The sequence below is a fragment of the Neofelis nebulosa genome, chromosome 9, assembly GCF_028018385.1.
Source record: "Neofelis nebulosa isolate mNeoNeb1 chromosome 9, mNeoNeb1.pri, whole genome shotgun sequence".
Taxonomy (NCBI): domain Eukaryota; kingdom Metazoa; phylum Chordata; class Mammalia; order Carnivora; family Felidae; genus Neofelis; species Neofelis nebulosa.
The window spans coordinates 58,479,729-58,623,907 of record NC_080790.1 but is presented as its reverse complement, the minus strand read 5'-3'; the positions used below and the strand labels follow the sequence as shown (position 1 = coordinate 58,623,907).

The 144,179-nt window shown below is 41.1% G+C and overlaps 2 protein-coding genes across 9 annotated transcripts; both read left to right on the top strand.

Moving 5' to 3' along the window:
• Positions 1-15,642: 15,642 nt before the first annotated feature.
• On the top strand, positions 15,643-23,518 carry LGALSL (galectin like). 2 transcript variants are annotated; one of them, XM_058683926.1, is made up of 5 exons: positions 15,749-16,234; positions 17,041-17,112; positions 17,263-17,351; positions 17,992-18,169; positions 20,376-23,518. In XM_058683926.1, exons 1-5 carry the CDS (start codon positions 16,199-16,201, stop codon positions 20,517-20,519), a joined length of 519 nt encoding a protein of 172 aa, XP_058539909.1. In that variant the 5' UTR covers positions 15,749-16,198; the 3' UTR covers positions 20,520-23,518. The 2 variants fall into 2 exon arrangements, 1 of the variants encoding a protein (XP_058539909.1); XR_009248582.1 differs by lacking the exons at positions 17,263-17,351; positions 20,376-23,518 and having other exon boundaries at positions 15,643-16,234; positions 17,992-18,129.
• A 46,441-nt stretch (positions 23,519-69,959) lies between these two features.
• On the top strand, positions 69,960-137,609 carry AFTPH (aftiphilin). 7 transcript variants are annotated; one of them, XM_058683920.1, is made up of 11 exons: positions 69,962-70,234; positions 78,287-78,389; positions 96,811-98,768; positions 110,414-110,565; positions 113,130-113,256; positions 113,660-113,716; positions 117,377-117,499; positions 123,769-123,829; positions 125,348-125,431; positions 129,321-129,444; positions 136,465-137,609. In XM_058683920.1, exons 3-11 carry the CDS (start codon positions 96,843-96,845, stop codon positions 136,607-136,609), a joined length of 2,799 nt encoding a protein of 932 aa, XP_058539903.1. In that variant the 5' UTR covers positions 69,962-70,234; positions 78,287-78,389; positions 96,811-96,842; the 3' UTR covers positions 136,610-137,609. The 7 variants fall into 7 exon arrangements, 6 of the variants coding, with proteins under 6 accessions (XP_058539906.1, XP_058539907.1, XP_058539903.1 ...); XM_058683919.1 differs by lacking the exon at positions 78,287-78,389 and having other exon boundaries at positions 69,963-70,234; XM_058683921.1 differs by lacking the exons at positions 69,962-70,234; positions 78,287-78,389 and adding an exon at positions 82,335-83,731.
• The last annotated feature ends 6,570 nt before the right edge of the window (positions 137,610-144,179 follow it).

Here is a 144,179-nt window from a genome sequence, read left to right as displayed (position 1 = left end):
AATAAACGTTAAAAAAAAATTAAAAAAAAAATAATAATCCAGGCTGAAAATCTTTGACTTCCATCCTGTTGTATACCATTCGCACATTCAATCACTTGCCAAAACATGTAGATTCTTGCCTTACTTTGTTTGTTGTGTCCTTTGCACCTTCCTCTATCCACATACTAGTCTCATTAACTTTCAACTGGACTATCATAATCCTCACAATTAATATGGACTCATAAATTCCAATACTAGTTTTTGCTTCCGAATCACACACGCTCATGCTCACACACACACACACACGCACACACCCATGCCAAAACCCACACCTACGGATCAGAACCTCTAGAAGTGCAATGGAGTCTGAGAATTTTTTAAATCCCCTAATAATTCCAAGTTGAGGAGCCCCTGACCTAATGATTCCTTGCCTCTCGTGTTTTCTTCAAGCACCCTCTTCTCCAAATTTTAATCCAGGCTGTACATTGCTTTCAGAAATCTTTCTAAAGCAGCTACTTACATTACTCTTTTCAAAGACTTCCATTGGCTCCCCCACTGCCCCTGCAGCACCTTCCAGTGTGGACACCTGCTAACAAGTATTTATGAGGGGAGGAGGGGAGAGAGGAACCCAGGATTGATTTTAACCAGCTCCTTAAATGCAAAGCTTCTCAGCATTTAATATGCAGCTATAGAGTGTGAATTTTCAAGAGAGAGTGATGTAACATGTAGTTTCCAAATTTATCTGACCGTGGAATCCTCCTTTGATGAAACATCTCATTTTTCTAGAGTTCTAAGGAAGCCTCTGGGAAAGGCCAGCCTACATAATTCCAAACTCCAGAACCTGGCCCCAAGGCAGCCCATAGTCAGATCTCGGGTCTGCCTTTCCAGCCTTGTCACACACCGGCCTGAAATACCCACTCAGACCAAACGAGTCACCACTCCACCAACACGTCTTGTTCTTTCTTTCTCTTGAGGTGGAAAGAGCTTTATTCTGAGAGTCAAACAGGAGTCAACCACTCTGATTCTTGTCCTGTCAAGCCACGGGCTCATTTCGATTTACCAAACTAAAGTGTACATTTACACAACATAAACTAGATCTTCAGCTGAAGGCAAAAGAAGTCTAGGTTCCTCATCGATGCTAAAGAATGGTATCAATGATGCGCATGCTCACGTGTTCACGTGCACATTCACAGATGCACGCACACCAAGGAAGGTTTTTTTTTTAACGTTTTTTATTTATTTATTTATTTATTTATTTATTTAAAAATTTTTTAACATTTATTTATTTATGAGAGACAGAGAGACAGAGCACAAGCGGGGAAGGGAGACACAGAATCCAAAGCAATCTCCAGGCTGTGGGCTGTCAACACAGAGCCTGAAGCAGGACTTGAACTCATGGACCACAAGATCATGACCTGAGCTGAAGTCAGACGCTTAACCAACTGAGCCACCCAGGCGCCCGTATTTATTTATTTTTCGAGAGAGGAGAGAGAGAGAGAGAGAGAGAGAGAGAGAGAGAGAGAGAGAGTGTGTGTGTGTGTGTGTGTGTGTGTGTGTGAGTGGGGGAGGGGTAGAGAGAGAGAGAGAGAGGATCTGAAGCAGACAGCACAGAGCCCAATGTGGGGCTTGAACTCACGACCGTGAGATCATGACCCGAGCCGAAATCAAGAGTCGGCCTCTTAACCAACTGAGCCACCCAGGCACCCCCACCAAGGAAGTTTTGATAATTTGGTGCTGCGGGATATGAAACCAACTTTTGTTCTTGCTGTTCTTCTTTACTAGAGAAGCTTGTTGCATTATTGAGAGGGAGAACCTAAGACGAAAGCATGCCCAGGGCTGCACAGACAGATTCCATGAAGTTATCTTCTTCCACTAAATCTCTGCAAAGTTGAGACCATCAGACAAATATCTCCTTGCCTTTTGGGTCACAGCGACCCCTGAAAACAACTCAAGCATTAGGAGCGGAATTTCAGAGTTTTCTTTCTTTTTCTTTGTCAGATCAAATCCTCAGGATGTTTGAAAACGGTTCTTTCTTAAACCCTAAATGTACGGACGTCCTGGGACCCTTCGAGCCACTCTTGTTCAGTGCCAGGTCTCCTTAGGTAAGTACCCTGCTCTAAGGAAATGAGGCAACATGTATCAGTGCTTCAGATGCATGAAACTGCGGTGGCTGAGACAAATGGCTTATTTCCCTAGGATAAGAATTGTGGAGGCAGCACTCCAAGGTTAGCCATCCAAAGGTTTTGACACCATCAAGGACTGATTTCTCCTACCTTCCTGCTCTGCCATCACTAGCACGTAGCTCCTACCTTTGTTACGTCCATGTTCCAGTAAGAAAGAAGGATGAAGAAGAAAGAACAAAAGACACAGGCCAGCTCTTTACGGGGGGAAAGAGGGGCATTTATGAAAGCCCCATCAATCAGGCTTTTATTTAAATCCCATTGGCCAGAACTATATTACACGACTACCATAAACAGCAAGGAAGTCTGGGAAATTGAGCTTTTTAGCTGACAAAGAGCCCATCACCTCCAAATGGGTTCTGCTTGCAAAGAAGAAGAGGTGATTGGAAATTAAGTAATCAGCCAGAAGTGTCTGACTCAGTGGAGGCACCAGGCCGCCTGCACCGTCAGGCAGAGAGCACTGTAGATTCTGTGTGGACACAACCTGAAATTTAAGCGCCTAAAAGGCATTCAAAATAGAAAACAGAAACCATGATGTGTCCTGAAAAATTGCAATTGTCATCAAAGCTAAAAACTGCTTTTGCCCAGTGACAAAAAAGGTTGGTAGGCATTTATCTGAGTGACAAGTTTTTTAGTGAATTCCACTAATCCATGTACTTACACACAGCCTGAAAAAGGGATGGATTGTCTTCTACAGCTTGCTGTTGCTGAATCCACTGTAGGCTTTTTTTTTTTTTTTTTTAGAAATTGTTCCCAAAGAGTCCAGTGTGAGTTTACTGTGTATTAAATGACTTGAGTGTCAGAACCTGAGCAAACTTCAGACATAACCATCCCAGCAAGGCAGACAACAGAGTGTTAACAGCAGATAACTGGGACAGTGAAAAAGAACGACTCATTCCTTCCGTAAAAGTCCAAGAGAAATACCATTAAAAACACAGACATTTTCCCAAGAGCTTTACTGCTGTTTCACGAAGGCTTTCAGGAGCTTTCCACTCGGGTGACAGCAAAGCCAAGAGAATTGAGCTGGCATCCTCCCCCCCCCCACCCCCCTCCCCCCACCGTGACGCAGGCCAGTAGGTCCTTTCGACAGCACTTGTTAATCTTGTTAAATCTTAAGTGCCTCTCAGTTTTATGAGCCACACTCACTTTCCCTTCCAGGCCTCGCTGACCTTGCTGTCTTTTTGCAGCTGGAATGTCATCTCATGAAGGAAGTGTACAGTTACTTCTAGGATAACACCAGACTGAAGAGTATGCGTGGGGCCTGCATCTCGGGGAGGAGCACAGGGCCAAGCATCCGTATCGGATTCCATCAAATTCATTTTAAATCTGTTAGCCAAGATCTTTTGGAGACTGAATTTTAGTGACCTGGATGTTGCGTTTGTCTTTGCTGTTCAGAAGGGGAAATGAATTTGTCCTAAGGGTGGTGAAGCTGCATGGGGATGCATCACACAGGGGAGTCGAAAATGTATGTAGTTGGTGCAACCATTGTTGGACAGAAACCCAGCAGAAACCACAAAACTGTTAGATGTGCACACCCTATGATCCAGCAATTTCAGCTCTAAGTGAGCCAATGCTTAGATTTTTCATAAGAACGTATCCCAATTTTGCTTGTAAGAGTCGCATTCTATGAAACAGTTCACTTTTTGATACTAAATCCAGCTCTTGGAAGAGACAAATGTTCTAGAAGCAGAAGCAGCTTGCAAGTGCAGTGTCTAAGGATTAAAATATAGGCATCTCAAATCCTGAAACAGCTCGCCTTTTGAGTACTACCTGGTTTAGGGCATATTTTCACTGGGTCCCATGTACTATCCCCATCTAGAAGTGACTGCAGAAAGGCAGTTCAGAATCATCCAAGAGAAATGGAGGGCATGAAAAATTCCCAAATGGTTCCTCTCCCTTCCACCATCACTCAACCCCTCCTCCTAGACGATGGCCCTCCAGACTTATTCCTGCTTTATTCACAAGTGTGTGAATTCTTTAGAGTATTGTTATGCTGTGAGCTACAGGGTAAGTTTCTAAGATAGCTTCATGTGTTGTGAAATGGGTAAATCTTGTTGAAGTATCCATAAGAGAAGGTGACAGAGCAGGTGTGAAGGAAAAGAACACATTAACATAAGGGTCAATGATGGCGACACAGTTCAGTAGCAAGAATGATCTTTATTCAGATCCCAAGTAGAATCCTTTAATCCCTCTGGCTCAGAAGACACATTTGGTTTGCTGGGAAGTTTACATGGCATATTGTTGAATGTTATTCCTGCTGACTAGTTATGCGACGAGCACTTACTACCAAATTTTGTTCCAGCCTTTTGGACCAGGATTTCATATGCAAATAAAGGTAGAGAGGGTTTCAAACAGCATTTCACTATTAGGCTCAAAGAGGGGATTTTACCAAATTCCTGTAAAAAGAACCAGTGAATCTTCTGGAGCCAAAGTCTTAAGGATAATGACAGAAATAGAATTGCACGTGGGGGGGGGGGGGAAGTGTGTATTCCGCTTCATCCAAAATAAAACTTATCATCTTTGGATATCTCCCTTGCCTAAGCCTGGTCTTTAGAAGTAAGAAGTCTAATTCCATAATATTGGAAATGATTTAAAAGTATCTTTAAAAGAGGGGCCTGCCGGTTGAGTGCCCGGCCCTTGATTTCAGCTCAGGGCATGATCTCACGGTTCATGGGAGTGAGCCCCACATTGGGCTCTGCACTGACAGCGTGGAGCCTGCTTGGGATTCTTTCTCTCTGCTACTCCCCTGCTTGTGCTCTCTCTCTCTCTCTCTCTCTCTCTTTTTCTGTCTCCCTCTTTTTCTCTCTCTCAAAATAAATAAACATGAAAAAATTAAAAATATCTTTAAAAGGGTATGTGTATGTATAATGCCAAAAATGGTGATGGAAAAGATGTTCTGCTGAATTTCCTCTTTTCTCTCCTCTTCTGGTTAAGTCCACACACTTCCCCTCTGTGGAGCAGCCCAGGCCCCCGGCTCTTACCTCCTCTGGTGCCCTCCTGGTCCTTGACAGTGTCGTACTACCTTACATACCCTCCGAAGGGCCCAGGGCCCACTCACTCACAGCTGCTGAACCTCACTCTCCTTCCTTTACCCTCTTCCCGTGGTGCCACCTGCTTTTCCTTCGGGCGCTTTTAGCTAACACCTCGCTCCCGTGACCAGCAAAGCACAGGACTGGCCTCGCCCTGCATTTTATAGCCTTTCTTCCACCTACTCACTCTCTTGCCCTAAACTCCAAAGGAGCCCTTCCTTCTTCCAGGCCAACGTAAGAAGCCTAGCCCGTGTCATCTTGTTCTGGAATTCAAGCCCAGTCATCGCCCCTCAGCATCTAGTCCTGATTCTTAGATTTTCACAGGCAGGATTTAATATTCAAATGTAGCCGGCAATACAAAATTATCATTCTTTTGATGTTGTTTTTAATAAATTCACCAGCACCAGGCATGTACTTACGCGCACGCACACACACACAGACACACACACACGAGCAGGCACCCAGGACCTTAGAGAGAACCAATAACAAACAATATGGCTGCTGTTACTATTTTTAGGCTCTCTTCAACCCTCCCTGAGTAGCTAAAACAGCATAGCTGAGTAGTTAAGAGGTCTGATTCTAGAGCCACACTGCCTGGGTCAAATCTCAGCTCCGCTACCTGACCTAATTTGGCAAGTTAGCTAATCTCTCCATGCCTCAGTATTCTCATCTGCTAAATGGGAATAATGAAAAGACCTACCCCATAGGGTTGTCCTGTGGGTTAAATGAGTTCATCTTTGAACAGACACAGAAGTGCACTCACTGCCCAGATCCCCCTTCAAGGGAGGACCTGCTGTTCAGGTACAGAAAGGATGGTAAGAAGAATCCAGCTCTCAGCGACTTCAGTGCGTCTGAGCTGGCAGACACGCCAGAGGCCATGCCCTTCCCAGGGGAGCCCACATCTGAGGGGCAGGGGGGGAGGGGGTGGATATAAAGGCCTCCCATTCTAGTCCAGCACAGGACACTGACAGGCAACGCTTGCCTCAGGCTCCCTGCCACGTCGGCCAGCTGAGGCTTTGTTGAGCCTGCGTTGCAATTTGACATCTTCCTGCGTTCTCCCCTTCTCTTCAAAGGTGTCCATCCCTAATAAGCATCTCACATCCCGAACTCTGTTTCAGCGATTGCTTCTAAAGACCTCAACCCGAGACAGCATTTGCCAAGGATTTACACAGGTACCTGGAGCACACTGAACGCTCTGTAAGTGCTTGTTAAATAAAATTAAATAAGGAATCTGGAAAGGCAGTACCTTCGCTGCTCCTCCCTCTTAGAGAAGATGTTATAATTAATGTTCACGATCAGGTTATTTTAAAGAGCCTCAGAATCTCCCTAATCGGGATGAGGAAACAATGATGCTAGTATAACTATTGTATTGCTATGTTTACGCTTCAGGATATTTTTTTCACTACTATCTTTTCTGTGCTTCATCTTACCAACTCAACTTGTTATTGCTTGCAAGGGTATTTTGTGACGTTTTAAAGTTAGGTTCAGTAACGTTTCCCAATGTCTGACATGACTTTATACATAGCCCCTATATGGCTTCTAGAATCAAGATTTCTCAGCGGTGGGAAGAACGCTCAGTGCCGTCTTTACAACCCAGGGCAGATTGTTCTCAGGCTGTGTAACAGGAGGGAAATGAGTGGACTCTGGCCTGGGGGCCCTGGAGTCCTCAACAGCTCTGAGGTTGTATTTCATCTGCGAATTGTGGCTGTACCCAGATTCACTTCACTTCGTGAAGAAGAAAGAAAGGACCCTGCTCTCAAGGCCCTTACCCTCTGGTGTGGAAAGGCCACACCAAGTAATAAACAGGACAACCAAAGACGGAGGTAAATACCGTGGAGAAGATGAGGAGACCGTAAGGAGCCCTGGTAAGGGCCTAAATTAGGAAGGGCCTCTCATGGAAGGTGACATTTAAGAATTTCAGGATGAGAAGCCAGAAAAGTGTCTAGGGAAGCACATTCCCGGAAGAGGAACAGCAAATGAAAAGACGCTGAGGAATAAGTGCACTTGGCTGTCAGGGGGATAACACCAGGAGGCCAGTTTGGGCTGAAGAGCAGCTGAGGGAGAATGTGGCCTCCAGGTGAAGTTGGGAACATGGGGCTTGATCCTATAGGCCTTAAAAGTCACAGAAAGGAATTAGGGTTTCATTCTAAATACGATGAGACCCCAGCAAGTGATCTTAAGGAGTGTTGACGTCACACAACTTATTTTCTAAAAGACCATGCTGACTAAACACAAGCTCAGCAGTGAAGAAGGAAGCTGAGTTACAATCTACTAAAAGACATGGCTTCTCCCAGGTTCCTGGGTGATGCTCTATTTTAGCATTGTGTCATTATTTCAAAGGGCTTTTAGGTGAACCTGTGGCTATTTCATGTGCCACTGTGAAGGCACTGAGAATGAACAATCCTGTAGGTTAAAACCATCACCAGACCTGAAAAAACACTCCTCCTGCCCACACTCAGAAATTGCATCCATCCTGTGTTCTCACCAAGCCCATTCCTTCTTATTTCTCTATATGGCGTATCAGCTGGCATTGGCTCGTCTGTATAAATCATCTAGAGCCAACCCTTGGTTGTAACATCTCTAGGATAATTGTTAGCTATATCACCTTGGCTTGAAATGGGATGATAATCATTTTTTGGCCTGTCCTGGCTATGGCATCAGTTTGTCAACGGTGACTAAAAGAGAAAAGGAGGAGCATTGGCCTCCTGAAAGACAGGGACTTCTGCCTTCCAAAGAACTGAGTGTAAACAGGATGTGTTGGTTTGTCCTTAATTTTCTTTCAGACTAAGAAGCTACTTATTCAAGCCAGGTGGAGGAAGAACTGGTCCAGGAGAGCCCAGGGATAACAGAAGGAGTAGGGAGGGGTCTGCAAGGCCAGGAAGGAAGTAGACCAACCTGCCCAGGGGACAAGCTGGGATTACCAGGGAAATGAGCTATTTTGCATCATTAAGTGCCCATGCAACCCATGTGTGAAGTGGGCAGAACTGGCCAGGAATCCAGTTGTGGGAGGGCAGATTCCAGATCAGTGTTAAGGGGAACATCTGTTACCAGAGAAAGCTTCAGAGGATATAAATTTAATACTTGTGTCTCTGCCTCACTCATTAAAACACACACACACACACACACACACACACACACACACAATTTTTTAAAGCATGAGTTTCCTCTCTTCTCCTGATGGAGTTTTCCCTGGCATTAAATGGATGGGATCAAAAACAAGCACGGGCAGCTACTTTGTTTTCTCTCTCCAAGTAACTTGTGTTTATTCTTGGTAATTAAAATGAGGATTGGCTTTTCAGAAAAGCTGAAGATCTTCCTTCCGCCCCCATTCAACCCAGCCTTGACACACACGCGCAGGCTCGCCAGGCATCTTGAAAATCCGTGCCCAGCCCAAGCCGTCCTGAATTCATAGAGTTCCGACTAGTTCTTATGTATTGGAGCAACACTGAGCCAACACCGGCCAAGGTTGTGAATGAAGGAAATGTGAGTTTCATCAGTGTAGACTGCCAACTTGAACTTCTTCTGCAATTTAAAGCATTTCTTCAACTCTTCATTTAATCTTTCTCTGTGGGATAAATTAATCATTTGAACAATTCAGGCCTAAAATAAACGCGTAGCAGATCATCTAAATTTAGATAGAAAATGTGTTATCTGATTGGAAGTGGAACGTAACCAGCCTCTGGATCCAAAGCATTTCATTTTTATTTTCTGGGCTATGCTGCCATATTGACAAGGAGCGCTTAGACCCATTCTGAACCTTCTCAGATGGAAGAGGCAGGGTGCAGGGGAGGAATCTGCAATCTGAGGAGACTAGAGATACCCCCCAAGAAACTCATATGAAGAGAAGGGCAAGTATTTTAAGTGCAAGCATGTGTATGGTTGCTTTTATTTGTTTATTTTTTTAAGAAAGTAAAAAATGACCATACTGACAACAAAGACAGAGCCCGGCTCCATAAAGAATAATAAATAAATAATAAATGAATGAATAAATACATGAAGTCTGTTTTCTCTGAATCTCTTTGGTTGGTCAAATCTGGATGCCGAGTTTAAATTTCCGGGTCTGCCAGCAATAGCACTGCTAGGAATTTACCCAAGGAATACAGGAGTACTGATGCATAGGGGCACTTGTACCCCAATGTTTATAGCAGCACTCTCAACAATAGCCAAATTATGGAAAGAGCCTAAATGTCCATCAACTGATGAATGGATAAAGAAATTGTGGTTTATATACACAATGGAGTACTACGTGGCAATGAGAAAGAACGAAATATGGCCCTTTGTAGCAACGTGGATGGAACTGGAGAGTGTGATGCTAAGTGAAATAAGCCATACAGAGAAAGACAGATACCATATGTTTTCACTCTTATGTGGATCCTGAGAAACTTGACAGAAACCCATGGGGGAAGGGAAGAAAAAAAAAAAAAAAAAGAGGTTAGAGTGGGAGAGAGCCAAAGCATAAGAGACTGTTAAAAACTGAGAACAAACTGAGGGTTGATGGGGGGTGGGAGGGAGGGCAGGGTGGGTGATGGGTACTGAGGAGGGCACCTTTTGGGATGAGCACTGGGTGTTGTATGGAAACCAATTTGACAATAAATTTCATATATTGAAAAATTAATTAATTAATTTCCGGGTCTGTCCTGGCTGGCAGTCCGCGTTCAGAAGCTGCGCTGTGTTCATCCCTACTCGGCGTAGTTCGCCCTTTAAGAAACCCAGAAGTCTGTGTCACCCAAACACATTTCTCTACAAACCAAAAGACTCCCTGGCAGCATGCGGCCAGAGTTTCCCTGCCCACTAGCTGGGATTTCCAAATGACCGCTACATCTGAATGTTGGTCTCCTCCCAGCTGGCCAAGCCGTGCAAGTTTCCATGAAACTACAAAACTAAGACACCCTTTATGCCACTCGACAACAAGAAAGTAAAATCACAGAGGCAATAAAAAGGAGGACAATAAACCAGCAAATGAAAACAGAAACATCCAGCATAATGACAGGGGTGAAATTAGGCCTGGGGCGCCGTCACACAGGCCCGTCACATTCCTTGTTGGAAAAAGGCTGGCCCCGAAGACCAGATCCACCTCTTGGGATTGCCGAAAGGTGAGGCTGGGGAGAAGGCGCAGAAGCGCATCCTCAACTCTCAGGATACGCCCAATGCCATGCTGGAAAGAATCTTAAAATATCTTTCATTCATGCTGCTGGCTCCAAACGCCGAAAGCAGTGTTCTTTATGTTTTCCTCGGCAGAATACGTTCACTGCTCCGTCAGCTCTCTTTACCCCTCCCAGGAGTGAGCTCTCTCTTGGGACAGGGTACACCCCAGGAACTCCCAGACACGCTAAAGGGCCCACGGTGACATCCCCAGGGTAGGAAACAGCAAGTACTTCTGAAGCCCCGAACTCCTCCGGGGAATGGGTTCATTATTATCTTCTTCAGCGTGGATGGTTTCTGAAATCAATCCTTCTTGTGCTAAAGTAATTAAAACACAGGCAGGAGGCTGACTCTAGTTTCCTCATCAATAAACCGAAAATAATGAAAGGTTAGGAACTGGCATTGACTGCCAAGCTTTATGTCTGTCCCCTAATTACTTTCGTACATCACAGATTCGTGCGTGTCTGAAATAATTATTTGATAACGGTGACCATAGTTCCTAAAATAATTAAGAACTGTAATCATGTATTGAAATATAGAAAAATAGCTTGATAAATGTTTGCCCTCCTACCTAACTAGGTAAACAAAAGAACGCTGACTTTGTATGTTTTGCTGCTTACATGAATATTTCTCTTGAGCAGGGACTGGCCTGACAAAAACAATTATGGGGAGTTGAAAGGCTGAAAGGCCTATAAAACCGAGCAGTGTTTTCCTCCTCAAAATGGGCTGCAACCATTTTGGGGGGTCTGGGGTGGGGAGGGCATCGAGCCACAGTATAAAATAAGGTAAACGTTGGGATGCTTCAATTTCACTGTATTTAAGGGGAGAAAGGACACATTGGGTTTATCAAAAATAAACATGGCAATATTATAAAGCAGAGTGTAAAATTCTCAATATCACAAAGGCATTCTGAGCTGGGGGCTGTATGTACACGGGCCTTCACAGGCCCTCCTTCATGTCAGGCATTCTTCATGGGACCGTTTGTGAAGTGCTCTTGCAGTGTCAGGAAAAAACGACTTGCAGAATACAAATCCAGGTGTTTCTGGTGTGCAAAGTTTCTTTTTTTTTTTTTAATTCTTTTTTTTAACATTTATTTATTTTTGAGACAGAGAGACAGAGCATGAACGGGGGAGGGGCAGAGAGAGAGGGAGACACAGAATCGGAAGCAGGCTCCAGGCTCTGAGCCATCAGCCCAGAGCCCAACGCGGGGCTCGAACTCACGGACCGCGAGATCGTGACCTGAGCCGAAGTCAGATGCTTAACCAACTGAGCCACCCAGGCGCCCCTGGTGTGCAAAGTTTCTACTCGAGATTAGATTGGAGAAATCTCATTTCTTGTATAAAAATATGAATGATAGGAATCTTAAAGCACATTGCAGACAACCGGTCTTGAGTTGGGGGTAATTTTGCACTCCCCACTGCCACCCCGTCGGGCACAGCTGTCAATGTCTGAGGACATCATTGGTTATCACAACTTGGAGTAGGGGAGTGTTACTACTGGCATCTAGTGCTCAATGTCCTCTAATGCACAGGACAGCCCCCCACAACAAAGAGTTTCCCAGCCCAAAATGTCAACAGTGCTGAGGTCAGGAAACCCTGCTCTAGCCAAAGTGTATACATACACACAGACAGAAAACTAGTGGCCTGAAGGTCAAAGTCAGGCCTTGGGGATCAGGGCCCTCAGAAGGCCTATGAAGGCAGTCACAGTGCAAGGCAAGGAGACACATGTCTATCTGCACCAGGCAAGAGACAAAACGTAGCCGCGGGGGACAGGGGTTCAGCTAGTTGCCAGACCAGGGAGATTTCGACTTCAGGCCATAGATGGAAGGGCAACGTGGTGTTTGAAGATGTGCTTTTGTGGGACTGTGAAAGTTGCTATACGCATCTGATCAGAAATGTGCTGTCTCCTCCAGAAAACCGCCTTAATCCTCCAAACGGGAGAGAGCCGCCCCCCTCAGTGCTCAGGCTATAGGTCCGAGGTCCTTATTACCTTACCAACCACTACCTTCTGCCATTGGTCCTCAGAGTGAGCTGTAAGCTCCTCGAAGACAAGACTCGTGCCTTTTCAAATATTTCCTTGTCCATGGGATCATAGAACAAAGCAATCCCCATGAAATGGTTGTTGAATTTACATCAATGTTGTAGTGTCCCCCCAATGTTAGAAACACTGCATGCACACGTGTGAATAAAACACGTTACATGGGAAAAGAAAAAGGAAGTGATCTACTATTTTCATCTGGAAAAATCCTTCAGCAAACTCTACCTTCAAAGACCTGTTTATACTTCTTTTTTGATGCTAACCATCTGCCTGACTGCCTTCCCCCTTTCTTGAGCCTTTTTAGCAGTTTCCAGTAGTAATGCGGTTCATCTTGAAATTTCACTGCTGCATCTCATAAAAGGGTCACAATCTTGGTTAATGTTATTTTAGACGTAAATGCCTGAGATCAAAGCACAGGGCAGTTTGCCTATCCTTCACTACACAACTAAAAATAAAAATTAATTAGGCTCTATAATTTGTTAATTTGCTAATGACTTTTCCCTGTAAAAAGCAGTTTGACTCTGCTCAGCTTCAGTTGTAACAAAAATTTGATTTAGGCTTTCTCCTTCCTCTTCATATTCAAAATGAGTCACTCTATAGACTGAGAAGGAATCAAGCATTTTGGGGATAAAAAGTAGTTTGGGAATAAAAGGCAATTTTCCATGTTAAAGTATTCTGGGAAGCTTCAGTACCTTCCTATTGTTCCCATTCCCAAGATGTAAGAAACTCATCCCAAGCAATCCAAATATCTTCAACTCCACTTACAAAACAAATCAAAGGACTATTCTTCACCTTATAAAGGTGACGATTCAACCCAAGATTGCTTTCATTCAGCAGCACTTACTCTCAAAGCCATTCAAATTCAGATGACGTTTACACATCTTTTCAGGAATCAGAACTTCCTAAGAGCTAAGAAGGAATGACAAAAGAGCCCAACCCCTTAATTTTGCAGGTGAAGAAACAGGCTCAGAAGGCAATATGAACTCTCAGAGCCACATAATGATAACAGCTAGGACTTATATCAAAGGCCCACAGCTTCTCACATCTTTATCGCTTCCACCATGTCTAAGCCGTCATTATACCGTAGCGGGCCTGGTAGAGAAGTCCTACCTCTACCCTCCCACCTGTGCCCTCCCCTCCCCACAAAGATCACTCCACACAGCAGCCAGAGGGACCTCTCTACAACAGAGGGAAAACTAGGTCACTCCTTTGCTCAGAAACTTCGGACGTCTTCCCACCTCCCTTAGGTGAAAGCTAATCCTCACGTGGCCTACGCAGCCTAATCTATTTGTCATTATTTGTCTCTTCTATCAAAGCACCCAACACTTTCTTCACTGGATCCTGACCCTTACAGTTCCATCCACCAGAAACCCCTTCTTCTAGACTGCCAAATGATTCCCTCCCTCCTTTCCTTTCTTCTGGGGTTTTCTCAAACATCACTTTACCAGAGGTGGCTTCTCTGACCACCTCTATGTAAATAACACCATTCCACCTCCTCTCTCTCTCTTTCTCTCTCTCCCTCTCTCCCACCTTGCTTTCTTTCCTATTTTTTCTAACACTTTTACTACCTGACACATTACATATTTATTTATTCATTGACTGCCTTTCCCTACTAGAAGATCGGAAAAAAAAAAAAATCCCTGCTGGATCCCCAGACAGTATTTTTTTTATAAAAACTTTTCTTAATGTTTATTTATTACTGAGAGACAGAGAGACACAGAACATGAGCAGGGGAGGGGTGGAGAGATGGAGAGACACAGAATCCGAAGCAGGCTCCAGGCTCCGAGCTGTCAGCACACAGCCCAACACGGGGCTCGAACTCACAGACCTGCTCAACTCACAGATGCTCAACCAACTGAGCCACCCAGGCGCCCCTAAACACTCAGTATTTTTGAAGTCTAAGTGCTACTATGTGCCAGGTACTATTCTAAGGAAGGTACAAGGACCAATTTACTCAGCCTTCCCAACAAGAACCAACTATTGTCATCACTGTCATCTCTGGTTCACGGATGAAGAAACTAAGGCACAGAGAAGCTTAGAAACTTGTCCAAGATCACTCAGCTAGTAAACGGTAAATCCAGAATTTGAACCCAGAGCACAGGCTCTTTAACCACGGAGACGTATTGTGTCACACTTAACTAATGACAAAAAATGACTTCAGTGTTTTTTTCCCCACACCATACTCTCAGAAATTGGGATACATTCCGGTGTGCTTTCAAAATGTCAGCAGTTTCCTATAACTGCCTAATATTTTAAACAATCGCTAAGACTCATAAACAGGAGCAAAAATGTGAGCCACAGTTCTGATGCACTTGGGTGTCTAATTCAGAGCACACAAACCATAGGACTGTGACATACACATGTGTGCAGGCAACTCTCCACACTGGACTGGGATTACCATTATTAGCTCTGGTCCATAAAGGGAAAGCTAAGACATAAAAGCTGCAGTGATGTTCCAGGACACACAGCCAGGAACAGTGGCTGGAAGGGAGCCATTGAGGGCCCCTCTGGGACTGCAGCAGGCCACACATGCTCCCTGCTTATTAGTGTAAAACACCCTGGTGACTCACACAGTGGAATGCTTAAGCCAAGATGTCACCTAATAGAGGGTATGTTGATACAGCTTTATCTGAGAAGTTACATAATCATCCCAATGTGGAAATGCCAAAAAGGAATTTGTGCCTTGGAATAAAAGAGAGATGTACCCCTGGGAATGACTGACTCCACAAAGGATATAAGGAGTTTTCCAGTGAGAAAGTTATTACCCTAGACAGAGCAGGTGACTTGTAAAAAACAGGTCGCAATGGGGGCTAAGGATTCACTATGGGCAGTTCCACTTGGTTAAGACTTAGCCAGACCCCTGCCCTAGACGGTCTCCAGTGTCCCCCAGACCCGCCCCCTCCCACAGGGCAGAAAGAGGCCTATTCTGTTATCTAGCCTCCTGGGATATAAAAGTCCTTGAGTCCTTTCTGCCTCTTGCTTTTGGGTCAAATATTTATTTATTTAAGTCTAGAGACTTCATTATCTTTCTACCCTAGAGGGCCGAATGAATCTCCCCTTCCACTCTGTAGTTATTTTCTGAAAGAACTTACTCTCTGAAAAAAATCTCGAGCTCTGGGATACCGCTCCCACCCTCCAGTCTTCCCTTGACCTCTGCCTCCGTCGTTCCACCTGCCCCAGGACGTGACAGAAGGAAGGAGGTTGGCTGGAAGGGAGGGGCGAAAGTGTCACAAGCACCTGTCACCTGCCTGGCCCTGGTCCCCACCTCCCCAGCCCCCAGAACCTCCGCCCTCCCTCCCGCACGCCCCGACTGCGACTAGCCCGTCCCTCCCGCCCCAGCCTCCCGCCACCTTCCAATGGCCAAGGGGCAGGGCAAGCTGAGCAAGCCGCGGCAGCCCAGCTGGGTCCCCGCCCTGTTCCCGGTTCCCGAGCCGGGCCCCTGCGACCTTTAAATGCCGCCCAGGGCCAGCGCGACGCGGCCTTCGCCACCCTTCTTCCTCGGGCGGCGACAGCAGCACCCCGAGGAAGAAAGCAGCCCCGACCGCGCAGCGGCGGTCCGGCAGCAGCGGCCACCTCCGACCTCCCGGCGCGAGCCGCCTCCCGCTCCCCTCCCCCTCCTCCCCGGCCCAGCCTGCCTGGTCGGCGCCTGGCCCCAGGCGTGCGCGCACGCGTGCCCGCCTGTGTGTGCGCGCGCCCGAGCCAGCCTCGGACCCGCGCCCCCGCCCGGCGCAGGACCGCCCCGGGATCCCCGCCCGCGCGCCGCGTCCCACGTCCCCCGCCGCCGCCGCCGCCGGGCCGCCAGCCCTGCACCCCGGCGCGCAGTGCAAGAAGATGGCGGGATCCGTGGCCGACAGCGATGCCGCGGTGGTGAGTGCGGAGGGGTGCACGCGAGGCGCCCCCTTCCCGCGGCCCCGCACGCCGCCGCCTGCTCAGCCTGGCTGCCGCGGAGAGGTGGCTGAGGCCCAGCCCGGCGCCCCCCGCGTGGGAAGGCGCCGGGTACCTGTTAGCGAGCGCCGGCTGTGAGAGGCAGGCCTGGGGGGCAGGCGGGGCGCCCCGGGTGCAGCCGAGGGAGCGTGCGTGGGGGCGGACGGCGGCATGGGGGTGACCGACAGCCCCCTCGATGCCGTGCAGCCGGCGGCCAGGTGTGTGCACGTTGCACGTGTGAGTGTGCGCGTGTGTGAGTGTGTCTGGGGCGCGCGCCCCGCCGCCGCCTCCGACGTCCCGGGGATTCCCCCTTGGAAATGGGTCTGGCCCGGGGGCTCCCGAGAGAAGTTGAGCGCGGCCCTGCACTCCAGCCACGTCCTTCGGGACAGGCCTGGGCGACAGCGGGTCCAGAGGCGTTTGCATTTAAAGAGGGGCCTGTCCTCCACCGACGCGGGGCTCGGGCTCCCCGGTGTGCCTCGACCTGGATTTTGATCCAGATCTGAAGGTCTGGGGATCTTCAGAAGCTTAGCTACCAGGTGGAAAGGACGGGTTTTGTTCCGGGGCTTTCTGCGGCTATTCAATGGGCTGTGAGGTGGCAGCATTTGCAGACGCTGCCTGTGTCCTGCCAAGGCTGCTGGATTCAGCCAGATCCCTGTAGGTTCTTCCCCACCCCTTCCCCTTCCCCTCTCCCGCCCCCACCCCCAAAACTAGAGCCTTTGGAAAGCCAATCTGTGTGCTTCTATTTTTAGAAACTAGATGATGGGCATTTAAACAACTCTTTGGGCTCTCCAGTTCAAGCCGACGTGTACTTCCCACGACTGGTAAGTGATTTAGTTCTGTGCTCTGTGTCTCCGCCTGTACCCATTTTCTTTCTAACTGCATTTTCTAATGAGTCAGGTCCCCAGGATCTGAGGGCTTGGCTCTTCCCCTACAGGCTGTAAACTTCCTGCTTCTCCTGTCATCCTTTGCAGATAGTTCCATTTTGTGGGCACATTAAGGGTGGCATGAGACCAGGCAAGAAGGTGTTGGTGATGGGCATCGTAGACCTCAACCCAGAGAGGTAAGACAGAGAGTCCTTGTCACGGGAAGGCTTATCAGGGAGTTACAAGGCGGCGCCCACTCTTGTTGTGGTTTATTGCCCCTCCTCCTCTCCCTGTGGCCAGTGTTGCTAGTTAGAAGCGCCAAGAAAGTACCATGTTCCCATGAAAAGAATGTGTATGAATCCTAGCCATCATTTGTCCAGACAGCTATTTATATCAGAGAATATAAATATAGGCCCACATCATTTTCTCTTTGACCCTTAGGGAGGCCAAAGGATTTTTTTCTAAGGGTTTTTAAACATGGTGCTTAGAGCAAGATCTGTCAATGTAAATGGCAAGCAGACTTTACAAGATATTATTCCCCTGGGCAGTTTCTGGGGCTTCTTCTGAGAATTCTGAAATGGATTAAGGTACAGATGTGTGGGTGGTTTGAAGTATCTGACATCCCTAATATCAGTCCTTTTGCAAAGCCTCCTTTAGGTATCAAAACGCCTGGCTTGATTGTAATCCTCCTTCTCCATACGTAGCCCAATTCCCTGTGTAAAAAGTGGCCCATTAAAAGCAAACACACCCTGAAAAGAAGGAGCAAGTATGGGGGCCTGAGTTATTGACAAGTGTTGTCATGGCCAACCCTGATTAACGAGGTAATTTTCTGTTCAGCTTTGCCATCAGCTTGACCTGTGGTGACTCTGAAGACCCTCCCGCCGACGTGGCAATTGAACTCAAAGCTGTGTTCACAGACCGGCAGCTACTCAGAAATTCTTGTATATCTGGGGAAAGAGGTGAAGAACAGTCAGCAATCCCTTACTTTCCATTCATCCCAGACCAGCCATTCAGGGTGAGTACCTCGAGTGCCTCAACTCTAACTGCTGGCAGGGTGATGATGCTGTTCTCCTGCAGTGTATGCCAAGAAGGCTTTAAGCAGCCAGAATTTTTGCATGTCCAGGAAATTTGTCACCTGACGGCGAAAAAAAGAAAAAAAGATCAAAAGAGCACTGTTTGCTGTTAGGAATTAATACCATACTAGCTCTTGGCTCTATTTAGCTAGTACATTTAGTAAATAAACCCATGTCTGGATTGCTAAGAATAAATACTTTTCTATGTAGTACTCAACCTAGTACTGGGAACGTAATCTATACTGGCCCCGAAACACCTGATTAATAAATAATAGTAAGTGCTAGAATTTTCCTCAACCTGTAAGGAGTAGTAAGCCTTATTGGTTGTGACCTTTTAAAGAGTATAGTGATGATCTTTTCATTGTTTCTTGTTGCTTTTGCCTGTATGGCCTGGTCCTGTTTCTGCCTCTGGGTTAAGTAGCCTCAGTGTGTTTTATTGACACAGGCTGTGTGGCTGACAGACTCCTTCTCTGGGGCCTAGATGAGTATAAATTGGCTCTCCACTATCTCGTGGGCAGGAAGCACAGCCCAAACTTCCCATCCAACCAAGCAATATGAGTAGCACCTTCCTCTATGAAGGCCAACGCCAAGAGATGCAAGTAGTGTGGGTGATGTGTTAGGAAAGGATTTACTGAACTATCAGTCCTGGTGATGAAGTTGTCTGCATTATACCTTGTTAACATACATCACAATAATGACAACCCAGTTAAAAGCTCCCTGTTGCATATAAGCCTACTAAAAGCACAGCTATCCTTAACCTGTTGCTCTTCATCTAGAAATTTACAAGGGCCTTATAAAGAAGTAGTGGGAGGAATAAGAATCCACGAGGTCTACATCAGTGATAGAATCAAGATTGTTGTTCTCATCGTAGCCTGGGGAAGGCAACCCTGTCCGTGTCCCGTGCCCTCCCCCTTCTCTAGAATGGTAATGACCCCTTAGACTCCTCTTGACTGTGACAGGTTTTTTTTCTTCCTTTTTTTGTTTTTTTGACCGTGACACTTTCTCAATGATGAATCTTAATGCGTAGCTCATGAGTATGAGTAACCAGAGCTTCTGACGGCCAAGAATATAATGCTCCCCAACAACCAAATTGAAATGAAATCAGCCCTTCTTGGTGATACAATTTTAGTAATCATATGTATTAAATGTGACTAATATCACATATAAAGTCTCTTCTTGCATGGGAGCCACCAGTGCTTTTAATGAATACATAGTACAGAACCAATGATTAAAATGTATGGTGAATTACTTAAGGAAAAGAGGAAGAAAAAGCTTTTGCCATATGGAATCAGCATTTCTGTTTAGTTTAACAAAGCCTTGTTAATTACACCTGGTCCAGTGGTAATTACCTCCTCTCTGCTGTAGTGTTTACCATGTTTGAGTGTCTAGACTGTTATTACATGCTACTAAGGGGGTACCGGTTCTGCTTTGTTAAGGTCTTCTCTGAGGGTAGGACAGAATTGTGCAGGGGATGGAGGCACCTAGGTGGCTTTATCAGTTAAGTATCCGACTTCAGCTCAGGTCATGATCGCACAGTTCATGAGTTTGAGCCCCTCATTGAGCTCTCTGCTGTCAACGAAGAGCCTGCTTCAGATCCTCTGTCTCCCTCTCTCTCTGCCCCTCCCTCTCTTGCTCACGCTCTCTCAAAAATAATTTTTTTTTTTAAAAAGAAAAAAATGGTTCAGGGGATGACAGTGGAGACATTATGTGTCATATAAATAAATATATGCTACTTTATGTCCCTTTCTGGAGTACGAGGAGAAGGGAGAAATTAAAGCATGAATAAATCTTTAAAGGATATTGAATAGCATAGAGCAATGGTTCACAAAGTGTGTTCCTCATTCCAGCCATGCCCGCATCGTGTTGGAACTTGATGGAAATGCAGATTCTTAGATCTTACCCTCGACCTACTAAGTGGATAATTTGGGGGGTGGAGCCCAGCAATCTGTGTCGTAACAAGCCTTCTGTATGAGTCTAGTACACCCCGATGCTTGAGAACCACTGAAGATGGTGCCTTTCTCTAAAATTAAGTATTATTTATTTGTTTTCCCCAGCAGGGTTCAGTGAAATTGTGAATTGAGATAGATGATGATTTAAAAAAAAAAAAAAAAAAAAAGAAGAGATGGATGATGATTTTGTTTCTTCCAGGTGGAAATTCTTTGTGAGCACCCACGTTTCAGAGTGTTTGTGGATGGACACCAACTTTTTGATTTTTACCACCGCATTCAAACGTTATCTGCAATCGACACCATAAAGATAAACGGGGACCTCCAGATCACTAAGCTTGGCTGACACTGTTTAAACCACCTCCGTTTCAAATAGGATCAGGTGCCACGACTATCTGACTGTCGGTCTGGAAGAAGTGTCCTAGCAAGATCTGGAGACTTAAAAAGAAAACAAAAACAAAAAAGCAAGCTTCCCTGTCTCTTCTTTGTGTGCAGTTTAGACCCCAAATGGCAACTTCAGACTGTGGTTTGCCCTTAGGAAGCCGTCAGAACAAAGACACCGAGCCATTATTTCCAGAACCAAGTAATACATTTATGCTGGATTTTATTCAGACTAAACGGACATGGATTTGTGATAATTTGTGATTTGGTAGCAAGTTATTCATCTTTTGAAAACAAGGTGATACTTAGAAACAAAAGTGCTAAAGACCTAAAACACCACCACCACCAACAAAGACGGTACACCGAAATCAACTCATTTCTGCACTGAAGTGGGATCGTGTAGCACAACCAACATTTTAGTCAGGGTATTTACATAGAATGTAGGTTGTTCGAGGTTTGGTTGGTTTTGTTTTTTTTGGTTTCTTTTTTTTTTTTGTTGTTTTTGTTTTTGCACAACATAATGTTAATTCAGATTTTGAAAGCTTTCTCGGAGTTATTTATTTATACTCAGTGTATGTATTAGGGAATGATTAATGTCTCAAAAACAAGTTATGAACTTTTGAATGTACAAATATCTTAGGTCCAAAGGGGAAAATTACTTATTACAATCATGAAAGAATTGTATCTTCCATACCCCTAAACTTAGGATCTCTTGATATAAATTGCTGTAAGTGCTTTTGGGAAAACTTGGCAACATTTCGATAAAACTGCTTTTCAAGTAATCGACGATTACATGAATTCTATTTACATGACTTTTTCTCCTTACTGTGAATTAGCACAGTATTGGCTTCCTTAAGACTAATTAACTACTTTTTCCTAGGTCTTTATAACAGCTCATTAAGTTGTTATTAAACTGATTGAAAACATATAACAGATGATTGCATAGACAATTTTTAAAATAACTGTTATATAAACTTTTAAAAGTATACTATGAAAATGATTCTGGAATGCAATGTAAAGCAGAAGCAAGTGGCCCCAAATAACTTACTTGGAAGTAATTTATATCAACTTAAGCTGTTAGCTCATTGTATTACTTTTATTATGTGACCCTCGCCAATGTCCCTAAGCAATGCCTTTGGAGCTTCAGAGGAGAGGATGCTTCCCGCTGTGTTGGCTGTGCTGAGACATTAGGATAAGAGGGGATCCGGATTAGGAAATGATCCAGTTAGTTTATCTGGAAGGTTAACTCCCAGAACTCCAGGTCTCTTGAGCCCAGCCAATAGTATGAATGCTTCCACTTAAGCTGGAAGAGTTTCCGTGCACTTGTGGAACTGATCCATCCGACAGCAGAGCGTCATCGGGAGGAGCCTGCAGTACTGTAAATGTCACCACGCGGCAAGGGATGGTCGGAGTCCTGGGCACTGGACGTCACAAAGTGCATTGGCCCTGGAGAGAAGGACCCCTGGCATTGCTTTGGTCAGGTAGTGGGGAGGACTGAGGGATGCTGGGGTGGGGGTGTATTTATATATAATTTAGGTTTTGTTTGTACAGCATACTGCATCATGTTATGACACGTCCTTGCCCTGCTTTGCTTTGGAGTATTTTTTACACAACATGCAGAGACACAGAAGTGGCCATGTCATTTTCACGTGTCGAGAATGTAGACAGTGTTTCAGTACCAAAGTCTTAAGAAAAAGCAACCTAAAATTGTGAATTTTTTATAGGTGATGTATTTGGGTTCTTCTCAACTTTGAAACTGTTTAGCACAGTTCCACTGTGTTATAGAAGAAGATACTTTATCCAACAAGACTGGCTGAGCATTGAAAAGCTTTATGTACCAGCTGACTTAATCAGCCATGTTCAGCCAAGAGGGCTGTTCTGTGGCTCCAGGTATTTTCAAGCCTGTGATTAACTTCTCGTGGCTTCTCAAGCCACTAGATTTTGAGGAGTGTTTGTACAGGCATTTAGAGGGCACCCTGAACTATATTTGTAGGGGTTTTGGTGGAAGACCCCCACGGGAGGTTTCCTTTGAGTGGCTGTCCATCCCCACGCACTGCATAATTCAGCAGAAACCAGAGGAGCTGGGTGTGTTGATTGGAAATGACACTGTTCTCTCTACCTATCGGCTAACTGCTTATCGGCCGAGCCCTTACGCAGCTTAGTGTGAAGATACACTGTTAACCCTTCCTTTCTCTGGGAGGCCAGTGGGAACTTGGTTAAGCCTGTTGGAATTAATCTAAATGATGTGATGGTTTGATTCAGGTATAACAAAATTAGCAGGGGGGCTGTGTTAATCATTAGCTGGAAACTGGAAACAGTGTTCTTGCCTCTCATTGGCATGTGAGGTATAAGGTGGGAATTCAGGGTGGAAAGTGCAATTTAAAGCTTCACAGGAGAGCATTTGGGTATGTAAGGAGTTATTTCTGACCAGAGCCTAATTTTGCAATATGACCAAAACCAAGGAATATAAATAACAGTCAGGCTCTGGGGGAACGAAAGGCAGGCTTTAGACAATCTGTCCATTTCTGCATCAAAATTGAATTGAATGTGTATATCTACTTAAAAATTAATAGAAGTGACTTCTGCTTTTTGGGCTGTCCCAGAATTGTCTGAAAAATACTATTTTTTTAAAATTTGAAACCCCGTTTCAAATCTTGCCAACCTCAGTTCAAAACCCCTAAGAGATCACTCTTGGAATTGATGGTGACTTGTTAAAATGGCAAATCCTTTCATTTGTACTAAAAAAATATATATCCAAAAAGAGGGAGGGAGTCCTGTGGCCTTGAGAGAAACAGCCTTGGCATTTTCCGGCATTAATGTAGAAATAATGTTCTTATGATGACATATTTTCAAGGAAACACTTTCTTATTTACTGCGTGGTGTAAAATGTTGCTAAATGTGTTCTTACATTATTATGTCACTGCTAAAAGTTATTTGCACTATAATAAAGGAATTTTCTACAAAGCGGTTTCTGGTTTGTAACATGCTAAATTTGGCACCAGATATGATGTACTTAGTATAAACCAAACGGTATTAACAGTGTTCCCTCACTTTAATATATGCTCCAAGACCACTTGTTCACATGTTTCCCACTTTGATAAACTGATCAAGGGAAGGAAGGTGCCTCGGAGACCTAATGAGTTTATGTTGTGTGTACAATGGGTTTTCTTTTTAAGTATAATTTATATACAGTAAATTCACTTTGATGTACAATTCCACGGGTTCTAACGCATGCATAGATTCCTGTTAACCACCACCTCAACCGGGATACAGAATTGTTCCATCACCCCCCAAAATTCCCTTGTGCTATCCTTTTATAGTTAAATTTGCCCCTCACTCCTAACCCCTAATCAGGCAACCACTGTTCCCTGTCCCCTCTATAGTTTTGCCTTTTCCTGAGTGTCCTAGAAAGAAAATCATGCAGTACGTAATCTTTTGAGGTCGGTTTTTTCCCATTTGCGTAATGCATTTGAGATTCATGTGGTGTGTGTATCAATAGTTTTTATTGCTCAGTAGTGTTCTATTGTATAGATGTACCAATTTCTTTATCCATCTACCTGTTAAGGATGCAGTGGGTTCTTAATAAATCATTACATATAATCTTAGCACAGTATATATACAAAAGCAAGACAATATCCATGTCTTCTCTTTCCTGTGGTTTGAATGATTAGGAAGGAAACTTGATTCCTTGGCTATTCTGCCTGCAAATTAGACTATAGCTTATAGAAGTTTGCCGAGCTTCAGTTCGGGAGGTAAGCAGACATATTTACTCACATGCTGGTTCTAGGGTCCTACTTAATGCCTTAAATGTTTTTATTAATCCCTTTTTTCCATTTTTATTTTTCAAAGATGCAAAGTTATGAAGCATGATTCTGTCACAGCTTTTGCAGTTAAGTATAGGCAGGGAGGCACCTATATGCGCACCTGTTAAGGTGGGGACAGTTTGCTGACACTATTGGACAGAGATGGGGGAACTTCCGTGCCCCACAGCCTTGCTAGAGAGATCCCTTTTGAAATATGACATTATACTTGCTTTGTGACAGCATTGTGGATTAGATGGTGTGGAAGACAGCTATAATTGGAGCCTCCAAGTGCCTCAAACACTGAAGGTCTTCACTCATGCAACAGGTATTTATTGAGCTGTGCCAGTTGCTGTTCTAGGCACTCAGACAATACATCAATGAGTAAGACTGACGAAGGTCTCTGGTGGGTTTAAACTTTAGTGTGCTTAAGAATCACCCAGAAAGCCCGCTTAAAGGCGCAAGCCCAGCCTCATTCCGGGAGATTGTTTCAAAAGATGTGGAGTTGGTCCCAAGAGTTTGTATTTTTGGGAAACATCCTGGATCCCAAATTAAGGAGCTCTACCTTGGTGAATTCCATACACATTCACCTAATCAAACTGTTGGATTCTATGGGGCTGTGATACTCTGATCTGTGCATATCTTCCTGTGAAAATTGCATTTCGATGCAGGGACATCCTTGCACTCCCCCAAAAAATCATGCAACTGTCATTACAGCTCTACAGCTGTGTGCCAACATCCCTGATTTAACCTCCTCCTCTCCTCATTCTATCCCTACCTCAAATATAAGACACTGAAGTAAAAGAAAGTGCCTTTCAACCAAGTTTTATAGAAATCTTCCTTATTTGGATTGACTTTGGACCTCAGGAGGACCTGACACCTGTTTTAATCAGTGGATGCTCTGAGAAAGATTGAGGTTCTGGGGGAAGCCTGCCTTCCTTATTGGTAACTATTTCAATCAGTTACTCATTGGAGAATTGTCAGGGTGGGACCCAATCGTTACTCTGAGACAAATAACACAGAGTGACGTATAACTTGTAAAGAGGTCAGAGGGCAAGTAGTAATGGCCCAAATGAGCTGTTCCTGGCATTTTAGAAATGAATTTAGAGTCTTCCTTTCACAAGAAAAGGCTGCAACACTGCGTGCATGCCTTGCTTACTAACCACCGTGTTAATTTCACAATGATTCTTCCCTAAAAAAAAAAAAAAAAAGCCTCCTGCACAAGGCCAAGAACTGCCTTGCAAGACAAACACTAAATAATCAATTAAAATGGGTGTATACAGATGCCAAAACAATACTCAACCAAGACAGAAGGGGAAGAAATAGCCACTGACGCTTTCTCTTGCTTTGATACACCTTCCATCTCCCAGGGAAAGATGGTGACCAGGTGAGCAGTCTTACAGAAGTAAGGAGACATCGTTCTTTGAAAGGGCAACAGACTGTCCCTAAATAATAGGCCCTGGGAAGCCCCAAGCCAGCCATGAGCCTTGGGGACGATATGAGGTTTGGGGGGCCTTCCAAGGTTTCATGAGTAAGAATGATAGCAAATGTTTGCTAATGACCCCAGCAACTCCCTCTCTGTAAGTCTTCTGTCATTAATTCTAAACTGATAGATGAAAATAATCAAAGCTCACCTAAACAGCTGGTCTGGGAACAGGAGGGAGAAGCAGTGAGTCTGTGGTGAGAGGTGAGAATGGGGCACCCCTGCCTCAGGGATTCCTTGTGGAAGCTTAGGTAGGCACTTTATTTATTTACTTTTTTTGAAAGAGGGGGAAAAATGTTTTAATTGTTGAAATACATTAGTAAATTGAGTAATCTGCATTGCAGCACTAAGTGCTAGACGCAGTTACCATCACATTAAGAACTTTCCAAATATCACACTAACCATCAGTCACCAGTTCAAGTGGGCACTTTAAACTTCCTGCTTCACTTTGCCTCCTGTGAGAAACGGAAATCATGACACTGTATCATCATTGTATCATCATGTTTGGAGAGCCAGAGGTAATAGCAGTTGGGGCAGGAGTAAAACATTTGTCACGATTGATAAAGCCAGAGTGAAAATAATCATGATACCAACTCCTGTAGCAGTTCTCCACAAGGTTGTAAAACAGTAAGAAAAGCGCCAGTGTTTGAGGCTGTGTCTAATCTCTTGGAATACGCTTTTAATATTGTCTCATGGAAGTCTATTTTATTTAAAATCTAGCCAAAGTTAGCAGTGTGTTAGGCAATATTTAAAATGATGTTTGTAAAATACAATTAGAGATTTTTTTATGCTGAATTATTACATTTGTTCCAATATGAGAAGCATGAGTTTCTCCTAATGCAGTAAAAATAATCTTTAGTTCAACATAAAATGATTTTTCATGTTACATTAAAAAGTGAATAAGGAAGACATGCACAAAAAAGATAAGAAACTACTGAAAACAGTTCTTTTAATGAGAATCTTCATGGAGTAGTGTGGTCTGTTACTCTAAGATGCTAATTCACCATTCATTTATCCTACATTTAAAAAAAATTTTTTTATGTTTATTTATTTTTGAGAGAGAGGGAGAGACAGAGTGTGAGCAGGGGAGGGGCAGAGAGAGAGGGAGACACAGAATCTGAAGCAGGCTCCAGGCTCTGAGCTGTCAGCACACAGCCCGATGCGGGGCTTGAACCCACAAACCATGAGATCATGACCTGAGCCGCAGTCAGGCACTCAACCGACTGAGCCACCCAGGTGCCCCATCCTACATTTTTTTTTAACTTTAGAGAGAGAGAGCACATGCACACAAGTGGTTGGGAGGGGCAGAGGGGGAGAAGAGAGAGAGAGAGAGAGAGAGAGAGAGAGAGAGAGAGAGAGAGAATCCCAAGCAGGCTCCATGCTCAGCTTGGAGCCCCATGACCCTGGAATCATGACCTGAGCTGAAATCAAGAGTTGGATGCTCAGCCAACTGAGCCACCCTGGCACCCTTATCCTACATTTTTTAAATCTTTAAATAAACAAAAAACCCACACATTATGGACAAGTCCAGTGTCTTTATCTGAGGAGGTTGGAAAGAGACCTGTTCTCATAAGACTCTGATTAAAATCCAATATTGGGGTTACCTCACAGTTTGGGGTAGAAGGCAACTAACCTTCATTCTCTTTGCTTTTGTAAGCAGTGTAAATTCCTGACTTGGGATTCCCCCTGGCAATCCTCAATAACTTTGAAATTACGTAAATGCTTTTTAAAAATTCAGCTTGCTCAATTGAAAGGGCAAATACTTTTATACAGTTCACGCTCTTAAAGCATGTCTGTATAGTTATTCATGCCCATAGTTCTTCTCTCTCGTAATGGAATCACTCATAACTGGATGCTAATGTAGTGAAGCTGGGATTAAACGGAGCACTTTTATATGAAGGCTCCGTGTTGGACACCATGGGTTATAAAAAGAGATAAAGGACATATGTCATCTACCTGGAAGAGTTTATGATCTAACTGGAAAGACAGGTCATAGACATATAAAATACACATAAAGATACACGTCAACAAATAGAGCCAGTCTGAGTGGGCAGAACATTACATGCTCTAGGAGTTCCAGGGGACAGGGCTTGCTAGGGTGACCCAGGGGCAGCGTCTGGGTCCGGAAGACTTCAGCTGGGCTTCCAAGGGCCCGAATGCCCTTTGCACCTTCGTGCTACACCAACCCCCCCTCCCCCGTACATACCAACTTTGGGTTTGAGCTGAGGGGCCAGTGTTATGTCTCCAAAAGTTCAGTGATGTAGTTGAAATTCTGGCCTCCCAAAGCAAGTTCAAGGAGGAATTTGCTATTTTTAAATTACAAAACACATGGGTCTCTGGTAGAGAGAAGACCTTCCTTTCAGAAGCCTCCAGCAAAGAAAGGGCTCCTTCACAGAATATCTATGGAGAAATCATATCATAGATGCATTTCAAGTACTCAACTTCAGCCCCACCATTTGGCACCAAAATACAAAACAAAGCAAAAAAAAAAAAAACCACCTTGTATAGAAAGGAACCATTAAATACTCCACCTGTCATCCCACTGGAAGAGCAAAGGGCCTGAGAGTGGGGATGTGACTCAGATGTGCCTTCCATGATTGAGCTTCCTGGGCCTCACAGCTGAGCCCTCAAAGGTCCTCTAAGGTCCCTGGACCCACGTCGTCTAAAGATACCATTGATCTTTCCTGTGCCTCGCTCCTAACCACCAACCAGATTCTCCTTCTGGTGCTCCACCAGAGGAACAAAGACCTTCTCCATCACTGAATGAAGAACTGCATTGTTGAATTTACTGAGAACTAGCCTCCAAAGTGACCCCTTCTTAAGGGATTTTTTCCAAGGGAAATTTTGTCCCTGAGCTTTCCATGCTGACTTTTGTACCTAACCACATGTGACAGATTTCCACCGTTTAGCCCAAGTAAACAGTTTTCTTGTTTATACATGATAGCCAGCTTCTTGATAGCAGAATCCATTTTCTGAGCTCTGGTTCTAGACAGGGATGTCCAGTAAACTTTCTGGGGCATTGGAGAGATTCTGCAATCTGCATTGTCCAATACAGTAGCCACCATCCACACGTGGCTGTTCAGCACTTAGAATGTGGCTAGTGCCTACCATACTGGACAGCGCACGTCTAGAACATCAGAATGTACTGAGCTTATGCTCGGTCTAGACCCTCAGGGAATTTTGTAGGCAGCAGAACTTCCTGTTTGAACCTAAGCCGCACTCACCCGCAAATTCAGGAAAGTCTAGGCACTTTCTGAAGGCATATTCATATGACAGACCAAGGTGCCTCTGGGGAAGAACACACCACAGAGGAAGAGAGAGTCCACAAGGCAGTTTGTTCCAGGAAGGCAGGCAAGCTTCCGGAGAAAGTGATAACTTTGCAGTCACTTCTGTGTTGTCCCTCACGCCGTCCCAGGCCCAAGTCAGTGGAGCTATACTTGAATCCTAGAACAAGGGGCTGCAATCAACACCCTGCTTCCGTGTGAACCCCACCCCTCAGAGAGCTGAAGAGTAAGGTAGCGGCAGCACGGGCGACATGTAGTCGTGTACCCACCGACGTTTCCCATGCACCTCGTGCGTTCCAGGCATGGTGCTAGATGCTGGCAGCCATGTGGGCAGCTGCCGTGGCACCTGCCTGGGCCTGAGTCTTCAGCAGCCTCTGCACAGCTGTCAGCAGTACGACAGATGCCACCGAGCAGCGTCAGGAGCATAGCCGTCCATCTCAGAATCGCAATGGTGGTCAGAAGCCTTTATTTATTTTTATGACTCACGCCATCGTGTTTACGTGTTTGTCTAACCCATAAGTGGTTGGCCTCCTGTGAACAGTCTTGTGTTGACCTAAAGCCACGATTGGAGGAGGACCCAACACTTTTTCATATCCTCAAAAAGCCAACCTACTCCAGAAAGCGTTTGGGAACAAGAAATTTTATGGGTCACTTTGTGGGAAACCGAGTCTTTTATCACACACCACTCAAAAAACAAGGGAATAAAAACCCTTAGTAGACATTTTTTTCTCCCCAAGTCCCTCTTTAACTTCTAGCCCTTTCCAACGCTCTCCGAGGCAGTTTCTGTATCTCCCCAATTGCCTGCCTTATGCAGAGAGCTATTTGGCCTGTACCAGCTCTCCAAAAGGGGCTTTTAAAAGGCAATTTTCTCCACAGGGGAGATTCAGGCCCCATGAAAACTGAGAATTCTCTATCATGCCATTTCCTAGTTTCTTTAACACTTTGCCTCATTTCCAAAACAACTCAAGGAAGCGAAGAGTGAGGACATCAAAACAGGTGGGGAGGAAAATGCCAGAACCTCCTGGTTCTTTCTGTCCTCAAGACTCAGGCTTAATGTCTCCTCTTCGACTTCCCTAATAATTGTAAAGAAGTTGCCTCTTGGGACACTTGGGTGGCTCAGTTGGTTAAGCGACAGACTTCGGCTCAGGTCATGATCTCATGGTTCATGGGTTCGAGGCCCGTGTTGGGTTCTGTGCTGATAGCACAGAGCCTGGAGCCTGCTTTGGATTCTGTGTCTCTCTCCATCTGCCCCTCCCCCACTTGCACTCTGTCTCTTTCTCTCTCTCTCTCTCTCTCTCTCAAAAATAAACAAACATTAAAAAAAAAGTTAAAAATGGAACTACCCTATGATCCAATAATCACACTGCTGGGTATTTACCCACAAAATACAAAAACACTAGGGGCACCTGGGTGGCTCAGGCGGTTAAGTGTCTGACTTCAGCTCAGGTCATGATCTCAAAGTTTGTGAGTTCGAGCCCTGCGTCGGGCTCTGTGCTGATAGTTTGGAGCCTGGAGCCTGCTTCAGATTCTCTGTCTCCCTCTTTCTCTGCTCCCCCACTCACACTCTGTCTCTATCTCAAAAATAAATAAGCATTAAAAAAAAAATTTTAATACAAAAACACTAATTCAAAGGGATACATGCATTCCTACGTTTATTGCAGCATTATTTACAAACTATGCAAACTATGGATGCAGCCTAAGTGTCCATCAACACACACACACATACACACACATAATGGAATCATACTCAGCCATTAGAAAAAATGAAATCCTGCCATTTGCAACAACATGGATGGAGCGAGAGAGTATAATGCTGAGTGAAATAAGCCAATCAGAGAAAGACAAATACCATATGATTTCACTCCTGTGTAGAATTTAAGAAACAAAACAAATGAGCAAAGGAATGAGAGAAACAGAGAGAGAGACCAAGAAACAGACTGGTGGTTACCAGAGGTGAGCTGAGCGCGGGGATGGGTGAAATAGGTAAAGGGGATTAAGAGTACATTTACGATGAGCACTGAAAAATGTATAGAATTGTTGAGTCACTATGTTGTACATTTGACACTATTATAACACCGTATGTTAACTATACGGGAATTTTTTATTTTATTTTTTTTTTTTTTTTTATTTTTTTTTTTTCAACGTTTTTTATTTAGTTTTTGGGACAGAGAGAGACAGAGCATGAACGGGGGAGGGGCAGAGAGAGAGGGAGACACAGAATCGGAAACAGGCTCCAGGCTCCGAGCCATCAGCCCAGAGCCCGACGCCGGGCTCGAACTCACGGACCGCGAGATGGTGACCTGGCTGAAGTCGGACGCTTAACCGACTGCGCCACCCAGGCGCCCCTTTTAAATTTTTTTTTAACGTTTATTTATTTTTGAGACAGAGAGAGACACAGCATGAACGGGGGAGGGGCAGAGAGAGAGGGAGACACAGAATTGGAAGCAAGCTCCAGGCTCCGAGCCATCAGCCCAGAGCCCGACGCGGGGCTCGAACTCTCGGACCGCGAGATCGTGACCTGAGCTGAAGTCGGATGCCTAACCGACTGAGCCACCCAGGCGCCCCTTTAAGTTAATAAAAAAAAAAAAAGAGGGGCACCTGGTGGCTCAGTCAGTTGAGTGCCCAACTCTTGGTTTTGACTCAAGTCATGATCTCACTGTTCGTGAGTTCAAGCCCCACATCAAGCTCTGCGCTGACAGTGTGAAGCCTGCTTCAGATTCTCTGTCTCCCTCTCTTTCTGCCCCTCCCCTGCTCGTGCTCTCTAAATAAATAAACAAACAAACAAACTTTAAAAAAGAAATACTGTGCAAAGGAAAAGAGCATTAGGACAGACAGATTGGGGTTCAAATCTTGCTGCTTGCCAGCTCTGTGATCTCCCTGTATAAGTTTTGACAAATCTGAGCCTCAGTTTTTTCTTCTGTAATATGGGACTGCAAAAATCTTTGCAAGATTATTATAAGGATTAAGCAAAAGACTATCCCTGTGGCACTTAGAATAGTGCCTGGAATGTAATGAGAGCTCAACAAACAGTTTCTGTGAGAACTATGTCAGATGGGCGCCTGGGTGGCTCAATTGGTTAAGTGTCTGGCTTTGGCTCAGGTCATGATCTCACAGTCCATGAGTTCAAGCCCCACGTCCTGTGCTGACAACTCAGAGCCTGGACCCTGCTTCGGATTCTGTGTCTGCCTCTCTCTGCCCCTCCTCCACTCATTCTGTCTCTCTCAAAAATAAGCAACATTAAAAAAAAAAAAAAAAAAAAAAAGAACTACATGAGAAATCAGACTCTCTCATCTGATACTTTATATTCTGGACCGACCTCAACTTAGCAGTTCTGAGGCTACTGAGGCTACCTGAATAGCAGGGCTTGCTAGGTTCTCATATGGCAGAGGAGAGAAACAAGTCCAGAGAGCTTAAGTGACTTGTCCGTGGTGCGACTTTGCGCCTCACTGCTTTTTGGGATCCTGGGCAGGGCTTTCTGTGGAGACACAGTGAAAACCAGCTGAGGAAGGGTGATGAGTGACCTGAGATAGAATGGCTCCCTGGGGCCATTCTGGGGTGAGCTGGGGACCCGGTTGCTGTCTTGGTCGATTCTTCAGGGGAGGCTTATGTGCCTGACCCACCTCCCGGCGACAGTTTGAAGGGATTAATTAGCGTCTGGTAAAACAGCAGTGACAGGGCATCCTTATTCTGGTAAGCCACCCGAGTGCATCCAGCAGCTATAGCCAGATGGAAAACAACCACTTAGGCCTTAACGAGCTTGCTCGGCTGTAATTCTGGGGAGTCCTAAGAGCCTTACTAATTATCCCATCTTTTTGTTGTTGTTTGGGGTTTTTTGGCCTTGTTTTGTTTTTTTGTTATAGGTTTTTTTTGTTTGTTTGTTTCTTGTTTAAAGTTTCCTCACTGGGAAGGCTCCTGCGTGGATTAGTCATCCACGCTTTCTGGGCAAATTTTTAGTCATTTGCAAATAATGTGAGGTCATGACACTGGGTTTGTATTTGCCTGGTCTCAAGCTCTCTTCAAGTCACCCAGATGGCTTCCATCTTCACCCCCAAAGGGCACATACTTCTTTTTTTAATCCATTCTAGAAAGCTGCCACAACTACCCAGGGCTCTAGAGGAGAAAAGGATCATATTTTCTCATTTCCACAAAAAGTAACTCCCTGGTTAAGCAATGAACAAAGCACCCAGCCCTTTTTAGGTCAGGAGGGTAGGATGTCATGCCCTGCACAGGCTTTTATGAAAAAAAAACCCAAAACACTCTGTCTGAGGCATCACCATGAAAATGAACCGTGAAGTCAATCTGTGTTCACAGTACAATAGTTAAAAGGAACACCCTCCCCCACCCACAGCCTATGAGAGAGAAAACTCCTACTTATGCCCAAAGTTTGGTGCAAGTGAAGTGTCTGGGCACAATCCAGAGTACCACTTAGACAACCAAGTTCTGCATGGCTGATTGTTTGCAATGGGTGGTAGAAACCACAAAATCATGTTCCAGAATTCCACTCACCCACCTGATGCAGGCTGTGGTGTTCCCACCAGCAGAGTCACACTCCACAGATGAGGCCGCACCTCTAGAAGGCACCTGGGAAGAATTCAAAGAAAATATCTGGAAGCACAGATGTTGTCCTGCAGGACTGAGACTTGGAAGGCTAGGTCTAAAGTGAGAGAGGGGGACATCTGGGTGGATCAGTTGGTTAAACATCTGACTTCAGCTCAGATCACCATCTCATGGTTTGTGAGTTTGAGCCCCATGTCAGGCTCTCTGCTGTCAACGCAGAGCCCGGTTGGGATCCTCTGTCCCCATCTCTCTCTGCTCCTCCCCTGCTCATGCATTCTCTCTCTCTCTCTCTCTCTCTCTCTCTCTCTCTCTCTCTCTCTCTCTCTCAAAAATAAACATTAAATAAATAAAGTGAGAGAGGGAATTGACAGAAGGCATAGAACTCATTCTTGAGGTGATCCAATATTGCCAGCATCCAGATGAGAAAACGGAGGCTTAGGGAGATGAAGTCAACTGCTTAAAATTACAGTTTGCCAAAGGTAAATGTGGAGGGGAGTCTGGATGGCTCAGTCAGTTAAGCGTCCGACTTCAGCTCAGGTTAAATCTCATGGGTGTGGGTTCAAGCCCAATGTCGGGCTCTGTGCTCACAGTTCAGAGCCTGAAGCCTACTCTGGATTCTGCATCACCCCTCTCTCTCTGCCCCTCCCCTACTCGCACTCTGTCTTTCTCTCTGTCTCTCAAAAATGAATAAACGTTAAAAAAAAAAATTCAAAGGCAGACGTGGAGATGAAACGCAGGTATCCTTCTGCCTAGGAGTCTTTGCAGGAGCAACGTCAGGAGCAGGAGGAGGCAGTGTGTAAAGTAGAGGTGAGACGGGAGACCCAGGGCTGCCGGAGAGGCACTGGAAGGCAAGGAGTTGTGTACTCCAAATACTTCACGTGCTTTCCAAGGATTATCCCGGCTTAGAGAGTAATGAAGGTGGCCCTCCAAGAAAATGAATTTGGCTTCAAGGGTAAGGAAAGCAGATACAGAAAGAGAGAAGGGCCTAGTCAGTTTAGTGAGATGCCCTACCAAAGAGAAGGGCTGAGATGAAGCACTGCCCGGTGAACTTGGGAAGCTGTATGAAAGTACAGTAGTCTCCTGGAGGCATTGTAGATGGTTCAGCTCTATAGAGATACTTCTAGCACAAAGTCTGTTGAAAGAGAACACAGATAAATTTATCATCCGTGGTACCTAAGAATGACATAGTTATCCAAAGACGGGTGCCAAGGGCCACCTTTGCCAGGCATGCCCACTGCCCACACTCCGAACAGGCATTGGTTTGTAGAGATGGCTCACTCATGGGTCCTGGGATTCTCCACCTCGGGGAGGACTATTCACCCCTATGAAATGAGGGAGAGCAAGCGTTCCTGAGAGGATTTTCAACTGGGTCAGAAAATGGGGCTATGAATGCCAAGAGGACATAAGGTGGGGACAATAAGAAGGATGGCTAGACCTTAAAAAGGGTATTGAAGCCCCACTCATACCCTGAAAGAGTCCTGAGTAGTCCATGTGCCTGAGGAGCAGTGCATGGCCCCCTGGTGGACAGGAGGCTGAATTGCAGTGCCCACTGCACCTGCATGTGTCGCCGAGGCTGAGAACAGAGAGGGCACTGAATTCTGCAGTTCCACACACCTTCCACTGGGCTATCTGTGGTTCTGGGAGGTAGACGTTTGTCCTCACAGCCAGACCCTCCAGGTTCTGGGCTTCTCTTCACTACCCACGCTCCCCAAAAGATGAGCTTTTCACTTCTCCTTCCAATAACTGACCCATAACTTCATGCAGGAATTGCAGGTGGCAGTGACCAAGTGTAAGGTGGGTCTTGAGGGAGAAGGTGTTAAGAATGGCCAGCTCTGTTGCTGGGTAACTTTCTCTCCCTCATGCTCCACCAGCCTCCCTATCTCCCTTCCCTTTAGGTAGTGTGCTGCAGTCATAAACAGTCCTGGAATTTTAGTGACTGAAAACAACAAAGGTTTATTTCTTGCCTGATGCTATGTATCTAACTCAGGTCCGTGGATGGCATTGGCATCCACATCATCCTCGCTCAAAGATCCAGGCTGACGGAGCCTCCAGTCACCCAGGCAGGAAGCACTTAATAAATGGGCCTCGTGTTTTCACTCTAGAGTCTGTTTCCCCACCCCCCCACCCCACCTCCCACCCCCACCGCCGGCCTCAGGATGGCTCTGTTGAAAATTATATAACCCGGGATGCACAGGATAAGAATATTCACCACAGGAGAGTGGAAAGGCCAAAACGTACAGGTTCAGGAAACTTATTCTCAATTTTAAAACTGCCGGTTATTAGCTGTGTGACCTAGAGCAATTCATATGTGCTATGAACAGTTTCTGTGGCCTTGATTTTGGTCACCGAGATGATAAAATTATCCGCATGCGAATATGCTTTAAGATGTAGGTATTACCATTGTGGATAATACATTTCAGTTCTCAGGTCACTGATGGTCCTCAGGTCATTGACAACGAGCCTCGTCATCTAGGGCTTTGGCGCAAGCAGGGCTCAGACCCATCTCCACTCCCAGATGTGAAGGAACCAGGAGCGGCCTTGTGTGGTCCTCGGACTCACATGGCACTTAGTAGATGTCACGTCCCAGCAGCCAGCCTTTCCTATGGCCCCTAGTCTCAAAAGGGCTCAGTTTCTGGTGAAAGCATTGTAAAAAGAAGTCTCTCTCCTCGTCTTTCAACACTTTATGAGCTTCAGAGTGTGTGAACACTGAGGCTCTTTTTTCTGCTCCTTTTTTGAACTGCAAAGAGCAGCTTATGGGCCAAGAGGCTGCTCCAGGTCAAATCCCCGCTGCTGATGGCAGCCCAGGTACATGCCTGCACACCACCTCCTGAAGACGCCCAAGCCAATTTTTCCTGTCAGGAGCCTCACCTGGACAAGAAGAACCAATAGGCTTTCTCAAAACATTTTTTTAAATCTTTTTTATTTTTGAGAGAGGGAGAGCAAACGGGAGAGGAACAGACAGAGAGAGACACACAGAATCCGAAGCAGGCTCTAGGCTCTGAGCTGTCAGCACAGAGCCCCACGCGGGGCTCGAAGTCACAAACCATGAGATCGCGACATGAGCCGAAGTCGGACGTTTGACCGACTGAGCCACCCAGGCGCACCTCCAACAGGCTTTCTAAAAACACTTGATAAGCAAAAGAGAACATTTTGTAAAGATCAGACCTTTGAACATAGGCATTTTCAAACACACCCTGGAACAGACTTGTTGGCAGGCCATTTAGCAAAAAGCATCCAAGGTGCATCTGCCCTTTGAGCCAGAAATACCACGTCTAGGAACTTACCCCAAGGAAACAGTCTAAGATATGCCTGAAGACTGAGATGCCAGGGGATTCGTTATAGCCTGTTTCGTGTAGGGAAATATATGGAAACAACCTAAAGAGTATCTTCAGTAAATAAATGTGATCATAGGATGAAATCCTACACGGCCACTACAATGTCCCAAAATACCATAATGTGACAGGAAGAGAAACGAAAGGAAGGGAGGGAGGGAGGAAGAAGATAACACAGTATGTAGAATAAAATCCTATTTTTATAAAAATGCATGAAGGACACATTTCAAGAGGTAGTAATGGGATTACGTGAGAATCTCATTTCTTCCTTATGCTGCTCAGTACTTCCCAGTTTTTCTGCAAGAAATAAGTTCGTTCAGTCTTTCAACAAATGTTTATTGAGTAACTCAGTATCAAGGGCAGTGCTAAGTTGAAACTCACAGGTAAGGGGCACCTGGGTGGCGCAGTCGGTTAAGCGTCCGACTTCAGCCAGGTCACGATCTCACGGTCCGTGAGTTCGAGCCCCGCGTCAGGCTCTGGGCTGATGGCTCGGAGCCTGGAGCCCGTTTCCGATTCTGTGTCTCCCTCTCTCTCTGCCCCTCCCCCGTTCATGCTCTGTCTCTCTCTGTCCCAAAAATAAATAAATAAAAAAAAAAGAAACTCACAGATAAGATCCCTGTCTGCCAGAACTTTTTGGTATAATGCTACTTGTGCAATTTAAAAAGAAATTATTATTATTGTTATCATTATCATTATTTTAGAGAGAGAGAGAGAGCCCAAGCAGGGAGAGAGGGAGAGAGAGAATCTTAAGCAGGCTCTACACTCAGCATGGAGCCCGACACAGGGCTTGATCCCACGATCCTGGGTACATGACCTGAGCCAAAATCAAGAGAAAGATGCTCAACCAACTGAGCCACCCAGGTGCCCCTTAAATTATTTTTTAATCAGACTATTCAGAACTACAGTACTAATGGTAGTAATTATATTATTTAGTTATTTTTCAGGCTAGAGTCCAGGAGGTAAGTTATATCAAAGGCTGTCAAATAGTTCTAGTCTTCAAACCAGCTTAGGAGCGCTAAAAACCCATGGTTCTCCCGGCTCTTCCTTTCACACCCCACTCCTGCTTGCCATGGCAAAATCAGGCAAAATCTTTAGAAGGGTGGTAGGGAAAACCAGATCTGCTTTTAAGGAAGGCTATCCTTTTGCTAAATATCCAAAGACAGCTACTGATTTATGTGGGAAGCAGCCAGATACCTGTGGCAAGGAATAGAGCAGCTGCAGGGGAGCAAGGCTGGCTGTGGCAGAAGTCCTGCTCAAGGGTCTGGTTGGCTTTCAGAAATTCGTTAACGTCTCCGTGCCACACTTTGTGGGGACAGTGGGCACAAGAACGTCTGCACCGCCTATGTCACTCCCTGCATGAAATGAGGGGGAAAACATCTATGGGGAGTCAGCTCAGCTCACACTGACCCTCTGAACAAACCGGTTTCTTGCAGAAAAACTGGGAAGTACTGAGCAGCATAAGAAATGAGATTCTCACGTAATCCCACTACTACCTCTTGAAATGTGTCCTTCGTGCATTTTTATAAAAATAGGATTTTATTCTACATACCGTGTTATCTGGCCAGGATGGGCCTCAGCAGCATGTCTGTACCCTGTGGGCACCGCTAACTGGACCAGGAGTGGAAACCAGCCTCACGCAGTATCAATCAGACTTCCCTTCCTGGGATCTTAGAATGGGTACCAAGAACCCCAGGTTCAGTCTGGGCTGGTTTTTTGAGAGGGAGAAATAAAAACCTCAGCTTCTGAGTTTGGCCATCTTTGACAGAGGAAGCTGGGTTACAGAACAACACGCAGCTTGCTGAGAGGCAGAGTGGAGAGACGGTCCTGATGGATTTCCAGTTCCAGAACCCTGACCTGACCAGACCTGAGGCTGGCCTGAGGCCTATCTTCAAATCTGTGGAAATGCCCCTACAGTTTGATCATAAATTCCCCCAATTTTGATGAAACTAGCTTAAATGGTCTCTGTTTCTGGAAACTGACGGGTTCTAACCAATAACCTTGCTCACAAAGCTTCTGTGAGAATCAGATAGACTCGTTTTATATGAAAGATTTGAAAACTCCTTTAGAGGGGGGCCTGGGTGGTTCAGTCAGTTAAGCATCATCAGACTTCAGCTCAGTTTGTAGGTTCACGAACCACCTTGGGCTCTATGCTGACAGCTCAGAGCCTGGAGCCTGCTTCAGATTCTGTGTCTCCTTCTCTCTCTGCCCCTCCCCCTGCTAACACTGTGTGTGTGTGTGTGTGTGTGTCTCTCTCTCTCTCTCTCTCTCAAAAATAAATAAACATAAAAAATTTTTTAAAAAACGAAAACTCCTTTAGAAAGGCATCCCCTGACTTTGCAAAGTTAAGGTGGGATCTCAGCCTCTGACTGGTTTTTTAATCTGAAAATTCAAACAATTATGCTGATTCCGACCCCACCCCCACCCCACATTCAAAAGTATATGTTGTATCCAATTCCTGGGCTTTCTGGGGGTCTGTGGCACAGAGTAACATGATCCTTAGATTCTGTATTGGTTACAATAAGTAACCTGGCTGCTGTAACAGACAAACCCCCCCAGTTCTCAGCCAGCTTGCAAAATAAAAAGTTAATGGCTACTTCATGTCAAAGTCTGCTGGTGTTGGCAGGGAAGCTGTGCTCCATGCCGCCATCTGGGAACCCAAGTTCCATTAACCCCGGGCCTGCAATTTCTGGGGCCTCAGGGTCCTCTACCTGCTCCTGCTGTACCAGCCAGCAGGTAGAGGAAGAGCCAGTGAGAACACCAGAAACACCAGGCCAGAAAGAGGCATAACTTATCTCTGCCTATATTTTGCTATTCAGCGTTCGGTCCCACAGTCCCACCTGACTCTGAGGGAGGCCGGAAAAACACAAGCTAACACATGTCTGTACAAAAATGGGGCTCGGTGAATGCATACCTGTCCTTGACTCCATTTTCCAGCCCTATTTCCCCCACTTTTGTTTCTAGCTGTCTCTGGCCTGTCGTCATGTAACCATCATTGTTGGCAAACAATGAATGGCCTGTGGACCATATCCAATCCATGGCTGTTTTTGTAAATAAAGTGTTGTTGGAACACGGCCATACCTGTTTGTTTACTTACTGTCTCTGGCCACTTTCACGCTCTAATGGCAGAGTTGTATCGTTTTGACACAGAACCAGGTAGCTCACAAAGCCTAAACTATTTGCAACCTGGACCTTTACAGAAAACATTTGACAACATGTGCATAAACGCATCGGCTTTCCAAATTCCAAGAGTGTGTTGATCTCTCTCAACTGCGCCGTTTCTTCTATTTCTTTCCCCTTGGGGATCAGCACGGTACACTGGGCAAACCACAGAATGGGACCACCTCTAGGGAAGAGCTCCAATGTGCTGGAGAAGGACTGGGATGCTTGTTCGCTTTCAGGGCTCATTGGGGTGTTGTGGTTGTCTTGTAACATGGGTGAAGTTTTTCGTGTTTTTTAGACTTAAGGAAATTCTTCCTGAATTTAATTCCTTTCTCGTATGCACCCTCCAAAAGAAGTTCTCCTGTCACCTGGAAGTTTTGTATATATTCTCAACTAATCGAACAAAATGTAAACAATCTGAGTGCAATCAACTCAAGGACAAAAAATGGGTTACAGGAAGGGGCGCCTGCGTGGCTCAGTCGGTTGAACATCTGACTTTGGCTCAGGTCATGGTCTCATGGCCCGTGAGTTGGAGCCCCGTACCCGGCTCTGTGCTGACAGCTCAGTGCCTGGAGCCTGCTTCAGATTCTGTGTCTCCCCCTCTCTCTCTGCCCCTCCCCAACTTGTGCTCTGTCTCTCTCTCAAAAATAAACATTTTTTAAAAATTAAAAAATAAAATAAAATGGGTTATAGGAAGGGCAAAAAGTGGGTAGAGATCACAGACTGCAACACCAATCTTCTAATTGTTCGAAAAAGACCAACTGTAGAATACGATGCATTGTGTAATTGTGCTGTCTTTGTAAACTCAGAGATTATATGTCACTGCAATCATTTTTAGTTAACAATGACTATATGTTGCTTCATTGTCCTTTATATATATATTATATAATATATATATAAAGGACAATGAAGCATATATGTTATTAAACTGTGCTGTATGATCAAGGCTTCCTGGATCCTTTATTTAATAAAGATTTGGAGACTTCAAAAGAAGTTTCATCCTGCTCAGATGGATGGCCTCTTCTCGCCCGGGGTTCCTGTGATTCACAGCAGCACCATCCCACTCCCAGGGGCTCTGCCAAGCCCTTCTGCGGTGTTTCTAAGGACATAGGTTTGATTTCAAAAAGCACCGACACCTCCCTGCCTCTCCCAGCACTCAGAAAATAAGTTTCCAACCTCCTGGCTTGCTGGCTTTGGCCAGAGCCCAAGCCCCGTTCCCTTGTTTGCAGGAGTGCCGGAAGGGAGGCTGGGTCCTCTGGCGGAGGCACTGTCCTCTCATCCTCTGGAGTTGCTGGTGGGGAGGTGGTGTGGACCCTGCCCTCCCAAGCTGGGTGGGGTTAAGGGTGGAAGATTTAAAGATTTAATGGCCCCACCTGAAAGAGCTGCTATAGTCTGCAAAGTATCTAAGGACCTTTGGCTTTCTGCTTTCTAGGGCTTTTTCACTAATCTCCCCTTTTGTGGATCATCCAGGCCATCTCAACAGCCTGAAATCTGCCCCACCTCCTGCTGACATCTCCCCTTCCTTCGCCCCCTAGAGGGTCCTGCTAGAATGTAAGCTCCATGAACACAGGGCCCTTCATGGATGGATCCTAGAACAGCCCGGTACACATTAGGTGCTCAATAAATATTTGTTGAATGAATGGCTCTGAGATAGACATTTACTCATAGGACACTTGGGATGACTCTGTGTCTACTTCCTAGTGTTTCTTTAGATCTATGCTTTTTATTTTTTTAGACAAAAAAAGATTTTATTTAGGCCAACTTGATACACAGCAAAATGTGAGGTCTTTGGTGCACAATTTGGTGAGGTTTGAAAAATATATTCCCTATGCAACCAAAACTCCAATCGAGAATTGTAACATTTCCATCACCCCCGAAAAGAAATAGTGCTCTTTATTAGCCAACAATTAGTCCTCACTTTACATATTCCCTGTTAGAGTTCTTATTTCACTCTACCCTTTATATAGGGACTCCTGTCTGCCTTTACCCACCAAAGTATAAGCTCAGTGAGGCTGGGGACACCATGACTTGTCGTGCCCTCTCCAGAGCCAAGCAAACAAATAAATGTGTTGAGGTGCACTCCTGGATAATCAGGAGATAAAACTCACATCAACAACGCACTGAAGTGCGTACGACCTATTTCTGGGTGCAATGCTGGGTGCAGAAGCACAGAGCGCAGATCCTGGCAGAGGAGAAGGAGAAGCTTCCTAAGGTGAAGAGAGAACAGAACAGGGTGCAAGAAGTGCCACCCAACGGGACACGGAAACCTCACAATTTTGCCTAAAGTTACACCTGCTATTCTTACAAGCAAAAGGATTCTCTTCCCAATCATTCAGTGAAAGATGAGCTAGGTTCATCTCCACACCAAAAGTTACACCGAAGGTTTGCGACTTAGTAGTGCTTTGCACCCGATACGTGATTTTTGAGTAGAATTTATTGAATACCTGTCTTACTCTCATGATATAGCTGCACCTATATTGGCTGCCTGCCAATAACGAGGACCCTGCAGGAAATGGGCTAAGATCTGGAACGAGCCAATAATGGCATCACGGTGAAGAACACAAACTCTGGAGCCAAGGTCATGGAATTCAAATTCCGGGACCACTACTAGGTTTGTAATTCTGTGCATGTTATTCAGCCTCTCTGTCCATCAGCGTCCTCATTTGTAGAGCAGGTGACAAGGAGAGCAAGCTTCTTGTGAGGATTAATGAGAACAACACACATAAAGAGCTTAGCACAGGCCTGGCATATACAGAGTGCTCAGGAAGGGTGCTCATTATTAACAATTCTCAGAGACCGTTCGAGCCTTCCAGAACAACCTCAGCTGCAGGAAGTAGGCAAAAAAGTAGCTAATCCATTCCAGGGCCAGCTACAGCATGGGGAGGATGTGAACTCAGCAGGTCAGAGTCCCAACAGAGAGGGAGCCTTGGAGAATCTGATAGGAGGGAGCAGAACAGCCCAAGGAGCAGGGAAACAAAGCTTGAATTCAGGGGCCGTGGGGATTGAGGACCAGGCACAGAGAAATCCTTAACAGGGAGGCTAGAAATTGAAAATGAGTGGCTTGTCCCAGGCAGAAATGGGAAGTCAGTTCAGCCTTCAAACCTCATATGTCCAATTCCTTCCTCCACTTTTTTTTTTTAATTTGGCTACGAGTACACACTGGGTATGTGCTTAATATTGGCATGTGCACAAATACACCACACGTTCATCATGAAGAAACAGTTACAGCAATTAACACAGAATATTGAAAATACAAATGGAGGAAAAGGAATTCACGGCGCACTTCTGCGGTAGCAGCCTCTGCTGAACAGTGATTCCCCGCTCTATGAACTGGATGTGCAACACAATTGCAAGTCTGTCAGTGAGAGCCACAGTCTGGAAACCCCAGCCGAGAGAGAGAGCTTCGCTGCATCTCTAGGTCAGAGCAATGCAAGGAGGTGGGAGGAGCTGGTTCCAAGTAATTTTTTCCTTTTCCCTGTCACTCTCCCAACATCACAATTATTAATTTTCCGTCTCTATAGTCCCTATTAGGAGCACCCCCTCCAGGGAAAAAGCAGTTGACTTTTCAAAAATGTAGTCCTTTAAAGGTTTAGACCTATGACTGTCCCCCTCTGTGGTGTTCTAAAAATGCTTCCCTTGGCAGTTCAGCCATGACTCATACAGCATAGAAAAGCATTTCAGAGGAGTTATTTTTCTCTGCCTTTGAAACCAGGCTCATGGTCTAGTTGCTGTTGTGGGTTTCTCCTGCTCGGCTGCTGGGGCTTCCTGGTGCCGTCTCAGCGATGGAATCAGAGTTATGTCTGCAAACAGGACTGCTCCACTCTATCACCTGTCTCCATTTGGTGTGGAAGGAGAAGCCAAGGCTGAGGTTTCCCACTTCGTGGTGTGGAGACCTGGGACATCCTCTCCGGGCTCTGAAATTCCTGGTTCACCTTTCCTGCCAGGGTGGGCCTGTGTCCCCAGTAAACAAGGGCTGTCAGAGGCCCCTGTGGGAGCAGGTGGCACTGTGCCCTCCCTGGCATGCTCAGGCTTTGATTTAACACAGAAACAATTTGACTTGGAGAGGGAAGATGGGATTCCCTCCCAGGGGAATGTGTTCACCTGGCAGCAAGGCTGATTAGAAATTTACCTGTTGGCACAGAAAGAAAAGGACAGAGTAATTCTGTGAAAGCTGTCCAATTAAACTGGTCAGCCCTCTCGGAGCGAAGGCCGGATGTTGGAGTCAGCCCCGAACCCCATCAGCAGGAACAAGTGGACCTGTCACTGGATAAAAACAATTCCATGCAGGGGCGCCTGGGTGGCTCAGTCGGTTAAGCGTCCGACTTCGGCTCAGGTCATGATCTCGCGGTCCGAGAGTTCGAGCCCCGCATTGGGCTCTGTGCTGACAGCTCAGAGCCTGGAGCCTGCTTCAGCTTCTGTGCCTCCCTCTCTCTCTGCCCCTTCCCTGCTCATTCTCTCTGTCTCAAAAATAAATAAACATTAAAAAAAAAATTCTATGCATGCCAGGAGGCAGCATGCTGCGTGGGGTGAACATGCTTTGCTCGTGTCCCAGCACTGCCGCTTACCCCACTAAGTGATCTGGAGTAAGTCCTGTTGGGTCTCCAGTCTTCAATTCTCTCATCTGTAGAAGAGAACTAACAACAACAATAACAGGGTTTGGGGGGAATGACTAAATCAGATCAATCATGGAAAAGGCCTGAAAAGTGCTTGACACATAGTCGGCCCTCATTATTGCTAGTTTCTTAACATATTTATCTTCCCTGTTCCTCTCTCTTTCCTGCTGGCTCTTATAAAAGCGTGGAGAATGGGAAAATAAGAAGAGGCCTGAAGAAAAAAAGGATACTCCAGGCAGGGAGGAAGACAGAACTGGAAGGGAAAATCTCGGAAGGAAAGCTTAGGGCATTCAGAAACTGGAACAATGATGGTATTTCGTAGGTTCATTTCCCTGCTCACATATTTATCACTCCTGGCAGATGATATCTTAGTTATCTTTGGGTTCCCGAAGCCTAGATCGATGCCAAACACACAGTAGGAGCTCAACAAATCCAAATGGAGTGATAGACACAATGAGCCTCTCAAGAGGGACAAACAGGCTGATTGGTTCATGGCCACACCTTCTGGGTTCACCGCCTCATTGGGCATGAAGGGTTTTTGTCAGGCGAAACTCTGATGCGTGTTTGTAAAAGTGCTTCTCAAATGAAACCACCAATTGCTCAAGTTAAAAGTCACAATTCCCTACAACTAAGAGGCCAGCCCATCAGTAACCAGTGTGGAGCCCAGTGTTAACGGGTGCGGTGCTCCTGGTTTGGAAGCGGACCAAAGAGACAGTGAGTAAACACGACGGTTGCCCGGATGCATAAACACACAACCAGCGTCCCATCGCCTCATCCCTGAGACACTCCAGTCACAGCATCGGTGACACCCACAAGTGGTTATTTGTCAGCTCTTGTCAAGCGCAGCAACAAAGGCTAACTACCCCCAAAATGCAGATATTAAGGACAAAAACACAGTAATAGTAGTTTTTATCAAAAAGCTAAATACTGTGTGTGTGTGTGTGTGTGTGTGTGTGTGTGTAATATTTTTCTAAGATGAGTATAAGACAAGGGTCTGTGTTAAAAAAGCAAACATTTGTCTATTTTTTTTTAGTTTATTTTCAGAGAGAGCATACATGTGCTCTTGTGCACACGGGGGAGGAGCAGGTAGAGAGAGCGACAGAGAATCCCAAGCAGGCTCTGCACTGACAGTGTGCAGATCCCGCTGGGCTCCATCCCACGAACCCATGAGATCACGCCCTGAGCTGAAATCAAGAGTCAGGCACTCAACTGACCGAGCCACCCAGGTGTTCCCATTTCCCTACTTGTGAGACCATATTCTTTTCTCCAACTAGAGGCTGGAGAGGGCTAGGAGGGAAATTTTGTTCGAAGTACCCACCCAACTGCATACAGAAAGGCCCTCTGGATGACAGTCTGCTTATGCTACATGGGTCTGACCAGGTGACACCTTATTTCTCACTAGTGCCAATCTTAGAAGTAGTACAAAGTGCTTTTGGAATCTAAGGAGAGTAGGGGAGGAAATGAGAAGCATGTCTGGCTGGGGTGCCATAAATAATGGAGTAAAAGATATTGATTACAATTTTTATTCCCCTTCATTAATGGGAACTTAACTTTAGGACACAGTAGGGCTTACAGGATTGCAGTGGGTGGTCTCCTGTCCCACAACAGGAGTACAGTAAAAGTCTCTTACCCCCAATTCCTCTTCCCCATCTGTTTCTATTCATTCACTCATTCATTTGTTCATGCCCTGCCTGGTTCCTGAAAGCCATGCCACCTCATCCACTGTAGGCACTGGGGAGCGAACAATGGTCTTTAAACAAGGGCACTCCATCATCAAATATGGCTTTTAGATCATCTGGAATCCATGTCGAGAATGGAATTAGAGAAGACAAACGCTAGTAGCCATCCACATGAGTCCTTACTGGTGGCTGTGGAGGGGAGAGGATAGAGATTATTTAAGAGGTAGAATAATCAGGATTTCTTTGCTGGATCAATGTGGATGGGTAGCAGAGAGAGAGAGAACTAGAGAGTTTCTTGTTTAGAGGACTTTGTGAATGACGACAGCACTAAAGCAGCTTGACCACACAGGTGGAGGACCAGCTTTGGAGAAGGGGTGATGAAAAGCTCAAGGAACCGCTTTAGTGCAAAATGCCACAAAATGACGTCTCCCTTACTGGTATAGGAGACAGATAATGTTGTGAATGAGGGTCAGGCATTGTTCCAGTGGTCTGTTGTGGGTTGATCTCCAGCTGCCTCACTGGAGCTACTCTGTCCTACATCTGCAGGCTTGTCTTACATACTGATTGTGTCCCACGGAGTGATCACTATGGTCACCAGAGGAACTTTGAGGGAGTGTGGGAATGGAATGGTAGTACAAGCCTAGGGCTGCCCTCACAGACCCAGCCAGAAATCCTCTCCTACTGAGTGGGCCCCACGTGGTACCACAGATAAGTGTTTGGAGACTGGACAGAAATCTGCCTGTAGTGCAAGAACGAGTACAGGAGGGTAGATAATGTGACTGTTGTGATTTTTCTCATTCCCTCCCTTGAGTCTCCACCCAAATCTGACCTCCTAGCCTGAGGGATGGACAGGAGAAAGGAGTCTTTTCAAATTAGTCTAGTTTTCTCTCTTTTGCCCCAAACACCTTCTTTCCACCTCAGAACCTTGATTGCTCCTTCCATGTTCCCAGAATGCCTTCTGTTTCCACACTGGGCAAGTCTACTGGCCAGCAGCTTCCTGAGTGGGATTGTTATCTGTGCGAGCAGCCTACCTCTGGATTGGATAGGCTATTTGTTTGCAGTATGAACAGAATACTGTCGTTCAGCTTGGGAATTCTTTGTGGATTGCTTATTTATTCTCACCTGGTTTTAAATAAAGGTTTGAGGCATCTTGCAATATGGTTTGTTTGTTTTTTTCCCCCCCTCAAATAAGAACAGAAGGACTGGGGGGATACCTTGCATGGGGCTAAGAGCTTAGGGAGCAAATGTAGAGGCTCCCCCTGCTGGCTAGTTTTGCTTCTGCAGCCCTCTGCCTGAACGCGTTAGCCTTGGTGAAGTCCTGTGTCTCTCTCTCCTCGCAGGGGAGAAGGAGTCGGCCAGCGACAGAAGACACTCTCGCTTTCACAAACAGCGGTTGGTGTCCCTGGTAGACGGACCATGTTTAAAACTCATCCCATCCCTTTCTGCCCTTCTCTTTCACTGGCTCTTGCACAAATATTCAGGGTCTTAATTTGTTCGTTTGTGGAACATTTATTAGGCCCTGACGCTGAGCCAGTGCTTTGTTAGCAGCCCTCTTTCTGTACTAAAACCCTAGCCAGCCCACGTTGAGAACCCTCAGACTGAAGGGGGTCCCCAGCCAAGGGCATCTGTCTGGGACTTTTAGGAAATAGGAGTATTTTATCAACAGTTAACTTGGAGGTTATCCGGGTCCTTCCTGTAGGCTGAGGCAGAACCAGGCTGCCCCCTACAGGTGGGAGGGAAAGGCAAGCGTCCTCAAGGCTGAAACCCTGGGAGGATGGGGGAAGGGGGGGGGTTGCTGTGCCTCGCCCGGTTGATCTTCATCTCAGAGGGCTTCCTGCCCTGGGTGGCGGGGGCGGGGGGGGGGGGTGTCTAGAGCAGTGCTTCTCAACTTGCGACCCCCAGCCTAGCGCCAGCAGCAGCATCTGGGACCTTGTTAGCAATGTAAATTCTGAGGCCCCACTCCAGTCTTACTGAAAGGCAACTCAGGGGGGCTGGGGCCAGCAGTCCGTCCAGGGGATTCTGATGAACTCTCAAATTCGAGGACCACTGGCATGGCCACCTCTAGGAGCCCTGCTTGGTAGCTTGGTTTCATGAGACTTGGCCCTGTCTGCCTCCAATCAGCCTCAGAACCACATTTCAGAGGTACCTACGACTATCCTTCCCTTAAGAAATAGGAACAGTGAGGTTGCAAGGACGTGTAGTTTGCCTGAGGCCATCGTGTACAGGGAATCTTCCCCCATGCTTCCCAAATTACAGGAGAGGAAAAGGAAGGCCAGTAAAAGTGACCATCCGGGGTTCCCCAGACCTAACTGCTCTGGTTTTCAGGGCTGCACACAGTACACAGCCTCTCACGGTGGTCTACCTCTCCCAGGCCTTGCTGGGTATCTGGGAGCCCTGGGCCCAAGCACAGGCTACGTGGCACCCCACCTTATCCACCTCTCCTCTCCTCTGGGGTGATGTTGCAGCCAGCTTTCTCCTCTCTGATCACACTGGTCCTGACTGCCGCTCGCTCCAAGACGAACACAAGGGCCCAGCTGTGAAAAAATCACACGAGGACTTGGTCTCGTTTTTATCAATCTCCAGCAGCTAAAACTACTTGTCAGTCATCATAGGAAGTCACTAGAAAGACAGTGTGGGGAAATAGGTTCTGCTTGCATAAATGGGTTAAAAAAAAAAACTTCGGGCAGAAAGCCGCCACCATGGGGCAAAAGCGCCCGAGGTTAAGTAGCAAGATATTGTAATAGGATCACAAGTAACTTGTTATATCACCTGCAGGAAATTACTTTCCATCTGATGCCAATATCACAAGCTCCACTTGCCCCTGCCCCCCCCCCGACACTTTGCTTACACACACAAGTTAATAATTACCGTCTGAGTGTTTTCTCCACGTTCACGTGTGTAAGATCTTGTTTTCTGCACGTTCACCACGTGGGTAATATCTTGTGAGCTCAATAAATACGCAGACGAGCGCACTGTTCGCTTTCCTTGTCTCCTCCAGGATGTTAGTCTCTCTCGTATTTACTTCTGCTGTCTGCTCTCTTGCTGTTTAAGCGACACCTCCAGACTCCTAGTTTGCGGCAAGACAGGAAACGGCGTCTATATGGCATGGATGTCTTTTCAAATAAGTGCTAGGGTCTTTTTGGCAGGCTGGCATGAGGAGAATGCTTTGGCTCCCTCTCCCCAAAGATTCACAAGTGTTGATTTTCTAGAAGGGCAGTGGGGGGAGGAGAAAAAGAAAAGAATAGCATCTTTACTAGCATTAGTATCTTTGTTAGTATCATCAGAAGCATTAGATCATGGTTGTGCTTTTAAGACACGGCTCTTTCTCGGGGTGCCTGGGTGGCTCAGTCAGTTGAGCGTCCAATTGTGGCTCAAGTCTCCATCTCACGGTTTGCAAGTTTGAGCCCTGCATTGGGCTCTGTACCAAAAGCACAGAGCCTGGAGCCTGCTTTCGATTCTGTCTCCCTCTCTTTCTGTTCTCCTGCTGGTGCTGTCTCTGTCTCTCAAAATGAGTCTTAAAAATTTTTTTGAAAGACTGCTTTCTTTCAAAGAGCGGAAAAAATCAGCCCCCTTTTCTAAGCACTGTCTGCATTGTGCTACACTCAGTCACAGCCGGCCTTTCTGTACCTCTCCACCTGTTACAGCCTTTGCAACAGGTCCCGTGTCCCTTTATGCAGAACACAGATAACGCTGCTGTCTCTTGCCCAGTGGGCAAGGCAGGGAGCAGAGGGGACTTTATACAAAAGGAAAGCTATTTTTCACCAAGAGTGGAGGAGTCGTTTTCCTGGGAAAACCGGAGGCTCTAATCAAATGCTGTAGCTTGAAGTCTCAGGGAAGCACTGGGGAAATCAGTAACAAGGACAGTCCTTTTTTTCCCCACTTGCAGTCATCTTAGGAGGTGGGCTTTGCACAAAACCTTGTTCCATTCAGAGGCGTTTCAGCAGGTACTGGTAGTCTGGTTGGACTTTGGGACTAGAATGAACATAGGGAGAAGACCTTGCAGCTGGTGTGGGAGGGGGAACTCGGTATAAAAGCCTTGCTTGTCTCGTGTTTCCTCTCTCTCTCTCTCTCTCTCTCTCTCTCTCTCTCTCTCTCTCACGCACACTTACCGCTGATTCGGTTTTGTTTTCTGGATAGCCTGCCTCGTTCCAAGAAAATGGCCAATCCTTAGATTTAAACTCAGGAGCACTTACTAAGTGGAAAGCTGATGTTTCCAGAAGAATGACTCATTCCCTGGCCTAAATGAAAGTTTAATCTCCTTGAGGATACTATAGATTCTGGAAGTGGGCAGCGTTTGGGGAATGGATGGGAGGTTGGGGGGGGGGCGTTCATTAAGGATTGCGACCCACTCTCTGCTCTGTGTCCCAGGGATACAGCAGGGATGCTAGATCTAGGTCTGGGGAAATACCCAGTTCACACAGAGATAGTGTAGTGGTTAAAAGAAATCAGGTGGCCTGGGTTTGAACCCAAGTTCTGCCACTCATAGGTTATGTGACCTGGGACCACTACTTTCCTTTGTGTCTGTCTTCTCACCTGTAAAAAAAGTATTCCACAAGTATTTCTTGAACAATATGCTAGGTGCTGTTCCAGGGGGTTGAGAGACTGAAGTAAAAAAAAAAACAAAAAACAAAAAACTACCTTGCAGAGCTTATGTTCTAGTAGGGGAGGCAGACAGAAAACACTACTAGTATGTAAATCATACGTGTATGTTAGAAGAAGGTTCTATGGGAACAAAAGTACAAGGAAAAGGGAGGGGTAGCTGTGGGGTGAGGGAGGTGTGAGGCACAGGTGCAGGTAGTCACAATCAGCCTCATGGAAAGGTAATTGGGCAAAGACTGGGAGATGAGGGAGAACTGGGAGTTTGGGAAAAGTATGTTCTAGACCAAAGAGTAGTTGCCTCCTATGAAATCATTTATGTAAATCCCTGGCACTTTAACATTCTATGAACATTATTTTCATGCCCAAATATGGTCTGGAACCTCCCAGACACAAAGGGTACCATGGTGGGCGGAGAAAATGAACATATTTGCAGTGTCCTGGGGGACTCCTCCAAACGTTTTGTTCTAAGACTTCAGGACCTTCGTCCAACCCTGGGATGAGAGGAGGAATCCTTACTAATGACTAAGGCTGAATTCCCCACCAGCCCTGCCAAATGAGAACTCAGGGGGCAGACTATGATGACTGAAAGAAAACAAAGTAATAGCTTTATAACTGGAGTCGATAGTCAGATTCCTGCCCATCCTGGAGAAAAAAATGGAAGGCAGGGAAGGGAAGAGTCCTCTAAGTCCACGATAGAGTCCTAGGATGGAAGACCTGAAATCTCAGTTTATTTGAGGTTTAGTAAATGAATAGGACTTTAAGGAGACATGGGACAAAAGTAGGGGAGGCAAGAGTGGGTCCAAAAGAAGAAAATGCCAACAAGGATCATGTTGAAAGACCTATCTGGTGATTCCCAGAAGTGGTGTACAAGTGGCTCTGCCAGCAGGGTGGATAGATAGCCTGAGTCAGAGGGGCTGGTGTGACAGACGTGTGGCTCTGAGGAAGCAAATTCACCTCCGGTCAAAACTGCTTGGGCTCCATAGATTGATGGCTTAATTGTGCTAGAATGCTGAAATCCTGGAAAAAACTATAGTGCTTATCTAACGTAGGTAACCCGCTCCTTTTTTTTTTTTTTTTTTTTTTTTATAAGTGAAGGAATGGAAACTCAAACACCAAACAACTTGCCCAAAGCCACATTCAACTTGTTAGGACTGTGATTCACAGTGACAGAAACCCAACTCAGACCAAACGAATAAGCAAAAAGGCACCGACTGGCTTTGCAAAACTGAAGACCAGGACTGGTCCACATCCCAGGTTCTAGACCAGTTTAGGAATGAATAAACCCGAGATTTACAAGAGATGAGATGAAAAGTGGACTGTCACGGTATTCTGTGAAGACCAAGGCAGGCGTGGGGCTCCCCGGAACTTCCAAGACTTTTCTCCAAACGCATTGTGGTCTATTTCCTGGAACCAAATTAACCACTACTCTGAAGGAAGCCGAGAACTGTTAGCAACTCGAAATGGCACATTTTTCCAGGACTGCTCAATGAGGCTCTAAAACTGAAGCTGCAAACTGGCCTTGAATCAAATCAAACTTGAGTGTGCTGGGTCTGACTCACACAGGTGGGGTGTTTGTTTTTAAATCATTTACTTAAATTTTGAGCACTGTTAGGCACTATTCCAGGCACTTGACTTACAAAACCTAACAAGACAATTTCTGCCCTCATAGTTTGTCGTGGTAGGAAATGGGCAGGCCGATCAGGTTTAAGTTATTTAGAAGGTGATAAATAGCATTGGGGGAGGGGAAAAACAGGGAAAGGAGAGAGAGCACAGTTGGGGAGAGAGTGTTGCAGTTTTAAAGACGGTGGTCAGGAAAGGCTTGGCTGAGAAGCAGAGAGAGGACCCTGTGTTGCAGGTGTCTAAGAGGAAGGGCATTCCAGGCAGAAGGGACCAGCAAGTGCCAAAACCTTGAGGCAGAGGCATTCCTATGATGTTTAGAAAATAGCAAGGATGTCTGGTTTTCGGTTTCAACTTCATTTTTTTTTTTGAATCCATGTGAGCTGCCAACATTAAAAAATGGGAGGTTTCATATTAACACCCCAATTTCCAGCTTTTCTTGAAAAAAAATCTTAAAACCCAACAATGCCGGCCCCAAATTATCTTGTGAAAGAATAAGCTAGATCTGAGCCTTGCTTTTCTCCTATAATGGGACAAGTGCCTCCAATCCAACATAGTTCTCCTCCCACTCATTGATAGCTACTTTTTTCATTTTAATTGCCTGCTAGTCAAGCTCCTGCAGGCATTTAGGCCTTGTAGTCAGCATATTAGACCAGGCTAAGCTATAGTCCTAAGTAAACCCTGACAGCTCAGTGGTTCAACTTAACAGATTTATTTCTTCACACAAAATCCAACAATGGTGGGGTAATTCTTGTAGGCTTCTGTCCTTCGTGCAGTGACTCCAGGATCCAGATTGTTTCCATCTTATGGGTCCACCATTTCAACTTGGCTTCAGTCGCCATGGACAGGAAAGAGTGTGGAAGGACTCACTTGCCCTTAAACACTTCACATTGGAAATACGTATCACCCCTCACACTTTATTGGCTAGAACTAGTCGCATGGCCTTGCCTAACTGCGGGAAAGCTGGGAAGTATAGTCTTTAGAATCTAGGGAACGAGAAAGAACTGGATAGAAGTAGAGGATTGGTTTCTTCCCTACTCCTGTTTAGAAACTCTGCATATAGCCACAGCCACCTGGTTACATCTACATGTGAGGTCATTGAGAATTTTCCAGAGAGCTGAGTTATCCAGCCAGATGGCTGATTTATCTAAGCAATCTTTGGCAAATTATACATGACACAGGTGAAATGCATGAGCTCCGGAATCACACAGCCTCTGTAAATTATGGCTCGATCACTTCTCACAGTGTGACTTTGGCCAAGTTTTTTAACCTCTCTAAACCTATTTCTCCTCTTTAACTTGCAGGGTAGTAAGAGTACCTGCCAAATATGGTTAATGTGAAGATTAAAAGATCCTACTCTTCAAAGCACCTTATATAGATGTTAAGTATCCAAGTCTTCAATAAATGTTACCTAGTATTGTGATTTTTAACTTTATATTCGAGACTGATAAGTTACAAAAGTAGTACAAAAAATTTCCAGTTTTTTCAAGTCCCAAATGTTATTATCACACTTCTCAGCCTCTACACGTGTGCGATTTCTTTCTGAACTGAGGGTAAATTACAAATAGGATACCCCTATACCTCTAAATATTTTTCTGTAAAGGCCATTTTCTTAAACGTAGTATAATTGCCAAAATCAAGAAATTGGCATTGAAACAATATGTGATCTACAAACCTTATCCAGAGTTTTCCAGGTGCCCTACTGATGTCCTCCTTCTGGTCCAGGGTTAGATTCTGAACCATATGTAGTGTGTTTCCTTGTCATGTTTCTTTAATCCCTTTCAATTTGAAACTGTTCTTTCATGACCTTGATATACTTTAAAAATACGGGCCTGCTGCTTTTGCACAATATTCGTCAGTTTGGGTTTGTCTGTTTCTTCATGATTAGATTGAGGTTATGCATTTTTGTCAGTAATATTCCAGAAACCATGTAGTAGCCTTTTCAGTGCTTCATGTTAAGCACATGATGCCTTTTGTCCCATTAATGATGGTGTCCCCTCTGATCACTTGGATAAAATGGTATATGCCAGGTTTTTCCACTGTATACTTACTAAATTTCTTTTCAGTAAGCATTTTATTGGGAGATACTTTGAGATTGTATAAATATCCTGTTTCTCATCCTCCTTTTTGCCCATTAATTTTAGCTTTTCTTGATGAATCTTGCTTAAAGCAATTATTACTGTGATGGTGGCCAAATGGTAACTTTCTAATGCCATCATTCCTACGTTTCCTCACTAGTTATTACATATCAATGCATCTTGAGCCTCAAAAGAATGGGCCCTCTGGTATGAGACTAGGAGAGCTGCTATTAAATTAAACCTCACGAACAGTGAAAGAATGCGGCAACATCAATGGACTCGTGGAATGAGCACTATTGTTTCTATAGGAACTTATAATTTCCAACACGAATGAATGTGGCCACAGCCTTCCAAACTGGTGAATCAGGGCAGGGGCGACCTGGTGCATGTTTGCCCATCTTTCAAATCATCCAAAATAAAACTGCACTTCCTAGGACCTAATATACTCTTGGTCACATCAAAGCAGGAGGGAGTTTCACCAGGCTTTCAGAGAGCATGGGAATGAGAGAGAGATCAAGGGTTGGACATATTGAGAGAAGAGGAATACATCTGAATGGGGAACCTTGAGGTTTTGTGACTTTTACAGCTCCTGCAACGGATGAGCCAGTGAGAAAGACCAGAGAGGGAGGAATAATATGGTGTTATGGAAACCATGGCAAAAATCTGAAGAAAGAGAAGGCAAGAAAGGATATCTTGCACTCCTGAGTATAGTCTTGATTTGGAGTAACTTGTGTGCTTTAGGTTAGAAAAACTTGGGTTGAACATTTTCAATATGCCGGACTCCATAAAGGGGAACCCCCCCCCCCCCCGCCGTGGGCCCTGGGGTGTCTGTCCAACTCCTTTCCCTAAAAGAGATGTCACACAGCCATTCCTCTGCCCAAGCAACGCTGTGCTCCAGTGCACAAGGATGTCCAGGGCCTGCAGTCCTGGCTCTGACCATAGAGCCTGGGGAGGCTACTCTGCCCCCTCCAGCTTGCTTCCACAAGAAAGGAACAAAGCCTAAGGTCCTGGTGTGTCTGACTCTGCTGTACCTTGTTAACGGCTGCTTGCGGAAAAAACTGCACTTCCCTTCTGGGATCTCCTTTACCTTCTTCTTACTCTCCAACCTCCACTGTCCCCTTTTCCTAAGCATAGCCCACAGTCAGTATCAAGGATTACAGAAAGCAGCATGAGGTCATTGGATATGGTGTTTAAGCAGTGCATTGATTTGAGAGGCCAGTATTAATGAAAACTATGATAGTTCCAGGGGTGCCTGAGTGGCTCAGTCGGTTAAGCATCCAACTTAGGCTCAGGTCATGATCTCACAGTTCATCAGTTTGAGCCCCACATCGGGCTCTGTGCTGACACCTCAGAGCCTGGAGCCTGCTTTGGATTCTGTCTCCTCCTCTCTCTGCCCTTCCCATGCTCATGCTCTGTCTTGCTCTGTCAATAAACGTTAAAAAAAAAATTTTTTTTAAACTATGATAGTTCCAGATAAATGGACCATAGCCTACATTTTCCAGAAAGACAGGGAAGCATAGTTGTGGTATAGGTTTTTGCAGTCAAGACATCAGGGCATGCTTTCAAGAAGTTAGAGGAGGACAAGAACTTGAAGATACCAGAAAGGAGATAATGGGGATGGAAGTAGAGAATCACTAGTAAAAGAACCCCAGGAACTAATAGGATGTGGCTTCTCTAGAAATAGAATGAAGGGGGGAAAAGCACAGGATGGATGATGATGCAGACAAAATTGAGGGAGTAGACAAGAGCTGAGGCCTTGACCTTCTCAGTGAATCAGGTGTAGAGGTCACCTGTGGGAATGGGGGAACACCCAAAGTTCTTTAAGAAGAGTGAAATGAATCTGGAACAGCTGCCTCAAAGACTTTAATAGAAGGGTAGGAATAAAAAGGCTGCTCTGACAACAAAATGACTTCTGATTCTGAAAAATAAACATGCCTGGATAATGCATTGGGTACAGATTGATTTTCTCCAGAAAAGTCTTTACAGGTCTCTGCTGATTGTAGTGTTTGCTGGGTCATCTATCTGAATGTCTAAGTCTGATAGGAATCTTTGGCAGACTAATGGCTGGAATAACTATTAGCATGCACTTCTCAATACTTAGAGAAATGAAATTTTCCACTCACAGTAAGCTGTTAAAATCCTAATTATCCCCTTGGAGTCTGGCCCTCTTGATTTCAGAAACTAGCTCCCTTACAAAGGAAGGAAATCACACGCGCACACCCAAGTACCCATTCATACACACCACGAATAAAATAAATCAATCTTCATTTCCTCATCCAGTAAGATACTCTAAGTCACTCCTTGACACATTGACTTTCTGGTAATCTCGTCATTGATCATTCCAAACACAGTAAGCTTTCTACTCACTCCAGCTAACAGCAGCAGCTGGTTTTTGTTGGAAGATGCATTTCTGTCAAATACGGAGAACATTTACTCCTCCTCTTACTGCCCCCCATACCACACAGTGGCCAATTATGAACGAAAGGCCAGTTTCTTTCCTCCTGAGCTTTTGTGGAGACACTGAGAAAAATCCTTTCCTGGGGAAATGAAGGCTGAAAGCCCTGGAAGGGAAGGAGACCGTTCTCCAGAGAGGGGTAGGAAAAGGTTGGTGGAGAAAAAGATGTAAGGGGCTAATGCCAGAAGCAAAGTACTAAGTGTTGTAACAGCACCTTCCTCCAAGCCCTAAAGGGGTTCTTTGTGGGTTCTAGCTGTGAGCAAAAGGCAGCTTGCCCCAAGTGGTGAGGAGAGTTGTCCTCGTTTGGTCCTGAGAAGAAGAAAAAGCTGAGTGGCGCAGCCTCGGAAGCACCAGATCGAACAGAAGCCCCAAGAACAGCGTGGAGGTCTGAGGAGGTTTAGGAAGTAGAGCCATGCTTCAACCAAAAGGTGATCAACAATAGATGGAAAGAGTAGGGTTCTCCTGTGCAGTTATGCCTGCATAGAAAATTAAGAGTTAAAAAAAGTAGCATTAAGACTCAAATATAGTCAACAAAATAGAAAACTGGCAGTATTTTGTTATTTGGGGGCTTGTGTTAGATTGCGGTTAGAGGTGTGTAGTTTAGCATATACAGATCATATATTACATATTGGTATAATAGTTACCTTGATCTTTGCAAAATATGCTTTATAAGAAATGACCATCTCCCCAAATAAGTGATGAGTGAAAATGTTCTGTGGGCGGGGTGCAGGGGAGTAACTGTAAAGTCAAATGCTTTAGAAAAGTCAGGCTTGGGGCCAAGTTGTATTTACCTTTAGAGGTTATGCTAGAAAATGCTGCAACTGTGCATTATAAACCTATCAAAAAGAGAAGCAACCAACAGGGCTATGAGAATGGGGGACACCATGGGAACATAGTTATAGACAGTAAAAGTACAAATAATGTGAGGTTAGATGGATAGAATGGGGCTACCCCCGGAGATAAAAGTAAACAAGTTGAAAAACAACCAGACAGTTGATATATTGTGTTCTTTCACACAGTTGGCTGTTCTTCCAGGTTGGCTATTCTTTAATTGTGCTGTGTTTATCTCCTAAGAACACTTGAGTGGTTGCAAAGCAAACTTCTGAGTTAAGATCTGAAGTCTCAACTCAAGTACAATCCATTAACAGCTTCCGATTGCTGTAACTCCTTGGTGCAGAATTTAAAACCCTCCACAAATTGGTCTCAGCCTGCCTTCCCAAAATAAGGCATAGAAAAGACAGTTGTCAGAGCATTAGGTTGAGGAAAGATGAGTTAACACTGGGCTAACACCATGTTGGTAATTGATGGAATTCACTGGTCACCTAAAAAGGAATGGGATGCTGGGAAGAACATGACCTGGCTATCGGTCCAGGCATTGTCCCCTCTCCTCTGCTTACCCTTTCTACTTCCTCCAGTCCACACCCCCATTTCCAAGGCATCCAGTTGCATTCTGGAGGTGACTTTGGACTTGCTGTAGTTACCATCATACCCAAAACCAGTCTTGCAGCCCTTTGACATGCTCCAAACTTCTTTCCTTCCACTTTATACCCCACTCCCCAGATTAAGAAATCATGACCTTATTTGTCACTGCAAAACATAGTAGAGAATTAGGTTTTTGTGGAATTTTAAATACATATTTGGCCACATCATGGAGTACTATGCAGCCATAAAAAATAAAAGTGCTGTATGAACTAATGGGGAAATGTCCACAATGTTAAAAAAAAAAAAAAAAAAAAAAAAATTCCCAAACTACCTCCAGAGTAAGATGATTCCATCTTTGTAGAATAAATGAAACAAAACTAAATAGATGTCTTGAGATCCCAAGGGTATGACTGAGGAACAGCCAACAGGTGATCTGCTTGGCTAAGGCCCACACTCTCGCCTTGCTGGGTTGGGTTGAATGTACACACCCTGAGTACATCTAGTAGTGAAGGTGCTAGAAAACCAAAGCCAGTTCTGCAAGGAGGCTAGGAGGAGGCAGGTTTGGGAGAAGGATGGGCAGGAGAAAAGAGGGTGAGAGCACTCCCATAGAAGAACTACTTTGCAGATGTCCTGGCTGCTACTCTGTAAGTCCTGTGGGGTTGTGGTGTGATAGCTACTTTCCAGAGCCAATTGCTCAGATCCCAAAATTTTTTTAAAGCACATTATGGAAGCAACAAAACTCCTTGAGTTTTAGGTTTATAAATTGTCAGAAGAACTTTTATTTTTAAACCACTGCAGAGGGAAGATAATGGAATTGGTATTTGCTGCCCCAAACACCAGAAATCACACTGTATGTTCTTAAGGAAAAGTCAGAGAAAGGAAAAGAAACACTTTGAATTTAATGGAATTTCATGTATATATCTCCATGTGACCTACTAAGGTAATTTGTGACCCATCGTTCCCTATAATTTACTACCTTCCATGACTGTAATGAGCCTTTATCACAAGCCTTTCTGTCCATATAGATGTAATAGGTTTGTATTTGACATGGATAAGGCTCTGTAGAAAAACCATTTGACAGCGATGGTGATTTTATCCCTTTATAATCAACAGAGAAAGCTGTAGTTTGATGGATATCAGTGCACAAATCCATGCTAATTTGAGACCCTCCTCGTTACCCTAGTAGCCAGCTAACAAAGGCTTTTTGTGTAGTTCATTAGGTCCTCATTTTAGCTTCCTCATCAGCCATGAACAGGGCATTTTCAACACAACATGGAATAAACAAAATATTTTAGATCCAAGTAACTTGTTTCCTAGATTCCATTGAATAAAACTGATTCTCCTAAGGGAAAATATACTTCTGGTTTCTTGTTTCAAATTAACGTTCATTTTAGAGACAGAGCACGAGTAGGGGAGGAGCAGAGAGGGAGGGAGAGAGAATCTGAAGCAGGCTCCAGGCTCCAAGCTGTCAGCACAGAGCCAGACTCGGGGCTGGAATTCAAGGATTGCGAGATCATGACCTGAGCTGAAGTCAGATGCTCAACTGACTGAGTCACCCAGATGTCCCTTGTTTCAAACTTAAATACAGTCACGGGTGTTAACTAGACTTATTGTGATCATTTTACAAATATCAAATCATTACACTGTATACCTGAAACTAATATGTGATTGTGTGTCAATTATACCTCCATTAAAAGGAAATTCTTAGAGAAAATGCTTGGGATTTTGATTAGGATTATGTTGAATCTGTAGGTTAAATTGGAGGAAACTGCCACCCTTAATGTCAAGTTTTCTACTGCGTGAACATATATGTCCATTCACTTAGGTCTTTGTTAAAGTTTCTCAGTGATTTATTATTGACAGAATAAGTGTCTTACAGATTTTTATCAAGTTTGATTCCCAAATATTTTGTTTTTGAATGCTATTGTAAGTGGTATTTTAAAGTTCATTTTTTCAATTGTTCATAGCATATACAAAGTTTATTTTTGTATACTAACCTTGTAACATGCAACGTCCTTAAGTTCACTTTTCAGCGTTAGTATTTTTTTTTTCCCCATAGACTTCGAGTTTTCAGTGTAGGGATGCCTGGGTGGCTTGGTTGGTTAAGCATCCACCTTTGGCTCAGGTCATGATCTCACGGTTCGTAAGTTCGAGCCCCAGGTGGTCAAGCTCTGTGCTGATAGCTCTGATTCTGTGTCTCCCTTCTGCCCCTCCCCTGCTTGCAGTCTCTCATTCTGTGTCTCTTTCCTCAAAAATAGGTAAACATTTAAAAAAATTTAAAGTTTTCAATGCAAACAATCCTGTCTTTAGTAAAGGGAGTCTTGAGAAATACCCCACCAGAAAGTGGTTGCCCTACATGCCAAAAGACTTATAATTTGTGTAACTACAGATCTAGATTCCTGATCTGTGATGAAGCTGGCAGCGGTGAGCTTCAACATTTTCCCAGGTTGGGTGTTACAAGATATGGATAATTGGGATTCTGTCAGCAGGAGTTGGTCAGTGCTCCAGTATTCAGGATGGGCACGTTTCTGTAGAAGACTTAACACTCTGATGCATTCAAAGACCTATGTGCTCATTCGGTAAACATCTGAGCATCATATGTGCATAATACTGATGGAAGGATAAAAGCACCATGGTAAGCTCATAAAAGCTCCCAAGGCTTGGGAAACACCAACACCATTTCCTTAGTGTATGTTACTTTACAGGTTCTCTTTTATACCTGAGTACAATCCAAGATTCAACCCTGTTTCATCCCAGTCCAGGAAGTGCTTTGAAAACAAGGAGAAAGGTCTTGGGACACCTGGAACAGTGGTGCATTTGAACCCATGCTCAGGAGTCCCCAGGAGTCCATCTTAAAGTCCATACAGCTGATACAGTGGGAAGAGATCAGTACTATCTCCTAGTCAGTAGGGATACAACACTCATGGAATAACCACATCAGTGACAACTAACAGTTGCTGGTACTTTGTCCCAAGCCCTGTGTTCAGTACCTTATTTATAGCACCTTATTTAGACCTCCTATGGGTCCACGAGGCAGAAACTATTAATTTTTATTGAAGCATAAAACATACAGAAAAGTGCACAAAAGATGTAAAATCTTTGCATGTACCTGATACCAGGTTGCAAACTCCCGGGGGACAAGGAGTATCTTGCTCATGTTTGTCTTCACAGCACCTGGGATAGAGCCTTAACATATTGTTACGAGGTTAAATCTAACAGCCAAAAGTGAATGTCCCTTGTCTTAATTGCTCTCAACTTCAGGTGCATGTCACGGTCACCTGTGGAACTTTCAAAGATATGGTTGCCCATGCCCCAAGCCTGGTGATCTTGATGCAGTGAGAAAATACTGATTCCGTAGCTGGATTTGGAGCCATACAAATATTTTCATTAACCTTTAACCCTATGCTGTTCTCAAAGAGAAGTCATGAGAACTTTTGCCATGACTTCACTAAATGATATGGCTAAAAGCTTCATGATGTGTACCTGTCATTTCTTCTAAGATGATTTTTTTACACAACTCTTCAAATGCTTAAAGTACTCTAGGGAATATCACTAAAAGGATTCTTTTAACCTACACTTTCAACATTTTTACATCAAAAAGGAATAAAAGTAATCATTGGAATAACGATAAAAATGTCTCTGGCAGTGCATTAAAGGGAAATAGTTACTAGGTTAAGAAGGAATCCATTAATATTATGGATATCGGTAGTATCCAAAGAATTTACAGTGGTATTTTATAAAAGCAATACTCTAAAATTTGCTCTATTTTTCTTGTCAGGAGAACCTTGTCAATGTTCTATTATGACAAGAATGTGAATGGTAAACACACACACACACACCTAGAAATAACTATGGATGTCCAGAGTTATAAACATACTAAATTTCATACTATCAATTTCATTTGTTCACTTACTCATTCGTCCAACAAATGTTAGAAAAACCCCATATTAGGCACTAGAGATAGAGGTAAAGTTCTTTTTTTTTTTCCTTTAGAGTTATGAGTTTAGTGGGGAGACCGTTTAGGAAATTGGAAGTTTCAGGGTACCTGGGGGTGGCTCAGTTGGTTAAGTGTCTGACTTCAGCTCAGGTCATGATCTCGCGGTCTGTGAGTTTGAGCCCCGCATCGGGCTCTGTGCTGACAGCTCAGAGCCTGGAGCCTGCTTTGGATTCTGTGTCTCCCTCTCTCTCTGCCCCTCCCCCACTCATGCTCTGTCTCTCAAAAATAGATGTTAAAATCTTTTTGAAAAGGAATTGGCAGTTACCATGGATGTGATAAGAGCAATACTATATATACACATGAGGCACTGCAGGGACTTAGCAGAAACAAATTTGAGGGGGCAGGGAGTACAGAGAAGATGTCAGTGAAGCTTTCCAGGAGGAGTAATTCTTATGGTTTGAATTTTAAGGAACAAATAGAAGCCAAACAGTTTAAGGCAGTATCAGAGTTCTCAGTCACCAGCAACAGAAATTGATATTGGCTGATAAAGTGAAAATTTATTAAAACGTTACATAGCTCACAGAATTTTCTCTAGGACTCGAGAACCAGGCTTAGAGTCCAAACAGTCAGAAGCATCTCCCAAAATCCTGCCAGAGATCTGGTCCAGGGAGGATGCTGCTGGAACCGGTATTGTCAGTGCCACTGTCCCTGGACATTAAACAACAACCAGCCCCAACAGAGCTCAGTCTTGCTAGAACTGCTACCATCACCATCAGAAAAATTTCTCTGGTTCTTCTACTAATTACCTCCTCATTCAAAGTCTGGGGGAGGGGCCTCTGTTCAGAAAAGCCTGGGTGGCATGTGTGGCACCTAGCAGCAAAGGAAGCGGAGAAAGTCTCCTCCTGTTTTTCATTGCCCACTCCAGAACTTAGTGGCTTAAAACATCAACGGCCATTATTAGATCTGCAGATTGTGTGGAATGACTGGGATCAGCTGGATTAGTTCTTGTGCTCTAAGCGCTACCTGCTGGGTCTAAAAATCATGGGAATGCTGCTCTGCCTGGAATGTCCAAGATGGGTCACGTCCATGGCTGGCTGTTGGCTGAGAGCGCAGTCAGAGCAGGTCACTCCTACACGTAGGTTGGGCTTCCCTCAGCATGCTTCACTCAGGGAAGTTGTACATTTTACACGGGGTCTCTCTTCCCAGGAGGAGCACACCAAGCAGCAAAGTCAGAACCTTCAGATCTCTTAGTGCTCAGCCTGAAAAGTTACACAGCCCCACTTCCATGTTGTTGGTCAAATTAAGTCACAGGCTAGCACACACTGAAGACGAGAGAGAAACTCCATCTCAAAACTGCAGCATGGTAAGAATCTGCAGCTGTCTTTAATTCCCTACACTGACCCTCTCAGCCTTTATACTAGGCGGAGGGGTTTGTCTCCCACCGAGACTCACAAGTTGGTGATTTTCCCATGCATGGGAGAGGGGTTCCAATACTGAGCTCTTAAAAAAACAAAACAAAAAAGCAATTATCCACTGTAACAAGCAGGGAGAAGGACATTTCAAGCAGAAGGAAACAGTACTAGAAAGTCACAGAGGGCTTCAGCTACTACTGCCGCTTAAATAGTGCACTACTCTTGATAATATAATTCCCGCTGTTCTCTCTTGCTAACACTGCATTAGAACTCCTTGCTGAGCAGAGCCGTAATTCTACTGAATTTGTACATATTAGAGGATTTAAACTAATTACAATTGATTTGGAAGTTTCAGTCCTTGGTTTTTTTTTTCCCCTCCTTTCCACATCTTTAAAACCCTTCACAAGATCACTGTTTGTGCGATTTGCTCCAGAATCAGAAATGTGTATTTGACAATGATTGCCTAGGGAATGCAGTACTTCAGGAAAAATTAAAATCCAGACCTCCTCTTTTTGAGCGAGAGAGTGCACACATGCACGCAGGAGGGGCAGAGAGGTAGAATCCCAAGTAGGCTGGGAGCTGTCAGCACAGAGCCTGATGCAGGGCTCAAACTCAGGAACCTGAGAGATTATGACCTGAGCTGAAATCAAGAGTTGGACAGTTAATCGACTGAGCCACCCAGGCGCCCTGCCCCTGGTATTTTTTTAATAGTCTTTTGCTTCTCATTATGAAATACTCAAAATAGCAGATAAGTTAAAAAAAAAAAAAAAAACCACACACACATTCACCACCTAGTTTCAACTTAATGATTTCTAGCATTTTGTCATACTTTATGTACATGAGTTTTTTCTGAACCATTTTTTTTTTAAAAAAAAATACACATCCTTACATTTTGGGCATCTCCAGAGAGTAAGGATGTTCCCCTACATATCTGTAATTTCATCACTATATCTAAAAAAAAAAAAAAAAAAAAAAGTTCCTCCAAAACATTTAATGCCAGGACACAGATTTTCTCAAGTATCCCAAAAAGGCTTTTATGAATGGTTTATTCAAATGGTTCTATTGGAAACCACAAATTGCATTTGGTTATTTCTCTTATGTCCCTTTTAACCTAGATTATCCCTTTTGAAGAGAAGTTATTTGTAGAATAATCCACATGAGGGATTGGTGCCATTGTTTCGTGGTAGCCCTGTTTAACTCGTTCCTCCAGTATTTCCTGTGAACTGGAAGGTAGTTTTAAAGGTTTAATAAGATTCAGATTAAATATATTTGGCAGGAATACTGTGTACTTCCATCTCCATACTTCTGTGATCCGTGAATTTCACACTGCACATCAGGGGGCTCACTGTGTCCAATTGCCTTTGTCTTTCGGTTTGGGGAGGGAGGAACAAAGATAATGTACACAGTTTGGGTGAGACAAAATAGCCTAAGGATTAAAAAAGGGCCAAAGGTGTGGAGAGAAGGGATAGCCAGCCCTCTGGGGATGCTGTCTACTTCTTAGCCCTCAGCTTTGGCTGACTTAATTACCTGAGAAGAGAGAGGCTCATCATGATGGCACTAATGAAGGAAGGCAAACATCCTGCATGGAGTCTGAGAACAAGTCCTCTACCTCACGGAAGAGTAAGGTCCTAGCATAGCCCCTGTTCAAGTCTCTCTCGTCCTGTTCTGGGAGATGTCTGGCCTGATTTCCTCTTCGCAAAAGCACCACAGCAACATTTACTTCATGGGGTCTACAGAGCTGTAAGAATTTAGGGTGCAGGGGCGCCTGGGTGGCTCTGTCGAGTGTCTGACTCTTGATTTAGGTTCAGGCCCCATCAGGCTCTGAGCTGACCGCTGCAAGCCTGTTTGGGATTCTCTTTCCCTCTCCGCCCCTCCCCCATGTATGCACATACGCATGCACATATGCATGCATGTACGCTCTCTCTCAAAATAAATGAATAAAACTTAAAAATGTAGGGTCTGGGGGCGCCTGGGTGGCTCAGTTGGTTAAGCGTCTGACTTCAGCTCAGGTCACGATCTCACAGTCTGTGAGTTGGAGCCCCGCGTCGGGCTCTGGGCTGATGGTTCAGAGCCTGGAGCCTGCTTCCAATTCTGTGTCTCCCTCTCTCTCTGCCCCTCCCCCGTTCATGCTCTGTCTCTCTGTCTCAAAAATAAATGTTAAAAAAAAAAAATGTAGGGTCTGGCATACTTAATATAGACCCAGAAGCCAGGACACCTGACTTATTGTTCCTGTCAGCTCTAACATACCAGTAGAAGCCCAAAATGCCAGTAGGAAGTTCTCCAGAAAACCAGTGGGGCAGTGTGGCTCCTGGAGTGATTTTAAGTTTGGGGAAACAGTGGCAGACAACTGAGAGACCCTACAGAGGCTCTACAAGGACTGTGTGAGAATCAGGAGAGATAATATACTTAAAAATACTTCGGAAAGTTGTACAAATCTAAAATATTAGCATTAGTACAATATGTCAGGAACTCTCCAGGATGCTGTTCACAATTCATGGTTTTTTAAACAACTGGTTCTGGAAAAGATGTTTTTAACCATGAAAATGAATACAAAACATGTCAGAATTATGACCAATATCCATGTACCCTCTATTTAGAATTAATGTAAATGGATTGATCAAAACATCTAGTTGTACATCCTAAGTATAATTTCTATTTGTCATTTATCTCAAAGCTGGGAAAAGAAAAAATGTAAATGGCTTGTCACATTTGCTTCATATTTTCTTATATATAACACATTGCAACTACAGATAAGTCCACTTTAGTGTTTCCTGACCCATACTAGCCCCTAACAGAATTTTGCATATGTCATTCCAGTCCATATTTTTATACTTTAGGATATACATTTTTTATAATAAAGTATTAGTTTTAAAAACTCACATTATAAAATTCATATTTTACCCATTCTTAAACTTCACTTGTTTTTATAATCTAACCATATTGATACCTATAGCTCTAATTTAAGTGCTGAAAAGTAATACATATATGAATATATCACTATCCACTAAAAAGTATAACTTAGTCTTAAAGTGTTTAATGGATTATAAAATGAAATCCTAGGAAAACGTGTAGATGAAAAGAACCTTGGAAATCCATCTGGTACAGGGTGTCTTAAGCTGCAATTCATAGACCCTCTTCCATGAAGGAGCTCTAAGAAATCTGAAATTTGGGATGAGCATTTTCTGCAGAAAGCACCAAAGACTTGTCATATCCTCAAAGACACACGTGCTACTTAAGAGTTAAGAACCTGTGGTCTAGTTTCACTCTCTCATTTGACAGATAAGACTGAAGTCCGGAGAGATTAAGTAATTTATATAAAATCATAATGATAATAGACCCTGTTCACAGACCCAGATCTATGTTATTGCTTTTCCAGAACATCACGTTGCTGGGGTTTTGTGTTTATTTCTTACACAATTATCAGCTAAGGTCCTTTCAACCACATTGCTGGGGTTTTGTGTTTGTTCATTTCTTATATAATTATACAGTTAAGGTCCTTTCAACTTTTAGTCCATAAAGTATAATTCAATCTTTTTTAATTATCTGTTGGTAAGGAGGGTAAAGTTGATACATTTCTGTATTAGTGGTGGCATTGTGAATTGGTATAGTCTTTTGGAAAACAATATAAGATGACAAAGGGCCAAAAGGCTATTAATCATTTTTATATTGAGGGAAAAAATCCTAAAATTGGACAAAGCCACATGCACACAATGTTCATCAGTATTATTTGTAATAGTAGAAAATATCTACTAATAGGATAATGGACAATTCACTGTGTCCACTCCGTTGAATACTATGTAGATGATTAAAATTTAGTTTTTATAAAATGTGAAACGATAGAAGGAAATGCTTACAACATGATATTAAGTGGAAATGGGGGTGCAAAATTGATTTATATTATGATTACAACTTTGTAAAAAAAAAATGCACAGGAGGAAAAACTAGAAGACACATGATGGTCACTTGATGCAAAGTCTTAGGTAATTAATGGTCATAGTGTTTTTGTTTACTTTTTAAAAATTATCACTAGATTCAAATGCACTGAATTTTCTTCCAAATGCAATGCATTTTAATTGTTTCCTACAGATGCATCAACTTAAAAACATTCAGAATCAGACTGTCCTTTAGTACATTTTCACAGGCTTTGGAATACTGTCTTCAGAATCCTGTGTGAAACTACAAGTTGGTTGATTGCACCCACAAGTCAGCTGACCAAGTAGCTACTCAATTTCCATATTCAAAGTTGGACACTGATTTCTAAATTGTACTTAAGTGAACAGAACTGGCTTCTACGTTTACCTGACAAAAATCATCACTTTGTAATCATATGTTATGTATGGGTCAGGGAGATATTTTTCCGAAGCAGGGTTTTCTTTTTAACGTTTTGATGTTTAAATTCATTTCAATTTAAACATTTTATTGGTGTAGGGTCTGCTTTAGGATTTTGTCATATGCTCTTATTCCAATATTCGTTTAGTAGAGCTATCAAACTAAAACGTGTTCATCTAAAATCAATTTACAACCTCTATACACACACACACACACACACACATTTTTCTTTCTTGGTCAATAAACATTTATAGTGACCTATACTATTTTTTTCAAGCTTGCACGCAAGCTACACCAGCAGGGGGCGAAATACAATAGGAATTTGACAAGCCATATAGATTTTTCTTTAGTGACTGAGCAATAACAAAAAAATCCAGTACCACCACAAAACAATTGGTACTCCAATTTAAAGTGATGCAGTCTCCGTATTTTTTACGGCAATTGAGCTGTAAAAAGACAAATGCGGGTCTATTTTAGCGCTTCAAGTTAATTTGTCTAGAATATTGCAGAGGCGGGATAAACCGTGATGAACTGCTTTTGTCCTTATCTTCCCGATTTGTATAATTTCTCCACTCAAGGGGGTGGACACTTCTCTCTGGCTGAGGGAGTGTTTTCCATCCTGTTTCTTTGCGTAGCTGCTGAGCTTTACTGTTTTTGGACTATTTTAAATTACTCAAATTACCGGTGCAGGTTTGGCAAAAGTGAGGAGAATGGGCACTCAGCAGGGCTCATGATTTGCAGGGTAGCTTCCCCCGGGATCATCATCTCGAACGATAACAATAATCCTTGAAGCCACAGTGGTCGGTGTTCTAAGAGATATTTATGATAAGAGAGGAAAAGGTTATAAAAATGCAAACAATCAACTGCTCAACACTGATGATAGAAAAAGAATCCATTATGACCCCTGCTAGAGAAATGCATAAATTGATTTTATTTCTTTTGCTTCATTGGATATTCTCCCGCAGCAGGTATGAAAAATTACCACCGTCTCCATTTGCTAGCAAAATTCCCAATTTTTTTGTTATTGGTCTCAAAGCCAATTGATTTGTCAGTCTTCAGCGGGTGCTTTCCCTCTGTTTCCATCCTGTTAAGGTTGATTTTATATACAACAATCTCTTCTTCGTTATTAACTACCAGCTTCCTCTTGTCAGTTTAAATTAAAAAGAGGAAGGGACTTAGACTGAATGAAAAAGTCGTTTTCCGGGGCGAAAAGGGCAAGCTGATAAGGGCTCTCCGAATAGGCTTTTGGTAGAGAAGATAATGGTTCTGTATTGCAGTTTTATTTAGAGAGCAAGAGACTTAACTCGGTCCTGACTGAACGTTATAGTTAACCGGCTGAGGAGCACCTGTCCCTCGCCGGGAGCGCTGTTTCCGAGGGAGGCGGAACGCAGGAGGACGTCTTTCCCCGCAACAGCTCGATGACTCGCAAGGAAGTAAAGGAAAAGGGCAGCTTGCCCTCACCCAAAATGGCGGCCGGCGCTTAGCGTGACCGCGCCTGCGCAGGGGTAAGCGTTCTGTGACACTAATTCCCCTGGAGTGTCCTCCCCCCGCTTCCCCCTACCTCCCTGCACCCAACAGCGCCCGGCCCCGACCTAGCCACCTGCGCCCGGAAGTGACGTGTCGGCAGCAGCGGTTCCCCGCTGCATGATGGGAGAGTGTGTGGAGTGGGCGGGGGGTCTCGGCGGAGGAGGAGGTGGAGGCGGCGGCGGCGGCGGAAGAGGGCGGAGGGTAATGGGATGGGGGTCCCGCGACAGCGCTGAAACTCCGGGTGGGCGTCCATGGCGCTGCTTCGCTGACGGGGCTGTGAGCAGTCTGCCTTCCGCTCTCACTAGCTCCGTGTCGGACTAGCCGGTCCTTCCCCGGGGAGCCAGTTCCTCCCCGGGCCCCTGAGCCATGCCCATCGCGGCCGCCCCGAACGAGCCAGGTAAGCGCCACCGCTTCGCTTCTCCAGCCGTGCGGGGGGAACAGGGTGCGGGGACCTGGCCCAGCCCACCGGCCGGACCCTTGCCCGGGCCGGGAGCACCTGTCTGCCGCGGGGCCGGGAACTGCGGGTACGGGGACGTTGCCGGCTCTGCGGGCCTGCGGGCTCCGGACTTGGGCTTTGCCCTCTTCCGCGGCGGGTGCGGGGACGCCGGCGGCGGCGCCCAAAGCTCAAGGATCCCTCCCCGCCAACCCGGGCACCGGCCGGGGGAAGTGTGAGCTGTTCCCACCTCTCCGGCCGCTGCCGGGTCGCTCTGCGCCTCCGCTTCCACCTGCCCACAGCTCCGGCCGGCCGCTCCCTCTCTGGAGCTGTCGAGAAGTTTGGGGCTTTGCTGGGGCTTCCTCTTTTTCCCTCCCCCTTCCTCGTGACAGGTGTAAACACTGCCTGCTTCTCCCAGGCCCGAGGCCGGCTGCGACCGGAGTGTGGCTGCTTCCGAAGGTCTCTGAAGCAAGTGGATTTTGAATCCTCCAACTGGCAGAGGAAAGCCCCAAAGCCCATGAATCCTTTCCTGAAAGGATCTTTTTTGCTCCTTTCTTGCACTCCTCAAGAAATAATCTGCGTTTCCTCCCCAGATCGCGTTCGCAAAGTTAGACCATTATTCTTTAAACTCCTGATTTGGCAGGTGCAGTGTCTTGCTTGGGCAGAGGACAAGACTATAGGATGAACGGTAGTAGGGTCTTTTCTCCATTAGGAAGTTACTGAGAATGGCTAGATTTTTCTTACTGGTTAATGCGAGTTATAGCTTTGTTTCTCACTGAATCTTCGGTTGAGGAAAGGACTCATACTTGTAAATATTTTAGTGGGGGTATGAGAAGGGGGACAAATAAAAGCACTGGTTCCGTTTCAAAGTTCTCACTAGGAGAAAAGTAAAACTTTTGAACTTTAGTCTTTCCTCTTCACTAGCTTCCACGGAGTTATTTCTCCCACTCCAAATTGGGTTTTTGATTTCGGGGGTTTTTTTTCCTTTGGGGATAGGAGGGGAGACGTTTCATCCTTAATGTTTACATTTGTTACTCTCAGTGAACCTTTTAAACATTGAAATATATGCCAAACTAGGGGAAACATGTCAACACTGTTCCGTTGATATAATTTGCAGTTTATCTACATTTTATATGCTTTGCCAGCTTAATTGTTGACTTTTGTAGTAGTCATTTTTAACTTCACAGAAGTATGTGTTTTTGCAGAGTATTTGTGGTCTTGTAAATTTTGTGCATGAAGATGTTGCACATGGATTAAAAGATCTTGTATAAAACCTTTAGCCCAGTAAATGATACCTAGTAAATGCTCATTAGATCGAATTCCATTATATACTAATTAGATATATCTACACTTGATCAATTAATATATTTCACAACCTTTAGAAAGCTCTTGTAAGAAATTAACTAGAATTCACATAAGATGTGGAGCATTTGTTTTTCTGTTTTCTGATTTTGACCTAGAGATGATTATAAAAACCCTATATCAAATGTGTCCATAATTGGATACAGTGTCCTTAATTGCATCGATAAATTTTGCAGAATCCAGCTGTCCTTATGAAAATTTTGTCATCTAGATAAATCCTATCATAAAGTATCATTTAAATTTTTAACTTTTTTTTACTTAAAAGTTCAGAAAGCAAGTGAAATTTGAGTACCAAATGTTTTATTTTTGTGTGAAATCTAAAGTGCTTCCATTAAGAGTCTAAAGTCTTGGAATAGCATCTCATTGAGGAATTACCCCTTCTCTCCTGACCCTGTCTCCCAAAACTCATAAAAGGAGGCCATTAAGTAGGTATTTTTAAACCATCATAAATTACTTAAATGTTTATACTGTTATCTACAATTTGTAAGTTAAAAAATAAGGACTTTTTTTCCTAGTGGTTAGGCCAGCCTGAGCTTCATAAGTATTTATAGTTTTTACACAATTCGTAAAAATACCTGGCATTACATGGGTGATATATGTGTGTGTGTGTGTGTGTGTGTATATATATATATATATATATATATATATATATCAATTTGATAGTCTTTTCACAGAGTGTGTATATAATACAATCAGGTCATTTTGCAACTTTATATAAATGCTAACTCTGATATACACTATTTGCTATGAGTGAGATACTTGTCTTAGTGATTTATATAGAATATATTAACTCATTTGATCCTCCTAACAACCCTACAAACTCAGGTGGTATTATCTCCATTTTTCAGAGAAGAAACAGGCACAAATGTTAAGCAGCTTACCTAAGGTCAGACAGCTGGTAACAGAGCCAGGATATGATAGTTTTACTTATCATACTCCTGTAGTTTTAATATAGTTTTTAAAATATGTAAAAGTATACAATATATTTGGGAATCATGAGATATATAACAAAAGTATAAAAACATTCATCGGAATGATAAATACCAAATGAGAATTAAAGTTACCTCTGCAGAACTGAAGAGGGATAAAGGATCTAGGAAGGGCCTGTGGTTTTTCAACCGTAGCTTTACTGTCTTTAAAATAAATCTGAAGCAGATTTGGTAAAAGATTTAACACAGCTAGGTAGTGGGTACTTGATCATTCATTATATTTTTTTCTAAACTTTGTATGCTTGAAATCATAATAAAAGGTCAGGTTTTTCATTTTAAAAGTATCACTCTTTCAGCATTGTATATTTAAAACGAAGGTAGGGAATTAGGTTGAATGTTATTTTGTTTTGACTTCCTTTTAAAATATAAGGAAGTTCTAACTTGAAAATATTTAAGTCAAGAAATTGTTCCCCTCCTGAGTTTCTTCTGCAGTAACCTCCCTTGCCTGGGCTCTCCTCTTTTTGCTGCCAACCAGCTGCACAGCCCTGTATCACACTCCTAGTTTTATTGCTGACCTTACCCTGGGGTGGGGGCTCATAGGTCTGGATTAGACCCCTTCCCTAGGAAAAGGAAAAAGTCAGAAACTATACACTGGGGAGGAAGCAGTGTTGGGGAGCCATTGCTCATTAGTTCGGGAGAAATGAAAAAAGGAACATAGGTTTATACTCTTTCTTCTTCAACCACCACCATCCTTATTTCAAATAATACTTCAATAAACCTTGCAGAGATAAATTGCTAATAAATAAGTTCAGCTGTATGCTCAAAACTTATAAGCACTGTTTTGGTGAATAGTTCCCAGGGGAAAATAAACTGGTAAACTAGAATACAGTGTAGGTTCCATTTATGTAAATACTTAAAATATGCCATAAACCATTTCAACTAAATACCTAACACCATGATATTCTCTTCATTTCATTCTTATGGCAACATGTGAAGCATTGTTCTAGGTGCTAAGGATACTAAAATCAACAACTAAGGAAAACAACCCTCATTGAACTTCATTTGTGTGTGTGTGTGTGTGTGTGTGTGTGTGTGTGTATACACGTTTGTGTAGATGTAGGGGGATAAAAAAAATGGCAGATAAGTATCCTAGAGAAAAACGTCCGTTTGGAGGGATACGGGAGTTCAGACTTTTTGACTTAGAGCTAGGAGGGAGAGGTTGTTGGAGCTTGCTGTTTTATATAGGATAGGGTCAGAGAAAGCTTAAGACCTGAAGGAAGTGAGGAGAATAAGGGGAAGAGTGGTAGAAGCAGAAGTATGCCTGGAATATTCAAAGAATTGCAAGGGGAATAGTAGTATATGTGATCAGAGAGTTAGAGGGTGAGAGAGCAGTGTTGCAGGGCTTTGTAGAAATTCTAATGACTTTGGCTTTTTACTGTGTGAGATGGGAAGCCACTGCAGGGCTTATGAGTAGAGATGTGACATAATCTATGCTTTAAAAGGATCTGGCTGGGGTTGGGGGGGAGGATCTGGCTGGCTGCTGTACAGAAAATAGACTATAGGAGTTCAGGAGTGGAAGCAGGAAGATTCCATTAGGAGTGGTTACAGTGATACAGTCAGTCTCTGGAATTGGAACCTATAGTAATTTCACCATTGCTAAATTCAAAAATACTTCTAGAGATACTCCCTTCTGAAAATTCAAGGCCCTCCACAGCCTACTTTTCCAGCATACTGCCTACTTCCTTCATATATCCTACATTCTAACCAAACTCTATTATGTGACTTCCTGTTCTTTGATACTTGCCCCATACTTTATTTTTAGTGCCCACTGTTACTTGGATCGGATCAGTTAAAACCCTTTCATTTCAAATTCTGTCTCCATGAAGCTTTTTCTTGTTTTCACCATTCTTTCTTCCTCTTCCCAATCAGGTAAGATCTTTTCTTAGATTCCTTATAACTACATTTTACTTTGCTGTTTATATTCTGGCTTGCATTTTGTTTCTTATGTTCCCCCTAATTAACTGTAATTTTCTTTAAGATTGTGACTCCTTTTACTCACTTCTACCCCTTATAGAATCTAGCACAGTTTTGTATGTCGTAAATGCTCAGTAAGTAGTGGGTATGTATCTATTTAATTTTTTAAAGTAGTCTTTTGTTACAGGGGCATTGTAGAAAATTGGCAAGCCAAAAAAAAAAAAAAAAACCACTCCTACTACTCAGAAATCCCCACTGTTAACAATTTACTGCATATCTTTCCACCTATTTTTTACATATATAAACATGCACTTTATACCAAAACAAAGTCTTATTGCACAGACTACTTTGTAGTTTGTTTTGCATTCATTAAACTTCCCTTACCATTTCAGAAAATTTTCATCTAAGCCACTATACGAGGCTATATTCAAATTCTTCTCCAGGTGGCTCAATGTCCCTTTACAGCTGATTTGCCCAAATCAGCATCCACTCCATATTATATTTTTCTGGTTATTAAAGTTATGAAAGGAAAATGTTTATTATAGAATATTGTAGAATATTTGGAAACTGTAGAAAAGTGTAAAGAAAACTGGTATGCCCCTCGATGGCAGGGACCCATCTGTTATTAATGCCTGGCACAGAGCAGCACTCAGTAAACATGTTAAAAGGAATAATATGTATTAAAATATTAGTCATCACACGACAAAGAGATAACTAAACATTTTGGATTACATTCAGTTCCCCCCCCCCCCCCGTGAGTTCGAGTGTCCTACACACATGTATGTATGAATCCTATTGTATCTTGGTGAACAGGTTTGTAATCTTGGACTTTGTTTTGGGTTATTTCCATAGGATTGAGTCCTAGAAGTGTAGTTACTAAATCAAAGGGAAACCAATGGCTTTTCAAGAGGTTGTAATAAAATCAGTCCTTCAAGCAGTGGCTGAGAGTACCTGTCTTCCTTTAATCTCCTCAAATGATCAGTAAATATGCAGTTTTTAAAGTGTTTACCTAGATTTTTATTTTGGATTTAGGCTTTTCAGCAGTATGGAATATTTGCATAATTTAAACATTTTTTGAAGGGTTTAAATGGGAGATGTGTCCTTGTTTGATATGAGATTAAAATTGCTTGATAATGTGCTCTTCTTAAAATAACTGATTCTCTTAGCTATTTAAGTGAAAGAAATACAATATTCTGGAACTATGTTCAGTATAGTAACCACTGGCCACATGTGGCACTTTTAATAAAACTAGTCCAAAGTAGATGTACTCTAAGTGTAAAAAAAAAAAAAACAAAAACAAAAACAAAAAAAACCCGGATCTCAAAACTAATGTTAAGATACATAGTTTAGACTGATTACATGTTAAAATAATATTTTGGGCACTTTGGGTTAAGCAAAATATATTATAATTAATTTCATATGCTTTAATAAGCTACTGGAAAAATAATTATGTGGCTCATACTATATTTTAGTTGGACAGTGCTGCTCAGGAGCATGACACTGACTTATTTTTATCTATGGAAAAGAACTATAAGATTAACTTCACTATTCTGGAAAGCAGCAAATGGGTTTTTAAAAATCATACTTTTCAGGTTGTCAGTGTTTTTCATGGGGTACAGTTTGCACAGTCATCTTTAAAATTGTAAGTGTTTTATTACAAACTATACTGCAGTTCTTATGCTCTGAAAGAAATACATGTAGGAGGACTTGGGGAAAGGTGTTAGATGAGGGATCAATGCCTCAGGTAAATTTTCTAAGAATTGAAGGATGTGTGGGAATGTTTTAGGCAATGGTACCACAGGTGCAAAGGCCCTGTGGCATAAAAGAATGTTATCTGCCTTTCGAAAACTGAAAGAAGGCCTGGTGTGGAGCATTAGAAACGATAGGGGAAGGAAGGAGAAGGTGGTGACTGGAAAGATGGGAATGGCTTATATAGACTTTATTAAAGATTTTTTTTTTTTTTAATCTTTATCACAGGGTGCTTGGGTGGCTCAGAAGGTTAAACAACTAACTCTTGATTTTGCCCAGGTCAAGATACAGTTTATGAGTTTGAGCCTTGTTTCAGACTCCATGCTGGGGGTGCAGAGCCTGCTTGGGATTCTCTCCGCCCCCCCCCCCCCCTACTCAGGCTCTCATGTGCATGCTTGTGCTCTTTCCCAAAATAAATATACTTTAAGTTTATTTATTTATTTGAGAGACCTAAGCAGTCTCCAAGCTGCCAGCGCAGCCCAATGTGGGGCTTGAACCCATGAAACTGTGAGATCATAACCTGAGCTGAAACCAAGAGTCTGATACTTAACCTACTGAGCCACCCAGGCACTCCAAAATAAATAATATATACTTTTAAAAAATCTTTATCACAAGTAGGAGATCCATGTGATCAGATTGACTTCTAAAGAGATTTCTTGGGTTGGGCATGATTGAATACCAGTCAGGGAGAGACCATTTAAATGGTGATGGCAGCTTTTAGACCAGAACCTGAAGGGTGTCTGGGGAGCTGAAAGGAGGTACAGATAGATATTCTAGAATTGAGGGATTTATGAGATAAAAGTCCTTCTTTAGAAGGTAGAGGAGGGTGAGGAGCTTTGTCAAGGGTGGCTCTTACGTTTCCTACTTAGGGGATGGCCCCTCCACCCACTTAGTTACTAAGTTACAGAGCCCTGGCAGAGGACCAGGTTTGAGAAAAGAAAAGCTTGAGTTCTCTTGTTAAGCTTAGTTTGAGTTGAGGAATTCAAGAGGAGAGAACTTGTAGAGAGTTGGCCTGGCTGGTCTGGAGCTCAAGTTTGAGGGCTGGGCTGTAGGAATAAAGTAGGAGTCCTAGGATATGGAAATTAAAGCCTTAGGTGGATGAGATTGCTTGAGGAGGAGTTGAATAAGAAAAGAGCCTAGATGAAACCTGAAAGGACTTATACTACTAATTTGAATGTTTCATACTTACGAGAAAATTTCAGTTTGTTTTGAGGCCTACTTGTAAAAGTGAAAGTAAGGAGTAAATTGGATTAAGTAAGTTAAATATTTGTTTGACATGTGTGTAATCGAGCACATAATCTAACAATGCTTATTTGATTACTTTGAAACATACCTTTTCCTGTAGCAGAAAACAAATTGGGCTTCCCTGACTATTGAACAGCCTGAAAACAATTATGAATAAATACTGGTATTTTTGTTACCTTAAAAGATCTAAGGAAAAAGTATGTACTTCATAAATACTGAAAAGGCATTTGGAAACTCCTTTTTAAAAAATTTTTTAACAAAGCAACTTAAGAATTGGATAATTCTGTAATACGACAAAATGTATGTAACCTCAAACCAAAGATCAGTATCTTAAATTTAGGGGGAATACTAATGCCTGCTATCACCACTACTATTGGATTTGGTATTAGAGGTATTAAGCAAGCACAGACAATAAGGAAAAACAGAGACCTAAGACTTGGAAAGGAAATGGTCGGTCAGATGCTCCAGTTTGCCTATGATATGATGATTTACAAGTAGCAAGAGCTTCCAATTTCCTAAATAGAAAATAGGATAGAAGTGGAGACCCCATTTTACATGAGAAGTAAATACCTGACAAGTTTAACAACATGTGAAAATCCTATGTTGCTAACATTGAATTTTTATGTTAAATTTAACAATTGCATGTTTAGGTAATAGAGGACATCATTCCCAATTCACATCTTATTCTTTCAATACTAACTTTAAGTGATACTTTTTTTTTTTTTTTTTTTTTTTTTTTTTAATGTTTGTTTTTGAGAGAACACGAGTGGGAGGGGGACAGAGGATCTGAAGCAGGCTCTGCGCTGACAGGCTGACAGCACAGTGAGCCCATTGTGGGACTCAAACTCCTGAACCTTGAGGTAGGTTATGACCTGAGCTGAAGTCAGTCGCTCATAGGACTGAGCCACCCAGGTGCCCCTAAATGATACTTTTCAAAGCAAGACTTCTAGGAATAAGATCTTTAATATTTGCATATATCTTAATGAGATCAGTTGTTTAAAGAGGCAAAATGAAGAATTGTTTGGATGCAGAAATGTTGACCTCAAGAATTTGTAGGTAAAACAAACACTTCTGCTACAGTGACACTCAGAATCTGAAGCGTTCGTTTCTTAAGGCCTTTGTTTTTAGTAGCCATTTATAGAGTAATAAACCTACATTAAGTTAACTTTTTATGCCAAATATTTTTAATGGCATATTTATTTCTTAAAAATCATACCAAGAGTTTCAAGTATCAAATTCAAATCTTCTCTTATCAGGAGCCCAAATGAATGAATATTCAATACTTTTTACCTGTGGTTATCATTTCTTCTTTCATATTTCAGACTCCTTCCTCTATATCCTAATGAGCCAGCAGGTGCTAGGTTTCTGTCTCCTTAGGGTTCAGAAGTTTACTTGAAACAAGTGGCAAGTGTTACACCTAAATAAAAGGTACAGATTTTAATCAGATTGCCAGTGACCTTGGTTTCTGGAAGTAGAGAAAAGGTTATTGTTGCTGTTTACATATTAATTTCTTAACATTCAACTGAAACTGATTATTCAGACAGGATTTTATTTTTTCCAAGAATTCTGTAACATTTATGTTATATGTTAATATCTGTTTCAAGGATTATTGCAGTAACTTAAATTTGATCCTTTAAGGAAATTTTCCAAGTGCCACTTTTAAGTATTGAAAATTTTATGTTGAGAATTGTTTCTCTTTTTTAAATCTTGAGGGTGACATTTCTTTGTGATACTCTCAGGTAAATGTGTATGGCAGAACTTTAAGAAATGTTTGTACACTCAAACCATTACTTGTAAGTTAGGGAAGGCTTTTTATAAGAAAAAGTACAAATTTCATTGCTTTACCTGTATCAGTTCAGTGAAGTTTGCAGACGTTTATATCACCCCAAAAGTTATAAAGTCTGGCAACATTCTTATCCTTTGGTAATTTAATTCACTGGTTCTCAACCTTTGCTAACAACCAGCAGCATTTTTGAAACTTTTAAAAATACAGGTCTTTAGATCCACCTGTTCTATTAAAAAAAGGAAAACTTAACACAAAGCTGAGATTGAGAAACATTGGTTAATAGGCTGCTAGAGGAGAAAAACATGGGGAAAAATTTTTGATTTACTTTGAATGTAATAAAAGAGATAGATATAAAGAGGGATTAATTGATTCAGAAAGGCAGCCTAACCTAATGAAAACACTAGCTTTAATGTTAGAGTCCTACTTTCCGTACTTTGAAACCTTGAGCAGATTATTTGACCTCTCTGAGCCTGTTTTCTCCTGTGTAAAATGGATGGTTGAGGTTAAATTAGTGTATGAATAGCACCTCTCATAGTACTTATGACATCATAACTTGATAAGTATTGATGATCTCGCTTCACAGGAAACTTCATGCCTGAATGGGTTTTGAAGATGTAGTAAATGAGTTCTCTAAGCAAGTAAGAATAGGAAATTAGAAGAAATGACTTGTGACATAGTGCCAGTGGAGGAACCAGGGGGGTAGTTTTGTCTAGATGGAGTAAAGAGATAGTATCTTAGCCATGGATAAGATAGGAATATCAAGTGGACTGTAGTAATCTTGGCCAAAAATAATGAGACCCTGAAATGAGACCCTATAGGTCACGGGATGTTAAATATATCGAAGATTTAATTTGTGGGAGGGGGAATGGCAAAGTAGGGGGCAGTCAGGGCTATCACTCAGATTTCAAGACTTAGAATTCAGAACGTTGTATAGGAACAAGTAGTTTCTGTTCTTTAAGTACAGGTTGATTTCAGTTTGGAATTGGAGAATATGAGATATCTTTGGGACAGTCAAAGATATTCAGAAAGGCATTTGGGTACATAGATCCAGAGGTTGTGCAGCCTATAGATAGGGGTTTCAGCATTATGAACATATATTAAAAAAAAAAAAAAAAAAAAAAAAAAATTGGATGAGATCTCTCTCTGGGATAAGGAAATATGGGAAACACTGAAATTTAAGAGGCAAGCAGAAGGCAAATCTGTTGGAGGAGAAAGGATATCATAGGCAAGAGGGAAATCCAGAAAAAATGCCTTTCAGAAACTTTTTTCACTTAAAAATGTGTTTTAGACACCTTTTCCTATTAGTAATGTAGCCTTTTTTTTTATGGCTATACTTTTTATTTACCCTATTCCTCATTGATAAATATTTAAGTTATTTTCAGTTGCTTCTTAAAACAATGCAGGAATTATACAATTCCACATTTGTATGGAATGATCTTTGTGTACTTACATGAATGCTTCTGTAGGATACATTCTCGTGGATGAAATTTAGTCCAAAAAATGTGCATTAAAATTTGTGGTGTATTGTAGAGTTGCCTGGAGTATAAACCAACATGTACTCTGACCAATAGTATCTTTAATTTTATCCTTAAAGTGGCTTGCTTCCTAGATTGAGGGTATTATGAATTTGAAAAATAGTATTTTTTTATTTAATGCAAAATTCTGTGAATAGGAAAGGAACACTTTCATTTTATCAAATTATGTGGTTCATTCAAATAATGTAAAATGGGTTCTTTCTATCAAACTCATCAGAGGAGAATTGATGTCTTAAATATGCAGAATAGAAATACTGCAGAAGTTTTAAGTCACCTTAAATTATATTGCTTACATGTTCCAACGATAAAAAAAATTTCAGATTTCAAATTTTTTTTTGTTACTTGACATCGTTCATAACGTCTGTATGGAAGGACTTAGCTTTTCCTAACCCCAGTGGTACTAATAGTATTTAGGGGAAATTGTTGGTTTTGGTCATTCTCTCTAAACTCTTCAGTGTCCGTTTTGGGTGTTTTTGGGTTTTTTTTTGTTTTTACTTAGTTATGACCTATTTCTGGTTTATAAATTTAGGTTTGTAAAATCAAGTTAGGGAATCATGACCAGCTTTTACGATAAAATGGAATAGAACTAAAAATATCAAGAGTACCCAGAGAGTAAGGGGAAGGTACTGTTTGGTGAAGTTTGTTTTTGGTTTTGGTTTTTTTTTTTTCCCTTAATGTGTATGTGTTGGGTCATCATGCAAAATGTATTGCTTTTGTGGGTTATGTGAGGGAAAGTTTAAAATTCTGCTTTATAGGACAGGCTTATTCTCAAATCATTTCTAACCAAAATAATGTTGTTTTTTTTTTAATTTTTACCCTTTAGCCTTTCTACCTTTAATGAGAAAGTAAAACTTTAAACCAAGAAACAACACCATTAAAAGGTCAACTACCTAGAATTTGTTTGCTATGGGAATTCCTCCCATAGTTTCCATGAAGGTTATCAGTACAGGTAGACCTACTTGTGGCATTACCTGTGTATGTTACACACATGTATACTCTTGAGCACTGTTTTGGAACGTGTTTATATTTGGTTTTTCACATATGTACCTTCTGTTTTATAATAATTCCCCCCAAGAATGTCATTGTTATCTGTGGATGATATGACTATTTTTAAGCCTGGTTCATTGTCTGGTTTCCTTCTGTTGCCTCACACATTTCTAGGTTATCTTCTCAATTGATAGGTGGTCAGAGGAAAATTTAAAGGAACAAATAGCGCTTAGCAAAGACAATTTGTAAGGTAAATGTGCTGTTACATAGGTCATATTTTAAGGCCAAATTTGTGAGTTATAGATTATCTAGGATGCTGTCTGCATCCTTTCTCATTAGCTCAAATAATTGAATTCTAACTGCATTTGGTTGCAGCTTTAGACTTTTTACTAGATGCTTTTTCTAAAAGGTGAGTTCTCATGGTAGACGTTTATAACATAGTAACACTGTCAGGAAGGGCAGCTGCCAAAAGCCTGCCGAGATTTACATATTTTAGTTACAGACTAGGGGTCTTTCGTTTTGGAAATCCACAAAGTAGGTTTCATGGGGCTCTTTTGTTTTCAGAATACCATGGGATCTTGGTTTAATTCATCAGTCTTGACCGGAATTTAAATCTAAAGCTTTATAGCAAGAAATTTCTTTCAAAACATGTCAGCTATTCATGTCAGCTGATTGCAAATCTGCGGGAAATTTTACATGAAGTACTAAAGAAAGTTGCTAGGAGTGGAGAACAAGAGCAGGGGAAGTTAGTTGGGCCATCCAGAGTCACGTCACACTCTGGAGATCCTGGCTGATGCCTCCACTTACGGTGAGAAACTCTTCAAAGCAGATAGCGATACTAGCTGGTCTGTTAAAAACCGTGAACAAATTTTTGTACTTGAGCTGTTTTGTTTCGCTTAGCTTGTATAAGTGCTCCCCCTTTCAACTTTTTTTCAGACAGGTTCACAGAGGATTGGATTTGTTTTCTTTTGCATGTGCTACATTTCAGGCCCGCCTTTCTCAGATCACGCTTACTTACCTTGACTGAACTTAGATGTTTCCTAACTGACTTGGTGGAACATCACAGCTAGGGTTATAGAAATCTAGTGGGAGGTGGAAGGGCAAACAGTTCGAGAGTGGTCAGGGGAATACATGCCCCAGCAAGAACAATAACCATGTATTCAGTTCCTCCCATGCGGCAGGCCCTGAGGATGCAGTGGTCAACAACGGAGGCCTGTGCCTGCACAACATTTCCAGTCTTTTGAGCTCAAGTAAAGTACCTCTTGCAAGAGCAGTTTCAGTGGAGTGGTAGGATGGAAGCCGGATTGTGCTGGCTTGAGGAGTGAGTGGGAGGTTAGGAAGTAGAGATAGCAAATAGATATGGCCCTTTGAAGAAGTTTGGTGAGGAGGAGGAAAGCTAGGAGGATACAGAAGGGAAGAGTTTTGTTTTGCTCCGATTTGAGGGTTGGAAGACTCTTGAACACTTACAGGCTGATGAGAAAGCATCAGTAGTAGTGGAGAAATTCAAAGGGTCCCCTGAGCGAGCAATTCAGAAAGAGAACAGAAGGTCCAGGGGTTATCTGTAGACACTATTGTAAGTGTAAGCAAGGTTTTAGTGAAAGGAAATGAAACTGAAGTAGTTCCTGCTTTTAGATTCTGTTTTCATTGTAAAGTTTCTGAGATATTAGGGTGGAAAATTAGAGTGGCTCATTTATTCTGCAACTGTGTAATAAGAGCAAAGAGTACTAGGGAAAAAACTGTTTCCAAGGGCTAATGCATCTATCCTCATTGCTGCTTCTGTTTTGTTGTCTTTGTTACCAACAGTTATCAGTATCATTTATTCTGTTTCAAGTTGAAGTACCTTTTTGGGAATAACAGTAATCTCTCAAATATGGCCAGTTGATATGAGTTAAAGGTAAAACAATTTCAAATGTTTTTATCTTGTTTAATTTTTACTATACAGCTATATAAACACAAGTGCCTTATGGGTTTACATAGAAATTTAAAACACAGTGAAGGGAAAGCTCTTAGGAACTTTTGAAAACTACCTTCTGTAAAATAACTCTTACTGCTATTTAGCAACATTCATTGAAGAATGAATGCATCGCTGCTCATGTTGTCATTTACATCGTGTATATTTGTACTCTTGTGAATCATCCTTACTGACGTCAAAATCAGGAAGACAGAAAATTTGGTTATCACTTTTGGCAGTCTGGCCTTTTGAGGGTGATCAACCTACTTATAAAGATATTTTGCTGCTTGTTTCATTCTTTACCACATTTTTACCACTTAATTTGTGTACATTAAGATTAAAAGAAGACATTCACCTCTTGGTGTTTTCGTTGGTAGTTTGTAAGCATCTTATTTTCTCCTTCCAAATTATTGTAGAAGTTTCAGAAACCTTTTTCTGAACAACTCAGAAAACTTTAAGGGATGATTCCTGTAATTCTAATATTTGCTGTCAGTTGTTTCTGCAGTAAGACATTTTTCAAGTATTTTATTAGCTTGTGACTGATTCACCACTTACAAGTTACACTACTGTGAGGGATTATTTAACTTCTAAGCTTTTATTTATTCATCTGTAAAATGAAGATAGTAATTCCTACCTCATTGCATAGTATAAGGACTAAATGAGATAATTCATGAATACTTTTCACATAGTATCAACATAGTGTTGAATAAATATTAACTTGACATTGGTGTAAGCAGAAGATGAAAGCACATGGAATATACTATTCAACAAGTGTTTTAAATAATACTGCGTGTTGTGTAGTTGATAACATTGACCTATTGATACAGTTGATGTCTCTGATGTCTTGGGTTTTTTGGTTTTTTTTTAATTTGAGAGAGAACACCTGGGAGGGGCAGAGAGGGAGGGGGAGAGACAATCCTAAGTAGCCTCTGCACTATCAGCGTGGAGCCTGATGTGGGACTCTCACCCACAAACCGTGGGATCATGACTTGAGCCAAAATCAAGAATTGGATGCCCAACCGACTGAGCCACCCAGGTGCCCCTTGGGTGTTTGTTTTTAAATCAGCAAGTTTTAAGGAATTATAAGATCTTAACAATGTTCAGCTTTGGAATTATGGAAGTTTGATTAAATAGCCTTGAAGTTTGCAGCCTGTGTTAAAAAGGGAGTCCTAGAAACATAAAACTTTTCTCAGTTTTTTTTTTTACTAAAAAGCATCTATTTTTAGGGACTGTCCTTGTTTTGTTAACTGCCATTGAGCAATATAATATGCTGAGGACAAGCCACTCAAAAAGAAAATGAAAATTATCAATTTTGTAGATCTTAAATTTTAGAAGCTTGGAAACTTTTGTGACATCATACATGGTCCAGTCATCTCTAGATGTATCAAAAACCAGAAAGTTAACTAAAATCCCTATCTTCATATGGCTCAGAGGAAGGGCTCTTTCTTTGGTTTCTTTATGATACTATGACTCTTAAGCAGAAATGTAGGCTGGACAGATTCATTGACACTACATTTTGATAGTATCTTAAAACTCCAGCAAGGATATTACAGTGAAGATTTGAATAATTTGAACTACTGCAATAGCAGGCAACATTTGTAATGCAAATCAATGTTGTTGCTTATATAATCATTTTTCTAAAGAAAATACACCGTTTTTTCCCCATCACTCACCCAAATGATTTAACAAGTGACTCATTAAAAATCTGACATTATGGTAAAAAGGTAGCAGTTTTTTGTGTGTGTGATCCATTAACTAAACCTTGCTAGTGTAGTTTGTACTATGTAAAGTCCGTAGCACAACTTCAGATACAGTGTTTGTCTTTTCTTACCACCATCCTTCCAGCTTGTGTTCTCCTTCACCCTCACCCCTGTTCCAGTCCCTATAACAATAAGTTTGGAGTGAAAGGTCCTCAGTAAAGCTGAGGATTGTATAATCTAGATGCGCTTATCTGGCCTTGAAAGTTGATATACGCATTGATGCAGTTTGGTGCCCTATAAAACGTGGGAGTCTCTCTCTCCGGTGAGTTTTTAGCTTGTCTGGAAAGTTATCTCAGTGTTTGAATCTGGGAAATTCCTGAAAGACCTCTTAGACCTCACCACTACCACCCAATGTGAGCCCAAGGACCCGCAGGATGGTGTTAATACATTGGGTGGATGATGGAGGATAGAGGAGTGGTCAAGGATTAACTCTTTCTTAGAGGAACACGTAGAATCCTTTCCATTCCAACTAGGCACCTTCTTAGAAGCCTTTATTCTTGTGGTCTTTCTCTAAATGGATAGTATCTACAGCTAGTTTATTTCAAATTAACTGGGTTGTATTGTGCTGTTGCTCATCAAAACATCTTTTTTCCCCCCAAGTTTTTACTTAAATACTAGTTAGCTAATACGTATGATTGGTTTCAGGTGTCGAATTTAGTGATTCATCACTTACGCATAACACCAAGTGCTCATCACAACAAGCACCTTCCCTAATACCCATCACCCGGGGTACCTGGGTGGTTTAGTCAGTTAAGCATCAGACTCTTGATTTGGGCTCAGGTCATGATCTCACGGTTCATGAGTTCAAGCCCCACTTTGGGCTCTGTGCTGACAGTGCAGAGCCTGCTTGGGATTTTCTCTCTCCCTCTGTCCCTCCCTCATGCACTCTTTCTCTCGCTCAATAAACTTAAAAAAATACTCCTCACCCATTTAGCCCATCCCCCCCACCTCCTTCCATCAGCCTTCAGTTTGTTCTCTGTAGTTAAGAGTCTCTATGGTTTGCTTCCCTCTTTTTTCCCCCCTCCTTTCCCCTGTGTTTATCTGGTTTTTAAATTCCGCATATGAGTGAAATCATATGGTATTTGACTTTCTCTGACTTATAAAACCTCCATCTTTTAATCGAGTCTGTTGAGTTGGTTGGGTCCCTTTAGAGTCTATGTTCTCAGTCCTTCAACCTTGGATATTGTTTTATATTTTCCAGGGATGGGTTATAGAAATTGGCAATAAAGTCAGTGTCATGGATCTTTAGTGTGGATAGTAAATTTTTCTTCCATGATTTACTCTCTCAGTGACCTGAACTATATGCAGAGTCATGTGAATGTTTGTGCCGACTAAGCAAACATTGACTTAGATTTTTGTTAAGGGTAGATTATGATTTGAACCACAGACTCAGTGAAGTTAAAATGTGATGATAGTTGATAACTGGCTGAGGCACAGCATGTGCCACATACTGAAGGTCTGTTATCTGTAATCCTCAAAACAGCATTGAAAGGGAGGAGCTGCTAGCCCCTTTTTCTGGATAGGAAACTGAAGCTCAGGGCAAACTCACATAATTCGTAAGTGAGGAAGCTGGAATCTGAACCTAGGATCTCATTCCAAGTCCAAGATATTTCTCCTGTACCATACTACCTCTTGAGACATACATATATTACCTTAAATCCCAGAGACAGGCAAAGTATAAGTAAGCAAAACTTTTTTTTTAATGGAATGATATGTTTATTATGGTCACATACATTCACTTGTAACGGAGTCCCTTAATTGAAGTATGTTGATTTTCTGAGAAGCATTTTTTTTGTTTTTGATGCATATAGAGAGAGCAGAGTACACAAGTCTTAAGTGTACAACGGGATGAACTTTTACAAATACATATACGTGTGTAGTATTTTGATCAAGAGATAATAGCAATTTTAGCATTCACCAGGCTCTTTTATGTTCTCTTCCAGTCAATACTATACCTGCTGTAGTAACTCCTATTCTGAATTATCACCGTACATTAGTTTTGCCTGTTTTGAACTGCCCAGAAGTTGAATCACATAATATATATTTTGTGTGTGTGTATCTGGTTTCTTTCACATGTCTGTGATAGTCATCCATGTTGCATGTAGTAAGTAATTCATTTCATTGCCATGTACCCCACTGTATGTATATACCATGGTTTGTTTTAAGCATCTGTTATTTGGGTTATTTTCAGTTAAGAATAAAGTTGTCCTGAGCAGTCTTGTACATGCATGTATGTACTCACCTTTGTGGAGTATATACCAGGTATGGTTTTAGTAAATACTGCCAAACAGTTCTCCAAATGGGTATACCAACTTACATTCCAGCCATTGAAGTATGAGAATACCACTTGTTTCATGCTGTTGCCATCGGTAGCTGTGGTTAATGTTATTTTGTTTTAATTTTAGTTGTTCTAGTGGGTGTATAATAGTGTTGATACCATGGTTTTAATGTGCATTTCTCTGATGACTTTTCACATGCTTATTGGCCATTTGGATATCCTCTTTTGTGATTTACCTGTTCATATATTTTGGCCATTTTTCTGTTGGGTTGTCTCCCATTGATTTGTAGGAATTCCTTATATATTTTGGATATGAGTTCTTTGACAGTTACATGTAACCACAAATATCTTCTGGGCAATGGCTTGCCTTTCCACTCTCTTAATGCTGTTCTTTAGGTGGACATAGGTTTTAAACCTTCATGAAGTCCAATGTATCATTTTCTCTTTTATGATTACTGCTTTCTATGTCTTGTTTAAAACACCTTGCCTTCCCTCAGGTCATGAAAATAATCTCTTAAGTTACCTTCTTAGAAGGTTGATTGTTTTTTACCTTTCACATTTAGGTATACAATCTGTCTGGAGCTGATTTTTGTGTGAGATATTAGGTAGAATCAACGATTGATTCCCCTTGTGTGGATATTCACTTGATCTAAGCACCACTTGTAAAACAAGGCTGTCCTTTCCCCACCCCACTGCAGTGCTGTCTTTATTATTACATGATGATGTAGCTTTAAACTGAGTCTTGGTATCTGGTGGTTGAAGTCTTCCAACTTTGTTCCTCTTGGGAAACTTTTTTTAATTGCCTGATAATCTTAGGGGCGCCTGGGTGGCTCAGTCGGTTAAGCGGCCGACTTCGGCTCAGGTCATGATCTTGCGGTCTGTGAGTTCAAGCCCCATGTCGGGCTCTGTGCTGACCGCTCAGAGCCTGGAGCCTGTTTCAGATTCTGTGTCTCCCTCTCTCTGACCCTCCCCCGTTCGTGCTCTGTCTTTCTCTGTCTTAAAAATAAATAAATGTTAAAAAAAAAAAAAAATTTTTAATCTTAGGTGATAGTTAGCCCTATTCATCCTTTGATTCCTCTGCCTTCCCAGGCCCACCTTTCCACTTGACCCCACAGCTTTCCACTTAGAGACTCCCCATCTCTTCTTTTCCATGACCATTTCAGATATGAGGCTAGAACTCCTTGAGCAGGTGCAGCTTCTTTTCTTGTGAGAGATTAATATTGAATCACTCTCACCTATTGTACGCCTTGCTACCCTGGCTGCTCATCTGGCTCAGGACTCAGTATTCCACTGCTGATTGCTACTAAACTTCTGGATTGTTCCCCTGACTCCTCTCATTGGACCTTTTATATTAGAATTCCCAAAGCTAAGATCCTTTGATTTTCGTGGTGTGTAGCCCTGAAGGTCTTTTTTTGGCTCGCATTTATGTTTACTATTTTTCACTTATGTTGTCTCCTAGTCTCTGTATAAGGATGTGATTTCCCATAGATCTCTACAAAGTGCAGGAGGTCTGCCCGAATTCTCTGCCTCATGCTCTAACTTTAGGATCCCCCATTTACCCAGACGTGAAAGCTCCATGTCTACTTTTTGTGTATACTATGGCTTGAATATTTCCTCGATACCCCCATTACTTGTTTATTTCACTGTAAGAGGTCTTGAAATAAGCAGGCATAAAAATGGGGAGTTGAACACATCCTTCTACACATACACACACATGTGAATATGCTTGTTTGGATTATAAAGAAATTAGACAAGTGTTTTGAAATCCTTGTGGTGTGGAGTAAGGAGTAAGTTGTCTGTTAAGAAGGATGAAGAAACATTTATTAAGGTTGCTGTGTGCCAGGCACGGTATTAAAGTTAGCTCATCTAGGGGCGCCTGGGTGGCTCAGTCGGCTACGCGTCCGACTTCGGCTCAGGTCACGATCTCGCGGTCCGTGAGTTCGAGCCCCGTGTTGGGCTCTGTGCTGACAGCCTGGAGCCCGTTTCGGATTCTGTGTCTCCCTCTCTCTGACCCTCCCCCGCTCATGCTCTGTCTCTCTCTGTCTCAAAAATAAATAAACATTAAAAAAAAAAAATTAAAAAAAAAATAAAGTACCTCATCTCTTTTTCTTTTTCCTGTTAGGAATAGCTAAAATCCATATTTTCTGTGTAAAAGAAAAGGGGGGGCGCCTGGGTGGCTCAGGCGGTTAAGTGTCCGACTCTTGATTTCATCTCAGGTCATGCTCTCATGGTTGTGGGATAGAGTCCCTGCATCAGACTCTGTGCTGATAGCATGGAGCCTGCTTGAGATTCTCTCTGTCCCTCCTTCTGCTTGCATGTGTGTGCGCACGTGCTCTCTCTCTCTCTCTCTCAAAATAGACACACTTTTTAATTAAGTCAAACTTCATATGCTAATTCATCATACAAATAATACTTCAATTAACAACAAATAATACTTCAACTAACAAATTTTACTGAGTTGGCCTGGACATGGAACAATTTTTTTGGAAAATTTCACTCCTCCTCCACACTGGCTGGTTGGCGTTCTTGATTGAAACTTGAGAGTGGCATTCTTTTAGATTTTTGAAGGATGAGGTGGGCCAGAACCAAGACCTACTGAAGGGGAATATGCAGCCCAAGTTCTTCCCATCAGTAGGTGACAGGGTTTTGAGAAATATGGAAATATTCATAGTGTGGGAGACTGACAGCCTGTTGCATGTAGGAGAGAGTACTTTTATGACAGGAAGAAAAACTATTTTCTATGTTGGTTTGTTTGGTTACAAACTCTCTTATTTAGATCTTGGTATTTCCTTAACACCTGAGTTTGAAATGGGCCTAAACCAATCAAATGTTTCATTTTTCAAACAATGAAAAGTTTTAGGAAGAGCAGTAGGTTAACTGTGAACAGATTCTACTAATAAGAAACATCACAGGTGGTTCTTTAAAAAAAAAAAAAAAAATGTGGGAAGGTGAAGTGGTACAGCACTCTGAAAAAGAGTTTGGCAGCCTTTTTCAAAACTAAACATGCACTTACCGTAAAACCTAGTAATCACACTCTTGGGCATTTATCCCAGAAAATAAGAACTTCTATTCACAACAAAACCTGTACATAAAAGTTGTTAACATCTTTATTATGTATACTACTTAAAGATGCTGTTACATATATCACTAACGTATTATGTATACTGTTTACAATAAAATATAGGAAATAACTCATCACATTCAGTTGTTGAGTGGTTGAACAAAGTGGTATATCTGTACCATAGAATACTACCTAGCAAAAACTGATTGACCTATTGATACACGCAGTAACCAGGACAGACCTTAAGGGCATTATACTTAGTGGAAAAAGTCAACTTCAAAAGGTTATGTAGTGTATAATTTCATTTACGTAACACTTTTGAAATGACAAAACCATGGAGACAGAAAGCAGATCAGTGGTTGCCAGGGATGGGGGTGGGGGGGAGAGGGAGTAGTTCTGTATCTTGATAGTTGTGATACACAGATCTATACATGGGATAAAATTGAACAGAATTACACACGAACACAAGTGGATGCAAGTTTTTGGTTTCTTTTTTAATGGTCAAGACTGATTGACCATTATTTAGATTGGCCAAGTCTAATTAATAGTAATGGACCAACAGGGTCAGTTTTCAGTTTTCTCCTATACTGGAGCTATGTAAGATTCGCCATTGGGGGGGCTAGGTGAAGAGTGTGCAAGTGTCTACTGTGTTTGCAACTTTGTTAGTCTTTTCAAAATTAAAAATTAAAGTAAGATGTACAGCTGTGTTCATAGCAGCATTATTCAGTGGCCAGAAGGTGGAAGCAACCCAAGTGTCTACCAACAGATGATAGTAGATGCATACAGTGGAATAATATTCAGCCTTTAAAAGGATGAACTTCTGACACTGGCCCTACAACAGGTACCTTGAGGACTTGATGCTAAGTGCAATAAGCCAGTCACAAAAGGACAAATAGTGTGCAATTTCACTTACATGAGATACCTAGACTGACCAAATTCGTGGAGACAAAATAGAATGGTGGTCGCAGGAGCTGGGAGGAGGAGGGAGAATGGGAAGCTATTGTTTAATGAGTACAGGAAACATTTTAATATTTTGGAAGATAGAGTTGTAAAGATGAGTGGTGGTGATGGTTGCACAACAATGTGAATGTACTTAATGTCACTGAAATATACACTTAAAAATTGTTAATAGTCCATTTAAAAAATTTAATAGTAAATTTTATGTATTGTCACAATTTTTTAAATGCTATGTAAGCAACACGTTTATTATACAGTGTACATATTTAAATGCAAACATAAATCTTGAATTCTTTTAACTTTTTTCATTTTCATCTTGAGGTGATTGGTGATCACGATCATATAAAAAGTTGGAAGTGCAGTACAAATAAGTCTTTATCTGGAATAATTTGGGACTGTTGCCAACCTGATGTACCATCTCTCCCAAGTATTTTAGTGTGCATTTCCTGCAACCAAGGACATTCTCTTACATAAGCACAATACCACTCTCAAAACCAAGAAATGAGCATCAATACATTTCTGCTATCTAGTCCTTGGACACTATTCAAGTTTCACAGTGGTCCCAATAATGACCTGTATAGAAAGGGAAGCTAGTTAAAAATCAAGTGTTAAATTTACTTGTCTCTTTAGTTGTCTTCAACCTGGAACAGTTCTTAAGTTTTTCCTTAAGTTTCATGATAGTGATACTTTTGAAGATTACAGACCAGCTGTTTTGCAGCCTGTCTCTCAGTTTGAATTTGTCTGACGTTATCTCATGAATCGGTTCAGGTTGTATATTCTGGGCAGGAATATTCCAGAAGTGATCCTGTGTTCTTATTGTGTCTTGTCAGGTGATGTGGGATTTTGATATTCCCGTTGCTAATGATGTTCACTTTGATCATTTGATGAAGTGTCAGCTCCGCTGTAAAGTTACACTGCTTTCTCTTATAATTGAGTATGTTGTGGGGAGCTATTTTGAAACTGCAGTATCTTAACATGTTTATATTTGAGGACTGATAGTTGGTTATTCAGTGGATTATAATCCGTTACTGTCTTTATTTTGATGCTTATCACTGATTTTACCAGTAAGAATCACTTCAGGCTGCCTTTTGTGTCCTTTTGACATGCTGCCACCATTGTGAATGCTTTTATTTTTTTTATTTTTAATTTTTTTTTTCTTAACATTTATTTATTTTTGAGGCAGAGACAGAGCATGAACGGGGGAGGGTCTGAGAGAGAGGGAGACACAGAATCTGAAACAGGCTCCAGGCTCTGAGCGGTCAGCACAGAGCCCGACGCAGGGCTTGAACTCACGGACCGCGAGATCATGACCTGAGCCGAAGTCGGCTGCTTAACCGACTGAGCCACCCAGGCGCCCCAAGTGAATGCTTTTAAATTAAAAAAAAAAAAAAAAAAAAAAAAAAAAGGAATCATGATACGAATGGCTACATAGTATGTTATTGGAAGCACAAAGCATAATTTGCTTAAATAATCCCTTTTGGAGCATTTTGTTTTATTTTTATTTTTTTTTCAACGTTTTTTATTTATTTTTGGGACAGAGAGAGACAGAGCATGAATGGGGGAGGGGCAGAGAGAGAGGGAGACACAGAATCGGAAACAGGCTCCAGGCTCCGAGCCATCAGCCCAGAGCCTGACGCGGGGCTCGAACTCACGGACCGCGAGATCGTGACCTGGCTGAAGTCGGACGCTTAACCGACTGCGCCACCCAGGTGCCCCCATTTTGTTTTATTTTTAAGGAAAAGAAAGTTTGTGTGGTATAGCCATATTGCCTTCTATAAGCCTTCTGACAATTTACACACCCACCTGCAGTATGTGTGTGCAAATGTCCTTTTCTCCACACACTCATTAACAGAGTATTTTTGAATAATAGGAACTTCATAATCACAGAGAAACTGTTAGAGGTCAAATAACCCTGTATACTTAAGCATTGAAATGGGTTATCAGGATTCTAGACAAAGGAGAAAATTAAGGGCTTATATGTATCTTTTACTGGTTTTTTTCCTTTTCTCATTTAAAGAGCAAAAAAGAAGGTATCTCAGGAAGTAAAGCCATCATTCCCTTCTTTATGATGCTGATTTTGTGAGGAAGACAGTTTAAAATAGATCTGTTACAATGGAGTCTTTTACTTTTATGATTTGCTCACTTTCTTTCAAATAACTCTGTGACCATTGACCTCAAAGATCATTTTCAAAATTCTGAAACCATTCTCTGCTAACCAGCTGTATGACCTTTGAGAAAGTTGCTCATCAGTAGGCCTCATTTTCCTCATATCTAATTAAATTAAGTGGTTTGTATGGTACCTTCTCCCTAAAGTTGGAAGATTTTATGAAACTTTATTTTGAGAATTAGAAGGAAGTGGTTGTTTTGTTTTTTGAGCTTACGAAGTTTTGTGGTAAAGTATTCACGTATCTAACTTGGCAACCGTGAGTGGCAGAAAATACCAATTCATTGGGCTTCAGTTTAGTTCACTGGAAGTATCAATTTATAGGCTCGTTTTGTTCTAGGACTTTTGTTGTTAATTTTCCCTTTGCTTTTAATGTAAATCTGTCTTATGGCATTTTTGACGATTTAGTATAGAGGAACAGGGTAACTCATAGATTCCATTTAAGAGTTAAATATATAGAGAGGGGCACCTGGCTGGTTCAGTCCAAAAAGCATGTGACTCTTGATCTCGAATCCATGAGTTTGAGCCCCATGTTGGGTGTAGAGATTAAATAAATAAATATTTAAAAGAGAAGTTAGGTGAAGATATAAACTAATAGATATGGGAAAGATTATTCAATAAATGGGATTAGGATAATTGCTTGGCTATTTAGAAAACAAAAATTAGACCTTTGCTTTAGATCATACACCAAAATTCTAGATGTATTAAAAACTAAATGCAAAGAAAACCGTGTAAAATTAGAAAAAAAAATATTAAATCTCAAGCTTATATGAAACCAAATTAATGAAAATTACTAATGAACAGTTGATTTGGTCCCATAAAAATTAACTTTGGAAAACAGTTTTACAGTTTCTTGTAAACTTAATGTGACCAAGCATTTGCACTCCTGGGAATTCATATTAGAGAAATAAAAACTTGTCAGACAACAGTCTGTACACAAATATTCATAGCAGCTTTATTTGTTGTAAAATACAAGAAACAACCAACGGGTCCTAAATTGAATGAACTGGCAAATAATCTGTGGTGCAGCTATATAACGGAATACAACTTGGCAATAAAAAAGAATGAATTCTTGACGTGCAACAACATGGGTGGATTTCAAGGGCATTAAGCTGAGTGGGGGGAAAAAAAACACCTCCAAAGAATTACATATTGTGTAATTCCATTTACATAATAAGTACTTATGAAGTAGCAAAATTATGGGGAACAGATCAGTGGTTGACAGGAGTTAGGGTTTAGGGGAGGGTGTATTGAGAGGTAACACGAATGAGGTTTTTGGTTTTTGTTTTTTTTTTTTAAGTTTATTTTGAGAATTAGAGCATGGAGGAGGGGCAGAGAGATTGGGGGGGAGGGGAATCCCAAGCAGGCTCTGCACTGTCAGCTCTGAGCCCCATATGGGGCTTAAACCCACAAACCTCGAGATAGGACCTGAGCTAAAATCAAGAGTCAGATGGTTAGCTGACTGAGCCACCCAGGCACCTCAAGGGAGTTTCTTTATATTGATGAATATTACAGAACTATTTTTGCAACAGTTCTTATCCTAATTGTAGTGTTGGTTACTTGAATCTAATCTGCATATGTGATAAAATTTCATAGAATTACACACAGAAAAATGGTCAAATCTAAAGTGTGTAACTGAGTTAATAGTGTACTGATGTCAGTTTTCTGGTTTGAACAGGTACTACAGTTATTTACCGCATTATCAGTGTGGGAAACTGGTTGGAGTATACATGAGAGCTCTGTACTGTTTTTGCAACTTAAATGACTTCAGTAGTGAAAAGTTATAAAACGAAATGAAAATGCAGTACATCCAGACAATGGAATATTATTCAGTGCTGAAAAGAAATGAGCCATCAACCATGAAAAGACCTGGAGGAAGCTTAGATGCATGTTATTAAATGAAAGAAGCTAATCATACAGTATGTACAGGCTACATATTGTGTGACATGTATGTCTACGTACTGTATGATTCCAACTCTGTGACATCCCAAAAAAGGCAAAACTGTGGAGACAGTAAAAAGATCAGTCGTTGCCAGGCACAGGGGAGAGAGGGATGTATAATGGAACTGAGGGTTTTTGGAGCATTGAAATTACTCTGTGATACTGTAATTAATGCATTTGTCCTAACACATAGAATGTACAACACAGAGCAAACCCTAATATAAATTTGGACTTTGGGTAATAACGATGTATGTCAATGTAGGTTCATCAGTTGTAACAAATATACTACTCTGCTGGAGGATGTCTGTAATAAATGAGGCTGTGGATGAATGGGGGTGGGGAAGATCTAGGAATTCACTTACCATCTCAATGAACCTAAAATTGCTCTAAAAATAAAGTCTGTTAAAATTTAACTTGGGTAAGAAATAAACGTTGAACTGAATAGCAATTATTAAAGAAAATTTTCATGTCTTATTTATAAAGAACTCACAAATCCATAAGGGCAGGCCCTGAATCTCCAGTGGACTAGAAAGCAAAGCAAGCTTAAGAGAATAAGCAAGTGCTCCGAGAGAATTTTGTAGATATACTTTTGTGTTTATTCAAAATTTCCTGGAATCCCCAAATTCAGTAATGTAACACCAATGTTCTTAGAAACCTACACTAGAAAAGAGAAAATTTTTTTGCCGTTATAGCTGTGTAAAGTCATCTTACCTAAGAGAAAAAGAATTTAAAAGGTCCAAAACAAAGCACTGTAAATTTTCACTGGTTTGAAATAGCTTTGAGAGAGTTTTGAAAGACGTATACGTAATCTGTCCCCTCCAAGCAAAAAAAAAAAAAAACCCTGTTGTTTTGTTTTTTCAGGTGTAAATTAATTATTTGAAAGCAATTGAACAATGGAGCCAGACATCATTCGAATGTACTCTTCATCCCCACCACCACTAGACAATGGAGCCGAGGATGATGATGATGATGAATTTGGGGAATTTGGTGGGTTTTCAGAAGTTAGCCCTTCTGGTGTAGGATTTGTTGACTTTGATACACCAGATTATACTCGTCCCAAGGAAGAGTTTGTACCTTCAAACCATTTTATGCCAATTCATGATTTCTCAGAAAATGTAGATAGCCTTACTAGCTTTAAATCCATTAAGAATGGTAATGATAAAGACATCACTGCTGAACTTTCTTCTCCTGTGAAAGGACAGTCTGACGTTTTACTTTCTACCACCAGCAAAGAAATAATTTCATCTAAAACTTTAGATACTTCCATTGATGGCATAGAAAGTCCAGGAGATTTAAATACTATAGTGAAGCAGAGACAGAATGTTGGAACACCTGAAAGTTTCTCTCCAGGAGATTTTAGAACTGATATGAATGTTGTTCATCAAAACAAGCAGTTAGAGAGCTGCAATGGTGAAAAGCCTCCTTGTCTGGAGATTCTAACAAACGGGTTTGCAGTATTGGAAACTGTAAATCCTCAGGGAACAGATGATCTGGACACCGAAGCCGATTCAAAAGGACGAAAGCCTCTTAGCACTCATAGTACTGACTATAACTTAGACTGTGCACCTAGTCCTGCTGAGGAATTTGCAGATTTTGCTACATTTTCCAAAAAGGAAAGGATACAACTAGAAGATACAGGATGTGCAGTTTTAAATGATAGAGAAGCATTAACCATTCAGGAAAATAATAAAATTAATAGAGTCAGTGAACTGAGTTCTGTAAAAGCACTGTCTTTGGGTAGAAGCTTTGACGATAAAGGAGACATTGATGGAGAGGATCAGGTTTGTGTTTCAGAAATAAGCATAATGAGTACCAGAGGTTTCAGTACTGAAAAACAAGGCCTTCCAACATTGCAACAGGATGAATTTTTAAAATCAGTTCAATCAAAGCCTTGGAGTTTGGCAGACTCAGCTGATAATTCAGAAGCCAGTATGAGAGAATGTAAAACTGAGGAAAAACTTGATTTGTTTACTTCTAAGTGTGCTGACCTATGCATGGATTCTATTAAAACTTCTGATGCTGATGATGAAGTTGGTTCTTCCAAAGAAGAAAGTAAAAAGTTTACTGACTCCCAAAGCCCCAGCATTGATCCTACAGAAGAAAATGTTCTGGATGATTCTTTAAGTGTAAAAAATGGTGACAGTAGTAATGACTTTGTGACTTGCAATGATACTAACGAGGATGATTTTGGTGACTTCGGCACAGCCAGTGGCACAACTCCACCTTTTGTTACTGGTACCCAAGATTCAATGAGTGATATCACTTTCGAAGAGTCCTCAGAGCACTTTCCACATTTTAGTGAACCAGGTGATGACTTTGGAGAATTTGGGGATACAAATGCTGTTTCTTGCCAAGATGAAATTCTATTTACTGAGTCCGACCTAAAACAGACTTCTGATAGTTTATCAGAGGAATGTAAGTTGGTGGGAAAGTCTTCTGGGACAGGCACTGATCCTGTTTCAAAACTGGAAATTGAGCAAGAAGGTGAATTTGGAGATTTTGATTCTGTGCCAAATATTCGAGAGGACCCCAGTGCTTTTCAAGACTCTGATGATTTTGCGGACTTCAGTTCAGCTGGGCCTAGCCAAGTTGTAGATTGGAATGCCTTTGAGGATGGACAGAAAGATAGTTGCTCTTGGGCTACTTTTGGAGACCAGCAGGCTGCTGAATCTCACCATCGAAAGGAAGCCTGGCAGTCACATAGGACAGATGAAAAGATTGATACTCCAGGAACCCCCAAAATGCACAGTGTCCCTTTAGCAACTTCCAAAGGAGCAGTTGCTGGTGGCCATTTACAGGAAACAGCCACTTCAGTTCAGGTATTTACTGGTTTTCTCTATTTTGTATAATATACTAATTGCCGTGGAGGCAATTCAGCTTTTCAAAAAGTATTTTTAAATTGGGTACCTGTTGAAGGAGTCTCTTATGATACATAATGCTTGCTTGATTTGTGGATTACATTTTTCACAATGCTTTGGTAAACTTTAAATGGACAGTCCTACAATAAGTAATGTTTGGTGAGGTTTTTCTTTATTTCAATGAGTTTAATATTTACAGAAACTCAGCAGCTTGATTTTTTGATTAACATAAATATCACTTACGTAAAAATTCATTAATTAGCTAACTAGTCCAGTGAATCCTTCAGTTTCTACCTTTACAGTGATTTTAGAAGAAAGTTAAACTCCGATTTAGTAGATGTTTTTTTAACTTTCAGAAAATAAAGTCTCTTAATTTTGTCCATCAAAGACCTAGGAAATTGAAGTACAGTTTTGAGTGTGGCAGAGAGCAAGCAGAATTTGAAACCTCAACCTGAGCTGAAGGCTATAGGGAACTGAAGGTTAGAGAAAGAATTTGAGCAAAGCAGATTTGGACTTCATAATTTGACAGCCACTAAAGACCTGGGATGAGGGTACGAGAAGACTAGAACTGTATTTAGTTGCTTATAATTTCTTGCAAATGTACATTTACGTTTACACTTATTGGGGAATAAGTGTGTCAGGGAGAATATTTTTACCCGCCAGGGCCTGTACTTTATCCTTTTCTGTTCCAGACTCCTTCAGAGAAGATTCACTGAGATTTATCTTGACCTAAAGTAGCCCCTAGAGACGCAGCTTAATATCCAGGTTATTCCCCGGTCCTGAGTTGTACCCTGTGCTAAACCTAACCTTTCCTCAATCCCGGAGGTATCGGAAAGAAAACTCCCCAGAAAATCACTGCTTTATATTGACAACTGTTTCAGGGAACACTTGTCCTACCAGCTTCTTTTAGAGATACTGAGAATAAAATTCCCCAAACTCTTCCAGTTATCTTTTGCCAAGCAAACCATTTTCAATTGGAAATATTTCCAAAGTCTGAGTGTCAGTTGAAATGGTTATACATCATTGCTTTGATACGTGAAAATACTGTTATGGTATTACCAGGTGGTGTGCATAGCTAATTACTTTTCATTTGACTTTGAGTGTCTGAATAGCTTAATTTGCTAATTCGGTTTGTATATGGTTTGGCTATTGTATATTTTTCCTGTTGATTAATTTATTATGGAAGTAGAAGCTTGCAAGGAGTGAACTAATTATATAATGCAAAGCCAAGACTGTTGATTTTGACCTAATCCTTTCCCTGTTGAGTTTCATCTTACTGTAAGGTGACACTGGTATTGAATGATCTTTAATTTATAGCCTTAGAACTTTTAACATCATCAGATAATGAATTTTAAAGTATGACCAGTTCAAAAAGGACCTTTTTGTTACACAAGTTGATTGAAGTTATTTGTAATTTGACAACTGGACATAAGAGGTAGTAAAGTATATGAGCTTTATATAATCTTACAGATCTGAGTTTGAATCTTGACTCGGCCTCTTATAAGCTTTATGATTTTGGACAAGTTACTTCTGAGTTCAGTTGTTTATAAAAAGATCATACCTACTTCATTGGACTTTTGTGAAGATAAAATGACAATAAATTTTAAAGTGAGTGAAAAAATCCACTGAAAAATAAGAATTCTATAGTATGATTCTATTTTGTGAAAATAGAGCAAAAACCATGTGGATGTGGCAAGATACATTAAGACTTCCTGAGATTTGTTTGGCTTGGTCCTCAGACTTTTATTTTTGCTGAATGGGTTTGGAAAATGAGCAGAACTTGGAGATGGATTTTGGAAAGAAGAAATTGTTGAAAGGGGCTAAAAGATAAGTTTTAGAAGGAAGTTGAGGTAAGGAAATGGGTAAGGCATGCCGAGTAAGTGACTGAGTTGGAAATGATTTTTATTCTTATCCTGCTGTTGTGATCCAGGCTTGTGGCCCGCAGTTTCTTCCTTTTGCAGAATCTGCTGGAAAAGTACATTAAGCCCCCTAGGAGAGGATTAGATTTACTGATATTTTTCTTAAAATGTTTCTCCTACTTGTTAAGTGTTGGGGACAGCACAGAAATCTTCACATATTAATGACAGTGAACATTAGGGTTTTAGTGGTTAAACTTAAAATGATTTATTCCTGTTCAGTCTTAACATGGATGCAACAATTCTGCCTTAAACAGAGTGCCTTCAAGTGGTTTTGTCCAAATTCTGCTTTGACAGAATGTTGTGAGTCTTTTAGGATTCATAGCTCGGTTAATTCAATTAAAGAAACATGGGGAACAATTCTTGGTTTTGAGAAATGAGATGAATGGTGTAGTTGTCATTTCAGATTTCTTCTTTTCACTGTGACATTGTCTGGGTCTCTATTTTTTAATACTTTCCTTTTTTTGGGCTACCAAAAGGATATCTTCATATTCTGATAAAATATATCTTCCTTGAGTCAAGAGACCATCAGTTGTTACAGCTTTATTGTAATAATTTGCTACTTAGGGAAAAGTCAACCAAGAAGAAATCTTTCAAACTTATAAAATGTTCTTAGTCAAACTAATTCTCAAATGTGGATCTGGTCGCCTCAGAGGATTGAAGCCTTGATGTAAAGTCATGCATGACTATTTACTGAGAATTATTCTTCCCTTTCAGTGACTATTTTTTTCTGAGAACCCAGAGCTCAGTATATTTCATTTTCTTGTTAACATTCTTGCACATCGTAGAGGAAAACAACTAGTGGTATCTCTGTTGTACAAATTGGAAAGAGGTCCAAACTATTATTTGCTTTCTGGGCTAAAATTCAAAACAAAACAAAATGATGATTTAAAAAAAAAAAAAGTCCTCCTTACTTTCAAAGCAGTCCTTTTTTTCCAAAAGACCATCTCATATATTGTTTTAACAGTTTTCTTTTTTTTTTTTAACCTGTTAATGTTCCAGAAAAGAAAGTTGATTGAAATAGCCAAGATTACTTTCTCTTAGATGTATGGTAAAGGAGGTAATATTATAAGTACAACATTTAACTCTGAGGTTTTGGTAAAATTTTTAAAATATTGCTGTGGATGTTATTTGAGAATTTAGGTAATTGATAATTTCTATATTAAGTAGCTATAGAAAAGGAAATTATGAGTAATTGTTTCTTATTAGCCATCTACTTGATTATGCTACTGGGAAAATGTTACTAGATGATTTCTTCTGAGAGGCTTAAAAATTAAGTGTCACAAAAAGAAGGAAGAGAATTATGAATACTTTTAAAGTAAAATAAGCCAAATTGTTGGTGGGGTGCCTGGGTGGCACGGTTGAGCACCCGACTCTTGATTTTGGCTCAGGTAATGATCCTAGTAGGGTCATGGGATCGAGCTCCACATCAGGTTCCATGCTGAGTGTGGAGCCTGCTTGGGATTCTCTCCCTCTCTCTCTGTCCCTGTCCCTGTCCCCTGCTTACTCGCTTGCTCTTTAAAAATTTAAAAAAAAAAAAAAAAAAAACCTGCTAAATAATAAATAAATCGTTTGTTTGCTGGGAAGTCAGCATTCTCAAACTGACTGTAATTCTACATTTTCACCTTTGTTTATTTAATCATCTGCCTAAGATTTGTGCACGTTTTCCTTTCTGTAGATGAACACCTGAACTTATTACTGAAAACAGAAGTAAGCAACCAAATAAATTAAGTGGTCAAAAGGTACAAACTTCCAGTTACAAAATAAACAAGTCCTGGGGATGTAATGTACAGCAGGGTGACTATAGTTAATAATACTGTATTGTATATTTGAAAATCTCTAAGAAAATTGATTGTAACAGTTCTCACAAGAAAAGAAAAATTTGTAACTGTATGGGATGGCTATTAACTAGACTTATTGTGGTGATCATTTTGCAATATATTCATTTCGTATCATGTCATACACCTGAAACTAATATTTCTTGTGTTATTTTTCCCTCAGAAAAATTGACATTCTGGTGTTTAATTCCAAAATAGGTGGAAATACTTGGTTAGATTTATACACAAATTGTGCAGAAAGGCCAAACCATCTTTTTAGAGCATGGTGAATATTACAGTTGTTCACTCTTCTTATATAGCTTGAAATTGGGAATTGATAAAGTGTACAAGTGTCGATTGTACTTGATATCTTACTTAATATTTAATAATGGCAAGGCATAAGGTGACCTCTTAAATGGAAGATTAAATTACCCAGTGGATTTTATGTTTCTTCCAAACTTCCACTTCAGGGGCGCCTGGGTGGCTCAGTCGGTTGAGCGTCCAACTTCGGCTCAGGTCATGATCTCACAGCTCGTGAGTTCGAGCCCCGCGTCAGGCTGTCCGCAGACAGCTCAGAGCCTGAAGCCTGCTTCAGATTCTGTGTCTCCCTCTCTCTGCCCCAACCCACTCGCATTCTATCTCTGTCTCTCTCAAAAACCAACATTAAAAAAAAAAAAAGTTAAACTTCAACTTCAGAGCAAGATCTAATGCTTATCAACGTTAAAACTGTTAATATTAATCAACTTTTGTTCCTAAGGAAGAAAACTAACTAGAAATATGTTGAAGGAACTTTAGGAATTAACCTTAAATACAAGATGCTTTTAAGAAGGTCTGCATGTGAATGGCATAAGACCCAGAGTCTAGGATCCTAGGTGCTGGTCTTACCCTTTGGAAAACTGAATATTTTTAATATACTTCTTATACTCCAGTAGAGTTGTTTATAAAATAGGGGTGTATTTGGGGTTCTCCAGAAAAACAGAACCAGGAGGATGGATGGCTGGATGGACAGACAGATGGATGGACTTGGGGGAGGGAGAGAGAAAGAGACTAGTAAGGGATTGGCTCTTGTGTTTATGGAGGCAGAGAAGTACCAACTACAGTCCTCAAGCTGTCTTCAATTGATTGCATGAGGCCCATTCATATTAGAGAAGACAATCTGCCTTACCCAGGTTACCAATTCAGATGTTAATCTCATCCAGAAACACCTGCACACACATACCCAGAACAGTGTTTGACCAGTTGTCTGGGCACATGGCCCAGTCAAGTTGACACATAACATTAATAAGAGGGAGTGCCATTTGTCCCTGTGTAGCATTCAGGATTTAGGGGAGATTTATAACATATTTGTGACTGGGACCTACCAGTTGGTAAACTCTGCATTTAATAATGTGACTTGTTTGCATCAGTGAATAAAATGCAACGGCTACTTATATACCTTTACCCTAAACATGGAGATACAACAGACCTGAGAATGAGTATAAGTGAATTCATACATAATGCTTTGCCCCCATTGATGAATTAAACCATTGGATAGCTGAGCATTTGTGCTTTCCCAGAAATCATACCTGGTTTGAAAAAGTAATAATTGTTACTATAGAGACATTCAAGGTAATAAAGGACCCTGATAGGAAAACAAATATATGAAAAGGAGAAAATTGGGAAAGATAAAAGCCAGTGTACCTTTTGAGAGCAATATAGCCAGGGCCACATATAACTTTTATATGACTTACCCATAAAAGATATTTAAAATTCTATTTTATAACTTGGTATAAAGATGAATATATTAATATTAGCTGTTAAAACATTTTCATGAATCCCTAAAGTTATTGTGGGCCTTAGGCCTTGGCCCTTGGCCCTGGGTACATACAGTGAGTGCTTAAAAGCAATGCTCTGGGGTTATACTGCCAGATTCAGATCTAGGTTTCAACACTAATTTGTATTAGTCACTTTCTTGAACCTTAGATTTAGAGAATAATAATAGTACTTATTTAAAATGCCTTACTCTGAAAGTAAAATAAAATTGCACATGTCAGTGTGTTTACCACGTTGTCTTGCACATAAGTGTTCAATAAATATTGTTACTGAAAAATCTCAGAAATGAACTTCTTGGAAAGTGGTCTGTAAAGGTGCAAGAGATCGTGATGCCAACTGCATTTTTTGGTGAATGGCAGAAAGTATTGGAGGCAAATGAGAATTTGTGTGAGAGTATCTCTAGTTCTGGCTGCTGCTTGGGGGCTAGTTTCTGTTCTCAGAATAGTTTTGACAGATTAGGAACTCTTCTGAGCACCATGCTCTTCTCCTTTGTCTTAGTGCTGGACATGAACAGAGAAAATAAAATGGACTCTGGCACCTGCCTTGAATAGCATTTGACTTTCAACCCTACATTTATCAGAGCCCCCAGTTCTTAAAACGTGTAATGGCCAGACGTGAGGCTGTTCACCAGGCTGAGAATTTGCTACATGTGTGAATTGAGAGGCGTGCGTATTCAGCTAACCAACCACCAGTTTTCTAATTCCACATTCAAGAGAGAACTGATGACTGTTTTTCCTCTTTGGCTTTGAAGTTAAAAGCATTTAAAAGGCAATAATTGAGGGTCGCTTGTGTGGCTCAGTCTGTTAAGTGTCCATCTCTTGATTTCGGCTCAGGTCATGATCTCACAGTCGTAATGTGGAGCCTGACGTGGGGCTTGAACTTAAGTGTGGAGCTTGCTTGGGATTCTCTCTCCCTTTTTCTGTCGGCTCCTCCCCCACTCGCTCGATCACTCAAATAAAAATTGGGAAAAAAAAGGTGTTTATTTTTGAGAGAGACATAGCTTGAGCGGGAGAGGGGGAGAAAGGGAGACAGAATCTGAAGCAGGCTCCAGGCTCTGAGCTGTCAGCACAGAGCCCAACATGGGGCTCGAACTCATGAACCAGGAGATCGTGACTTAAGCCAAAGTTGGACGCTTAATTGACTGAGCCACCCAGGTGCCCCAATGAACATTTTTTAATCCCAACTTCTTAAAAAGATAAAAGTCAGGTAATTGATGTGAATGTTATTTTATTTAGTTTGCTATACAGCTACTATTGTAACCTCAGCTAACTAGTATGCTAAATGTGTGGGCACTTGTTACCTTCTCATTAATTTACAGTGCATCACTCTTTAGCAAAAATTTATAATTTGCTTTGTTAAAAACTATGAATTATATAGATGAAATAATTGCTTTAAGTGTGGTCATCACCTCAGCAGTTAACAGTTGAATCTCTTACCTAATGGCTACAAACGTTTGAAAGACCACAAAAAGTGGGTAAAAGCATGATTTGGTGAAAAGAGACTTTGGAGTCAGACTTGGGATCAAATCCTTGCTGTGTACCATACCAACATGAGACTGTGGTTAATTAATCTCCATGAGCTTTAGTTTCATCTATAATGTGGAAACCGTAATACATACCTTTCAGGATTTGTTTTTTGTTTTTTTAAAGATTAGTAAAGTAACATGTAAGTATTAAACATAGTACCTAGAACATAAAGGCATTTGGTTATTTATACTTGTTACAATTATATAAATATATCCAATGTATGTACAAAAATGATTTAGATGGCTTATAATATCTACTTTCATAAGTAGAACAAACATGCCCCCTGCAGTCTTAAATAAGGGTGAAGTGCTTTTTTTTTTTTTTTTTTTTTAAAGTGCACACTGACTTAGCTAACATTTTTATATCCACTATATGCACAAACCTAAGTACTGGAGATTCGAAATGAGACATAGTCCCCACCCTCAAAGCTCCTATAATTTTTAGAAATTGAACTTCGAACTGCTTTGATGGCAACATAATCTAGTGTTTAAGAGCACAGACTCTGAAACTGTACCTCCTAGATTAGGATTCAGCATGTAATATTCATCTGACTGTGGGCAAATTAACCTCTTAGTGCTCCGTTTTTCTCATCTAGACAATAGGGATAAGATTACTGTTACTTCCCTCTGATGGTTCATCTGTTCTTCTGTGAGCTAATATTCATAAAGCATTTAGAATAACGCCTGGCATGTGATAAGCACTGCATCAGCATTAAATGAAAAAACACACTGTATCAAGGTTTTGCTGTTTGTGACGGTTCCAGAGGACATCTTTTGATCTTTCACTTTCTTGAACTAGGCTGTACTGATATTGTTTGCTTTCCATATGCTGCCTTATCTGCTGAGGGAAACTAGAGCATAGCCAGTCTGACTTTACCACTAATTCCAAATAATAAAATACAATGTTTTAGAATTTTACATCTAATACAAGTCCACATGTACTGTAATGTGTTAATAAACATTACTGTTACATTCACATCTTTTTTTGAGTCAGTCTGCTCCAAGGAGTTCAAAACTGTGTAGTATCCCCATTTAATCAAAACTAGGAGTAGCTTGCCTCTTATGGCTGGATACAATCTATATAGAAACAAGAATTCTTATTAGGTAGAGTAATATAAAGTTATTTTTTACTCTTACACAGTAGAATAAATCCAGGTTAAATAATATTTCACTTTAGTGACCCTAGTGTTGATTTGATATTAATTTTATTACTGATTTGGTTTAAGGCTCTTGTATGTATTAAACTATCCATGGCTAATAGTATTGAGGAAAAAATTTATATAGATATTACAACAGTTAAAATTAATAATTAAAACAAAAACTTACCAATATCACAGTTTTCATATATAACTTTTATCTTGTGCTCATATGTCTCAAATATCTCAAACAATTTTTTTTTTTTAATTTACTGTGTGATTACAGTCTTTTAGAAAATCTGTTTCTTGAAAGAAACCTTTCTGTTTGGTCACAAGAGAGACTGTTGTGGTGGGTTGTTTAATTTCTCTTTCGAGCATTATGTTAGCTATGTTCTTAAACCTGTTCTACTTACCAAGTTCCTTGGACTATGTTCCATTACATTTTGAACTTGTAACTTTATTGTGCTTCTTGGGAAGTAAAACACTCAAACACCCCCAACGTGTGATTTGCACACTTTGCATTTTATAGTGTGATCAAGATTTGAGTCACAAATGCCAAAATGTCAAGCAAAATGTTTACCAATTTCCGAAGTTTAAAATCCACAAGGAGTAGCAGTAACACGTTCTATTTATAAAAGTGGTTCTTAATGATAGACGTTTTTAAATTGGTACTTATTTTCCAATTAAGTTGGAGGATCTTGGAGAAGGTGCAAAAATTTGTATTTTCTTGTTATAATGTAGAAATTGATAGTCTGAGACAAATATTTTCTTAATGATTTAGAATGCCAAGTAGTGGTAGAGCAACATCCCTAGTGAGCTTTGAATCTAGTTTTGATATTTACTTTATTCCTTGGTAGGCACTCTGTTTCTGGATATCATCTGTACAATAACAGTAGTAGTAAGAAAAAGTTACCACTTCTTGAGCACACACTGGGTGCCAAGTATTTAATCCTGTAACTTGTCACCCACCCTGTGAGGTTGCCCCTGATATCTCCAGTTTATAAATCCAGAAGCAGAGTCTCAGCCCCTTGCGTCCACAGTCCTCCACTAAAGTATTATAGTTACATCCGCCATTTACTTACTGGAATTGACTAGTAGCAAATGAAATTTGGCATTTATTACAGTGAACAAAATATTAGTATGGAACTCTTTCTAGAGGATTCCCTCCTGACTAGTCTCATAGTTGGAAATAGTCTGATAGTTGGAAATCGATGTACTTTTAAAGCAAAATGTCAGAGGAAATTCAATTTTCGTCAAAATCTTTAATTCTGTTAGCTGCTTTCTTGTTAAATTGTTAGAGTTGCTCCTTGTGGTGGGTGGTGCTTTTCAATTAGTGGGTTCTGATTATTTGAATCTTTGTTATTTACTGCCATACCACAGGTATCTGCAAACTATGGCCTGTTCTATCTGGCCGCCTGTTCTGGTAAATAAAGTTTCATTGGAACACACCACACTTACTTGTTTATGGCTGGTGCAAAGCTGAAACTATTTACTGTCTGGCCCTGTATAGAAAAAAATTCTGACCCTTGCTTTACTTCATTCAACAAAATATTTGAAGCAATCGAATGTAATATCTAACCTTAAAGACAAATGGAACTGTCTTTTAAATTTCCCATGTAATTTATACTCTGTATGAGTGGGGGAAGATGTAAAAACTTGAATGTAATGTTCACATACATTCCACTCATTTTAAGAATTTGTTCACTGTTGTACCTAAGACTTGGTAGTTAGAAGTAATATTGCCCAAATGACTGAATGTATTTTGGGGTCATTGCTTCTTTTGACAAATATTTTTTCTTTCCCATGAAAAGGATAACAAAGAGGATACGAGAGAGATTCAATTTTAATTTACAGAGAAGTAAAATATGGTCATATGTGAGTTTTTGTTTACCTTGTCTGCCCAGAAGGAGCCTGTGCTCATCATGTTTCCAATTAGATGGTTATCTGATCCCTTTAAAAGTAATGTCTGTCCATTCCCTCTGTTGAAGCAAGTAAGTGCCGGTCCCCTTGACACACTCAAGTTTCACGAGCCTTGGGATCTTGAGTCTACTCTTTACTGTAGGTTTCATAATTGATACTGAGAACCTTTTCCCATATCACACACATGAATATAATGAAGGTGTTAGAATAACTTTTGTAGAGATAGCAGAAGAGTACCCTGAGACTAATTATGCATTGTTAAGTTTTTGCTCTGATACTGCTTCCAAAAGAGATTTTTGGATTGGGAAATCTGTTTGGAAGATATTTTCCGTTTGTTTTTCATTTTCCTGTTTGCTGACGGTGCTAAACAACAGAAATCAAGCGTTAACTTGTCTTTGTTACTTGGCAGGAAATACCACCATGATGTGGCACTTTCTTGTATACTCGATAGCATTTCAGTAGTACACTCCCGACAGTCTTTAACAGTTCGTATTCCTATTTGATGTTTAAGCGGTAAATTAAGTTGAAAATATTTTACATGTGTCTGAGATACACTTAGGATAGTGGGGATAAATGTTAGTTACTGTGGGCTGCACATGTAGAATAACCTAGTAGTACCCCTAAAAAGTGTAAGTTAATATAAATTCAGCAAATTTTAATTAAAGAAAATACTTCAAAATGCCAATGTTCTCAGTAAAAATACTCTAGGGAGTATCCATTCTTGGAAGAAAGGCAGTGTTCTATTCAAAAATACACCTGTATACACCATAGAAGAGTAAAGGAGTGGGATTTTTAAAAGATAACACAGATCATCAAAATGAAAAATGAGCTATTGCTTTTTTAGTAAAAATAAGACATTCTTTCCTACTTTGTTCTTTTAGCAGAGATGTTTCTAAAAGTGTTTTAAAATTCAAATGTTTTTATGTTCAAGAAAAAAGTTCTCTTCAACTATGATAGCGTAATACTTTTCACAAACCTTCAATTTAATTGTTCCTAAATCTAGAGTACATGGGTGGTAGTAGGGAACATCCCGTGATAGAATATGAATGCTGCCTGCTTTTATGAATGTTGCTGTTTGGTTTTGGTTTTGCTTTGGGTAGATAATTCACACTTTGCGATTGCTTTCTCATTATACAATTGAGTAGTTAATTTCTTCTTTGTGAATTTTTTAATAGGCTAATAAATAAGGTAATGTTTGCAAAGTACCAGCTATGTTGCTTGGCATATAACTACATTTACTTGTCGCCACTGTATCACCATGAATATTTAAAGTGATCATTTAGAGCATCTGTTCTGCAAGTAGTTATGCTCCTTTGACTTAGTGCTTCCTGTACCTGACTGATAGTGAACCTCCCTCTCCTGTAGTAGTGGACAGGGTGTGGGGTCAGAGGTGTGTGTGTGTATGTGTGTTGATGATGATAAAACTAAGATCATTAAAATTAGAGAAATTAAACTTTTGGGGGGGGTTGTTTTGATGCAGACAGCTTTACTAAACCGCCTGGAGCGAATTTTCGAAGCATGTTTTCCTTCAATATTTATCCCTGATACTGAAGAAGAAGTTACTTCCCTGAAGCACTTGCTGGAAACAAGCACCTTCCCAATAAAAACAAGAGAGGCCTTAGCTGAAAGTGGGTAAGTAGTAGACAGTTTTTAGATAGCATGTATGTTCCTTAGTTTTAACCTTATAAATTAGAACAACAGTTACCTTAAAACATCAGGGTTCTAAAATGTTCTTGTAACATTGTGTTGAAGTTTAAAAAATCATATTGTGCTGAAACAAAACAAAAAAACCTCCCTATTCCATTTTTGAACGCTTTTTCAAATATTTTTTTTTTAATTTTTTTTTTTCCAACGTTTTTTATTTATTTTTGGGACAGAGAGAGACAGAGCATGAACGGGGGAGGGGCAGAGAGAGAGGGAGACACAGAATCAGAAACAGGTTCCAGGCTCCAAGCCATCAGCCCAGAGCCTGACGCGGGGCTCGAACTCACGGACCGCGAGATCGTGACCTGGCTGAAGTCGGACACTTAACCGACTGCGCCACCCAGGCGCCCCGAAATATTTCTAAATCCTTACTCTCCTCAGTCGATTTTATGTATTATCTTTTGACTTCTGAGTATGATAAGTGTGAATTTAGACTTTACATGTGCTCTTCTCCTCCCTTCATCTTCCCTGTATGACTTACATCATAGTTTTTTGTTAAGTTGATATTTGGTATTTTCATTATTTTAATCATGTGAATAGTGTTCACTGCTAAGCCACTGTTTCCATTATAGTAAGCTTCTTCTTGGACTTAATAGTTGTCTCTCTTTTTCATTTACTCAGTCTTTTCCTACCCTCCAGGTTATGATCAAACCTGTCAGGCTAGCCATTCCATTTTTTTTTTTTTCCCTGAGCCTTCCACCATTCTATCCCAATTTGGGATGGATTCAATCTAGGCTTCTTAAACATGGTATCTTGGGACTGCCATTCACTTAGAGCCCATATTGGTGGGGCACATCCTCTGATAGCCTCCTGAGAAATAAAGGTACATGGGTAGTAAAATTTTTATTCTACCCTTATGTTAAATTTATAATTTAGGATTTTTTTGTTGTGGGTATTCTGAAATTTCACAATGAAGTATCTTGATATGAGTCTTTATTAGTTGGACTGAACACTAGGTATATGACCTTTCAATCTGGAGGCTTCTGTCCTTCAGTATTGGGCAGTTCTCTTGAATTGACAATTACCAATATAATACCAATACAGTTACTTTCCCTCCATTGTTTTCTTTCTGGAACTCCTATTAATTATTAGATGTTAGAGGAGCTAGATGGATTATCTAATTTTAATTTCAAAGTTATTATACTGGACTCTTGCATCTCATTACTCCACCTCTGAACATATTCTCTCCCTCTACAAGTCCCTCCTTCATCCCTCTTTGTGACCTCAAAGTTTGTGGTGCAAAGTTTTAGTTATCTCTTAATTTTTTTTAAATATGGAGATTATGATTTGCTTCTTGGTTTTTGGGGGGTGATTTCTGAGAACGGGACAAAAAGGTTTATGCTTTACCATCTTAAAACTGTTTAGATGTGTTATTTAAAAATACGCTAGTTGTACAGATAGTTCATACTCTTAGACCCAGAAATCTCTCCAAGAGATTCATTTTGGGAAATAACACAACTCTACAACAAAATACACTGTAAAATACAGGAAGATAATTTGCCTTACTAACAATAGGAGATGAACAGTGAAAATAACTTATTTAAACTATAAGGTTGTGGTCAAATAATGATGCATGTGTCTAACAGAATGTTACATGACCATTGGAAAAGGTATACATGTAGATGAGGAAATGCTTAAAATCTGAAAAAAGAATACAAAATTATGTATTTGCTGTAATTGCAGTTATGTGTTTGTGGATCAAGACTCAAAGAGAAAGCATATTAAATAGCTATAGTAATATGGTGGAATGCTGAATGATTTCTTTCCTCCTCTTAAATATTAAATATTTTTGTTTTAAGGGGTGCCCGGTTGGCTCAGTCAGTTAAGCGTCTGACTTCCGCTCATGATGTCATAGTTTGTGAGTTTGAGCCCCATGTCAGGCACTGTGCTGACAGCTCACAGCCTGGAGCCGGCTTTAGATTCTCTGTCTCCCTCTCCCTCTGCCCCTCTCCTGCTCGTGCTCTCTCAAAAATAAATAAACGTTAAAAAAAAAAAAAAAAAAAGTTTGGTGCTCCTGGGTGGCTCAGTCAGTTAAGCATCAGACTTCAGCTCAAGTCATGATCTCACAGTTTGTGAGTTAAAGCCCCATGTCGGGCTCTGTGCTGACAGCTCAGAGCCTGGAGCTGGCTTCGGATTCTGTGTCTCCCTTTCTCTCTGCTCCTCCCCCACTTGTGCTCTCTGTCTTTCAAAAATAAATAAATGTTAAAAAAAAAAACATAAAATTAAAAAAAATTTTTTACAATTGAAAAAACATACAGGCTAAATTTTGGTTGATTACTGACATATTGTTTCAAATGAGTTTAGCTTAGCTACTAGCTACTTTAATGACTATAAGTGGTGGCCGTTGATTTTATTCAGAAAATAGCTGTATACTCATGTTAAACACAAGATTAACTGGAATGTATAATATTTCACAGTCACATTAAAACTAGGATTCATGGTGAAAGCTATTGAGTAACCCATTGTTGATGGCTTCATCATGACCTTTGCAGGGAACTGCTGGATGTGTGGACCGAGCTACAGGACATCCACGATGCACATGGCTTGAGATATCAGTGGGGTGGCTCCCATAGCAACAAGAAGCTTTTGTGCTCCTTGGGAATAGACACCCGAAACATTGTGAGTTTTGTTAGTACCTTGGAAAATCCGTTAGTGGACCTATGGGTGTTTTTAAATTCTGTTACACTTTTGTTCAAGCTGTGATAAGCTAGTTCCTCAGAAAAATAAATGTTAGTTGGCTTAAATGCTCATGTATTTTGAATATGCCAGCTCTTAAACATAAATGCATCTAAATTTTTCTCCAGTCAATATTTCTTACTTTTAGAAAAGGTTGTTTGTAATGTTTTTCATTAACTATAAAATAAAGGAATTGTAGTAACAGATCCAAAATACAAGCCCATATGGGCAACTTAACAATTTCTTCTATTTATATTTCACAATGTATGCAATAACATGTTAACTGTTTCGGTGTATGACATCTCATTCTCTGAATATACATTCTTTTTCTCTAACACACGTGTAGCTCTTCACGGGTAACAAGAAGCAGCCTGTTATAGTGCCCATGTATGCAGCAGGATTGGTAAGTACAAAATGTCCCTGTACCTATTTATCATTGCTGCATTCATTCTATAAAATTATCTTACGTGGCATGATGTGGAAAGTATATTTTAAGGGGTGTTTAGTGTGGGAACATTAAGGGAATAAGTATTAATATCCTTTTTCATCTCATCCCTTCAAGTCTTGATTTAAGGACATCTTGCTGTATTAATTAAAGACACTGTTTTGTTTTAGATTGAACATTATCTTTATCCTAGTAATATAGTGCTCATAACTCTTTGTAAAATGTACCTTTAGAGGTCTTGCTTTTTCTTCTTTCCTTTTTGTTTTTCTTCCTAAATTTGCTTTTAAAAAGTGGAAGCTGAAGTATTTGAAGGCGTAGATAGCATTTGTTGTAACCCAGTTGTGATCAGTTTTGAATCATGCATTGAAGCTATGGATGGATGTGTCTAAAACCTTGGGAATACCAAATGATAGTAATTGAAAATGGGCCAGGACCCATAATCGGTTCTCGGTCTTTCCATTAATTTTTTAAATATGTTGAATTTTGTTTTTTCAGATATGCCAGGTAGTCCAGGATAACTGAGGAATTTTCTTTCTGTACCTTCTCAAGACTCAGTCACACTTTGAAGTTTGATGTGTTTGTGTTTTTTGGTGTGTCTTTGAGTTATTGGTGAATTAAATTCTTTCACCAATAACTTTTGAAAACAAGGAAAAATGTTTAAGAAAGAAAAATATAGCTTGGTATGGAATTTATACAACCTTATGTGCATGCAAAAATGAATTTGCTGTGAAATTTGACCTTTTTTAATCTACAAAACTTTTCCATGAATAAGGCCTAATTATTGATTTGAATTGGAATGTTTTACTTCGTTTTGTTTTTGTAGTTTTGTGGAATTAGACAAAAACCTGTGCTTGAATCTTTTTATCAGTTTCTCTCCTTTACAAATGTAACTTGCCTTGTATTTTCAAAACACCTTGATTATCCCTATACTGTTTGCTGTTGTGGGTAAATACAATCCAGGACATACTCTAACCTTTGGTTATTTGCATTTCTTTTTTCCTCAAGGAGTAGCATTCTAGAGGTGGTTGGTGTTACTGTCACATACTGAGGTAGAAACTATGAATTTAATTTGTAGGAGTTTTCATTCAGCACATTGGGGGCGGTAACCTACTTAATCCTTATGTGTAGGCTCAGGCATGAGCCAGTTCTTTAAATTTTGTGAGGAATTAGGGATATTCTTGCTTTATTTTTCTGCCTTAATTACAATCTTTATTAGCAATAACGCTACCATTTTTATAAGCTTTTAATACCAAAGCTGATTTAGTGAATACATCTCTCCTCCTCCATCTTTATGATGCCTTATGTTTAGAAACATTCTTTTTCATATCTGGTTTCAGATTTTAATTATACCTGAATTTTTCCCCTGGTGCTTTACACAGATAAGGTGTTCAGTATCTTTTGGTCTCATTGGAAGCAATAGTACCTTAAGTGGTCAGTTAAGTCACTGGTTCTCAGACCTTAATATGCATCAGAATTGGGGCACCTGGGTGGCTCTGTCGGTTGAGCATCCAACTTCAGGGTGGGTATAATCTCACAGTTTGTGAGTTTGAGCCATGCATCGGGCTCGCTGCTGTCAGTGCAGAGCCTGAGCCCACTTTGGATCCTCAGCCCAAGGATGTGTTTGTGTTTTTGGATTCCTTCAGATCCTCTGCCCCCCTCTCTTTCTGCCCCTCCCCTGCTCTCACTCTCTCAAAAATAAAACATTAAAAAAATACTTTATAAAAAACATGCATCAGAATTGCTTGGAAGATGTGTTAAAACAATGCTGGGCACCACTGAGTTTCTTATTCAGTAGGGGTGGGGTTACGTATCTGACGAGTTCCCAGGTGATGCAAAAACTACTGATTGGGGACCACTTTGAGGACCACTGATTTAAGTGATAGTTGACATTAGAAAAGTTGGCTAAGGTTGGTAATTGTTTGCTGAATGCATGGTCTCTTTACGTAAGGGCACACTAGAAAGTGTGCAGAATGTATATGGTGATGAGTCAGACCACGAATTTATTTTCATTCAAGCTTTGGAGGAAAGCCTTTTATAAAATATCATCGTTAAGAATGGAATTTGTGTGGGGCACTTGGGTGGTTAGCATCTGACTCTTAATTTCGGCTCAGGTCATGAATTCATGGTTCTCAGGATTGAGCCCTTGGTGGGGCTCTGCTCTGACAGCATGGAACCTGCTTGGGATATATATTCATATTCATATTCATTCTCTCTCTCTCTCTCTCTCTCTCTCACACACACAAAATAAACTTAAAAAAAAAAAAAAAGATTGCATCTATAAATTGCTTTAGCATGTACCCTATCTTTTTTTAAGTTTATTTTGAGAAAGCGTGAGAGAGAACGAGCAGGAGAGTGTCAGAGAAGAGAGGTGGGGAGAGAGAATCCCAAGCAGGCTCTGCACTGTCAGCTCAGAGGGCAGCACAGGGCTCAAACTCAGGAACCGTGAGATCATGAGTCTCTCAAGAGTCAGACACTTAACCACCTAAGCCACCCAGGTGCCCCAGCATATACCCTGTTACACGAAAAGAGGAGAGATTGTCCTGAAAACTTGTTTTTAGAAATTTACAGATTCTTATAAAAAAAGAGGGGGGGGGTTGGATTTTACAGATTCTAGCCTTACAAAGCTGTCTTAGCAGTTTTGATATTTTTCCCCCAGTAAAGGGGGACTTTTGTGTGGTCTGGTTGATAAATATTAAGAGTTTATCAAGTGTTATTTTAAAATGTGTTAAAACTTTTTGGCAGGCCATTAACCTGGATGATTACCCATTATTAGTAGTGTTTGGTAGAGTATTGATGCAAACTGCTGATTTTTTTTTTCCTTCTTTATTTCTACCTCCATCCTCAGTGCCTTCGTTTCTTACTCAAAAAGTGTGTTAGATTTTTAACACACGTAGTGGAACATGTAAGGTGTTTTCCCCTCTGAAATGGCTGTTTCTCTACTATGCCAATTCGAGGAACTAAGTATGAAAGCTCCCATCCTCTAGTGGTGATAGGCTCAAATACTAAACATACATTGAAGCATGTAGACCCCATCACATTAGATGATGTGTTTTAGGTGTGCAAAATGGTTCGATTCTAATCTAGCTGCATTTCAGGGACGAGAGAAGCAGAGAACTTCTATGCTGCTCCATCATCTTGGCCCTTCCAAGAGTGCCACTCTCTAGATGGTGTGTTTTAGAATTCTCACTTCTCGAAGCACCACCATGGTGTAATGGGTACAAAGGATGTCCTTTTCTGTTTCAGTGTCTGAAACGTCACAAAAGTGTTGGATTCTTAGGGCCTGCATACTATATACTGTTGTGCTTGCCTCTTCCCCACCCCTGGCATTCCAAATTGCTTATGCTTTTGTATAACAGTGATAACTAGGCACTTTAAAACAAATCTGATTTAAAATACAAGGTCTTGGTTCAAAAGTTTGGATTCCAAAGGTACTATTGTAAAACATTTTCCACTACAGTGCTATAAAATTTTCTCTAAACAAAATTTAACAGTAGTTCCTTTTTGTCTTTAGCACTTTCCAAATGACTTGGGTTTTTACTTTGTGCTACATTGATTTTTCTCATGAAGTTTGAGTTGATTCCTCCCCTTCCCCATTAATGGCTAATATGCCTTTTTCAGGGTATGTTAGAACCCACCAAGGAACCATTGAAACCACTATCTGCTGCAGAAAAAATCGCTTCCATTGGTCAGACAAACACCATGTCACCAGAAATGAACACATGTACATCTGACCAATTTCAGGTAAAAATATCTGTGTATTGATACATTTATGCATGTATACACACATACGTCCAGAGTGTTTCCCTTAAGTATAAATTTTAGTTTAAAATATGTAAAAATTTTGACTTCATGATGGACATGATTTTGAGTACTTATTAACATCCCTTGGAATACAATTAACAAACTATCTTTAATTTTTAAAAAAGGCACACTTGAGCACTAGCTGGTTATGTGTAAGTCCTTTAAACCTATCTAGGCCCTAGTTTCTTTACCTATAAAATGAAGACTTTGTGAAGCAGGCATCTCTAAAAACCCCTTACAGCTTGAACATTGTATGATCATAATTACTGACATACCAATCTGGTAAGTGCTGATTTTCAAAAAAATTGGGAAATGCTACATTGACACCGACTCTTCAAATCTGCTATTGTGTATTTTTCCTGAAACCTGCAAATTTTATTAAGTAATAAAATTAAGTGTTTATTGCATCAAAAACTGTTGTTTTGAGAGTTTGAATAAAAGTTATTTAAGTTGAAAATAATGTGGCCTTTTACAAAACATTCCAGATTCAGAAGAAAAGAAAGCAGTCTTTCTTATCCTTTACCTCCTTGGCATCATTAAGCACAAATTTTTTTCAGTCTACTATAGTTAATATCAGAGCCTTCCCCCTCACTTTTTTATCTGTGGAAAAATTTGCTTACTCCTCCCACATCGTTAGAAACTGAGTGCTGGTTAAACATTTTTTTTTTTTTTTTAGAAGATTAATATTTTTAAGTGAACATTACCATTTCTAAAACATTCTTGCCATGTTTTTTTTGTTTTGTTTTGTTTTTTTTACCTTAAATATCATCTTTTACCTTAAATAACATCTTTGTGTTATATCTAACACAAAAGTGTATTTGGACAGCTTTTCCCAAAGTGTGTGTTTCGTTGAACACTAACCCCCAGAGATGCTCTACTAAAGAAGGGTTCCAGGGGGAAGTAAGTTTGGAAAATTTTTCATACATACCCAATAACCACCCTTGAAGATTCTCAACACACATATTAAGGTCTCTGGAGTATCCTGCAGTAAATAACCCTATTTAATTTTAATTATTTCTTAAATTTACTTGGCCACAGGGACCAAGGGAAAAGGAGTCATATAACACCCATTGAACTAGAATTTTGAAGAATATACTGTAGAAAACAGTAACATAAAGTCCTACCCTTTCAGCTGTGTTTCAAGGAACATCTGATATTATGGCTGTGTACCACTGTGGTTTATACTTAGCATAGCTTAAACATCCCTTTGAAGCCACTTCATTACTACCACTGAAATAGTGGGCAAGGAGGCCTGAAACATAAAATGCCTGGCCTTATTGATGGTTGGCAACAGGCAAAGTGGTTTGGGCAAATTTGTCTCCGTAGGTAGAATCTGTCCTTAGTTCTCTTCCTTTAATTGTCCTTACGTTGTTTTCTGGCTCTTAGCTTCCTTCTCAGGCCTGCCCTACATAAGCAGATCCCAAAATTACTTCTCCCATAGCACATTCCCACTTCTGCCTTAAGGCAACATTTTTATTCCTACAGTGTGAGGTATTAGGAAACTAACTTGAACTACCTGGTTCAGACTACGTGGCACATTTACTGAAAATGAAGCCATTCTTACTTGAGGCCACTTGTTGCTCGTTTTGCCTGCTGCCTCCTCCTCTTCTCCATCCAGCCACTTCTCTGTGTTGCACCCCATAAACTATTGCTTATTTTATGAGAGTTAGCTGTCACTTGTCATTTTTGCCCCTAGTTGGTTTAGTTGATCTTACATATTATATTCTAGTCACCCCTCATACTTACCATCTTTCTTGGAGAATTCAATTATAAATGAATATAAGTCTTAGACGACTTAATAAAAAACATGTATGTTAATTTAATGGAACTTTTAATGGAAACTAAAGTGTATTAATTTAATGGAGGTTAATCAGGGCTCCATGATAGGTGTTTAGCTGCTGCTGTGTCTATACATATGCATACACCCATATATATATTTATAATCCAAGGACTGCTGTCCCCCTTTCTAGTCAAGTATAGAAGTTCTCAGCAGCATTTAAGCACATCTAACTTCTTTGCTAGAAGATGGAACTTGGTCTCTTGCTAATTATGTAAAAAAAAACAAACAAAAAACTCTTTTTAATCACATGCTTTTACTGTTTAGTGCATACATCTCTTTATTTAAAAAATACACATAAATATTAAGTACCTTTTTTGGGGTTTGTGATCCTCATTAGCTTAAGTTTTTAGGCTTTTTGGGAGCCAATGAAAATATCATCTCCCAATCGAAGTTGTTCAAATTTCTTTTTTTTTTTTTTTTTTTTAATGCTTATTTTTGAGAGAGATGGAGACACAATCTGAAGCAGGCTGTAGGCTCTGAGCTGTCAGCACAGAGCCCAGTGTGGGGCTCAAACCCACGAACCATGAGATCATGACCTGAGCTGAAGTCAGATGCTTAACCGACTGAGCCATCCAGTTGCCCCTCAAATTTGTTTCTGAATCAAGCCTGAATTAAGCCTCTGTAGGCCTTCATTCTACATGAAGCATGTCAGCATACAGACACTCAAACTGAAGACTTCATACACGTATCAGAAGGCACCTCAGCACACCTTCTTCACTAAATTATATGATCTTTGCTTGGCTCCATACTCCTGAATATTTTAAATATTTTAGAAACATCTAAAGTACATTGTAAGATTCTCTTTATATAAAACAATATTTCTTACCAATATTGTCTGGCAGGCAGTGTGTGTGTTATTTTTACTTTACATTTTGGCCATGCTGTAATACTGTTACATCTTTCCACTAGTCATGATATCCAGAGGAAACAGCCATAGCCTTTAGTACTAGAAGTTCAACAAAATGTGTCAGGAAAGATCTGTTTAATACTTTTTTTTTTTTTTTTTTGGTCAACTATACACCATACCTTCCTTTTATGTTTTTTTATTGGCATCACTAACAGTGACTTCCAAACTTACCAACATTGTATAATTCTCATTACGACTGCCTGCTTTCTGATCTGGCTCAATCTGGGTACCCATTGGATTTTTATTGTTTCTTCCAAATTAGTTTATACCATTGTATCTCTTGTTTAGGAGGTTAATGACTTATTTAACAACTGTTCCTGGTGTTTTTTTCTAGGATACTTTTACCTGAAAAAAACAGCTTGTGGGCAAAAGGCAATAATGATACTTTTGTTGTTTTGTTTTTTTTTTTAAATCTTTATTCAGTGAATGTCAAGGTCACATCATTCATGGTGCCATTACTAATTCCCCTATTACTTAGCAAGATCAGTACATTAACCACACTTTATCCACTGCTAATTTGAGTCAGCTCTCTGGCTAGCAGTTATCTAGCTAGTCACTACTAGAAAATTTCCTCTTAGGCTTCTGGATGTGGCTATTTCATTTATGAATTAGAATTTTATTTTTTTAATATTTTTTAAGTTTATTTTTTAAGAGAGAGTACAAACAGGGGAGGGGCGAGAGAGAAGGAAAGAGAATCCCAAGCAGGCTGTGCACTGTCAGCACAGAGCCCAATATGGGGCTTGAACTCATGAACTGCGAGATCAAGAGTCAGACGCTTAACCGACTGAGCCATCCAGGTGCACTGTGAATCAGAATTTTAAAGTTAGAAGAAAGAAAAAAAAAATTGTGTAGCACTGTGCTCTTTTTACATTAAGAGAATATATTTGGAAAGGCTAAATGATATACCCAAAATCATACATCAGTGGTACAGCTGGGACTAGAACCCAAGTCTCTGGTTTCTAGTTCCTATTGTTTTTTTTTTTTTTTTGGGGGGGGGGGGTGGCGGGGGGGTTGCTCTTTTTTTCTTAATCAGTATTCTTTGTCTTTATTAACAAATGACATCCATCTACATAGAAAATCCCAATGAATTTATAAAAACATAGTAATACCAATAAGTGAATTTAGCAAAATTTCAGGCTGTAAGATCAATATATAGAAATGAACTATATTTCTATATATACTAAAAACAAGTGATTAGGAACAGAAATAAAAAAAACATGCTATTACCAAAGCAACAAAACCATGAAATAAGGATAAATCTAAAGGTACTTAATTTTTTTTGTTTAATTTGAAGTTTTTACTTAAGTTCCATTTAGTTAACATATAATGTTTTTGCTCTTTTTATTATTACCTTTCTTAGTGTTTAGTGTCTAGAGTAATCATACCTCATTGCTTAAGTTTGTTTTAAAATGCTTCATTCAGTGCTTTCTCTTTAAGAAGTCTTCCTTGGCAATGCCATTAGTTAGCTTATAATTGCCAACGTGTCCTGTTTTACTTCTGTCTTATTTCCACTAAATGTTGAGCCATGTTTTAGCACCTCATTGTTATAATATTGGCTGTGTCTTCAAAATGACCTATATCTGGATGAGAATCTAAAATGCCTAGCAAATCATTGAAATATTTCTAAGCAACCGGTTACTTGACATCATTTAGATAAAACATGTTGATGAAAGAGCTTTGCTCCATTTAACCAGAAATTTTGTTATTGCATAAACTTGAGTATTGTCCATCCAGTCACTATTCAATAGGACTAAAGGTTTCAATGATCTCTAAGTAAAATAATAGTTGAATCTGTTGGAATACTTACAGCTTTTTGATGGTTTCTGAGATCAGCTAAAGATCTTTTCTAAATGTTTCACTCTTGCAGGTAGGTTATAAACTAGATTTTCACCAGCATTATTAATTTTATTTGAAAGAATTAAAGATTCACAAGAAGTTGCAAAGATAGTATAGAGGAGATGCTTTGTACCCTTCACCAGTTTCTCCCCCTAATTACATCTTACTAATTATAGTATAATATCAAAACCAGGAATGACTTGATTTCAATGTGTGTGTATAGTTCTATGCCATTTTATCACATGGATAGATACGTGTAACCACCACTGCAATCAAGATACAAAACTCTTCTGTCACCATAAAGAATTCTTTAATAGCCCTCCCCACCGCCAACTATCCCTAACCCCTGGCAACTACTAATATTAGCATTTTGCTTTGTTTATACCTCCCTCCTAAATCTCCAGACCTGCTTTAGGGAAGACTAAATGCTTATAGTAACATGCTTATCATCGGTATCCCAATTATCAAGACAATTGTATTATAATATCATGGAATTAGACTTTCAAAAATAACCAATTCATGCTCCTTTCCTACAGGGAACAAGTCTTTACACAGAAAAAAAAAAAATGAGTATAAAGTTGTAATAATATCTACCTTACAATAAAGCATAGTGGTAAGCACTACCAAAAAAAAGAGACAGCAACATGTTGGTATCAAGAGTCTTCTAGAACACAGGTTATTTCAGTAACTGTTGTCAATACCACCCCAAAAATAAAAGAAGAAAGAAAACTAAGAATCCCAATTTTTTCTTGTTAAGACTATTCTTAAAGCAATGATCATTTTTAAAATATTTTGTACCACCTTCCATCTCACATGTACTATTTGCTCAATTTATGTGTTTGACAATTAACAAAATCTTAAAACCTAGAATATGCAAACGAGCTCTGAGTATACTTTTAAGTACATTATTTTTAAAATTAAATTCTGATACTGATTATAAGTGATTTCTAAGTTAGAGAAGTTGATTTAATTTTTTTTTATTTTAAACGTAGTTCCTATTTACTGGCCCATAATTTTCTTTGTAGTTTGGGCAATTGTAAAGAACCAGAGCTCTTGGACTCTAAACTTTCTCATTTTATATATAAAGAGACCAGTTAAATTAAACCACACGTGATCATACAACTAGTTAATTAGCAGTTACTCGGTCTTGGATAATGCAAATCTCCTCCTTTTCAGTATGGTACCTTCTCTATTGCATTAGACCATCTACTGAGAAATTTTAAGTGGCCAGTCATTTAATATTAAGTAGATCACTCCAGTGAAAAAAGTCAGTGATTTTTTTTTAATATTTGTATTATAATCTAGCCAGTAGTTTTCAACTGTAACTTGAGAACAGATTGAAATCTTGACATAGAATCAGTCCATAAGTATGTTTGAAAATATAAAAGTAATTCCATTTCTCAGTTTTTCTTAATATCAATAAGCTCTACTGTTTGTCAGTTTTTCAATTTGTTTGTGTTCATGTTTTTAGATAATCTTCCGAAACTGTAAATTATCCCAGTTTTGTCTTTAGGTTCTTCATTGCCTAATGATCTTGCTATAATAGTTTTTTGTTTTGTTTTAAGGATTCTTTACGTTGCTACAGCCTGTACTGATTAATTTTGATTTTTTGGTTTTCAACTCTAGGAGTCTCTACCACCCGTCCAGTTTGACTGGAGTAGCAGTGGCCTTACTAACCCTTTAGATGGTACGTCTCTCCGTAGAGCCTCTAGCACCAGAGCTAGAGTTAAGAAAGCTACAAAGTTCAGACAAACTTCTCTCTGCTGATTTCCTTTTTTGTTTGAACATAACTTCTTATTCTTATCTTTGGAAATTCAGGCTTTCTTTCTGAATAGTAATTGCTCAAAAAACAAAAAAACAGCTGTTACTGTTATTAACAGTATTATTAATGTCCAAATTCAGATAGCAGTAGCTAGGTAAAATTTTGATTTCTTTATCTTACGTAAAAAGCTTCTTTATTTTTTACAATATCTAAGTAGTTTAAATGATATTTTAGGTAGGACCAGTTCACTTGAAATCTGTTTCTGTAGTTTTAATTTGTGGAATTTTCTTGGATGCAAAGTCTTGTGGCTAGAGGCTGCTTAAAAAAAGCACAAAGCACAATTATATAACCAAAAACAATGTGCAAATAGATCCATATTTATTGACTCAAAGTAGTTTTCAGATTTAATAATATTTTATAGAGCACTTATTATGCAAATGGAAAATGAATGATTTTCATGATCTTTTTCTAAAATTTATCTCAACGTACTAGTAGGTAGTTGTAGAAATAATTGGTTTCTCTCATGGCTTTAAGAGAAAATCCTAAAAAAGGAATAACTTATTCTAGTAATGTGGGTCTTTCAAATGCTACTTTTCCAGTGTGTTGACACCACAAATTTTAATTGGATCTTAAGATACAATTACCCTTATTCCTTACACTTCATAAGTTATTTGAGCCATTGTCTAATACACCTGTCACTCTATCAGCTTTACCTTAGACTGGGGGTCCTAGGACATGGAAAGCATCCAATTGAATACAGTGCTGAAGGAAAGCCTGGATGCACCTTTTGCTGTTGTCTGGTGTCTTATTCAGTCAAATCATCATGCTTTTTATTAACAAACAACTTCTTTAAAAATGTATACTATTTCTGATTACTGTTTCAGAGTTAAAGGGGAACAGTACAGCTTGAGGTTGCACATCAGGGTAGGGCAGTTATGACATTCCTTCTTAATTTAGACCAAGTTAATGTATTGGTGTGTGTCCTGAAACTGACAACTTTGTCACTTTTTAAAAATCATTAATTAGAAACCAACATTACTAACATGGAAGATTGATTTGGGCATGTACAGTGACTTAATGTTGGGTTGAGATTAAAGTATTGTTTCCCTTTAACGGGTACACTTTCCCCTTGGTCTTTCTGGTATGGCTTCGAGTTTTGATTGAAAGAACTGAACTCCTAACTAAAACCTTACTAAGTGTTAAATTATTTACTTTGTACATGAGAAAATGTACATTGGATTAAACTGTTACTTTAGAAATGTCCTTAGTAATGAAAAACTAATACTGTACACATTGTTTTAATGTTGATTTTAAAATGTGTAATGACTACTAATTATAACCTGCATGTTCAAGTGTGTGTCTTACCCCTTTTTACACATAACCCCTCCTCCCTTGGCTTACCTTCTGTGTGGCTGCCCACCAACACGGTCACTGAATTTCAAGCTAGTGGAGGTTCCACTCTTCTGAACCTTGATTTCTTTGGGCCCGTGGATGACAGTAGCTCTAGCAGCAGCACCACAATCCCAGGTCAGCAGAGTGTTCAAACCACAATTCTAGTTTAATTACTAAAAAGCATGACCACACCACGTGACTTTCCTATAAACAAGGAAACGAGTAGATTGTATTCTCTCTAATATCTTTCTGATACTTTTCTTTTATCTGTCTATTGTTATTTCCTAGTATCTGATTATAACAACTGACTTCTGTGAAATGTGTCTTAAAGAAAGCTTTCTAAGTGTAATATTCAGAGCTGAAAGTAATTTCTAGGAGTAAAATGGCCCTAATGTCCTTAGTTAAAAGCGGGGTTTGTGGGGTTTTTTTTTTTCCTGTAAATGGAAAATGTGATATTTTATATGCTTATTTTTACAAGCATATTCTATAAAGCCATTTGAGAAAATACAGGTTTAGAGATATAAGAATATTTTAGTATACAAAGATGACTTTACGTTGTAGTGCCTGTGATAATAGAACCTTTACAAGTTCTAGCATTCAGTTAGTTGTTTATTACTGCTAAGTGTATAATTAGATTCCAAAATGTTAGTCTAGCACTTAGTTATATATAGGTCCCACATAGAACTATTCTGTAGTTTTCATGTAGCTCTTACATAGAAAGTATTCTGTTAGTTTTCCATGAAGAAAAAAATGTTACAGAAGCTAATAGTAGAAAATAACTGCTATGAGATATTAAAAGCTAGAAATTAAAACTTACTGGAGTGCCTGTTAAATTAATGTTCAGCCCTGCGAAGTTCAGTTTATTGACCAAAGGACTAATGTACTTTGTCATTTTCTAACTGAATAAAAGATTAAAATATAATGGCATTTTTATGTTTACATTTTATTCAATATAATTTTAATGAGTCCCTGTCATCCCACCTTGTGATCTGGTAATCATGCCCATTGATCACCAGACAGCTGTTGGGGTGCTATATAGATGCTGATGCCCAGAATGCATAGCGAGGATCCCTCTCCATCCCCACTAGCAGTCAGTTACACAGCCAGCCTGTGTCCTGAGAATTTGCTGGTTTTGTTCTATTCCACTTGAATATACCACCCTCTTCCAGCAGTTTAGGAACCATGGTGGGAAATGGGGGAGACCATACAAGTCAGATAAGGGTGAGCCTGGAAGCCAGAACATCCTTCTCCAAAATCTGGTTATGGAAAACTGATCCTACTGTAAGGAAGTTCTAAGGCCATTTGGTAGAATGACTGGATTTCTCAAACCTAAGCCCCTGGTTATCATTTTCGTTTTTCTGAGATTTTGTAAGCATATGAAAAACCAATCTGTGTCTGGTTTTGACTTCCAAATGATATTTTACTGTTTACTCAAGTTACTTCTAAATACATTTGAGCTATCAAATGACCTGGGTGAGCCTAATTAGCTGTTTTTAATACTTAATTGGGGGAAGAAAAGACAACCAAAAACTTGTGTATCAGTTTCCTCATTACTGTGTTCCTAAGAATGAAATACCAAGCTCCCATTTTTAATTTGCTCTCAGATTTGTTTTGTCATGAACCATACTGTAATTTACATGAGGTCGCTATTTTTGGACACCTAAAACCTGGTTTAAACTTAATTCTTCGTTACATTTCAAACTCAGTTGAAAACCATTCATAACACAAATAATCTCACCATATAAAGAAGTACAGAAATCACCTGATAACCAGGCTCAGTATACACAACTTTGAGAAGAGCAAGTGGTTTCAGAAGCTTAGAGCTGTAATAGAAGTGAAATTAGCATGCTCAAATGCAGTCCTCATTACTTTGGAACCTTTTAAATAATTTTGTTCCATATTTTCATTAGTATGCTCTAGCTGCTGTGTAAACTTGATTACTATAAATTTGCTTTGGCTTCTTTTTATTGCTATTGGGTTTTGTTAAAACTTACCATCAAGCTACAGGTATCAGCACCTTTCTCAGTATTCCATTTCACCACTTGCTTGCACTTTTTCTGACTTGTTTCTGGGAAAGTCATTTTGTCTTACTTAGCTTGCGATTATTTAATTATTTTGTGTGTGAGAATTAGGAGGTTGGCATAGAACTTGGTTGGCTAGCTTTATAGTTATTTATACTATGCCTCATTAAGGTTCTGTAAAGTAAAAAAAGGAGAAAACAAAAAAAACAAGCAAACTCTTCCATTAAAAAAATTACTCCAATTTTTAGTGTAGAATAGTTATCTTGTTTTTGAAAAATACATAGTCCTGGTACTTTTCCTTTTTTTTTTTTTTTTTGTGATGGTCATTGTTTTGGGCTGGGGCGGTGGGTGTTATCTGTCTGTCTCTCTCTCTCTCTCTCTCTCTCTCTCTCTCTTTTTTATTTCCCACTTTATTCTTTGACAGCCAAATGGCCAGTATTTTATAAACCCAACCAAATTTTTACTACCACTTTCCTGTTGCCAGTCGAAATGCAGTTGTTTACTCTGCATTATATATTAGACATCAGCTTAAATTTTGTGGTTACTTGGAATCCAACCTTTCACAGTGGAGGAAGGAGGTACTTTGGGTTCATTTGGTCCCTTACAGGCATCTACAATTATTTAGATTTTAATTGAAACCTACATACTTCTAGAAATACTAATAAAAGGCCTTGTTAAGTATATTTTGGAACTGTACCTTAATGAAATATTAAGAACTTGGGAGAGTCAACAAACATTTTCTATAGCCTTCCTCCCTTATTGGACATAACTGTGGAAGCTGCTTTTGCTTGTTTGATTTCTGTAAACATCTGAGATCTGTTTTTACATCTGCTAGTCATCTGCAAAGGTGGTTAATAGAAGGCAGTTCCTGATTTTTTTTTTCTTACCCTTAAAATATCTTAAAAGGAGGAAACTTACAACATCAGTATTTATGTAACTTTATCTGCTGATCTTCAGAACTTTTTAGGAATAATAAGTAAAAATTGATGAAACTGTAAGATATTCTTCCTTACAATCTGCTTTTCTCTTATTCTGAAACTACTAAACTTTTTATCTCCAGTAACTTGCTGGTACCAAAGAGAGTATAGGATTAATAGGTTTTTTATTTGAGTCTTTATTATCCAACATTTAGCCTGAATCAAAAATATCTAATTGTTCTTTTCAGTGTTTTTATAGTCATTGTTATTTAATATAAATCTATATTCAAGGGAAATATAAAAATATATGTGCATATTTTAGTGAAGTCAGATGGAGAATTTTTATAGACTTTTATAATCTCTCTGACCTCATCTTTATTTTGAATTATTTAAACAAGATCAGATATGAGACCATAGAAATATAATTAACCCTTGAGACAGTTTTCATTTTGTCTAAAAGTTGTGCTTTTATTATATTTTTCTGGGAATATTAACCCTCCTTCTTACCTGAAGAAAAAACAATGTGGTATATAATTTATCATTAGTAATAATTTGATGCTTTGAGTAATGCTTCATGTCCTCATGGTCAGAATATATTTAACTGAGTCATTTACCATGTTTGAGACTTCCTGTTAGCTTCCAAATCTTTTGGTGAGGAGTAAAGTAATGGAGAATAGATGGTTGGAGAGGGAGAGGGAAGTTCCAAAATGAGGCTAATCAGTACATTTGAACATTGAAATGTCATGTAACAAACGTGAACTCTATGAAACATGGATAACTTTTATCGCTAACTAATCTAAAATTGAGGGAGTTTTCCATAGCAGATAGAAATTTTAGAAATAATTGCGTGATAGCCACTACCTAAATGTTAGATTAAGGCTAAAGTACTTTCCTACTTCATAAAAACTCTGAAACATGGAATCTCTAATGTAAAAAATAAACTCAATACTACAGTAGTCTAAAGATGTGCTATGCTTGGAAAAGACTCAGATGTTTACAGAATAATTGCCTTTTGCATCTTGGACTGTAGCTAATTGAGTAACCTATTGCAGCTTGCCATCACTGACTATCATTTTATACTATAAGGTGTGGATCCAGAGTTGTATGAGTTAACAACTTCTAAGCTGGAAATCTCCACCTCAAGCCTCAAAGTGACTGATGCATTTGCAAGACTCATGTCCACAGTAGAGAAGACAAGCACATCTACCAGGTAAACAGCTAGGGTTCATTACACCCTATTTTGAATTCTGTGTTTAACAAAACTGCCTAAATGGGAAAGCGAATAAGTTGACAGTATTTCAATATTAAATGTGTATTAAAATTCGTGTTGTATTTATAAAAATCAATAGATGCCTAATTCCAGAAAACAGTTATCAAGCTATGTTTAATATGAACTTTATTAGAGCAGAGCTATTTCATAAGAGCCTGGAAAGGGCTGACAGATATGTTTTTCTCTTTTTTATTCCACCCTCCAAACTTCAGAGAGGAGAATTCTAATTAAGTACTGAGACCATAAGCCATTGTAGAAATAGTCCCTCTTTCTCTTCATAACCATTGAGATGATCGTCTGTGGGAACCCACTTTCACACTCCCAGAGTCATTTAGGTTCATCTTTTGAGTCCTGGCTTAAGATGGAGTAGGGGATGCTACTATTTTATTTTCTTCATTTTTCCTGATATGCAGCACCTCTGATTTGGGATGTGAAGGCTTGCTTTGCCAGGCTTTCTGGGAGGCCAGGGGCGTGGCCTTTAGAAAAGCAGTTCTCTCTTGGTGTTGGAACCAGATAGAAGGATTGTCACTTGGGCCTTGTGTTTAGGATTCAGGAAATCTTTAGGTTTACACAATTTAGCGCTGGAATAATAAGCCATTGCTTCGACATGTGAGCCGTAAGAATAGGCCAGTTCCTAATAAGAAGTAGTCATTGCGAACCAGGAAATCACTACTGCAAGAGCAAATTCTGGTTGATAGGCATACTGACTCTGCTGTCCCAAATCCATTCTTCATCAGCATCTTCAAGTGGAAATCTTCTATCTGTTAGCTGCCCACTTTGGCAGAAGTATTATAACCCTTAGTCCTAAATAAAAACGTTCCTCTTGTCAGGTTCAGATTTATCTTTTGAATCAGTTCTTCTATAGAAAAGCATCCGTTTAAAAAGCCTTTTTGGGGGGTTCTTGGGTGGCTCAGTCTGTTAAGCATCTGACTCTTGATTTCAGCTCAGGTCATGATCTCAAGGTCATGAGATTCAGCCTTGCATCAGGCTCCCCACCCAGCATGGAGATTCTCTCTGTCTGTCTCCTTCTCTCTACTGCTTACTCTAAAAAAAAAAAAAAAAAAAAAAAAAAAAAAAAAAAAAAAAAAAAAAAAAAAAAATATATATATATATATATATATATATATATACACACACACACATCTATATATAGGTATATATATACACATATGGGTGCGTGTGTATATATATATCTCCTTTTTTTCTTGTGAATAATAAATGCTTACCTGTCTTAAAACTTTGGCTTGAGTTTATCACATTGCCTTTCAAACTGTATTTTGTGCTTAAATATCCATTCATTCAATAGATATTTTTTATTACTGATATTTATAATTATATAAGAGCATTATTGTAATTGTGGATACCCTTAGCTTTTCCCTAAAATAAACTTACAGCATGCACGCACGTTTCCTTTCATCCACAGATTTTCTCTATTCTCATTGTTCCTATTTCTTTGTAGTAATGCCTCCTGACACTGTTAAAGCCTCCTGTTAAGTGAACCTACTTGTAAATGAAGCCTCTCTGGATTCTTTTTGCTTGCTTCCTAATTTTTTCTTTTCTCAAAGCATATTTACAAGTCAAAATTCTTCTCATACAAATCTCGTCCATTATTTCTTCTATATATGTTAGCCAAATGCTACCTTTGACTTAAAAAAAAAAAAAAATACTGATGCTTTTATTGTTTGGGCTTTCCCCTGCTTATTTTTAGGACAGTCTTTTCTAAGGACAGTCCTACTGTTTCCTTACCTTTTTTTCTCTGCAGTCTCACTGAATGAACTATAGTAGAGTCCCAGTGATCAGAATTCTGTCTTTGTGCCATTAGGAGGAGCTCTAAACCACATTTTTAACTTGCTTGCTCTTTTTAACTCATCCTTGAAACATCCCTTGTACACCAGGGAACTTTTTTAACTCTTATTACTTTTAAGAAGTTACTTTCATTATTTCCCTTATTCTGTAACATTACGGAATGAACTAAAACTATCGTGTGTATCCTAAGGTTAGTGTTGTAACGTTGAGAGCATTGAATTGCTCTCTAGTATCTATCCAGCTTCATGTTTAATACACAACAAATTGAGGGGTGCCTGGGTGGCTCAGTCAGTTAAGCATCCAATTTTGGCTCAGGTCATGATTTTGTGGTTCATAGGTTCGAGTCCCGTCCCCCCTCCGCCCCGTCTGTACTGACAGCTCAGAGCCTGGAGCCTGCTTCAGATTCTATGTCTCCCTCTCTCTCTGTCCCTTCCCCGCTTGCTGTCTGTCTCTCAAAAATAAATAAACATTAAAAAAAAAAAATTCAACAAATTGAGAAGAAAAGGAGTTGCCAGCTTTGTATTCCTCAACTTTGAGGATTTAGTTATTTGAAAATGGTAAGAAATGCAAATATTGACAAGTCTTACAATTAGAAGGTAATCCTGTAAGATGTCCTCATGAATGATTCCCAGTCGTACAGGGAAAAGAAAAGGGGATGGCAGGTATCATTTCAGAAAATTTCGGAGTCTTTGTTGTTTTACGTTTTGTTTTTCTTCTTGTTTTTGAATAAAATAAACTACAGGAAGTAAAGCTCAGCAAAACCTTCTTGGCTATTGACAGTACACAGAAGATGGAGTGACTATAAGGCACGAGAGGGTTAAGAAACTGTGGTACATGTAGAGGAATTTGATGTGTAACAAACAGCATTCTCTTTTTTAAGTGGTTTTGCATATGTAAGAAAAAAGTGGCTTTTCACTTTTTAAAGAAATACGAGTTCTTAGTTTTAAAACAGTTCCATCTTCTTGCTCACCTTTTCTAATATAGAGAAAAATTTCTCCCTTATCTGAATCAGTGGGTGGCCACCTAGCTAGTAGCCACAGACCTCTAACTCAGGTTTATAGAAGCCAAACTAGTTGCCAAAAGGGGTACATACATCTTTTTTCTTTTTAATCTTTTGAGATAGCCACATACCATAAAATCCATTGGTTTTTAGTGTGTTCACAGCATGGCACAACCGTTGCCACTGTCTAATTCCAGAACATATTTTTCACCCCAGAGAGAAACTCCATACTCATTAGCAGTTACTCCCTATCTGCCACTTTTCCCAGCCCCTGACATCCACTAATCTGCCTTCTGTCTCCAGGAATTTGCCTATTCTGATTCTTCTGTATAAATGGACTCCTAGAGTATGTGACATTTTGTATCTGGTTGCTTTCATTGAACATGTTTTCAAGTTCAGCCATGCTGTTGTGTGTATCAGTACTTTTCATTCCTTTTTATAGCTGCATAATATTCCTTTGTGTGATTACACCACATTTTCTTTATCCATTAATCAATTGATAGATACTTGGGCTGTTTCACTTTTCACCTATTCTGAGTAGTGCTGCTGTGAGCATTCGTGTCCAAGTTCTAGTGTGGACAGATGTTTTCAATTTTCTTGGGAGTGGAACTGCCGAGTCATATGTTTAACTTTTTGAGGAACTGCCGAACTATCTTCCATAGTAGTGGCACCATCTTACATTCCTTCCGGTAATATATAAGAGTTCTAGTTTCGCTGCATTCTCACTGACTTTGTGATGATAGCCATCCCAGAAACCATTGCCTACTTCAAGGTCAGAAAGATTTATACCTAGGGTTTTTTCTGAGTTTTGTACCTTCAACTCTTAACATTTGGGCCTTTGATTGATTTTGATTTAATATTTGAATGTGGTGTGAGATAGGAGTCCAGCTTCATTCTTTTACATGTGGATAGCCCATACTGATGAGAAGACTCTTTTTCACCCTATTGATGGTCTTGGCACCCTTGTTGAGTTTGTTTCTAGACTCTCAGTTGCATTCCACTGACAAAAGGGTAAATCTTAGCTAAAGAATATAAATCAAAATTAGGTCACTGCTTTTGGACTTGAAAAAAGTTCGTGATACAACTTTTATTTTCAAATTCTCAAGCATTTTCTTCCTATATGCTAAAAAATAAAACTAGATCACATCAGTGCACATTGAGTACAGATGAATACACAGACTATGAACTCTGTAAACTTTGTTCAATTTCCTGTTGCCTCCGAGGAGTGCCTCTGAAGTAAGGCTATTGGTAAAAAGCCTGGAGTCATCTTTACCAACCATTTCTTGGGTGGAAGCTTCTACTTTGCTTTCCTTTCCCACTCCCCATCTGCACTCCACGAAGGAGAAAGTCCGTTTAGGTATAATTTTGTCTGTTCCTGTTTTGGACAACCATTTATCATTACAGAAGCAGTAAGGTAGATTATATAGAAAGTTAGAAAATGCATACAAAAAGTTAAAACTTAGTTTCACATTCTTACCACTCAGGTCGTCGGTATAACTCCTTCTTTCAGATAGTGTATTCTTTCAGATAATTTTCTATGGAAACATATACGTATGTGTGGTGTTTTAACCAAAAGTGAGATTTTCTAGTCCATACTGAATTGAACCTACCCTTGCAGTCTCTGATCTCCATCTGTCCACTTCATGTTTTTATTCCATATGATACCAAGGCTATATTCAGATATCCCCTCAATTGAATATTGGTTTTTTTTAAAAAAATTTTTTTTTTCAACGTTTTTTATTTATTTTTGGGACAGAGAGAGACAGAGCATGAACGGGGGAGGGGCAGAGAGAGAGGGAGACACAGAATCGGAAACAGGCTCCAGGCTCCGAGCCATCAGCCCAGAGCCCGACGCGGGGCTTGAACTCACGGACCGCGAGATCGTGACCTGGCTGAAGTCGGACGCTTAACCGACTGCGCCACCCAGGCGCCCCTGAATATTGGTTTTAACAAAGCAGAGAATGATTGTACCTGGCCATTATGGCTCCCAAATCTCCTTTAATATGGTTTATCTACCACCATCCCTTTTGTTTCAGTTTTAACACTAGCTTATTAAAAAGATCAGTCTAGGTGTCCTGTAGAATGTCTCAACCTCTGCATTTTATCTGTTGGCTTCCTTCAAGTAGTATTTAATATTTTTCTCTATTCCCCTTATTTCCTGTAAGCTTTAGAAATTATATCCACAAATTACTATATTATACTATATGAACTCAGGTAAAGCGTTTTGACTGGTAAACGGCACAGGTGTTGAACCACATCAGAAGATGCGTAATATCTAGTTGACTCCATCATTAGTGATGCTAAGATTGAGTGTTGGTGAGAGGCTGGCCTTTTCCATTATGCACTTCCAGTCTTTCACTTTGAGACTAAAAATGAACTATCCGGGGGGTGGGGTGCACCTGGGTGCTCAGTTGAGCATCCAACTCTTGATTTCAGTTCAGATCATGATCTCGCAGTTGTGGGATCGAGCCCCATGTCAGGCTCTGCACTGGGTGTAGAGCCTGTTTGGGATTCTCTCTCTCCCTCTCTCTGCCACTCCCACTCATACACACACACTCAAAATAAATTAACATTTAAAAAAGATGAACTATCTGGTTTTTCTTCACCAGATATCCACCTAAGAATTTTGCTGTCGTTTAAATGCAATTAAAAATGTAGATTTTGGGGCACTGGGTGGTTCAGTCAGTTAAGCATCAGATTTTGGCTCATGTCATGATCTCACCATCGGTGAGTTCAAGCCCCACATTGGGCTCTGTGCTGACAGCTCAGAGCCTGGAACCCAGTTTGTGCTGTGTCTCCCTCCCTCTCAGCACCTCTCCCGCTCATACTCTTTCTCTCCTTCAAAAATAGACATTTTTTAAAAGTGTAGATTTTAATCAGAAAATACTAGATTGCTATTCCATTCTTCTGAGAAACCCTAGAACTGAGTATTGGTTGATCTGATGGTTTCAGTGTGCTTGAAGCTCGACCCCCTATTGAAGAACTTTGGTCCTAAAATTCTGATGTTTGATTTTTCAGTCATTCTATTAAGTCTTTTAATTTCAGCCTGATTTCAAAAGTGATTAACAGAAAAGTCTAGGTATGAAATAAAGGCCTGTATCTTTCTTGTCTTGCTTCATCTCCTGACTTCTGTTCCCCGTCCCAAAGAACATATTTAGGTGGAAGAAATAACTTGTCACACCTAATATAGTACCAACTATCCTTTACCATAAAAGAAAATTGGGCTTTTTAGAGTCAACAATTTAAAAATGAACTTTGGCCTAAAATTAATATCTGTATGACTACAACTATTCTTTCAATATATTTAATGTCCTGGAAAAAATAAAGGTTGGCTTAGAATCACGTGCTCAATTTGAGCCACGTTTGAGGCTCACTTGCGTTTCTGCACCTCACCAGCTGGGAGGCCCCGGGTCAAAAAGAGTTCTTCCTGTGTTAGGCACTAACCCTCTCACCTCTAGTAGCAGGGCTCAGTGTAACAAAATGTCCTCCATCTACAGTACCCATAGGATTTGGAGATTCCCTCTCTCCCCAAGTATGTCCTGCCATTCTCCACGTGTGTGGAGTATGTCCATTGTCCATGTCCACAACTGGCTCCCGTGCTGCTTTGGGACCTGCTCTGTCTGTCCCGGTGGGGCTGAAACTGGGTGTTTTTGAGGTGAAGGCTTTCTCTCCTGGAATTCCCCATGGGGGATTAAGAAAGCCTGAGGTTAAAATGACTTACAAGGTCTTGTGCCAGACATACTTTGTTTTATGTTGAAGTAATTTTGGTAGTTTCGCAGGGGGTCAGGGGGAAATCCAGTTGGGTGAAGTTTTATTAGGGCTCTGGCATTCTATTTCAGCTTAGTAACATCTTAAAAGGGTGCCTGGGCAGTAGATGCTTCCAGCCTTAAGCAAATCTGTGGGCCGTGCGTAGGTCCGTGTGAATATCTACAGGGACGTGCCTGGCTGCAATGGGCATACATAAGAAGGGCGTACGTCTTTGTGAGCGACTTGGCAGCTGGCGGAGGAAGCACACAGCACAAAGCTGTTAGGAAGTTCGGGACCTGATAGAGGAAGTCCCCACAGATCGCTGTCTGCCTTGGGAGTGGATTTTCTCCCATTTGACCTACAGCAAAGTCGCATCAACACACTTCTCTGTTTTCATTTGTCAATAGGAAACCGAAAAGAGAAGAGCACCTAAGTGAAGAAGCCATCAAGGTGATCGCTAGCCTTCCTGACTTAACGTTCATGCATGCCAAGGTGTTGATGTTCCCAGCCACGTTAACACCTTCCACAAGGTCCCAAGAGAAAGCAGACTGATAACTGATGTGAATTGGACACTTTCAATTGCTTTTCCTTTCCTCCAGCCCTTCCCTACTATCAAAAGCATACCTGCTCTAATTAAAAAAAAAAAAAAAACATTCAGCTGATTTGTTGGTAAGCCGCACTAGAAAGGTATACATAGTAATGTATATTTATTTACATACTGAAGTCCTAAATTTATATTAGAAAAAATGTAAATAATCGGGGGTGAACATTTTTGAAGATTTATTCTTTTTGTGTTGCTGGGGTGTATACATTTATGTCTTTGTGAAATACACTGGTGGTGTCCTTCTTACAAAACTTTTGAAATAAAAAAAAATTAAAAACTCAAATCTCCACTGTCTGTGAAATCCCCTTCAGTCTTTTCAGATTGCATTGAATGTTCTATTAATTTTTCATATCATATGTTGAATTACTTTTGCTATCATAAGCTCCAAAGTGTCCATTTAATTTTTTTTTTTTTTTTTTTCCAATTTTACGTGTGGTGGGTTTGTTTCAGATCTGGCTTTTGTTAACATTTTTGCGCCTTTTTTTTTTTTTTTTTTTTAATCTTTTCAATCTGGCATATTGCTATTTGACCTTTTGTGAGGTACTTAATTGACTGCTGTTTTGTTGTAGGGTATGGATCATTGTCAGAACTTGATTGGAGGGGTTTAAAGAGATTGTGTCTGTTTTAAATCAGTTTGGTTGGAGAAGGACCAAATTATATGAATGTCTTACAATGAAATTTACTTGTTTTAATGATTTTTGTTTTATCGTACCACTATTTTTTGAGGATTTTGCACAGTGTAAAATGACATAATCATAGATTGCTATGGTTTAGGCTGTATATACAGTAAAAACTATGGGTTTTAAATGTTTGGGGAAATTCCTATGGAAAAAAGAAAGACATGTAGAGGAACCTCTAACAAGGTGAATGTGCATGCCCAGGTCTTTTGAGATTTCAGTGTGTAAATTTCCTTTTAGCTTACACAAAAATAAAATAATTTAAAAGAAATTTAGCATTGTGTTTTTGTACTTTGGTATCTGAGGGAAAATGTAATGAGTTTGGATATGAAATTTTATTCCATGTTAATGTATTTCAATCCAGAGGAAATCATTTGGTAGGGCTTCCGCTTTTTGAAACCAGAAGGAATTAGAATCTGGCCCACAGGAACTGGGTCAGTACTAAGCTGAGCTGTTTTTATGTAGAACATGAGATCATAAAAGAAATTCCCATGATTCACTATAATATATCTTCAACAGAATTGGCAAGGTTAAATAAGGATTTATAGGGAATTTTTTTCTTTTCTAGGAAATACATGCTTGATGATGATGTGAGCAGAAAATTCCTAAAACGTTATTTTTAAATACGGTTATTAGATATTGCTCCCACAGAGTCACATGACCTATTTCATTAGAAACAGGCAGGCAGCCCGACCCCAATTGTACCTCGTGTGCTGTGGGAATGTTCTGTGGGACCCTGTGCCCCTCCCTCGATGACAGACTCGGGTGCTGCCAGTTTATCACAAAGGCCGTCGGAACCGTCGGTGAGTATGACGGAAGTGTGGCCTGGGGTAGCCGTGCCTATCCAGTCCATCTCCCACCATGCATCCAACCTTGGGGTTTCTTTGTGTTTTGTTTTTGTTTTGTCTGTCTTTTCGAAGAAGCCTTTGTTTCAGAATAGGCGCAAGTCTTTTGCCCGGTGGCCCTTCTGAATGGAAGGGTAACAATATTCCTCAGCAGAACTTCGTATGTGTCAGTGATTGAAGCCTAAAAGCCCTAAAGGGCCTCTTCTACAGCACATTGCAACTACCCTGTACTGGCGACCTTCACCAACGTTAAGTTCATGGCCCATTTATTAGCTGCACTACTGTGAGAGTCAATTGACTTGTCTTAGCCTTCATTTAAAAATGGGAATGATAGGGGCGCCTGGGTGCCTCAGTCGGTCGAGTGTTCAAGTTCAGCTCAGGTCATGATCTCACGGTTTGTGGGTTCGAGCCCTGTGTCGGGCTTTGGCTGACAGCCTAGAGCCTGCTTGGGATTCTCTGTCTCCCTCTCTTTCTGCCCTTCTCCTCATGCTCTCTCTCAAAAATGAAAAAAATTTTTTAAAAATGTATTTTTTTAATAGGAATTATACTACCTTCCTGTGGGGTTGTTGTATTAAATAGTAAGCAAAATGTGTCACTTGAGGATAGAATCAGTAAGTGAATGTAGAGTTAGCAAAACCTGTGATGGCTGGAGTCCCCATAGATTCAAGAAGCAATCACAGGAGAAAGGATCATGGAAAATAACAAGTTATTGCAAAATTTAGAAAAAGTCAAGGGGCAGGGGCCCCTGGGTGGCTCAGTCGGTTGGACATCTGACTTCAGCTCAGGTCATGATCTCGCAGTTAGGTTCGCGAGTTCGAGCCCTGCAGTGGGCTCTGTGCTGACAGCTCAGAGCCTGGAGCTTGCTTCGGATTCTGTGTCTTCTCTCTCTGCCCCTCCTCGGCTCATCCTCTGTCTCTCCCAAAAATAAATATTAAAAAAAAAAAAAGAGTCAAGGGTCGCCTGGGTGGCTCAGTCAGTTAGGCATCCTTTCTCAGCTCAGGTCATGATCTCAGTTTGTGAGTTCAAGCCCTGCTTCGGGCTGTCTGCTGTCAGCGTGAAGCCCGCTTTGGATCTTCTATCCCCCCCGTCTCTGTCCCTCCCCTGCTTGTGCACAGCACGCTCTTTCTCTCTCTCAAAAATAAACATTTAAAATAAAACAGAAATAGAAACGGTCAAGTGAACCTTCCTCATGAAAGTGACTCTGCTTTAATGACACACAGAATGGATATTTCATCTTAGAACCACTTGTTGGTAAACCAGTTTTCCCTTTTGTTTGTCCCATTGGCCTTCGATGCTTTAATCACAACAGGCACATCCGTACTGGATTATCATAGGTTAAAGTCTCGCCTTGACCAGAAGTACTTGCACCAAACCAGGACTTAAGTTGTGCCAGAAGGCAGTAGCGGTGGCCTGTGTGGAAAGAACCCAAAGTGTCTCTACGGGTCTCAGCTAAGGGAGGGCTCGTTGGCTGCAAACGGCAGCTGACCATCGGTCTTTCTCAAAGTTAAGCAGGAGAACCCTGCAGAGCTGGGGAGAAGAAACCAAGGAGGCAGACCCCCTAAAAGCCAAATCACACAGAGTGGAGACTGATTTAACCATCAGCTTTGCGTTCTCAACACCTTAAAGCCAGCTCAACTCCTCCCCTAGCATCTCGTTTCACTTGATGGCCAAATGCAAGTAGCCATACATAAGCTCCCATTTAATCCGAGCCAGAGTGGGAAGTATAGGAGGAATGTCCCTAAACTGAGTCATGTCACTACTATTTTTGTGAGTCATTCTTTTATATAGAAACTTGTTCTTCCCTCCACATGATTATCGTGTTCTTTATTTAGATCTTGTCATCTTTTCCTTCCCTCATGTTTCTTGAATCAGGATTAGGCTTGGCTGTGAGTAGCAAAAACCCAAAATACTGCATTTCATGTAATAAGATTCATACTTCTGTCACATCTGAACTTATCTGAAATTGGAACGTGTCCTACCGTTGGAAGGGGTGTCCATTTCATTGGCAGTGGTTTCTTTTCATGATCTACAAAATAATGCCGTCTTAAAATCAATGACAAGAGTTGATGCAAAATGGTAATGGTGGCTTAAACAATAGAAGTTTCTTTCTCTTGCCTGTAAAACACAAGGAAAGCTGTCGGGGGCTGGTGAAGAGACTTCATAAGATCATCAGAGACTTAAGCTGTCAACTGTGTTGTTGTTTCACCATTTCCGACACCATTCCAATGGTGTCTACCTTATGGTCCAAGGTGACTATTGATGGTACGGGCACTGTGCCTACGTTCCAGCCATCGATAAAGGAAGAGTGAAGAAGGGCATCCTCCCTCTCGTTAAGAACCCTTTCCATGATGTACACAAGATAGTTCTAATTACAGTACTATCTTTAGGGCAGAACCTAGTTGCTGCGCCATATCGAGCTACAAAAGAGAGTGGGAAATACCTTTATTTTGGGCAGCCATCTAAATGGGGTTCTGGAAGTAAGAAGGAGAGAACAGATACTGTGGGACAACTGGAAGTCTGGGCCTTATTTTTCACTTCCCATTTCACTGAGCTAAAGTACTACCTAGAGAAACGAATCCTAGGGTATTGTCTCGGGCTGCAGCAATGTGTCGGACTGGATCTGTTTTTCTAAGAGGCAAAGAAATCTACAGAGGGCAGCACAGGTGTACTGGGACCTTGGGAGGAACAAATGCTAAGACAAATCATGGATGGCAGTAGGGAGCCGCCTGCAGAGGTAGAAGGGATTAGGCCAGGAGTTGTGTGTTCTAAATACAGTTCTCCACTAATCAGCTGCAAGATCTTGGGTAAATCCCTTTTCTAAGACTCAGGTACTTCTTGCATAAAATGAGGGATTGGAGTCTACAGACTTGAAAAGTAAGGTAGGAAGAAACCGTAGAGAATGATAGAATTTTAGGGCTGGAAGATCAGCCAGTCCAGCCCCTGTAAACCACTCCCAGGAGCCCCGCAGCGCCCCAGGAGGGCTAGCCTCTGTGGTGACAGGGATGTCCATTAGTAGTTCATCGGACCTATGTACTGAGGGCAGGGGGGAGGTGTTGCAGAAGATTTCACAAGTTGAAAAAGCCAAGGATGATTCAATTCTCTGAGCTGAGGAAGTGCTAAGTCCGTACAAGGAAACTGACTTGCACAACATTATCCACCTATAACTAGAGGCAGGACCGGAATGAAGCCAGTTTTCCTAACTCCGGGCCTTTTCATTTATACCCTCCTGCAGCTCCCCTCTGAAGGGGTGGCCAGTCCGGCCTTTGCCGGAAGATGTGCAAGGACCTCAAGTGAGCTCAGTCTCACAAGACAGCCCTCGAACACGCTTTGACGGCCAGCACTGACTGTTAAGACTTCTACTGAGCGAAAACCTAAGTCCCCATAGCCTCCCCTGGTTGTGCTGCTGACTGTAAGTCAGAGTCAGCCTGATCTCCAGGGCGTTATGTTTCAGTATCCACTGTTTCAGTCTAACCTTTTGGCCTGGGCCACCGCTGAGGAGAGTATTGCAAATCTTCACATAATATGTGTGAAGGTGGCACAGCACCTGGATCCCAGGAATGCTCTTTCTCACTAGCCGGCCACAACCCCTTCCTCCGGGAGCTCTTCTGGATGCCCCCAGGCCCCGCCTCCCCAGACACTGCCGCTCTCCAGCCTTGCAGGGTGTTTGGCAAGCCTCTCTGATAATACTACCACACTCGTAATAAAGCTAGTTTACATTGATTAAGAGCATTCCTGAATGCCAGACATGGGGCTTCGCACACATTCCCTCCCTGAATCCTCCCGGTAACCCTGAGAAGTACCTGAACTATAGTCTGCTCCAATTTACTGGTGAGGAAACCAAGACTTGGAACATGATGTGGCTTCCCCGAGGTCACTCAGCCAGGAAGCAGAAGAGTCTAGAACCCAAGTCTATCTGATCCCCGAGTCTGAATGCTCACCCGAAGAGTATCAGCCTCTTGGCACGATGAGGGTTGTTACAGCACCTGTCGCCTTGCTTTTATGACGACAGATTTGCTCCTCTTTCTCCCTCAGGCTGCAAGCGTCTTGAGGGCAGGGACAGGGTCTGGCCCAGATTTGTCCCCCTGTTCCCTGTCACAGCGCCTGACACATAGGCAAACTGTCACCTTGTTTGCTTCCTAAACCAGTTTATGCATAAGCCTCCCAGTGAAATGGATAGGGATCCTTCCAGAATCTGTGTTTTGCCTTTGCCTGCAAATACTGTGAACCCCACCTCTAGCCCCATCTGACTTTTTCCAAAACAAACCCTATTCTATTGATCACTGACTCAATCCTCCAGGCTCTGAAACAACCCCCAAACATCAACACCAACCCCACAGGGCTTCCATTTTGCCAAAAGCTATTTGTTTTGGTTTTGTTTTTGCCTCACTCCCTGCCTTGGGCAAGCAGCAAGTAGGGGCTGGACATACGGGGAACTCGGCCACTCCTGGGGCACAACTCTGTAGCCTACACCACCAGCAGCTCCTGGCTGAAAAGTACACGGCTCTATAGGAGACTCCCAAGCCTAGAATCACCCTGACCGTTTCCCAGAGGGTGCCCTGTGCAGATGGTTATGGGGAATCAGTAAAATGCCTCTCGGTCCCTGAGCAAGGCTCGACGTGGCTCAGAGGCACTCAGATGACCAGACTGTTGGATCCTCAGATAAAGCTGGATATCCGGAAAGGGGGTGTCACACTGATAGTCATTACACTCCAGTGACAAGGCAAGGATGCCTGAAGGCATGCTCCAGGTTGAAACCTGCCTCCATCAGCTTTCCACACCCCCTTTACCCCACCCCTTTTCTTCTTTCCTGTTATCCGAGGCAGGACTTCCATGCTAGAGCTGGCGGCCGTTTGGGCATGGTGGGGAGACTGGCTCCTGACTCTGTGGTTCTGGGCCCAGGCTCCCATCTGGCCCCAGGACCCCACATCCAGCAAGACCGCTGCCAGATCAAGCTATCCCAGGGGCTCTCCCGTCATTATAGATTCAAGCCTCCACTGAATGCAGACATTTTCCCAAAATCAGTATTTTTACTCTGTGGGAGGAGAGAAGTGTGGCCCAAAGACTGTGTAACTCCTCCCTTCATGCTCTGGTCCAGGGAAGCATCATCTTGATGGGGTTACCATTTGTTTCACTTTATTTTTGCTGAGTTGCCTCGGGAGTCTGAACTCTGATCTGGGTGGGAGTCACTAATTCATTGGCTCCAGAGAACGACCCAGACCAGTGTTCCACCTCTCGTCAGAATAAACTGCTCTCCCTTGGCTCAGAGAAGAGGCCAGAACTCTTTGGGCAGCCACCTCTTACTTGTGGCGGGCCCTCCAGCGCTCAGACCCCCTGCCCTGTGTAATCACCTTTCTCTGCTGCCCGGGTCCAGACTCGGCTCTGTAGTAGCAGCTACAACCCAGAAAACAGGGACGAGCTTCCCTGCAGCTACTATCTTGTAACTCCCTCTTAATTTACAATCTGTTTGCTGTTTCAGATGTTTGGAAAGAGAAGTCCTTAGTCAGCAGCTCTGGAAAGCTTCATGTTCAGTGAAATCTGGACTCTTCTTTCCCACCCCAGATTTTTTTTGGTTTTGTGGCTGGAACCTAACATCTGTGAGGCAGGCAGGACCTCATGGGCCCTGTGTCACCGAACACCTATTGAAAGGATGCATTCAGGGGTGGAAAATCTGGGCAGAGCCCACTGGTGACAACCGGTATTTATCTAATATCAGCTGCAGCCAACCAGGAGATGGATGGGCCATGGGTCCCGGGAGAGGAGCAAAGGTGAAAACCGGTGGTCGGTCCCAGCTCAGATGCTAGTGGGGACCCGCCAGGAATGCCTTTCCCTAATGACTGACAAGAAAGCCCAAGGCGCTTGAAAACAGGGTTGTTTTCCCAGCTGAAGGGGAGCGGCAGCGTCTGGTGGCACAAATCTTCACGGGCAGACTTCTGGGGAGAGGGTCCTCCCTGGCACTTCCGTAAAAGGTGACACTTGTCGGTCTGCCTGACTTTTTG

Excerpts from the sequence above, each read along its gene's own strand:
- AFTPH (XM_058683920.1), top strand. The coding sequence starts at position 96,843 with ATGGAGCCAGACATCATTCGAATGTACTCTTCATCCCCACCACCACTA. Across the intron at positions 98,769-110,413 it reads AAACAGCCACTTCAGTTCAG|ACAGCTTTACTAAACCGCCT; the intron begins GTATTTACTGGT and ends GTTTTGATGCAG. Across the intron at positions 125,432-129,320 it reads CAGCAGCACCACAATCCCAG|GTGTGGATCCAGAGTTGTAT; the intron begins GTCAGCAGAGTG and ends TTATACTATAAG.
- LGALSL (XM_058683926.1), top strand. The coding sequence starts at position 16,199 with ATGGCGGGATCCGTGGCCGACAGCGATGCCGCGGTG. Across the intron at positions 17,113-17,262 it reads ACGTGTACTTCCCACGACTG|ATAGTTCCATTTTGTGGGCA; the intron begins GTAAGTGATTTA and ends CATCCTTTGCAG. Across the intron at positions 18,170-20,375 it reads TCCCAGACCAGCCATTCAGG|GTGGAAATTCTTTGTGAGCA; the intron begins GTGAGTACCTCG and ends TGTTTCTTCCAG.